At 42.6% G+C, this 141464-nt stretch overlaps 1 protein-coding gene across 3 annotated transcripts; it reads left to right on the forward strand.

Moving 5' to 3' along the window:
- Positions 1–3159: 3159 nt before the first annotated feature.
- Positions 3160–116148, forward strand: LOC140726571 (calcium uniporter protein, mitochondrial-like). Of its 3 annotated transcripts, none has more exons than XM_073043129.1 (8): positions 3160–3391; positions 71774–71849; positions 76192–76362; positions 79824–79928; positions 109093–109253; positions 110452–110655; positions 113590–113706; positions 114691–116148. In XM_073043129.1, the coding sequence occupies exons 1-8, from the start codon at positions 3299–3301 to the stop codon at positions 114766–114768; spliced, it is 1005 nt and encodes a 334-aa protein (XP_072899230.1). In that variant the 5' UTR covers positions 3160–3298; the 3' UTR covers positions 114769–116148. The 3 variants fall into 3 exon arrangements, with proteins under 3 accessions (XP_072899230.1, XP_072899232.1, XP_072899233.1); XM_073043131.1 differs by lacking the exon at positions 114691–116148 and adding an exon at positions 114208–114614; XM_073043132.1 differs by lacking the exon at positions 76192–76362.
- The last annotated feature ends 25316 nt before the right edge of the window (positions 116149–141464 follow it).

Below are 141464 nucleotides of genomic sequence, written 5' to 3' on the forward strand. Positions count from 1 at the left end.
TCCTTACTTTCTCAATAAGCCTTGCATGAGGTACCTTATCAAATACCTTGCTGAAATCCATATACACTACATCTACTGCTCTACCTTCATCAATGTGTTTAGTCACATCCTCAAAAAATTCAATCAGGCTCGTAAGGCATGACCTGCCCTTGACAAAGCCTTGCTGACTATTCCTAATCATATTATACCTCTCCAAATGTTCATAAATCCTGCCTCTCAGGATCTTTTCCATCAACTTACCAACTACTGAAGTAAGACTCACTGGTCAATAATTTCCTGGGCTATCTCTACTCCCTTTCTTGAATAAGCGAAGAACATCTGCCACCCTCCAATCTTCCGGAACCTCTCCCGTCTCCATTGATGATGCAAAGAACATTGCCAGAGGTTCAGCAATCTCCTCCCTCACCTCCCACAGTAGCCTGGGGTACATCTCATCCAGTCCCATTGTCTTATCCAACTTGATGCTTTCTAAAAGCTCCAGCACCTCCTCTTTCTTAATGTCTTAATGCTCAAGCTTTTCAATCCGCTTTAAGTCATCCCTACAATCACCAATATCCTTTTCCGTAGTGAACACAAAATCTTGCATTCTTGGATTTCAGAAAGCCTATGACAACATTTCACACATGAAGCTGCTTAACAAGTTAAACGCCCATGCTATTACAGTAAAGATTCTAGCATGGATAAAGCAGTGGCTGATTGGCAGGAGGCAAAGAGTAGGAATAAAAGGACCTTTTACTAGTTGGCTGCTGGTGACTAGTGGAGTTCTACAGGGGCTTGTGTTGGACTGATTCTTGGATGACAGAATTGATGGCTTTGTTGCAATGTTTGTGGATGATACAAAGGTAGGTAGAGGAGCAGGTAGTTTTGAGGAACCAGAGAGCCTACAGAAAGTTTTAGTCAGATTAGTAGAATAGGCAAAGAAGTGGCAGATGGAATAGTGATGGGAAATGTATGGTCGTGCACTTTGGTAGAAAAATAAAAGAGTAGACACTAAGTGTCTAGTGACTATTTTTTAAATGAAGAGGAAATTCAAAAATCTTTTCTTTGGAGTCCTTGGGTCCTGACGAAGGGTTTTGGCCTGAAAAGACTGTACTCTTTTCCTAGATGCTGCCTGGGCTGCTGAGTTCCTCCAGCATTTTGTGTGCGTGCTTGGAATCCTTGAGCAGGATTCCCTGAAGATTAATTTCCAGGTTGAGTTGGTGATGAGGAAGGCAAGTGCAATGTTAACATTCATTTCAAGTTGTCTAGAATACAAGAGCAGGGATGTGATGCTGAGGCTTCACTAGGAGTGTTGGGAACAGTTATGGGTCCTTTATTAGGACTGAGAGGGAAAAAGATATGCTGACACTGGAGTCAAAGGATGTTCATGAAAATGATTCCAGGATTGAATGGCTTGTCAAATGAAGAGCACTTGATGGTTCTAGGCCTGTATTCACTGCAATTTAGAAGAATGAAGGGTGAGCTGATTGAAATAGATCAAAAGCTGAAAGGCCTCAGTAGAGTGAATCAGGAGAGGATGTTTCCTATGGCAGGAGAGTCTAGGCCCAGAGGACACAGCCTCAGAATAGAGGGGAGTCCTTTTAAACCAGAGATGAGGACTTTAAGCCAGAGAGTGGTGAATCTGTGGAATTCATTGCCTTAGGTGGCTGTGGAGGCCAAGTCATTGGGTATATTTAAGGCAAAGGTTAATAGATTCTTGATTGGTCAGGACATGAAGAGATATAGGGAGAAGACAGGAGAATGGGACTGAGAGGGAAAATAAACCAGTCATGATGGAATGGCAGAGCAGACTCGATGGGCCAAATGGCCTAATTCTGCTCCTATAAGTTATGGCTTTATCTGCAAGCACGCTCTGGCTTGCAGATAAACGTATCTCTAAGCACCATTTTTGCATGGATGCATTTGCCAAAGGATCTGTTTCTATAGTTTATGAATTCAGATTCTGGAAATGTAAACTGAAAGCAGAAACAATTGGAAATAACCTATTATCTTTGGCAATAGGTGTAGCGCAAGAAAAACACACAGAAAATACAGGGGAATTCAAATACCATCCAGAGGGAAATAAACAGTCCCTGTCTGCCCAGACCCTTCATCAGGACTTAAAACGTCGACTGTTCATTTAGCTCCATAGCCTGGTTTTCTGAGCTCCCCCGGCATTGTGTTGTTCAACATCCGCAGAATCGCTGAGATGTTTCAGGTCTATGTCGTTGTCATCTATTATTTTTTTAACGAAGTCGTCCAGGAAACTTGATCTTTGTATTCTTGCCTTTCTCGTAACGATGTATCAACAGTAATCTGATTTTAAATTATCTCTTCCATCAAGGCCTTAGTTTCCTCTTCTGCTAATTTGACTGCCGTTCTTTGTTTCCAATTCATTGTTCCTGTTCCGCCCGTCAGTTCACTACAAGTAGCTCCGTTTCAGCAAACCATCTTCACCTTATCCTTTTCCATGTAATGCATCGTCTTCCAGACGCTTTACCCCGCTCCACGTTCGCCAGATCCAGCAAAAATAGCAATTACCCTGTAAGCATTTCTGGAATTTCCCGTTGTCTGTGATACGTAACAAGTTCCGTGTTATCCCCGCCCACCTCATCTCGCTTTGCATATTTCATTGATACAATATTGTTTTACATTTTAAAAGCAGAGAATAATAAAGAACAGCTCTGCCGACCGACAATGTATTAAAATAATTTCAGTTCGAGTACAGAGAAAAATCAATTTACTCACACACCGGGTTTTTTTTTGTTTTCGGGTTTGAGCAGCAAGCTTAGTAACTCACTTATATTAAATGAATAAACCTATTTATTTGTATCTCAGCTACTGAGAGCAGGCAGGCTCAAGAATAAAACACTCTTCGTAGGGACATTGTAGGAAGTGCCTTTGTTAGAAGGATGGTGGAAAACCAGGCAGGAGCTCGACAGTCCCAACACTTTGTGGGAGCTTGTCAACACGTTGTCTGCCCCGTTTACGGCCATCTTGCCAACGGCAGCACTGCACAACATCCTGATGCTATCTCGAAAGAAGTTATATAAACACAAATCTCTCTTATTACCAACACAATTCCTCTGTGAGACCCGGACCTGGATTTTTGTTGCCCACCACCTGTGAGGGCGTGGGACAGGGCGGTGAGCGGCGCCGGCAGAGGACGCTCCGCTCCACTCCACTCCACTCCGCTGGGCTGTCATTCGGCCCTTGTTGAACGGCTGCACCCTTCTGAGCCGCCCGGACTTGACTCGGCGGTTCAGCTCCGGGAGCCTGCAGAGCGGCGCCGACGAGTGAAGAGGGAGCTCAGCGAGGCATGGCGTGGGGCCGGAGAGCCGTCAGCGCGCTGCTCCCGCTCGGCAGGACGATCCCCTGGGCCGGCAGGTGGCCGGCGGCGCGGACACAGCTGGTGAGTGAGTTACGGGCACCCCAGTCCCGACCCCCCAACACTAACACCACCCCACCCCAGTCCCGACCCCCCAGTACTGAGAACACCACCCCACCCCAGTCCCGACCCCCCAGCACTGAGAACACCACCCCACCCCAGTCCCGACCCCCCAACACTAACACCACCCCACCCCAGTCCCGACCCCCCAGCACTGAGAACACCACCCCACCCCAGTCCCGACCCCCCAGCACTGAGAACAACACCCCACCCCAGTCCCGACCCCCCAACACTAACACCACCCCACCCCAGTCCCGACCCCCCAGCACTGAGAACACCACCCCACCCCAGTCCCGACCCCCCAACACTAACACCACCCCACCCCAGTCCCGACCCCCCAGTACTGAGAACACCACCCCACCCCAGTCCCGACCCTCCCAGCACTGTGAACACCACCCCACCCACCCCTGTACACCCCAGTCCCGACCCTCCCAGCACTGTGACCCACAGCAATCTTGACCCTCTCAATAGTGAGAACACCATCCTCCTAAAACCCTGAACACACCCCACCCTTGAATACACCACACCAGTCCCGACCCCCAACTCTGAAAACACCAGCCATCCCCGAACACACTGACCCACTCCAGTCCTGACCCCATACACACCCCACTCCCCTGAACACACCAATCCACCCCACCCCTCTCCCAATCACAATGTAAGCCCAAACTGGACAGTATTTTCAGAGATGGACACACACTGTTACCAATTCCATGACCTGCTGACCATGGCTTAGTTCATTAATGGACACCCCTCCCCCCAACATGGCAATACCATCACTAAACATGCACTCAACATTATTGTTTTCAATGTTTCTATTACTAGCCCCTCTCACAAGTAAATATACAACTTCCAAGCCAATATATATGATAACTACATAGAATTTTGCATTATTACTTATTTATCCCTACAACTTGCAAATCTCTTTCTTGCTGCTGAGCTAAAAGACTTCCTTCCTCACAGGTCTGCACATCTTGTGTCCAAACACACTGTTAGGATTAACTAAGGTCACCAACAGCTTTCAATAGCAAAGCCGATCATTTGCTGTGAAAGATATTCCTTTCAGTCAGAATAACAATTATGTTAAGCTGTGTAATGGACATTCTGTCTCTGCTAATATTGCCTTAAGCAACAAAACTGCTGCATGAAGCTGGCCACAAGCTGATAGGATGGTAAAGGTGACAAAGGCATTCTTGCCTTTAATAGTGGATGCATTGAGTTCAAGTGTCAGGAAGTTATGTTGCAGCTTTATGAAATTGGTTAGGCTGTATTTAGAGTATTGCAATCAATTCTGGTCATGAAGTATGAGGGTTCTGACGTTTTTGAGAAGATGCCGCTTGGATTAGAGAGTATGAGCTACTAGAAAATTGATACTATTTTCTCTGGACTGTCAGAGGCAGGGGCTGAAGCTAACAGAAATTTATAAAATTCTTCGACCATACATAGGGTTAATGGAATCTTTTTCCAAGGGTCAAATACTAAAGGGCGTGAATTAAGGTGAGGGGAAAAGGAGATGGAGCGGAGCAAGTTTTATATCGAGAGAGTCGTGGGTGCCTGGAAAGCCCTGTTGGAAGGTGATATTTAAGAAGCACATGAATGTACCGAGAATGGAAGGATGGGGGTCATCAAATGCATGCAGAATGTATCAAATGTCATTGGCTGAATTAGTTTGGCACAACTTCTTGGGTCAAAGGACCTGATCTTGTGCTGTATTGTTCGATTTTCCTGATGAATTGTGCTCTGCGGTGTTTGTCAGATGCTTGTTCACCTTGGTTATAAACTAGCCAGATGTCAAAGCATTTCTTTTATTTCAAACTTCTTTTCTAGCTCAAGCAATTTAACAATCTCATCCTGTGTCCAGAGAAATTGGTGCAAGTATTACCTTGTAGTGACATCACCACCAGAACTGTTCTTTAGGAATTATGTAGAAATAGGGGCTTCTGCCTATGATGCTGTCCTAACCCTGTTCTGGACCTTGGAGAAATCCTGTTAATCTCATTACACCTTTTCTCTTTTTCATGTCCATTTATTGGCCTGATTCTCCTACCACCCATCTGTAGTAAGGGTTATTTAACACACTAGCACATTCCATGTGATGACAGGGAGAATGTACAAATTCCTCACAGCACAATTTGGAATTGAACCCAGATGGCTGGAACTATGAGACAATAGTGAAACCTCATGCTGGATCCTGAGGTATTCCTAGCATACTGGTCACCCATAACATACAGAATATCCTCACAATGTAAATTGCACGTCTTCGAACACAAACACCACCTGCCCTAGTACATATTTCCTTCCAACAGGCAAAGCACAACTCCCTACGACACACAAACACAAATATCAAAACACTCTCCTAAAGCACGTAGCTCTGCTCTTCCCTTCCGCACATTCCCCCCCCCCCATTGCACAATTTTTTCAGAAATGTTCTTACTCGACTGTCAGATGTAAATTGTATGAGGTTTTGGGCTATCAGAGGTAGCTGATGGTTTTGCTGAAGGCCTTTTTTCAGTGAAGAGTCTCCATATTGAAAACGGTCGTCCGCCACAATGAAGCCATTTGTCAAGCATTTTGCGCAGTTATTTATTTAGAGAATTTTGCACTGTAACAGGCCCTTCTGGCCCAACAAGCCTGCATGCTCCATTACACCCATGTGACCAATGAACCTACAAACCTGACTGTCTATAGCTGTGTACTGAATATAGACGATGGCATTGAAATTGACTTCACTCACATTCTAGAAACTTTATGCTATGGGAATAAAGTTCTTAAACCAATAGTAGGAGAGTCTAGGGCCAAAGGGCGCAGCCTCGTAATAGAAGGCTGCTTTTCAATATGCCAAGGATGCGGTCTGGAAGACTAGCGTGCCGGATTTTTCGTGGCTCTGGACATGAGCTGACTTGAGGCTGGTGTTGCTGCGTGATGTGTCGTGGGAGTACATGGAAGATTGGAAGCAGCGAGCTGGCTGTGTGCCCAGGGTCCCGAATTCTTTGGGCACAGAGCTTGGGAAAAGTGACGTAACAGACTTTTAATACTATAAATCAGTGAGTTGTTTTATGTCTCCCCTCTTGCTGTGAAAGAGGACACCTCTTTTTCCCCTTATTGGGGGGAGGGGGAAGAGAGAGCCTGTGCCTGTGGTATGTCGAATACCAGGTGAACGAGTAGTCTTTGGGGTACTGCAAGTCTGTGTCTTTATTGATGTTTTGCTGCACGCTTCAGTGCTCGGTGGGGGGTGCTGATGCTTTTTTGCTGGTGGGGGTGGGGGGGTCATTGCTGCTTATGTGTGGGAGGGGGGAGCTGTTGGGGGACTTCGGGGTTCTGACATTTAACTGCCATTCATTCTCGGGGCACTCCTCTGTTTCCGTGGATGTTTGTGAAGAAAAGGACTTTCAGGATGGATATTGATTGTATACATTTCTCTGACACTAAATGTACCTATTGAAAGCTTTAGAGCAGGGATGAGCACTTTCTTTAGCCAGAGGGTAGTGTATCTGTGTAATTCATTGCCACAGGAGGCTGTGGAGGTCAAATCATAGGGTGTATTTAAAGCAGAGGTTAACAGATCCTTGATGAGTAAGGGCATCAAAAGTTACAGAGAGAGGCAAGAGAGTGGGATTGTGAGGAAAAATAAATCAGCCATGATTGAATGATCTAATTCTGCTCTTATGTCTTATGGTCAAGTGCAATGAAGGATTAAATACTAATGCAAGTGCAAATGTAAAATGAAAGTGTTTCCTATAAAAATGCCGAATGAGAAGACGTAGTTTAACTTGAGAAGTTGAGGATATAGGCAGAAAATGATATTACAATTCATCCATGCAAGTGTGACATTTCTTTTGTTTCCAGAGTTGAATTCCATTCAGAAATCAAAAATGAATTAAACATTTTTTTTGTCAGGCAGTGTATATATTGTTTGTTCTAAATTAACAGAGATTGTGTTTTTCATGGAAATAAAGAATATAGGCAGATGCATTGAGGATATTTTACTCTTAGGTAGGCATATGGGTGTTAGGAAACTGAAGGGCTATGTCAGAAGGCCTGTGTACTCTGCGATGTTGTGCTGTTATGGTCTAATTTACCAAATGGAGCTTATTGCTGTAATGTTATTGTGCTTCCAAAGCTATAACAACACGTAATTATTTGTTGAAGGAAGATAAAATTCTGACATCATACAATGCAGATTGTGCTAACTTTAATCCACTGGAAAGAGAGTTTAATGTTCCTTTTAATTAAGCCTTGATTTGATATCAGATAATGGTAGGACGATGTCAACTAAACTAAATTTCCTCTCATTCTAAGTCTGCACAACTGGAATTCAAAGGCCATCCTTGAACTGTGGAATTTCCTGGGATGATGTTTGAATGTTCTCTCTGGTGATTGTACCCAGGCTGAGAGCCTCTGCAAGGACCATCTTTAACTTATTATTTGTCAGGTTGCACCAGACCAAAGGGTCTGGAAATCCTGCTACATCATTCAAGAATGACTCTTTAAAAAATATTTTACCTTGTTTCCCTTTTTATTTTTGAGACCAGATATCAGTCTCTGCAGTTATTTGAATAGAAAGATACAGGAATTGAAGAGGCCACTCAGATCAAATGGGTTTCATTGTGCAGTTAATTCATGACTGATCTGTATCTTTAACTCTCTAACTTAACTTGGTCCTTATTGTTTTGAATGCAAAACCTGACCACAACTACTAAAGCTGTTTTTATACCTTCTGGGTAAGAAACTATTTACCTTACTGGGAAATTTCAGATAAGGGGGCATAAAATTGAAGACAGGTTGTTCAAAGCTGATGTGAGAACCACTTCTTCACACACTGTGGAGGTATTCAGGTGCTCACTCTCCGCCAGTAAGTTAGGGTTCAGTTAGAAATTCAAGCTGATGCTCAAGTACTGGCTTTCCAGTGGTCAGAAAAAGTTTTAATCAGAAAACAACCAAGCAGATGCACACAATTGTATGTAAGGTTGGTAAAAAGCCAGATATATTGCTTTATTACTACTCCCTAGATGCCTGTTGAAGTTGTCACATGGTAAAGATTACAAATTTTGTACTTTCAAAATGCCAGAAACTATGATTCAGGGAAGAGCATCTCAGCCGTTAGGAGGTGCTGATTGATGACTTCCTCTGAGCCAGATTGCAGGGAGACCCAACTGAATAGTCGGATTGTTTCCTTTTGCAAAGATGGTCAAAATTGTTGAATCTCTGATGTCCCCAGCTATGTCTTTCACATTCTAGATGTGTGCAGCAAGTTATGGATTGAGGTCCTCATTGCATAATGTTAGTATATAAGCAGGGATACTGGCATTTCAGAGACTATTCTTATTTTCAAATGGCCATTGATTTCTTGTCAGTTCTTGGTTACTAGCTGAATCAAATAGTTTGCAGAGGGGCTAGAGTCAGGGGCAGTCTGGTCAAGGACAGAGTTGCTTGAAAAGATCCTTGAAGTGTTCCACTCAGTGTGTTGGACGTCTGTGTTTTTGAAGTTTGCAAATGTTCTTTGTTGCCAGTGATGTGGGATATGTTGGAATTTTGGCTTGGTGGCCTTCACAGCATTAGTTACCTGGAAGTAGTTGTAGAGCCCCCTTTGTTTTTATTTTCTCCCTCCAACTTTCTATTCTTTTTGTAGAAGTTTTTCTCTTGGACTACAATCTTCATGTGCCTGTAGAATATGATTCAAATCTGTAATCTTGCAGTTGATTACCTCCTGGATTCTGGTTGTCTTTGGTGAAGGAACCAAGAGAGTCTTCACAGTTGCTAATTATAGTGTACTTGAGGAAAGACAATATGCTGTGTATGCTTTTAGGGGCGTATTGGTAATTAGTGCTGTCTAAGAACTTTTTATCTGAGATACTTGAGGGCTTCAGTACTGAAAGTAGAATAGGAATAGGCTTTCCACCTTCAAGTCTGTTCTGCCATGGCTGATCATAGTCAGTCATACAACACAGAATCGGGTAATGCAGTCCACCAAGTCCATGCTGAACTTTTTATCCAACTACAAGAATCCCATTTTGCAGCATTAATGCCATATCCTCTTACTTTATTTAAGTGTCCTTCTAAATGTCTCATAAATCTAATAAAAGTTTCTGATTCCATATCACCCGTGTTTTGCATGCAAAACTTGCTTCTCAGATTCTCTTTAAAGCTGTTTCCTATTACAGTATCTTAAAACTACGTCCACTTGTCTTTGATACCCCCATTGTGCAGGAAGAGGTTTGATAAACTTCTATCATATCATCCTTCAATCTAGGGAAACATGCCCAGCTGTCAAATCTCTCCTTGTTATTGCTGAGCCTCTGGCGATGATCTTTACATCATCAATGAGGTTCCAGAGGATTGGAGGGTTGTGGATGTTGTTCCCTTATTCAAGAAAGGGACTAGAGATAGCCCAGGAAATTATAGACCAGTGAGTCGTACTCTCAGTGATTGGTAAGTTGATGGAGAAAATCCTGAGAGGCAGATTTATGAACATTTGGAGAGGCACAATATGATTAGGAACAGTCAGTATGGCTTTGTCAAAGGCAGGACATGCCTTACGAGCCTGATTGAATTTTTTGAAGATGTGACTAAACACTGAAGGTAGAGCCGTAGATATAGTGTATATGGATTTCAGCAAGGCATTTGATAAAGTACCTCATGCAAGGCTTATTGAGAAAGTAGGATCCAAGGGGACATTGCGTAGTGGATCCAGAACTGGCTTGCCCACAGAAGGCAAAGAGTGGTTGTAGATGGGTCATATTCCCCAGGGAGGTCGGTGACCAGTGGTGTGCCTAAGGGATCTGTTCTGGGACCCCTACTCTTTGTGATTTTTTAATAAATGAGCTGGATGAGAAAGTGGAAGGATGGGTTAGTAAATTTGCTGATGACACAAAAGTTGGGGGTGTTGTGGATACATAGAAACATAGAAAACCTACAGCACAATACAGGCCCTTCGGCCCACAAAGTTGCGCTGAACGTGTCCCTACCTTAAAAATTACTAGGCTTACCCAAAGCCCTCTATTTTTCTAAGCGCTATGTACCTATCTAAAAGTCTCTTAAAAGACCCTAGCATATCTGCTTCCACCACTGTTGCCGGCAGCCCATTTCATGCACGCACCACTCTCTAAGTAAAAAACTTACCCCTGACATCTCCTCTGTACCTACTCCCCAGCACCTTAAACCTGTGTCCTCTTGTGGCAACCATTTCAGCCCTGGGAAAAAGCTTCTGACTATCCACATGATCAATGCCTCTCATCATCTTATACACCTCTATCAGGTCACCTCTCGTCCTCCATCGCTCCAAGGAGAAAGGCCGAGTTCACTCAACCTATTCTCATAAGGCAAGCTCCCCAATCCAGGTAACATCCTTGTAAATCTCCTCTGCATCCTTTCTATGGCTTCCACATCCTTCCTGTAGTGAGGCGACCAAACCTGAGCACAGTACTCCAAATGGGGTCTAGCCAGGGTCCTATATGGCTGCAACATTACCTCTCGGCTCCTAAATTCAATTCCACAGTTGATGAAGGCCAATACACCATATGCCTTCTTAACCACTGATCCAACCTGCGCAGCTGCTTTGAGCGTCCTATGGGCTCGGACCCCAAGATCCCTCTGATCCTCCACACTGCTAAGAGTCTTACCATTAATACTATTCTGCCATCATATTTGACCTACCAGATAGAACCATTTCATACTTATCTGGGTTAAACTCCATTTGCCACTTCTCAGCCCAGTTTTGCATTCTATCAATGTCCCGCTGTAACCTCTGACAGCCCTCCACACTAGTCAGAGGGTTGTGAATGTTGCTCCTTTATTCAAGAAAGGGAGTAGAATGAGCCCAGGAAATTATAGACCAGTGAGACTTACCTCAGTGGTTGGTATGTTGATGGAGAAGATCCTGAGAGGCAGGATTTATGAACATTTGGAGAGGTAAAATATGATTGGGAATAGTCAACATGGCTTTGTCAAGGGCAGATCGTGCCTTACGAGCCTGATTGAATTTTTTGAGGATGTGACTAAACACATTGCTGAAGGAAGAGCAGTAGATGTAGTGTATATGGATTTCAACAAGGCATTTGATAAGGTACCCCATGCAAGGCTTATTGAGAAAGTAAGGAGGCATGGGATCCAAGGAGACATTGCTTTGTGGATCCAGAACTGGCTTGCCCACAGAAGACAAAGTGTGGTTGTAGACAGGTCACATTCTGCATGGAGATTGGTGACCAGTGGTGTGCCTCAGGGATCTGTTCTGAGACCCTTCCTCTTTGTGATTTTTATAAATGACCTGGATGAGGAAGTGGAGGGATGGGTTAGTAAGTTTGCTGATGACACAAAGGTTGGAGGTGTTGTGGATAGTGTGGAGGGCTGTCAGAGGTTACAGTGATTGATAAGATGCAAAACTGGGCTGAGAAGTGGCAGATGGAGTTCAGCCCAGGTAAGTGTGAAGTGGTTCATTTTGGTAGGTCAAATATGATAGCAGAATATAGCATTAATGGTAAGACTCTTGGCAGTGTGGAGGATCAGAGGGATCTTGGAGTCCGAGTCCATAGGACACTCTAAGCTGCTATGCAGGTTGACTCTGTGGTTAAGAGGGCATACGGTGCATTCGCCTTCATCAACCGTGGGATTGAGTTTAAGAACCGAGCAGTTATGTTGCAGCTATATACGACCCTGGTCAGACCCCACTTGGAGTACTGTGCTCAGTTCTGGTCACCTCACTACAGGAAGGATGGGGAAACCATAGAAAGGATGCAGAGGAGATTTACAAGGATATTGTTTGGATTGGGGAGCATGCCTTATGAGAATAGGTTGAGTAAACTCTGCCTTTTCTCCTTGGAGTGACGGAGGATGAGAGGTGACCTGATAGAGGTGTACAAGACAATGATTGGCATTGATCGTGTGGATAGTCAGAGGCTTTTTCCTAGGGCTGAAATGGCTAGTATGAGAGGGCATAGTTTTAAGGTGCTTGGAAGTAGGTACAGAGGAGATGTCAGGAGTAAGTTTTTTACACAGAGAGTGGTGAGTGTTTGGAATGGGCTGCCGGTGATGGTGGTGGAGGAAGAAACGATAGGGTCTTTCAAGAGACTCCTGGATTGCTTAGAAAGATAGAGGGCTACGGGTAAGCTCTAAGATAAGGACATGTTCACCACAGCTTTGTGGGCTGAAGGGCCTGTATTGTGCTGTAGGTTTTCTATGTTTCTATAATGGAAGCCTTCCAATCCAGGCAATGCAACCACCTGGTGTATCTACTCTGTGCTCTCTCCAGTGCAATCATCCTTTCTGTAGAACTGTACATAGTTAAAACGTGGCCCAACCATTGTCCTGTAACATAAGCTCTTGCATTATATGCCCTGGTGTATGAAGGTCTCTTCATCATCCTATCCAGTTATTTGGCCACTGTCTGTGAAATATGAACTTCGACCCTACATCACTCTCTTCATTAGTGTTATTTAATCCTATCTGACTTCTCAAACTGCTTTGACTTGCACTTGTTAGTATTAAATTTTATCTATCATTGCTCTGACTTTCCATCTGATCAGTATTTTGCTGTACATAGACAACCTTCCTTGTCATCCATACCCATCTCTTACGTTGGTATCGGAATCATTGATATCACAAGATGCGTTGATCTTTGTAAGGGTAAAAATACCCTGATGCAAAGTTGTATACATGCCTCCAATTAGTAGCCATGATGTGGGGTACATATTACAGTGGGAGATGAAAAGGCATATTAAAAAGGGCAAGGTTACGATGGTCATGCGGGATTTCAATATGCAAATAGATTGGGTAAATCAGCTTGGTACTGGATCCCAACAGAAGGAATCTAGAATTTGAATTTGGATTCTGATTTATTTATTACAGGTACTTCGAAACACATAGTGAAATGCTTTAACAACCAACACAACTTAAGGATGTGCTGCCTATGAGATGGCTTTTTATAACAGCTTATGGTTGAGCCCATGAGATAAAAGGCAGTTCTGGATTTGGTTTTGTGCAATGAACCAGATTTGATTAGGGAGCTTAAAGTAAAGGAACCCTGAGGAGACAGTAATCATAATATAATAGATTTCACCTTGCAGTTTGAGAAGGAGAAGCTAAAACTGGATATATCGGTATCACATTTGGTTAAAGATGACTACAGAGGCATGAGAGTGGAGCTGGTCAAAGTTAATTGGAAGGGGATACTAGTAAGGATGATAGTAGAGCAGCAATGGCTAGTTTCGGGAGTAATTCCAAAGGCGCAGGATTGGTTTATCCCAGAAAAGCAGCAGCATTCTAAAGGGAACATGTACAACACGCTGGATGAACTCAGCAGGTCGGGCAGCATCCGTGGAAACGAGCAGTCAACGTTTCGGGCCAAGACCCCTCGTCAGGACTGAAGAGGGAGGGGGCAGGGGCCCTATAAAGAAGCTGGGGGGAGGGTGGAAGGTGCAGGTGAAAAACTAATCAGAGGAAAGATCAAGGGGTGGGGAGAGGAAGCGGGGGGATAGGCAGGAAAGGTGAAGAAGGAATCTAAGGGGAAAGCACTGGGTAGTAGTAGAAGGCAGAATCATGAGAGAGGTGATAGGCAGCTAGAAGAGGAGGCAGAGTGAAACTGGGATGGGGGAAGGGAATTACCGGAAGTTGGAGAATTCAATGTTCATGCCAAGGGGCTGGAGGCTACCCAGACAGTATATGAGGTGTTGCTCCTCCAACCTGAGTTTGGCCTCATCATGGCAGTAGAGGAGGCCATGTATGGACATATCCGAATGGGAATGTGAAGCAGAGTTGAAGTGGGTGGCAACCGGGAGATCCTGTCTATTGTGGAGGTGCTCAACGAAGCGGTCTCCCAATCTGCATCGGGTCTCGCCGATGTAGAGGAGGCCGCACCAGGAGCACCGGATGCAATAGATTACCCCAACAGACTCACAAGTGAAGTGTTGCCTCACCTGGAAGGACTGTTTGGGGCCCTGAATGGTGGTAAGAGATGAGGTGTAGGGACAGGTGTAGCACTTACGCTTGCAGGGATAAGGACCAGGTGGGAGATCTATGGGGAGGGACGTGTGGACCAGGTAGTTGCGGAGGGAATGATCCCTGCAAAAAAGCTGAGAGGGGTAAAGAGGGAAAGATGTGCTTAGTGGTGGGGTCCTGTTGAAGGTGGCAGAAGTTGCGGAGGATAATATGCTGGATCCGGAGGCTGGTGGGGTGATAGGTGAGGACAAGGGGGACACGGTCCCTGTTGTGACGGGAGGATGGGGTGAGGGCCGATGTGCGGGAATTGGAGGAGATGCGGGTGAGGGCATCATTGATGATGGCCGAAGGGAAATCACGATCCTTAAAGAAAGAGGACATTTGAGATGTCCTGGAATGGAAAGCCTTATCCTGGGAGCAGATGCGGCAGAGATGGAGGAACTGGGAATAGGGAATAGCATTTTTGCATTTGGCGGGGTGGGAAGAGGTATAGTTGAGATAGTTATGAGAGTCAGTGGGTTTATAGAAGATGTCAGTGGACAGTCTGTCTCCAGAGATGGAGACCGAGAGATCGAGAAGGGGAGAGAAGTGTCGGAGATGGACCAAGTGAATTTGAGGGCTGGTTGAAAGTTAGAGGCAACGTCAATGAAACTGATTAGCTCAGCATGGGTGCAGGAAGCAGCGCCAATGTAGTCGTCAATGTATCGAAGGAAAAGTTGGGGAGCAGTACCAGTATAGATTTGAGCATAGACTGTTCCACATTACCCACGAAGAGCCAGGCATAGCTGGGGCCCATGCGAGTGCCCATAGCTACACCCTTGGTCTGAACAAAGTGGGAAGAGCCAATAGGGAAGTTATTAAGTGTGAGTACCAGTTCCGCCAACTGGAGGAGTGTGGTGGTGTTGGGGAACTGGTGTTGCTTTGACCACAGCATCTGCAGTGTACTTTGTGTTTAGCATTCTAAAGGGAATGTGAAGCAATGATGGCCGACAAGGAATGTCAAAGACAGCATAAAAGCAAAAATTAAATAAAAGCATAGAGCAAAAGTAGTGGGAAGCAAGAGCAAGAGGAAGCAAGAAGATTTTTAAAAATCAAAAGAAAGCAAGTTTTTAAAAAAAAAGCAATAAGGAGAAAAGATGAAATATCAAAGTTCAAAGTAAATGTATTAGCAAAGTACATATATGTCATCATATACAATCCTGAGATTCATTTTTTGCGGGCATACCCAGTAAATCCATAGAATAATAACCATAACAGAATCAATGAAAGAAGTGCAAAAGTGTGCAAAAGACCACAAACGTGCAAAAACAAAAAAATAAAAATAATAAATAAGCAATAAATATTCAGAACATGTATGAGTGTCGTTGAAAGTGAGTTCATTGATTGTGGAAATATTTCAGTGATAGGGTATTTGAAATTGAGTGAAGTTATCCCCTTTGTTTTAAAAGCCTGATAGTTGAGGGGCAATAACTGCTCCTGAACCTGGTGGCGTGAGTCCTGAGGCTCTTGTACCTTCTAACCTGATGGCAGCAGCAAGAAGAGAGCTATTCCTGGGTGATGGGGGTTCTAAATGATGGATGCTGCTTTCCTGCAACAGCATTTCATGTAAATGTGCTCAATGGGGCTTTACCCATGATGGGCAGGGCGATATTTACTACTTTATGTAGGATTTTTCCATTTAAGGGTGTTGGTGTTTTCATACCAGACTGTGATGCAACCAGACAATATAATCTCCATTATACATCTATACAAGTTTGTCAAAGTTTTAGATGTTATGCCGGATCCTTGCAAACTCCTGAAGAAGTAGAGGCACTGCCGTGTTGTCTTCATAATTGCGCTTATGTGTTGGGCCCAGGACAGGTCTTCTGAAATAATAACATTGAGGAGTATGAAAGCAAGTTAGCCAATAACAGAGAAATAAAAGAGAAAAACAAAACTATTTTTGCTGATATATAAAGAGTAGAAGAAAGGTGAGAGTGGGAATTATGCTGGAGAGGTTATGCTGGGAAATTATGCTGGAGAGGTAGTAAGATGGAAGAACTTTACAAGTGTTTTTGTGTCGGTCTTCACTGTGGAACACACAAGAAATTCTGGAGAGTCTGGGGGTAGAAGTGAGTGTAGTTGCTATTACTAAGGAGAAGGTGCTTAGTAAGCTGAAGAGTCTGAAGGTGGACAAGTTACCTGGACCAGATGGACTACACCCCAGGGTTCTGAAATAGCTAGGGGCCAGTCAGCAATCAGAAGGATGAGAGGACGTAGCTCGCTCAGATTTGCGGACTAAGTACATAAGGCATCGATCCGTGGCAGTTTAGTGTTTTGTGCAGTGGCCAATCTGCGATTGGAAACAATTGGCAAGAACAAATAGAAAGAAGGCAGGGGCAAGTGAAGCATCTTTTGTAGGCATGGACAGTGTTAAAGTGGGGGTTTTAGGCTTTAGCTCTTCAAGGCATTATCGAGGAGTGGCTTGAGTGAGAGAAGGTGAAAAGGCTGCAGGCTATTTTTCCCCTGTTTATTTATTCTTTTCCTTTACATTTGCAGTGAGAACAGTAGGGATGCCAGGCAAGATAGTTAAATGCTCCTTTTGTGCGATGTGGGAAGGTAGCGAGACCTCTGGTGTCCCTGATGACTACCCCTGCAAGAAGTGCATCCGGCTGCAGCTTCGAACAAACCATGTTAAGGAGCTGGAACTGATGATCATTTGGGAGGTTCAGTGAGTGATAGACAGGACATATAGAGATGTAGTTGCATCCAAGGTACAGGGCGCACAAGACTGGGTGGCAGTCAGGAAAGGGAACGAGGTTAAACAGCCAGTGCAGAGTACCCCCGCGACAGCAGGTTTGGATACTGTTGGGGGACGGGGAGATGACCTAGCAGAGGAAAATCACAGCAGCTAGGTCTCTGGCACTGAGTGTGGCTCAGAAGGAAAGGGGAGAGAAGAGATGAGCTGTGGTGATAGGGGATTCATTAGTTAGAGGAACAGAAAAGAGGTTCTGTGGAAGAGAACAAGATTCCCAAATGGCAAGTTGCCTCTTGGGTGCCAGGGTGCAGGATATTTCTGATCGAGTGCTCAACTCTCTGAAGTGGGAAGGTGAGTAGCCAGAGGTCGTGGTCCATGTAGGTACAATGACATAGGTAGGATGAGTGATGAGCTTCGGCATAGTGAGTTCATGGAGTTAGGTGCTAATTTAAGGATAGGACCTTCAGGGTTGTGATCTCAGGATTGCTATTCATGCCACATACTAGTGAGGCCAGAAATGGGAAGATTGTACAGCTTAACACGTGACTCAGGAGATGGTGTGGGGGGGGGGGGGCATCAGATTTTTGGATTATTGGCTCTCCTCCAGGGAAGGTGGGACCTGTACAGAAGAGTCAGTTTGTACCTGAACTGGAGGAGACTAATATCCTAGTGGGAAGGTTTGTTAATGCTGCACAGAGGGCTTAAACTAGAGTTGCAGGAGGATGGGAGCCAGAGTGCCAGACAGTTGGTTGAGTGTTTGGGAGACATGTTGTTAAGACCTCAGAGAAAGTTAGGAATCAAAAGGTTGAGCATGGCACGACTAATGTTCTGAGCTGCATATATTTCAAAGCAAGAAGGATCGTGGGAAAGGCAGATGAGCTCAGGACATGGATCAGCTCATGTCGTTATGATATTGTAGCCATTAGTGAGACTTGATTGCCGCAGGGCGAAGACTGGCAGCTCAGTGTTTTGGAGTTCCATTGCTTTAGATATGATGGAATGGGAGAGATTAAAGGGGGAGGAGTGACACTGCTAATCAGGGAAAATGTCATGGTGGTGCTCAGTCAGGACAAACCGGTGAGCTCATCTGGTGAGGCTTTGTGGGTGAAAGGAAAATGGACATCATGATCCCTAGGGTATGGGTGCCAAAATCTAAGGTGGGGACAAATTATTGGGTATATTTAAAGCAGAGGTTGTTAGGTTCTTGATTAGTCAGGATGTCAAAGGTTACAAGGAGAAGGCAGGAAAATGGGGTTAAGAGGGATGATGGAATGGCAGAACAGACTTGATAGGCCAAATGGCCCAATTCAGCTCCTGTGTCTAAGGGTCTTAATGTGACATTGAATTTTTGAAGTCTGGTTGCACCTAGGAATAGAGACAGAGTCAGTGGAAGGTTACTTTGATGTTAGTATCAAAAAGAGTCTTTTCATAGTGTTGTCCTTGCATCCATTTCATGTGGCCATGTTGGGTTCTTCATTGGTCAGTCAACTGTTTCTGAGCCATCTGAAGTGTTTTGCTTGGATCCAGGTTCTTGATTAAATATTGTGTTTAATCATTCTTACCTTTGGAATAATGATCTCAACACTATAGATTTAAATTAGTTAAAATCCATTGAAGATGTAGGGAGCAGGACTGCACACCGATCAAGATGGAGCTGAGTTGCAGTTTGTCGAGGTCATGGTTCAGATTTAGTTACTTTTTAGGGGTTTTTGGTTGATGGGGATGGTTTTGGTGATGGAGAGGGTAGTTAATGGTCAGGTTAGAGTTTGGAGACAGATGTAGGGGACTTGGAGAACAGGCTGGAGCCTAGGTCTAAGGCACTGCTCAGCATTTGAAGGCCAACGGCATGAGTGTGGACAATGTCAGATGTCGGGCTGGTAGATTGTGAGGCTCAGCAAGACTGGAGCTCGAGATCTAGTTTTCAGGGTCATGACATTGGCAGATGAGGCATTCCTGCTCTGAGAACAGACCCTGATCCAGGGTCCACATTTATTATTATCTGGAAGTCCAGAAGATCAAAGCCCGAAGGCCAGTCAGAGGCCTAGTTGGAAATTCAGAGTTCAGGTCCTACCTGGAGGCTAATCGGATGTATGGTTCAGAGCCCAGGATCCCTTGTAGGCCTGGATCAGGGGCCAGGGTCGAACGTCTGGATCGGGCCCTGGTCTGGATGGAATGCCTGGTTGAGGCCCAATTACTGGAGCTCCAAGTTTGTGAATCTCTGGTGAAGTTAAGGCCCAGTGTCTGTGAATCCACGAGTCTGCTGGAAGCTGAAGACAGTCAGTCCTTGGGTTAGAGAACTGCCTATGTACGTGGGCAGGTCTCACTTGGTATGTTCTGTTTTATTGTTTTCTCTGTTGTTCTGCTGAACATTGTGGGCATGCTTTGTTGCGGCTAGGATGTGTTGTGACATTTGCGGGCTGTTTCCAGCACATCCTTGGATATGTTGATTGCAAACGATGTATTTCACTGTGTTTCGATGTGTATGTGTTAAATAAATCTGAATCTGGAGTAGGGGAACTATTAATATGAAAATGATCGTAGTCATCAGGATTTTGATTGTCCATGTTGAATGCCTTGTTGTCATGTTGATAAACAGTTGGCTAACTAATTAGGACTTCTCTTGGTCCAGAGTTGATTGCCCCGTAAAAGCACTTCCCTAACATAGAGTTAGTGACATTATTCAAGTCTTCCACAGAGCTCTGAATTAAAGCCATTAATGTAGTGTATGGTTCCAATTAATCTGAGCTCAATATGATTTTACAATCTTTCATCATTTTGACAATTTTGATTTAGAAAAACTTGGAAGAATTGAAAATGCTGTACTGGTTCTGTGAGTGTATTTGAATTTCAATGTGGAAATTGTATTTGAGTTACTCAAAATGGCTCCCCACATAAAGCCATTTGACTATTCCTCAAACTTGATGTCATTTTGCATTTCATATTTTTAGGCAAGACTCACTAGGTAAAGTTTGAAATATGATTTTTCCAAGTAGGCAGTTGTTGTTTATAGTCTGATTGTTCTTGCTTCTGGAGGCCCAGTTTGTTTTGTATGAACATCACATTATTTATGTAAGCTGTTTTTTTACATCATTTCCTGTGCAGGTTAATTTGGATTTCAGTTTGAAGCACACGGTGGAAAAGCATCAATCTCCATCTTTATTTGCTCTTGAAACAGCAATATCTTTTCACAAGTAAGATGTCATTTAAAAACCCCGAAGAAAGCTTCCATCTTGGGTCATTTTTGAAAAGATGTTTAACTCACTGCATAGCTTTTATCTTTAGTTTCAATCTATATGGTGGGTTGTGTATACATTTCAAGCCATTAATGTGCTATACCATCTCACAAAAAGTAACAATAGACTACATAAAGTCTCTAAATTGCATCATTGCACGTATGGTCACCAAAACTTCCAGCACAGTATTTGGTAATTTGCAACAATACCATTTTAAAAAAAAAAAAAAAAAAGATCTGCCTATAAACTCCCTTCTCTTACAGACAGACAGACATACTTTATTGATCCCGAGGGAAATTGGGTTTCGTTACAGTCGCACCAACCAAGAATAGTGTAGAAATATAGCAATATAAAACCATAAATAATTAAATAATAATAAGTAAATAATGCCAAGTGGAAATTAGTCCAGGACCAGCCTATTGGCTCAGGGTGTCTGACACTCCAAGGGAGGAGTTGTAAAGTTTGATGGCCACAGGCAGGAATGACTTCCTGTGACGCTCAGTGCTGCATCTTGGCGGAATGAGTCTCTGGCTGAACGTACCCCTGTGCCCAACTAGTACATTATGGAGTGGATGGGAGACATTGTCCGAGATGGCATGCAACTTGGACAGCATCCTCTTTTCAGACACCACTGTCAGAGAGTCTTCCTTTTTACATTCCTTTTACATTCTTCCTTTAAAAGTGGATGTCTAAATCTATTTGAATGTTACTATTGTAATTGCTTACACCAAGCTTTCAGATGGTGCAGTTCATTACAAAATTGTTTGCTTGAAAGAAATTCTTCTCATCTCTACCCTGATTATTTTGCAAGTTGTCTGAAATGAATAGAATTTTAAAACAATGCAGTGTGGAAACAGGCTGTTCAGCTCACTGTGACCAATCAGGACTTAACCTATTTCCCATGAATTGGCCTGTCACCTGTCCTGCTGTTGCAATTCAAGTACTTGTTGTGAAAATACCTCCTGCCACTACCCAAAGCCATCGATTTCCTGGTTTCAACCACTCTCTGGGAGAACAATCTTCCTCCAATTCCCTGTAAATCTCTTGCTTGTTACCTGAAGCCTGCACCCTTTGGTTACAGAAACATCTGCAATTGTGTCAATGTTCCAACTTTCTGTCCTATAAGTGATTGTGCCTATCAGAATCAGGGTTATTGTCACTGGCAGGTGAGGTGAAATTTGTTAACTTAGCAGCAGTTCAATGCAAAATATAATCTAGCAGAGAGAGAAAAGAAATAAAATAAAACATAATAATAAATAACAAGTAAATCAATTGCATATATTGAATATATTTTTTTAAATGTGCAAAAACAGAAATACTGTATATTTTTAAAAAAAGTGAGGTAATGTCCAAAGCTTCAAAGTCCATTTGGGAATCGGTTGGCAGAGGGGAAGAAGCTGTTCCTGAATCACTGAGTGTGTGCCTTCAGGCTTCTGTACCTCCTACCTGAAGGCATGCCCTGGGTGCTGGAGGTCCTTAATAATGGACACTGCCTTTCTGAAACACCGTTCCCTAAAGATATCCTGGGTACTTTGTAGGCTAGTGCCCAAGATGGAGCTGACTAGATTTACAACCTTCTGCAGCTTCTTTTGGTCCTGTGTAGTAGCCCCTCCATACCAGACAGTGATGCAGCCAGTCAGAATGCTCTCCACAGTACAACTATAGAAGTTTTTGAGTGTATTTGTTGACATGCCAAATCTCTGCAAACTCCTAATAAAGTATAGCCAACACACACAAAATGCAGGTGGAACACAGCAGGCCAGGCAGCATCTATAAAGAGAAGCACTGTCAACGTTTTGGGCTGAGACCCTTCGTGATAAAGTATAGCCACTGTCTTGCCTTCTTTATGACTACATCAATGTGTTGGGACCAGGTTAGATCCTCAGAGATCTAATCAGGTCAACACTTGGCCTCCTCCATGCCAAAGACTATGAAACCAGATAATTCAGTCTCTCCTGATGATTGAAATATTCCTTCGCAGGCAACATCATCAGGAATTGCTTCTGTACCCTTTTGAGAGACATCGCATCCTTCCTGTTGATTGCACATAGAACTACAGCGTGTCCAAATTGAAGTTTTATAGAACATAGAACACAGAATAGTACAGCACAGTACAGGCCCTTCGGCCCACAATGTTGTGCCGACCCTCAAGCCCTGCCTCCCATATAACCCCCCACCTTAAATTCCTCCATATACCTGTCTAGTAGTTTCTTAAACTTCACTAGTGTAACTGCCTCCACCACTGACTCAGGCAGTGCATTCCACGCACCAACCACTCTCTGAGTGAAAAACCTTCCTCTAATATTCCCCTTGAACTTCCCTCCCCTTACCTTAAAGCCATGTCCTCTTGTACGGAGCAGTGGTGCCCTGGGGAAGAGGCACTGGCTGTCCACTCTGTCTATTCCTCTTAATATCTTGTACACCTCTATCATGTCTCCTCTCATCCCCCTTCTCGCCAAAAAGCTCCCTTAATCTCTGATCATAATTCATACTCTCTAAACCAGGCAGCATCCTGGTAAATCTCCTCTGTACTCTTTACAATGCTTGCACATCCTTCCTATACTGAGGCTACCAGAACTGGACACAGTACTCCAAGTGTGGCCTAGAAGTCCACCATATGTCTGATATAACACTTTAAACTGTGCTGCTCCTTTCAGGGATCCTCTCTTCCTCAGTGTTCTCTTGGGTCCTACAATTCAGGGTATATACTGGAGACACGAGGCTGCGGATGTTGGAACCTGAAGCAACAATCTATTGGAGGAAGTCACCAGGTTGAGCAGCATCTGTGGGAGGGAAGGACTTGGTTGCAGTTCCTCCTGTGGGTTGTTTTCTTTGTTTATTGTGTAAACTTTAGCTTTATTCGTCCTTGCATTTTTCAACATTAACCTCCAATATCATGCCCACATTTAGAAAGGTCTGCCATATTAGCTACCTATTATACCAATTTGCACCAAAAACAAGCACAGTGTGTAGATAAGAGGCATTGATTGTGTGGATAGTCAGGGTTTTTTTCCCAGAGCTGGAATGGCTAGCACAGGAAAGCAGTTTTAAAGTGTTTAGAAGCAAGTACAGAGGAGATGTTAGGGTTAAGTTTTTTTTACTCAGAGTGGTGAGTGCGTGGAATGAGCTGCGGCGACAGTGGTGGAGGCGGATACGATAGGGTGTTTTAAGAGACTCTTGGATAGGTACATGGAGCTTAGTAAAATAGAGGGCTATGGATAACCCTAGGTAATTTCTAAAGTAAGTACGTGTTCGGCACAGCATTTGGGGCCGAAGGGCCTGTATTGTGCTGTAGGTTTTCTATGTTTCTATGTGTCTTGAACAGCCTTTATCAAGTCATTGTAACAAGTCCGAAAAAGCATTTTTGAAATGCTGAAGAGATTTGGTAGAATTTGCAGGTGTGTTAGATTTTTGGTGGTGTGTGTCTGAAACCAGACGTATCATTTGTGTGTCAGTTTATTAAAATGCAGCAGCCTTTGTTTCGTTGGAACTTCCTGGTGTAGTGAACCGGATTAAATGTGCCAGACAGTAGTGACATGGAAAGCAGGGATTCAGGAAATTCTGTTTCAATTTAATTGCAGTTAGACAATAACAACAGAAATAGACCATTCAGCCCATCGAATCATGGCTGATCCTAGATCCCACTCAACCCCTTACACCTGCCTTCTTCCAATTTTGGGGCTATGCCCTCTAATTCTGGATACCTCCACCATAGGAAACATCCTCTCCACATCCACCCTATCTAGTCCTTTTGATATTCAGTAGATTCAATAAGGTGCCCACATTCTTCTAAATTCCAGCGAGTACAGGTCCAAAGCTGCCAAACACTCCTCATATGGTAATCTCATCATTCCCAGAATCATTTTTGTGAACTTCCTCTGGACTCTCTTCAATGACAACACATCCTTCCTGTGATATGGGGCCTTGTACCTACTTCCATGCACCTTAAAACTATGCCCCCTTATGTTAGCCATTTCAGCCCTGGGAAAAAGCTTCTGGCTCCCTACACGATCAATGCCCCTTATCATTTATACACCTCTGTCAGGTCACCTCTCATCCTCCGTCGCTCCAAGTAGAAAAGGCCGAGTTCACTCAACCTATTCTCATGAGGCATGCTCTCCAATCCAGGCAACACCCTTGTAAATCTCCTCTGCACTCTCTCTATAGTATCCACATCCTTCCTGTACTGAGGTGACCAGAAATTAACACAGTACTCTGTGAGGTCTAATTAAGGTCTTGTTTAGCTGTAACATTACCTCACAGCTCTTGAACTCAATTGCACGGTTGATGAAGGCCATCACACCATACGCCGCCTTAACATCACTGTCAACCTGCACAGCAGCTTTGAGTGTCCTGTGGACATGGGCCCCAAGATCTTGCTGATTCTCCATACTGCCAAGAACCTTACCATTAATATTTTATTCTGTCTACCAAAATGATCCTCTTAACATCTGGGTTGAACTCCATCTGCCACTTCTCAACCCAGTTCTACATCCTATCGATGTCGCGCTGTAACCTCCACCAACTTTTGTGTCATCAGCAAACTTACTAACCCACCCTTCTACTTCCTCATCTAGGTCATTTATAAAAATCGCAAAGATGTGGGATCCCAGGACAGATCCCTGTTGAACACCACTGGTCATTGTCCTCCATGCAGAACATCAACCATCTATAACCACCTTTGCCTCTGTGGGCAAGCCTATTCTGGATCCACACAGCAATGTCTCCTTGGATCTCATACCACATTACTTTTTGAATGAGCCTCGCATGGGAACCTTATCAAATGCCTTACTGAAATCCATATACACTACATTTACTGCTCTACCTTCATCAATGTATTTTGTTACCTTCTCAAAGAATTCAGTTAGGCTTGTAAGGCACAACCTGCCCTTGACAAAACCATGCTGACGTATCCCTAATCAGATTATATCTCTCCAAATGCTCATAGGTCCTGCCTCTCAGGATCTTCTCCAATAATTTGCCCACCACTGAAGTAAGACTCACTGGTCTGTAATTTCCTGGGTTATCTCTACTCCCTTTCTTGAACAAGGAACAACATTTTCAACCTTCTAATCCTTTGGTACCTCTCCCGTCCCTATTGATGATGCTAAGATCATTGCCAGAAGCTTAACAATCTCCTCCCTCGCTTCGCACAGTAGTCTAGGGTATATATCAGCTGGTCCCGGTGACTTATCTAACTTAATACCTTTCAACAGCTCCAGAACATCCTCTTTCTTAATGTCTGTATACTCAAGCATTTCAGTCCACTGTAAGTCATCCCCACAATTGCCAAGGTCTTTTCCCCTGGTGAATACTGAAGCAAAGTATTCATTAAGTACCTCCGCTACCTCCTCTGGTTCCATACACATTTCCACCATTGCACCTGATTAGTCCTATTCTCACATGGGTCATCTTCTTGCTCTTCACATACTTGTAGAATCCCTTGTGGTTTTCCTTAATCCTGCTCGCCAAGGCTTTCTCATGGTCTCTTCTAGCTCTCCTGATTTCATTCTTCAGCTCTTTCCTAGCACCCTTGTAACTTTCCAGAGCTCTAACAGTACCTAGTTTCTTGAACCTTTCATAAGCTTTGCTTTTCTTCTTATCTAGAGTTTCTACATCCTTTGTACGCCATGGGACTTTCACCCTACCATCCTTTCCCTGTTGCAATGGAACATGCCGATGCAGAACGCCATGCAAATGTTTCCTGAACATTTGCCACATTTCTGCTGTGCATTTCCCTGAGAACATCTGCTCCCAGTTTGTGCTCCCAAGTTTCTGCCTAATGGCATCATATTTCCCCCATCCCAATTAAATGTTTTCCCAAATTTTCTGCTCCTATCCTCCTCTAGCACTATGGTAAAGGAGATAAGGGTTGTGATCTCTACCTCCAAAATGCTCTCCCATCGAGACATCGATGATACCAGATCAAGTACAGCCTCTCCTCTAGTTGGCTTATCTACATAATTGCATTGGGAAACCTTCCTGAACACACCTAGCGAACTCCACCCCATCTAAACCCCTTGCTCTAAGGAGATGTCAGTCAATATTGGAGCTTTTAAAGAATATAAAAGTGGATAAGTCTCCAGATCCTGACAGGATATTCCCTAGGACCTTGAGGGAGGTTAGTGTAGAAATAGCAGGGGCTCTGACAGAAATATTTCAAATGTCATTAGAAGTGCGGATGGTGCCAGAGAATTGGCGTATTGTTCATGTGGTTCCATTATTTAAAAAGGGTTCTAAGAGTAAACCTAGCAATTATAGGCCTATCAGTTTGACGTCAGTGGTGGGTAGATTAATGGAAAGCATTCTTAGAATTGGTATATATAATTATCTGGATAGACAGGGTCTGATTAGGAACAGTCAACGGATTTGTGCATGGAAGGTCATGTTTGACAAATCTTATTAAATTTTTTGAAGAGGTTACGAGGAAAGTTGACGAGGGTAAAGCAGTGGATGTTGTCTATATGGACTTCAGTAAGGCCTTTGACAAGGTTCCGCACAGAAGGTTAGTCAGGAAGGTACAATTGTTAGGTATTAATACTGAAGTAGTAAAATTGATTCAACAGTGGGTGGATGGGAGATGCCAGAGAGTAGTGGTAGATAACTGTGTGTCAGGTTGGAGGCCGAGACTAGTGTTGTGCCTCAGGGATCTGTACTGGGTCCAATGTTGTTTGTCATATACATTAATGATCTGGATTATGGGGTGGTAAATTGAATTAGTAAGTATGCAGATGATACTAAGATAGGTGGTGTTGTGGATAATGAAGTAGGTTTTCAAAGCTTGCAGAGAGATTTAGGCCAGTTAGAAGAGTGGGCTGAAAGATGGCAGATGGAGTTTAATGCTGATAAGTGTGAGGTGCTACATTTTGGTAGGACTAATCCAAATAGGACATACATGGTAAATGGTAAGGCATTGAGGAATGCAGCAGAACAGAGGGATGTAGGACTAATGGTGCATAGTTCCCTGAAGGTGGAATCTCATGTGGATAAGGTGGTGAAGAAAGCTTTTGATATGCTGGCCTTTATAAATCAGAGCATTGAATATAGGAGTTCAGATGTACAAACGTTTGTAATTTTAAAATTGCACAAGGCATTGGTGAGGCCAAATTTGGAGTATTGTGTACAGTCCTGGTCATCAAATTATAGGAAAGATGTCAACAAATTAGAGAGAGTACAGAGGAGATTTACCAGAATGGTACCTGGGTTTCAGCACCTAAGTTACAGAGAAAGGTTGAACAAGTTAGGTCTTTATTCTTTGGAGCGTAGAAGGTTGAGGGGGTACTTGATAGAGGTACTTAAAATTATGAGGGAGACAATAGGGTTGACGTGGATAGGCTTTTTCCATTGAGGGTAGGGGAGATTCAAACAAGAGGACATGAGTAGAGAGTTAGTGGGCAAAAGTTTAGGGGTAACATGAGGGGGAACTTTACTCAGAGAGTGGTAGCTGTGTGGAACGAGCTTCCAATAGAAGTGGTAGAGGCAGGTTCGATATTGTCATTTAAAAAAAATTGGATAGGTATATGGACAGGAAAGGAATGGAGGGTTATGGGCTGAGTGCAGGTAGGTGGGACTAGGTGAGAGTAAGTGTTTGGCATGGACTAGAAGGGCCGAGATGGCTTGTTTCCGTGCTGTAATTGTTATAAGGTTATATTATATGGTTAATATTAGGAAAGTTAACATCACCCATCTCAACAGCCCTATTATGATACTGTTCCAGAATTAGCCTCTCTATCTGCTCCTTGATGTCTCTGTTATTATGGGGGGGGGGGAGGTTATATTAAAAAATTACACCCAATAGAGTTATTGCCCCCTTCCTGTTTCTGACTTCCACCCACAATGACTCAGTAGACAATCCCTTCATGACTTCCTCCTTTTCTGCAGCTGTGATACTATCCCTGATTTGCAATGCCACACCCCACCTCTTTCATCTTCCTCCCTGACCTTTTTGAAACATCTAAAGCGTGGTACATCCAGCAGCCATTCTTGCCCTGAGGCATCCAGGTCTCTGTAATGGCCTCAACATCATTGTTCCACATATTGATCCATGCTCCAAGTTCATCTGCCTTGATTATGATACTCCTTGCATTAACATAGACGCATCTTAAACCATCTGGCTAAGTGCATCTTTGCTCTGTTATCTGCTTATCCTTCCTCACAAACTCCCTGCAAGCTGTCGCTGCCAACTGCCCCATTCTTCTTCACTTTGGTTCCCACCCCACTTCAAGTCTAGTTTAAACCCTCCCCAACAGCATAAGTAAACCTCCCTCCCAGGATATTGGTTCCCCTCCAGTTCAGGTGCAACCTATCCCACTTGTTCCCCAGGAAAGGTTCCAACAATCCAAGAACGTAAAACCCTGCCCCCAGTACCATCTCCTCAGCCACTCATTCATCTGCACTCTCAACCTGTTCTGACCTTTCCTAGCTTGTGGCACTGGGAGTAATCTGGAGATTACCACCTTGGAAGTCCTGTTCTTCAACCTCCTTCCTAACCCCCTAAACTTATTGTGCAGGACCTCTACCCCTCTCCTGCCTATGTCATTGGTACCAACTTGTACCACAATCTCCGACTACTCACCCTCCTCTTCAAGAATATTCTGCAACCGCTCAGAGACATCCTGGACCCTAGCACCTGGAAGGCAACACACTACCCTGGCGTCTATTTTGCTGCTGCAGAATCTACCATCTATTCCCCTAACTTTCGAGTCCTATGACTTTTGCTCCGCCTGACTTCACCTTGTCCTTCTGAAGCTCAGAGCTGACCACAGTGCTATTGGTCTGGCTTCTGCTGCTTGCCCAGATAGGTTATCCCCCTCAGCAATATCCAAAGGGGTATACCTGATGTGCAGGTTGGTAGATTAATTAACAGTGGTAGAATTACCCCCAGTGTGTAGGTCAGTGGGAGAATCTCTTTGGGAAGGGTTCCCAACCTGGGGTCCACAGAGTCCTTGGTTACTGGTAGTAACTGGTAGTCCATGGCATAAAAAGTTTGGGAACCCCTGGCTTAGGGAGCTGATGAGACTGGGAGCATAATGAGACTGGTGCTTGATGGTAAATGCACCAAAGGACCAGAGTCGATGCTGTTTCTCCGTATCACTCCAGCCTCCCATATGGGATCTGATCAAAGGCCTTACTGAAATCCCCGTAGAGCAAATCAACCATGCTTCTCTCTTCAACAGTTGTCCTTGTCTGTAAAACCATGGCTGTGCATGAATTACGGTTGTCATAATTATGGTTCCCATATTTGTGATCCTTTGATCATCTGGTACCTCATAATTATTCAGCAAAGGTTTCAAAATGTTTATTGGGTGCTAATAATTTCCCCTCATGTCTCCCTTAGCAGCCTGGGAAGTATCCCCTTTGGATGCTGGGAAATTTCCTCCTTTAAACACAAAGTAACACTGCAGATGCTGGGGTCAAATCAACGCGTACAAAAGCTGGATGAACTCAGCAGGTCGGGCAGCATCCATTGAGTCTCGGCCCGAAGCGTTGACTGCTCGTTTCAACGGATGCTGCCTGACCTGCTGAGTTCATCCAGCTTTTGTACGTGTTGATTATCCTCCTTTAAGATGCTAAAACATAATAAAACCATTTCCCCTATGTTGTAGAAACTTAATTCTTATCTAATCTATCAAAGCCATTAGTGGAAGAATGCAAAGTTAACTGTCAATGGTGTAAGTAGAACAATTCTAACTTCTACAGTCCCTTGACAAGATTGAACTCTCTCATCCTTATGCTTCTCTAAGTCTCAAATGCCTCTGACAATTTAGATTTGTATCAGGTTTTGGGGCATTTCTGAGTTTTTCAGTATTTATTAAGTAAACAATTCAGTTCCATTTCACAATCAATGCCCCTTCTTTCTAGTGAATTAATTTAGTTCTTACAAAAAAAAATCATTTTATGCACTATTTCGTAATTATACTTGTGGATTAAACCTAATCCCAAGGAGAAAGTTATAAATTAGTAGAGACTGACATAATTCTCCAATGAAGATTCCTTCTCATACCTCTGCAAGCTCAGCAATGTGATTGGGGGCCTTTATACCAGTGGTTCCCAAGGTGAGCATTATCAGGGGTGGTGGGAATTTCTGAGCGGTCACCCTGTGTGAGGGCAGCTGAGGGATTACAGGTCTAATTTAAGAATTTAATTATTTATCATAAGCAGTTGATCCTCAGTGTCTCATAATTAAAGCGATCACGTAATCAGTTTATCTCTTGCTTAGACTTCGCTCAAATTAACAGGAAAGATAACTAATCTTGCCACAAAATAACTTTGAGCTTAAGTTGAGGTTCAGAAATTCATATCAAGACTTTTGGTTGTAGAATGAAATTTCTGAATGCTATCTTACACTTGGAAAAAGGTCAAGCTGTTATTTATTACCTTTCTAACATCATATTTAGTGGAGTGCAGTTTCAGTGCGCAAAACAAACTGCAAATTACTGAACATGAGAATTTGAGGCTTCTTCTGAGTGACATTCAGCCTGATGTTGAGAAGCTGATATCACTGCAGCAAGCCCATCCGTTTATTGAAAGGTGAAAAAAGCCAGGAAGTAGTGAATAGTTGGAGTACTAATGTACAGTCTAAAATTGTTGAGGAGAATTGTTCTTTCTGTAATTAAATAAATAAATTTATTTGTAGGTTTAAATAGATGTGAATATTTTTTGCAATTGTCACCGCTTTGAACTTGCAGTTCTTATTTTCTTTCGCTATGCAGTGTAAATCAAAATTCTTTATAGTTTTTATGTAATGACTGGAAAGGGAGAAGGGTGCTGGGCATATGATCTGGGAGCCAAGGAGGCTGTTACTCAAAGTTTACATTGATGATGCCTTTTTAATTTTGGAAACATTCTGCCTTCAATAACTTTTCACTGTCACCTTCTTGAGCTACTCTGCTGATAAGTTCAGTTGCACTATTGTTAAATGGTTATATAGTTGACAGTTAATTCAGAGATGAAACTCATCAGTGTAACTACTAGTGTTTGTTCAATTACAGTGGCAATTTCAGAATCTGAAGATGTTTTCTAGTTGGGAGAGCATTGAAAAATAATCTGAAAATAAAACAGAAGTTTTATTTGGAGATGCAGTGTAGACCAGGCCTTCTCAGCCCAACGAGCCACACTGCCCAGCAACCTTAGCCTTTTCACAGGAATGACCAGTTAACCTACTACACGTCTTTGGAATGTTGAAGGAAACTGGAGCATCCTGAGGAAACATACACATTCACAGGTAGGACGTATAAACTCCTTGCATATGGCTTGGAATTGAACTGTGAACTCCAGCACCCCGAGTTGTAATAACGTTGTTCTAACCACCACGTTTCCAAGTGCCCTCAGTAAAAAGTGACACAGTTTTTAAAAAAAGGCATCTCTGTGGAAAAAAAACAACTAGTTAATCTATGATATTTTAAGAAAAGTTTGGTTTGTCTCCTGAAATAACTGCAATAGTTATTCAGCAGGAGAGAGTAATTCAATATACATAATGTCATATACATTAATGATCTGGATGATGGAGTGGTAAATTGGATTAGTAAGTATGCAGATGATACTTAGGTAGGAGGCGTTGTGGATAATGAAGTAGGTTTTCAAAGCTTGCAGAGAGATTTAGGCCAGTTAGAAGAGTGGGCTGAAAGATGGCAGATGGAGTTTAATGCTGATAAGTGTGAGGTGCTACATTTTGGTAGGAATAATCCAAATAGGACATACGTGGTAAATGGTAGGGCATTGAAGAATGCAGTAGAACAGAGTGATCTAGGAGTAATGGTGCATAGTTCCCTGAAGGTGGAATCTCATGTGGATAGGGTGGTGAAGAAAGCTTTTGGTATGCTGGCCTTTGTAAATCAGAGCATTGAGTATAGGAGTTGGGATGTAATGTTAAAATTGTACAAGGCATTGGTAAGGCCGAATTTGGAGTATTGTGTACAGTTCTGGTCACCGAATTATAGGAAAGATGTCAACAAAATAGAGAGAGTACAGAGAAGATATACTAGAATGGTACCTGGGTTTCAGCACCTAAGTTACAGGGAAAGGTTGAACAAGTTATGTCTTTATTCTTTGGAGCGTAGAAGGTTGAGGGGGGACTTGATAGAGATATTTAAAATTATGTGGGGGATAGATAGAATTGAGGTGGATAGGCTTTTTCCATTGAGAGTAGGGGAGATTCAAACAAGAGGACACGAGTTGAGAGTTAGGGGGCAAAAGTTTAAGGGTAACACGAGGGGGAATTTCTTTACTCAGAGAGTGGTAGCTGTGTGGAACGAGCTTCCAGTAGAAGTGATAGAGGCAGGTTTGATATTGTCATTTAAAGTAAAATTGGATAGGTATATGGACAGGAAAGGAATGGAGGGTTATGGGCTGAGTGCGGGCCAGTGGGACTAGGTGAGAGTAAGCGTTCGGCACGGACTAGAAGGGCCGAGATGGCCTGTTTCTGTGCTGTAATGGTTCTATGGTTAATAAATGTTGACCCATCCCTCGGCATCCAAATCCTAAGAAAGATTACACTCACTGGTGTTCAAAGGTTAGTTAAAAGCCATGAACAATTATACTAAAGACCTTCTGCTTTATGTTACTAATCCCCATAAGATGAATAAAACATAGGAGCAGAATTAGGCTATACACCCATCGAGCCTGCTCCACCATTCCATCATGGCTGATCCCGGATCCCACTCAACCCCATACACCTGCCTTCTTGTCATATCCTTTGATGCCTGACCAATCAGGAAACAATTAACCTACTTTAAATATACTCAAAGACTTGCCCTTGGCAGAGCATTCCACAGATTGACTACTCTCTGGCTAAAAAAGTTGCTCCTTACCTTCGTTTTACAAGGTAGCCCCTCAATTTTAAGGCTGTCACCTCTAGTTCTTGATACTCACACCATAGGAAGCATCCTCACCACATCCACCCTGTTTAGTCCTTTCAACATTCAGTTCGTTCCATTGAGATCCCCCAGTATCCTCCTAATTTCCAGTGAATACAGGCCCAACGCTGCCAAATGCTCATGTTAACCCTTTCATTCCTGGAATTATCCTCTTGACCCTCCTCTGGATTCTCTCCAATGACAACACATTATTTCTGCGATATGGGGCCCAAAACTGTTGACAATACTCCAAGTGTGGCCTGACTAATGTCTTATAAAGGTGCAGCATTATCTTCTTGCTTTTGTATTCTATTCCCTTTGAAATAAATGCCAACATTGCATTTGCCTTCTTTACCACAGACTCAACCTGTAAATTAACCTTCTGGGAGTCTTGCATGTGGACTCCTAAGTCCCTCTGCACCACTGATGTTTGAATCTTCTTCCCATTTAGATAATAGTCTGCACTACTGTTCCTTTCATCAAAAAGCATTATCATACATTTCCCAACACTGTATTCCATCTGCCACTTTTTTGTCCATTCTTCCAATTTGTCTAAGTCCTGCTGCAATCACATTGCTTCATCAGCAGTATCTACCCCTCCACCGATCTTGTATCATCCACAAACTTTGCTACAAAGTCATCAGTTCCATTATCTAAATCATTGACAAACAATGTGAAAAGTAGCGGTCCCAATACTGACCCCTGAGGAACACCACTAGTCACTGGTAGCCAATCAAAAACGGCCCTTTAATTCTCACTTGCTGCCTCCTGCCTGTCAGCCATTCATCTATCTTTGCCAGTATCTTTCCTGTAATGCCATAGGATTTTATCTTGTTAAGCAGCTTCACGTGTGGCACCTTATCAAATGCCTTCTGAAAAATCCAAGTAAATGACATCCACTGCCTCTCCTTTGTCCACCTTGATTGTTACTTCCTCGAGGAACTGTGACAGATTTGTCAGGCAAGATTTCCCTCTACAGAATCCATGCTGACTTTGACTTATTTTATCATTACTCTCCAAGTACCCTGAAACCTTATCAATAATAATAGGTGTACTGTATAAGATGATGAGAAGCATTGATCGTGTGGATAGTCAGAGGCTTTTTCCCAGGGCTGAAATGGTTGCCACAAGAGGACACAGGTTTAAGGTGCTGGGGAGTAGGTACAGAGGAGATGTCAGGGGTAAGTTTTTTACTCAGAGAGTGGTGGTGCGTGTAATGGGCTGCCGGCAATGGTGGTGGAGACTGATATGATAGGGTCTTTTAAGAGACATTTTGGATAGGTACATGGAGCTTAGAAAAATAGAAGGCTATAGGTAAGCCTAGTAATTTCTAAGGTAGGAACTTGTTTGGCACAACTTTGTGGACTGAAGGGCCTGTATTGTGCTGTAGGTTTTCTATGTTTCTATAATGGACTCCAACACTTTCCCAACCATTGAGGTTAGGCTAACTGTCCTATAATCTCCTTTCTTTTGCCTTCCTCCCTTCTTAAATAGCGGAGTGACATTTACAATCTTCCATTCCTCTGGGACCATGCCAGAATCAAGAGATTCTTGAAAGATCTGTTATGAATTTGTTATCTCATTAGCAACCTCTCTCAGGAGTCTAGGATGTAGTCCATCTGCTCCAGATAACATCCTCCTGAAGACCTTTCAGTTTGCCTCGCACTTTTCCCTTTGAAATAGCAATGGCACTCATGGGCCTCTGGCACACTGCTCTAGTGTCTTCCACAGTGAAGACAGTTGCAAAGAATCCATTAAGTTCATCTGCCGTTTCTTTGTCCCTCATCACTACCTCACCATTATCATTTTACAGTGGTCTAATAACAACTCTCACCTCCCTTTTACTCTTCATATAACTGAAAAAACCTTTGGTATCATGCTTTATATTATTGGCTAGTTTGCCCTCATATTTTCATCTTTTCCCTTCTGGCTTTTTAGTTGCTTTTTGTTGGATTTTCAAAGTTTCCCAATCATCCAGCTTCCCATTCACTTTTGCTACCTTATATGCCCTTTCCTTGGCTTTTATGCAGCCCTTAACTTATTTGTCAGCCATGGTTGCCTACCCTTGCTATTTGAGATCTTCCTCCTATGTGGGACAAGTCTATCCTGCGCCATGTGAACTATTCCCAGAAACTTCAGCCATCTCTGATCTGCCATCATCTCTGCTGGTATCCTCCTCTAGTCCACTTGGGCAAACTCCTCTCTCATGCCTCTGTAGTTCCACTGTGATACTGATACATGTTCTCCCTCTTGAATTGCAGAATGAATTAATCATATTATGATCCAATCCATTAATTACCCTGATTCCCTTCCCCACACTGCACCCCGATCCAAAGATGGATATTCCATCTGCATTGGTAGGCTTATTAGTGATTGGACAATCCCTGGACTCTCATACAACAAATGCTTGATTTACCATAGCTTGCTGTATTGTACTGAAAAGCCATTGTATTGCACATTCTTATACTACAACACATCTTTCAAGTTACATCACTTAGAGATTGGTGTTGAAGTGGCATGAGTCATATGGAAATAGGGTGAACAAGTGTGTGCTGCTAAATAAAATGCAGCAGTTTTTACTTAGTTTTTCAAAACTTTACATTGTTCAATTATTATCCTGTTTTCAAACACTTGTCTCTTCTGCCTCTGCGCCTTCTACACGCCCAATTCTTAGTCAGTTGTCTGAAAATTGTCCTCTATCACACAACTTTGATCCCCTCTCGTCAAATTCTATCTTGTCCTTTTGTACTGTCTGGAATCTCCAATCTCTCCATGCAATTTGAGCTGCTGATCTCTGGAATCTTTATAAATCTGTCTTGCAGTACCTCTGAAACCTTGTCCTTCCTTCAAGATGTAGTTCACCCTTCTCAGTTCAGGGTTAATTAGTATTTATAAGAGGAACAGTACTTACTCTGTTTTGTGCTCTGTTTATAAAGAGAGGCAGAGTAACGCTGTTTCATTTGACTGTATTCATTGGTATTCATGTATGGTTGAATAAATGACAATTAAACTTGAATTTGTTTACTGGCTCCCTCAGCCTTTCCTTATACATCCTAAGTTTCCTTGTTCCTGCAGCCACTTTTGAAACTGTGCTGCTCACTTTATATTGCCCTTGGTTGTTTGTGTTAGTGTCATGGATGTGGGTTGTGCTCCTAATTCATTTGGTGTTACCACAAGAAACCAGCATAAAAACATAATTTTATTTAAATGAACAGAAAGCAAAATTGACCATAACTTAAGAGTTTGTGCAAAGAACTATTCAAATTGCAACACAGCACTGAAACGGAATTGAAAGTTCAGGAATATCATCCTTTACTGGGTACTGATTCTAATCCGTGTCATTGCGCCAGTAAAACTGCTTGTTGCCAGTTTCCACATTCTCTTTTTCTGAGAGTAGGTATCTCTTTGTGCCTTTTTCACTTACCTGTACAAAAGCAGGAGAAGGCTCAAGTGTGCAGAAGGCTCATCAAACAAATGGTAGCTACAGTGGAATGTTCATCCACTGGTTTTTACATGAACAGACCATTAGTGTGGTTGGTGAAATCTCTAAAGGTGTCTAAAACTGCTCATTTATGAAGAAGATGGAGAAGGTTAAAGAAATGATTTCCTCTCCAGATTCCAGTTCCCCATTGATCTTGGTATGCCTTGATATATTTATCAGGCTTCTATTGCATTTGCACAGACTGAAGTTGCTGAACTAGTTCTACCACTTTCCCCTATTTACTATTGATGCTAATTCCATTTTGGAGATTCCATCAATTCCTGTGTAAGCACAATTTGCTGAATTACGTGCAGTCATACTTATCAATGATTCATCTTAACAGGCTCCTTAAAACCTAACCAGTTCTAAGAATTTCAACTGTAGATGCTGCCTGACCTGTTGAGTTCCTCCAGCATTTTATCTGTGTTTTTAAAAAAATTTTAATTAGTTTTTCAAAACATTTTACAAATTTAAAAACCCCAAATCCCAATGAGGAGCATTAATACAGTGCAAAATTAAGCATACAATAACAATATGCTACAAAGGAAGAGAATTTAACAAAACAGCACCTAAATTAAAGACAAGTAAGCTTAGTGTCCTCCCCAAGCCCCACAACACAAGAAAAAAAACAACAACTCCAGACTGACCACAACACAATATAAAGAGTATAAGTCAGGACAGTCAAACTCCCAGACTGTGAATGCACTTAGCAACAGAGGATAATAATGCCTACTACCAGAAAAAAAAGGGAGCTGAAAGCAAGGGACCGAAAAGAAGAAAAAAAAAGGAAAAAAAACCCTAGTCAAGAGGAAGGTTATGAAAGTACTCGATAAAAGGTCCCCAGACCTTATGGAACTTTAGATCCGAATTAAGAACTGAATAATGAATTTTTTCGAGGTCCAAGCAGGCCATAAAGTCGTTAAGCCATTGCGCATGAGTGGGCGGGGCAACATCTCTCCATCTAAGGAGGATCAAGCGTCTAGCCAGGAGAGAGGCAAAGGATAATATTCGGCATTTGGTCGGACCCAGACATAAATCTGTCTCACCCCAAAAACCGAACAGAGCAATTAAGGGGTTTGGTTCTAGGTGCTGATTCAGAATACATGATAACGTAGTGAAGACATCTTTCCAGAATTTCTCCAAGCTAGGACAGAACCAGTACATATGGATGAGAGAGGCCACACCCCTCTTGCATTTATCACAGAACAGACTAATGCCAGGGTAGAATCGAGATAGTTTAGATTTAGACATATGGGCTCTATGAACAATCTTAAACTGTAAAAGGCAATGGCGAGCACAAAGAGAGGTTGAGTTAACCGATTTGAGAACTGAGTCCCAGCTCTCATCGGATAAGGAGATATTTAAATCCTGCTCCCAGGCCATTTTAATTTTATCCACAGGGGCCCGTCGTAAGGCTGCTAGTTTATCTCGGATAATTGATATTAAACTTTACCTAGTGGATTAATGGAAAGAAATAGGTCCATAGCATTTTTCGCAGGCATTTCAGAAAAGTTAGGAATTAAAGGAGCAGTAAAGTGTCGGATTTGGAGATATCTGAAAAAATGAGCGTTAGGCAGGTTGAACTTAACAGAGAGCTGCTGAAAAGAAGCGAAGCGATTATCAATGAAAAGATCTTCAAAATGTCTAATGCCCTTCCTATACCAAACATGGAATGCTGAATCGAACGTGGTAGGTAAAAAAAAGGTGATTATGTGCGACAGGGCTAGAAACAGAAAACCCCTGGAAACCATAGCATTTCCTGAACTGAGCCCATATACGTAAAGTGTGTCTAACAAGAGGATTAGCTATTGATCTGGTCAGACTACTAGGGAGAGCAGAGCCAAGAAGTGCAGAGATAGATAATTCTTTAGTGGAGCTCAACTCTATTGCCATCCAGTTAGGGCACTCGGGTTGGCCGTGGAAGAAAGACCAGAAGGTAGCACAACGTATATTAGCTGCCCAATAATATAAGCGAAAGTTAGGTAAAGCCATGCCACCCTCTTTTTTAGATTTTTGGAGGTGGATTTTATTAATTCTAGAGCGCTTATTCTGCCACAGATATGACAAAATAATAGAGTCTAAGGAATCAAAAAAAGATTTAGGAATAAAAATTGGGATAGATTGGAATAAGTATAAAAATTTGGGGAGAACATACATTTTAACAACATTAATACAACCTACCAAAGACATAGATAGAGGTGACCATTGTACCAGACATATGAAAGATTGATAAAGTTTTCACGAAAGAGATCTTTAAACTTCCTTGTGACTGTAATTCCAAGATAAGTAAATTGATTATGGACTACTTTAAAAGGGAGATCATGAAATATTAGTTCTTGTGCTTCTTTATTAATTGGGAAAAGTTCACTCTTATGCAAATTAAGTTTATAGCCAGAGATCTGGCTAAACTGGTCAAGAAGTGAAAACATTAGAGGTAAGGATGTAGATGGATTTGAGAGAAAGAGTAATAAGTCATCAGCATAGAGAGAAACTTTATGCTCAACACCCCCTCTCTAAATCCCGGTCAATTCAGGACAGTTTCGAAATGCTATCGCCAGAGGTTCTATAGCCAAATCAAAGAGAAAGGGACTTAAGGGGCATCCCTGACGGGTACCACGTTTGAGATTAAATACTTGGGATTTCTGAAAATTGGTTAAAACAGAAGCAGTAGGACACAGGTACAGCAATTGGATCCAAGAGATGAAACTTTGGCCGAGGTCAAATTTTTCTAAGACTGCAAAAAGGTAGTTCCACTCTATATGATCAAATGCTTTCTCCGCATCAAGGGAAATAACACATTCAGGAGTCCCAGTTGGAGCTGAGTATAAGATATTAAATAGACGCCAAATGTTAAAAAAAGGGAGACAGTTTTTAATAAAGCCTGTTTGGTCATCAGAGATAATGGAGGTAATAACGGTTTCTAATCTATGAGCCAACACTTTAGCTAAGATCTTTACATCAACATTGAGCAGAGAGATCGGCCTGTATGAGGAACACTCTGTTGGGTCTTTGCCCTTTTTTAAAAGAAGAATAATAGATGCCTCATTGAAAGAGGGTGGCAATTTGCCGTAATTAAACGAGTCAGATAATACTGAAAGTAACTGAGGAGAAAGATTTATAAAATTCTACAGGGAACCCATCAGGTCCATGAGATTTCCCTGAGTACAGTGCAGAAATTGCAAAAGATATTTCTTCTGATGATATAGGTGCATTGAGTTTGGCTTTGAAATCAGATGAAAGTGAGGGGATATTCAGATTCTGTAAAAATTGATCAACAGAGATATTGTCATTCAGAGATTCAGAGGAATAAAGCCGAGAATAAAAATTTTTAAATGCGTCATTAATTTCTAAATGATCCGATGTAAAGTCTCCGTTCTCCTTCCGGATCTTTGTAATATGTTGTTTGGCTTTGGAACGCATCAACTGATTGGCTAGGAATTTACCAGACTTATCCCCATGAATGTAAAAGCGACTCTTGCTTTCGAGAAGTTGGCATTCGACAGGTTGAGTGGACAGAAGGTTAAATTTAGTTTGGAGTTCAACGCGCTTCTTGTATATTTCAGGGTTCTTAGTTTGAGCATATATTTGATCCAAATCTTTAATCTGGTTAATGAGGTCTGATCGATCTGCATGGGATCTTCTGCTGAGATTTGCTGTGTAAGAGATTATTTGACCCCTCAGATATGCTTTCATGGCATCCCAGACAATCTGGGATGGCACTTCAGGTGATGTATTAGTGTTAAAATAAAAGGTTATCTGATCCTTAATAAATTTTACAAAATCATCATCCGATAATAAAGTTGAATCAAACCGCCAGTGTTTATTCCTCTGAGGGAGACCAGGAAAGTTCAGAGAGAGGGTAATTGGGGCATGGTCAGAAATCAGTATACTCTGATAGTCACAAGAGTGGGCAAATGGAATAAGTTGGTTATCGAGTAAGAAATAGTCAATTCTAGTGAAGGTACGGTGAACATGTGAGAAAAAAGAATAATCTCTCTCAGTAGGATGAAGGAAACGCCATATATCAGAGATACCAAAATTAGAGAGAAACAATTGGATAGCTAAGGCAGATTTAGTAGGTGATCTAGTAACAGAGGACGATCGATCCAGTTTAGGATCCAACCAACAGTTGAAGTCACCACCCAGTATAAGAGAGTATGAGTTTAAGTCTGGTAGTGAGGGAAAAAAACGTTCAAAAAAGTTAACATCATCAAAGTTGGGGGCATACAGGTTTGCCAGTGCAACTTTAGTGTTATATAGTTTACCAGAAACAATAATAAAACGGCGATTTGTATCAGATATTTTATTATGGAGTTCAAAAGAAATATTTGAGTTAATAAGAATGGAGACTCCCCTAGCCTTAGCGGCAAAGGATGAATGAAAATGCTGACCCGCCCACTTTGACAGAAGCCGGGAGTTATCAAAACAACGAATATGAGTTTCTTGAAGGAAAGCAATGTCAGCTTTGAGTTGTTTGATATGTGAGAATACCTTCCTCCTTTTAACAGGGTGATTCAATCCCTTTACATTCCAGCTCGTGAATTTAAGTGCACTAGCCATTATCAATTACTAATGCATAAAAGGCAGCAGGCATATAAAAAGTCAAGCAGTACAATAGCAGTCTGGGAGCAGAGATGTAAACATAGATTCGTAAAATCAAAACATATACATGTCCTGAGCAATAAAGAGAAACAATAAATACAGTGAGTGATGTTGGAACTGGAAAACCCACCCCATCCACACAACCCAAAACTAGATGGCTACCAAAACAAGTAGCTAGCTCTACCAAAAAAATTAACCCAAATACAACTTCCAGATCTGTGTCATTAACAACAGTTCCGTATAAATACTATAGCAAATAGTAATTAGTTTATGCACTAGAAAACATAACTACAGATTAGAACACCTTCTGCAGAAATATAAAACTTAATACAGAGAAAATCGGAAGAAAACCAAAACTAACCTACCTGCGAAAAATTATAGAAGAATAAAGTAAGAGAAAGGGAAAAAAAAGGTAAAAAAAAAAGGAGAGGAAGGGGAAAATTATAAATTCAAGACGAGTATTTATCAACCATTTACAGAGAGGAGAGAAAAAAATTCAGAGATTAGAAAAAGGGGTGAAGAAAAGAAAAAAAAAAATTAAAAAAAGGAAAAATAAATCAGCAATTAAACTGTGAACCAACAAACAGGGAGGCCTTCACTAAAGACTTCGAACCTCCAAAACAAGTTAGAGTCAGTTGTAGAACTCTGTAGATAAAGTTATACAAGAATAAAAATAGATTACACACACACCAAATCCCGGGAGAGATTGTCAACAGCCCTTAGAGTTTCAATGAATAATGTCTGAGTGATTCAAGTGAAGTCTGAGTCCAGAAAAAGTAACTTTACTACGAGGAGTACTTATCCACCATTTTAGGAGGTCCGATCAGATTCCGAAGATGACTGGATAGCTGGAAGACTTGCCACAAATGCTTCAGCTTCCTTTACTGATTTGAACCACTTGTATTTTCCGGTATTAAGCTTGATTCGTAGATCGGCAGGATTGCAAAGAGAGGGTTTAAAACCACGATCAAAAAGCACTTTCATTGCGCCTTTAAACTCAGCACGCATCTTTAAGGTCTGGGGTGCAAAATCTTCCACAAAGCGAATGGTTGTATCCTGGAAAGGAAAAGAACCCCTGCGACGTGCCTCTACAATCAGACTGTGTTTTACCTGGTATTGATGGAAGCACAAGATTACTGGTCGCGGACAGGAGCCCAGAATTCCGGGGGGAACGTAAACTCTGTGTGCCCGTTCGAGCTCGGTCGGGTTCGGAAGCAAATCTTTCCCGAATATCTCACAGAGAAACTTGGCGAAAAACTTCGCGGTTGATCCCTGTTCGGTCGCCTCTGGCAATCCAAGAATTCTAAGATTGCAGTGTCTGCTGCGATTTTCGAGATCCACCATTTTGGAAAGGAGTTTGTTACATTTTTCCTCTAAGCTGGAACAGAGAGTCTCCAAGTATCGAACACGACTTTCTAAATCTTCAGAAGTCGAATTGATGCGAGATAGGTGTTCGGCATGCTTGTCCACTTTATCGTTGATCCGATCCAGTTTGTCTTCCAACTGTTTGAAAGCGGTTTTAAATTCCTTTAAAATTTCGTCTCGGAGCTTTCCGAGCACAGCCAGGGTCTCGTCTGAGGGAGCCGTAGCTTCCTTTCTCCCGGATTTAGAACTCTTGCTAGACATTGTAAGTTAGATATGTTCACAGGCAAGTAAGAGATACTGAAATAATTCCTAACTAAGGTTTAAAAAATGGAGACATTTAGTGCAAAGATAGCGACAGTAACGGAACAAAAGTTCGGAGCAGCTAAACAATCGCCATCTTACCGGAAGTCCCCTGTGTTCCTTAAAACATGATGGCAGTTTTGCAGTATGGCAGTTTTGGAGGGGTCTCCCTTGTGCTGTCACCAGCAAGTGAGCTCGCTGACTATGTTGGTTCTTCAGGGGAAGTGTAGACTGAGTTGATGATGGGGAAGCTAGTTGCATGATGTGCTGTTGAGCTATGACCACAACTTAGCAGTTTCTTGAGTCTTGGGCAGAGCAGATGTCATACCAAGCTGTGAACATCTGGATCGGATGCTTTCTATGGTGCATCTATAAAAATTGGGTAGGGTTAAAGGGGACATTATTAGCTTCCTGGGGAAATAGAAATGCTAATGAACTTTCTGGCCTTGATGTCTTTGTGATTGGACCAGGATGGACTATTGGTGATGTTTACTCCTAGGAATTTTAAGCACTTAAAGTTCTTGACTTTGTGTAGACAGGAACAGTGCACTATACCCTTCCTGCAGTCAATAATCAACTCTTTTACTGACATTGAGGGAAACATTGTTGTCATGACACCATACTACTAGGCACTCTATCTCTCTTTTGTACTTGGAATCAGCGTTATTTGAGATTTAGCCCAGTACATCTGTAAACTAGGGAGTAAAATGCATCAAAGGTGGTGATGAATCAGCGCACAGGAGGGAGATTAAAAATTTGGCTGAGTGGTGGAATAGCAACATTGCACTCAATGTCAATAGGACCAAGGAACTGATAGAGGGAAACTAGAGGTCCGTAAGCCAGTAATCCTTAGAGGATCAGAGGTGGAGAGGGTCAGTAACTTTAAATTCCTGGATGTCACTATCTCAGAGGATCAGTCCTGGACATTGTATAAATAAAATTGTGGAAAAAGCATGACAGCACCTCTACTTCCTTAGGAGTCTGTGGAGATTTGGCATGTCATTAAAAACTTTGGCAAACTTCTATAGATGTGAGGTGGAAAGTGTGCTGACTGGCTGCATTACGGCCTGGTGTGGGAACACTAATGCCTTTGAGTGGAAAATCCTTCAAAAGGTAATGGATTCAGCCCAGTACATCATGGGTAAAACTCTCCCAACCATTGAGCACATCTACATGAAAAATTGTTGTAGAAAAGTAGCATCAAAGATCCTCACCACCCAGGCTATCTCCTTTCTCACTGCTGCCATCAGGTAGAAGGTACAGGTGCCTCAGGACTCGTACCACCAGGTTCACGAACAGTCACTACTCCTGAACCATCAGGCTTTTAGACAAAAGGGGATAGTTACACTTGTTTGAGGACTCTTTTATCTTGTTTTTTCATGTCATTATTTATTGCTATTTATCTATTTGTATTTGCAGAGTTTGTTTAAAGTTTACAGCTTACAGTTTATAGATCCTGGTTATGGTTACTGTTCTATAGATTTGCTAAGTATGCTCACAGAAAAAAGGGAATCTCAGGGTTCTATGCAGTGATATGTAAGTACTCTGATCACAAATTTTACTTTAAACTTTGAAAAGTAGAGAGCTGAGGATGCAGCCTTGTGGGGCATCAGTATTGATGAAAATTGTGGCAGAGGTATTACTTTCTATTCTTACTGATTGCAGTCTGTTGCTCAGGAAGGCAAACATCCAGTTGTAAAGTTAGGTGCTGAGTCCAAGGTCTAGGAGTTTTGAGACGAGTTTGCTTGGAACTTACATAAATTTGCTGACGTCATTACGGTTATAGGATAAATTACAGTTGCAATGAGTCGGCTTCCTGGAGTGAGATGGGGCACATTGAGTCGTGCCACAATGACAACCTCTTGCTCAATGTCAGTAAAACTAAGGAGATGATTGTTGACTTCATAAAGGGGAAGGAAGGCGACATACATCTCAGTGTTGGAAAGAGTCACTGAGCACTCGAACAAACATCTACAGATGTACTGCATTATGTCTGGTATGGCAACTCAAACGCATAGGAATAGAGGAAGCTGCAGGACTCAGTCCAATACATCACGAGCACATTCCTCCCACCATTGGTGACCTCAACAGGAGGCACTGCCTCAAGAAAGCAACATCCATCATGGAAGAGCTGTCTTCTCACAGCTGCCATTGGGCCGGCGTAGAAGCCTGGAGTCCCACATCAGCACTTCTCTTCAACCACTTGAGTCTTGAGCCAACCAGCACAACCCTATAACTACAGTTTAGCAATCTGATCACTTTGCATTAAAATTGACTTGCTTTTGTTCATACTGCTTTCTTTCTTATTAAAATTTCATATCATTTGATTTTTCTTGTGGATGTTGCTTCTATAAAACTGAAATTCTCTACTACAGAAGACAGTGGAGACTAAGTTATTAAATATATTGAAGAAAAAATGAATATACATTCATCATGCCAAGATATCAAGAGAGGATAGAGCTGGGACAGAGTTCTGAGCGAAGCAGGCCATGAGCCCATGGATATACTCCCTCACTATTCTTCTTTTATATTATTTATTTATTTGTTGTAACTTCTAAGTCTTCCACTGCTGCCCCAAAATAACACATTTAATAAAAAATGTCAATATAAGAAAACTGATTCTATGTAGCCAGACATAACCCATGAAGCAAGGAAGTTAGTCTTGTTAATTATAAGATAGACTTGAATGTGTAATGACTCTTGTGCTGGTGTGTGTACTGAATGAGTGGTTAAATTCATTTGCATTCCAAGATTAATCATAAATGTCATGCTGATTTTGATTTTATGTATAATGGGTAAGTTTTTTACGCAGAGTGTGGAGAGTGTGTGGAATGGGCTGCCAGCGACGGTGGTGGAGGTGGCTGGAGGTCTTTTAAGAGACTCCTGGATAGGTACATTGTGCTTAGAAAAATAGAGGGCTATGGGTAACCCTGGGTAATTTCTAAGGTAAGGACATGTTCAGCACAGCATTGTGGGCCGAAGGGCCTGTATTGTGCTGTAGGTTTTCTATGTTTCTATGTATACTGACAGATGGAACTTCAGCCATGATGACACAACTGTTCCCTTCAGGAAGGGTAAGACGAGGGAACACAAACCAATCCTTATGGAGGGATCAGAAATAGAGAGAGTGAACAATTTCAAGTTTCTGGGTGGCAAGATCTCTGAGGGACTAACCTGTTCCCAACATATCAATGCAGCTATAAAGAAGGCAAGGCAGCGACTATATTTCATTAGGAGTTTGAAGAGATTTTGCTCGTCAACTAAAACACTCGAGCTTCTATAGAAGTACGGTACCGTGGAGAGCATTCTGACAGGCTGCATCACTCTCTGGTGATGGGAGGCTACTGCACAGGACCAAAATAAGCTACAGAAAGTTATAAAATCTTGGGTACTAGTCTCCATGGTATCCAAGACATCTTCAAGAAGCAGTGCCTCAGAAAGATGATGCCAATTATTAAGGACCCCCATCTCCCAGGGCACACACCCAGTAATTCAGGAACAGCTTCTTCTCCTCTGTCAGACAATTCATAAATGGACTTTGAACCCATGAACACTACCTCACTTTTTAAATATTTATTTCTGTTTTTGCACTATTTTTAATCTATTCAATATACATATACTGTATATACTTACTGTAATTGATTTACTTTTTTTCCTTTCTATGTTATCATTGAACTGCTGCTGCTAAGTTGACAAATTTCATGACACATGCCAGTGATAATAAACCTGGTTCTGAACTGTCAGATTGGAGGAGTGAAACCTTGTATACTGTCTTGGTAGCCTCCAGTCTGATGGCATGGATGTAGTTTCTCTAACTTCTGGTCATTTTTTCCCTCCCCTTCCCTCTTCTTATATTCCACACTATGGCTCCCCTCTTTTCTCTTTTCCTTACCTGTCTATCACCTCCCCCCCCCCCACCCCTCCTTTTTTTCCCATGGTCCACTTCTCTCCTATCAGATTCCTTGCCTTTCAACTACCAGCTTCATCCTTCATCCCCTCTCCTCCACCCACCTGGCTTCACCTATAGCCTTCTGATTTGTACTAGTTCCTCTTTGCTCACCTCCTTATTCTGGCTTCTTCCCCATTCCTTTCCAGTCCTGATGAAGGGTCTCAGCCCAAAACATCGACATTTCTCATTTCCAGTGATGCTGTCTGATCTGCATCATTTTGTGTAAAGTAGTGCATATGTGACGTGCTGGGATTGAACAGCTCAGGCAGTAATGGCTAGATGCAGATCTCCTATTGAGAAGGTGGCATGATACTTGCATTCTACTCAAAGGGTGGAGTTTCTCATTAAACATCAGCACAAGTATAGCAGCATAATGGTGACTTCATCTTTTGAAAGTTGCAGTTTTGATGTGAAGACGCAGATTTTTAGCTATTTTGTTTTGATTTCTATTCTTTTGATGATTGCAGACAAGTATTAAATAGGAAATAGTTGTGATGGTTATTCACTGTCCAGGGCCAGGGGGGCTTTTGCTAAACTCAGCTTTCTACCATAGCAGCTGACACTTGTTGTTCTTGAGTAAGTTAAACTTCCAACAAATTCTTTGTTCAGCTTCTTGTCATAAACAAGAGCCAGTCTTTAGTACTTGATGTAAATGGAATCAGTAATGAGCCTTAAATTTAAAGGACTTTTTTTGCAAACCAACAGCACTGTTCATAGAGCACAGACTGCAGGCCTACAGTATGGGGCTGATTGCAGTGTAAAACAATGGGATTATGTTAATTGGTCTGCATCAAACCAAATAACACTGCCTAATTTATTTAGTTCAAGGAAGCTTGCAGACCAGATTGATACTTTCAGTTAGCACATCAAGTAGCTGATCTATTAACAGTTGGTAGATTTGTGTACTCAACATCAGCTTTACAACATTAATTTTGGGTGTCTAGGACCCAAAATTTTTTTCCCCATCTGTGTGGGGAAAAAAATCACATGTGAGGTCACCAAGTGGCAAAAAGCATGTGGATGTAAGAAAGCAGTCAGTCTTGTTAGGGATGGTCAAAGAACAACAACAAAAATGACAAAGACGGGCTAAACTAGAATTCATTCCCCTGCCTTCATTTTCTGTGACAGTTGGTGTGTTCTTTTAGCTTAAAGGAATTGTACCTGTATGTGTTTTGGAAATCCTTTGTGTTTTAGAAATCATTTGTAATTTGAAAATCTTATACAAGATTGAAATCCTCTGAGTTTTAAATGTGCTATAATAATCTTATTTAAATTGAAATGTGCATCACTAAAATAAATAAATGTTTAAACTACTTTGTCAGCTGGAAGTATCTCTTACTTGGTAGTGAAGGATGACCCACCACTCAAATAGTGGGTATTGGCCGTTAAGCTTGCTATGGTGGATAAACAGGGAAATGACCTAGCCATTGAAGAGTTAGTGGCTACAATATAACCCCACACCCCCACCCTTTTAGTGAGTGTACCCATTGCTATCTATAACAGATAGGGCTGAAGATCTTTCTTCCACTTTAGAACTTCAAGGTCAGCAAACCCAATGCCATCACCCGGTAAGAACAGTATGACCGCTTCAGAATTTTAAAGTGCATCCAAAATGGGTGTTTTGTTCTTTTGTTAGAAGTTGTTAAATAGGAAAGAGGATTAAATCCATGATTGTCAGCATAATCACTGGAATCTGTTGGATGTGCAGCAAATAAGAGTCCCATTATTTTAAAAGAGGAAATGAGTTTAGTCACAAGAGTGACTCAGGATCCAGTGCTGTTTCTTATTTGTCAAAACCCTTCTGTTCCAGGAAGTGCTTATGTGGCATTGTCCCAGTTGGTTTAAATTAGTCACAGGTTTCCCTGCTTTCCATAAGTAACTTGGGCATAGCAGACACAAGTCCAGCACCCTTATTTGAAGTAATGCCATTATACATTTCATAGAAATGTAAAAAGTCGCAAGACAGGAGAATGCCATCTAGTCCTTCTTTCCTGTGCTAGCTTTCTTTTTTTTAAAAAAGTAAAACTTGTTTCATTCCACTTTCTAGTTTTTTGTCATTCGCCATGCATTTATGTTTTATGCATTTACCCTAAACGTTATTTGTGGAGTTAGTTTCAGGTAAGACATTTCAACTGAGATAAAAACTTTTCCTCTTGGGTATATGTGCAGGTGTGGTGGTAGATGGCTTCGCAGTCTTTTGGCTAAGATCAAGTGTAGTTTCATGGTGGATGGCAGAGGACGCCAACACAGAGACGGAAGAGGGACTGATCGTTATCGGGGGGGGGGGGGGTGTTTAAGCTGCTGACAGAGGAGTGTGGTTCCTTATGCTGATTGGGAAATCAATCTAGCACCCCTTTCCAGCAACTTAGAATGACTGCATCGGCCAGTGCATTGATTGAAGGACCTGGGATCCAAAGCACTGTCAGAGTGGTGGTGAAGGAGCTCAGTAAGAGAAACCCCTTCAACTCAGACCGTTTCTTTCAACTGTGTGGAAGGAAGTCCCTGCAGAATTTTCAAAAGAAGGGGAACTGTCGCTGCTGAAAGAGCAGCCACTTCTTACGTTCTCCCCCACCCCAGAAGGAGTGTGTGATCACACTGCACATGTGCCCATTGTGGACGTCTTCCCCTTCATTGTCCCTAATGTTGAGGGAGCAGGAGCCTGTGGACATCAGGATCTGGAGAAGCAAGTGCCAGGTACGGATGGATTCAAACGGCTCCACACACCCCCCCCCCCCCCCCCCCCTCCAGTCTCAGTCTTTGCCATCAGAGAGAACATGTTTACAGGTGGCTGCCCAGTGATCAGTGAGAACTGCAAACAGGAAGGGAAATGCTGCAGCCTCTGTGGGGAGGCATGTCACCCCTACAAAGCCTGCTCAAAACACGCCTGCACCTGTGCACAGGCAATAAGAAGAGGAGCTGGCACTGATGATGCTCAGGAAAATGGTATTATGCCCACCACCAGCAAAGAGGCCACAGCCAACACTAAAACACAGACTGACTGTCGAACGGCCGACCACCCTGTAGCTGAAAAACCCCAGGATGAAGTGTCCATGGAGGAGGGGAGAGCAGAAGGACAAGAAATGGACTGGTGGGTGGTAACGAGAATAAAGTCGCAGAAGGCACCATCCAAAAGACAACAGGCTGCCGAGAATAAAAGGAACAGGGAAAAAATATCAGGGCAGCAAACGGACGGCAGCAACCTCTTTTCATCAGAGGATGAATTAAGCACGGGAAAGCAATGAAGCACCAAACAGTCGAGGAAAGGGGTGAAAGGAGCCAGCAGGCAATTATGGATGGAGAAGGAATTCTGCTGACCAAACCCCAGCCCTGGGACAGCTCAGAGGCCATTAGCCCTCAGCTCCAAGAGACTGGGAGCACAGCATCCAATCAGAATCAGTGCCGGAAACCAGGACTTGCACAGAGGGCACTGGCCTCCAGCTCCGGAGGACTGGGAGCAACGCAGGAGGGGGGCAGTCACTCTCCACCTCTGAGAGTCCAGGAGCAGACCAGCATCTAGCACACCTCAGCTCAGGTGGACGGTGTGGATCGACCAGAGCTGGATGTTAGACGAGGAGCAGTGATCAACCTCCCGCCAGGCACGTTACCAGCATCGCCCTAACCGGGAAGGATCATCCTCAGTATCTGAACCCACAAACAGTGTGGCGGTTTACCGAGGCTGTGGGCATAGCACCACGTAATGAGTGACAAGTGAACTGTGATCCAAAAACTCAATCATCGACATAAAACTGGCATCTTTGTACGTGCACAGTGTGATATGTCAAAGCCTTACAATACCTGAGCAAGGTCAAGGCCAATGCGATATTTTTTTTACAGGAGTGCAGGCCTCCACAACACCCACAAGGTAGTCGTAATGGTGGCTGTGTGGTTTGTCTGGGTGGTTGGAGTGCACTGATTGGTGGCTTTCCGGCCTCAATAACCCAAGTCACAGAGGTGGTTTGGGGGAGGGGCACCTCCTTGAGGCAAACATAATGTACTGAAACACTCCGCTCTTGCTAATTAATGTGTAACCCCACCTGGGCAGAGCAAGTGGCTGACAACCTTGGAACATCTCTCCCCACTGTTGGCAATACCACAGACAGTCATTCTGGTCAGTCGATGGACTGCAGACTGGACAGTACCTCCAGATTCCTGATGGAAATGGTTAAAATAGCCAAGCTGCATGACACCGCCTCCCAGCCTCCTGCCACTTACGGGAGGACTAGAAGGCAAGCAGGAGGATGTAGATGCTGAACGTCAAGCTGCTGACCCCAGAGAACAGTCAGGAACTAGAAAGGGTCCATGCAGGTTGGAGAAACTTGAAACCCCTGTTCACTGATGGCAAGAAACCAAGTGGTCCTTCATCAGCAAAGGGGTTCCGAAAGCAAGCTAGGGCCAGAGTGAACTGTGTAAACTCCTGGCAGAGTTGCAGAAACTTCTCCTCCTGCAGTTGGGGGGAGGGATGGTGTGGGTGGATGTAAGGGAAGAGTTAAGACAAGTGAAAGGACAGCAAGCCCAGCACTTCACCACCAAACACTCCAAGGTCATCTTCCAATCCAAGGACACTCCATTGAACATACTCTTGTTTCTCCTTCCAAAAGGGTTCACAGGGAAGAGAATGGCTCTGTAGCATCCTGACTCCCTCTCTATCCTTCCTACTGATCTTCCCTCTGTTAGTGCTGTGTGAGTCTGCACCCAACTGTTCTATTTAAGTTGGGTTTTGACACCATAACTACCCTTTTCAGCCAATGCCCATGCAAGTAGCAAAGTTAGTTGTAATGCCCCTGTTAGTTGATATGAAGGCCTCTAGGCCTAACTTGGTAGTACATGCCTATAGTCCACAAGCCTCATAAGTATGCGGGACCTCAGCGAGCTGCCTTTCTCACCTGCATTTACTAGCAGTGGCAGTCTACTCCCCAGTGCAACCAAAGATCAGTACATCCCTGAGGAGCACAGGGCCAGCCTGAGAACCCCACGCAGAAGTACCTTGCTGGTTGGTTAAATCATGTGGCCAGAGTTACTGACTGCCAAAACTGTTCAAAGCTTTCAAATGTCTAAATGTATCTAAAATTACAGAGTTATGCACCATAGAACTGGCCTCATGGCCCAATTGCTCTGTGCCAGCCAAGATTCCCATCTAAGCTAGCCCTGTTTGCCTATGTTTGGCCATATCCCTTTAAACTTTTCCTATTCATTTAGCTGTCCAAGTTCCTGTTAAATGTTGCAAATATGCCTTTGTCAATCACTTACTCTAGCAGCTCATTCCATATACTGAGTATATGGAATACTCATTCCATCTGGGTGAAGAAAGTTATGTCTTAGGTTCAACCTATGTCCTCAGGTTTTTGATTCACCAACTCTAGGAAAAGGACTGTGCACATTGATCCTATCTCTGCACCTCATTATCTTACCTACCTCTATAAGATGTCCTGTCATTCTACCACATTCCAAAGAAATCCACCCAGCTTCTCTCCATTGCTTAGTTCTTTGAGTCCAGCAATCTACTTGTAAACATCCTCAGTACTTACTCCGGCTATTAGTATCTACTGTAACAGGTGACCAGAACAGAGCATAGTGTTCCAAATGCTGCTTCACCAACATCTTGAACAACTGAACATAACATCTCAACTTTTACACTCTGTGTCCTGACTGATGAAGACCCCCCCACCCCAGTGTGCCAGTAGCCTCCGTCACACTGTCTACCTGCAATGCTGCTTTCAAGGAATTGTGTAGTTGCCTTCCTAGGTTGCTCTGTTCCACAACACTCTTCTTTCTGAAAGTCCTACCCTCATTTGTCTTCACAAAATGCAGTACTGTGCACTTACCTGAATTGAACTCCTTTTGTCACTTACCCAGCTCATCAAGATCCCCCTGTAAATCATGTTCACAGTCAATAACACCCCCTAGTTTAGTGTCATTTGCTAAATTAGTAACCAGACTTTATACATTCTATCCAAATCATTGACAAGGATGACAGATTGCAGTGGGCTTAGTACTGACCCCTGGGGAACACCGCTATCATGGGCCCCCAGTCTGAGAAATTACTTTCCACTATCAGTTAACAACACACACAAAATGCTGGAAGATCACCAGGTCAGGCAAGGGAGGAAAAAACATCTGATATTTTAGGCCAGACCCTTTATCAGGAAGGGGAAGGAAGTGAGGGGGAGGAAGGTTTACAAGCTGGCAGGTGATAGGTGAAATCAGGTGAGGGGGAAGGTGGGTGGGTGAGGGGAGAGAATAAAATAAAAGGGTGGGAGCGGAAAGTTAGAATAAGTAAAGGACTAAAGAAGGAAGAATCTGATGGGAGAGGACATTGGACCATGGGAGAAGGGGAAAGAGGAGAGGCAATAGAATGAGGGATTCTCTGTTACTGCTTCTCCTTACCAGATAGACAGGTGAGGAAGAGTAAGGGAGGTTCATCAGTCTCTGCTTCCTACCATCACATCAATTGTGCATTCAAATAGCTAGCTCTCCCTAGATTCCAAGCAGTCTAAAAGATTAGAAAGTGCTTACAATCTAAGAACAGTTAATTCTATTAAAATATTGCCAAACATTGAACATTTTGGAGCTTTTAATTAATGCTTTAGTTTATAAGTTTTCATCATCACATTATTGACTCTTTGGGGTATATGTGTCTTTGACTTGTGAAGCTAGCAACAAGCTTAGCAACTTAATGCAGACAAGTATGAGATGTAGCATTTTGGGAGGACCAGCCAGGGTCGGTCTTACGCAGTGAACGGTAGGACACTCAGCAGTGTGGTAGACAAAGGCATCTGGGAATACAGCTCCATCATTCCTTGAAAGTGGCATCAGGGGTATATAGGCTCATAAAGAATGCTTTTGACACATTCCCTTCATAGGTCATTGTATTAGTGCAATGTATTAGTTGGGGTGTTATGTTGAAATTGTATAAGATGTCGGTGAGGCCTAATTTGGAGTATTGTGTACAGTTTTGGTCACCCACCCACAGGAATGATGTAAATAAGATTGAAAGAGTGCATTAAAAATTTACAAGGGTGTTGCTGGGTCTTCAGGACCTGAGTTATAGGGAAAGGTTGAATAGGTAAAGACTTTATTCCCTAGAACGTAGAAGATTGAGAGGAGATTTGATAGAGATATACAAAATTATGAGAGGTACAGATAGGGTAAATGCAAGCAGGCTTTTTCCATTGAGGTCATGGGTTAAGGGTGAAAATGAAATTTTTAAGAGGAACATGGGGGGAGCTTCTTCACTCAGGGTAGTGAGAGTGTGGAATAAGCTGCCAGTACAAGTGATGGGTGCAGGTTTGATTTCAACATTTAAGATAAATTTGGATAGGTACATGGATGGGAGGGTTATGGAGGTTTATGTTCTGGCTGCAGGTTGATGGGACTGGGCAAATTAGTAGTTCTGCACAGGCTAGATGGGCTGAAGGGCCATTTTCTGTGCTATACTGTTCTATGACTCCATGAGTGTCTGCTGCTTTTTTGACATTAGTGAACATCACTGATGTTGCATATGTAATTGCATTAGGACAGGAAAGAGTAACTCCATCAACTTGGCCTTGGGTGCTGAAGTCAGCTATTGTCGCCCATAGGCTGAGCTAAGTTAGTCAAGTTGCGTTATTACTTTATAGAAAACCTCTGTTCAGTGGCAGTAGTGAACCTGACCTTCACTGAGTGGTGTAGGTTTAGAGGTACAGATGTGAACTGAGCTCCAATTGGTTCAAGTGAGCTGTGGGAATGCAGCAGTTAGTATTTAGATACTAGCAACAGGAAGGATAGAGTCCAGAAGGCAGATCCAGCACTCTGAAATGGAAAGTCAATCACACAGGTTGTGCCACCTGAATCAGTGAGTCGTACTGTGTGGGATGGGCAGGGTGTGGTGAGATTTATAAACACAGTAACAAAGGCACAGATGGTGTTACAAGGACAACCCCTTGGTAATAATGATTAGTTAGCACAGCGAGAATCTGTATTTACTGTCAATTAAATTTACACAACTGAATACCTGTGTACACATCTACTAAATGTCCCTGGCCCTTCAGGTTCAGTCAACAAATAGAAAAGATAACCTGGGGGAAAAGGTCTATTCTGGCCAGGCAGGTGTTCTTTCAGGTCCTACTGTGACCTCCACACGTTTGACGTGGGGTCCTCTACATCCTCTACTCTGGATTGGTCTCCAGAGAGTTGTCACGATAGCTCTCAAAGTCCTCTATTTTTATACTTTTCCTCATCAGGTAAATCTAGGATGCTTGTTAGCTCGATGTCATTGGATGTGTCAGTCAGATTCCAATTGGGTGTAGCCATGTTGTTTTATGGCCTTTGCCTTTAACTTCATGTCTTGGGTGACTTGTTCTATTCAGCTCTGGCTGTTCCAAACCAGTTAAACAGGGTCACCCAGACACTGTGTTCAGATGATGAGATTACTTATGCACACAATAAACAGATTCTTATCTGAGAATGGACTCAGGTTTTGCAGATCATTAGTAGAAACTCCTTGTGCCACGTCTAATTGCTCTGATTAAATTATCACAGAGTAAGAATCAGTTCATCAAACAGTTCACAAAATGGCAGCTGTAAGGACAGTCTCACAAAATGGCTGCCTCTATTCCTGTTCAATGATTGTTTTTGTTCTTTCTGATCAACAATGGGTTGATGGGTTGGGTGATTATCCATGCACAAAAGTTTTAGTGTAAGGAAAGGTCATTCGTATTAATCTCCCAATGTATTTTTTCCCCTTGTTACGCAGTAATATAATAAGCTTTCACTAAACTCACTCATTTTAAAGGGAGTTCCAGTGAGTTTTAAGGGAGCAGGAAAAAGAATCCCATGGGTTTTAGCAACAGCAGATACTTTATTTACATGTACGCACATCACTTGGTCTATAGAGCTTCCTCGGACACATGGCATTATATTTAGTCAGCACTGCAAATTCCTCCAAAATCAAATCCACTGGAATGAGAAACAAGGAAATATTTTAAACATTAAAATACAAATTGTAGTCCTATGGTGTTGGGCAGGTTTTTTCCTTCACGTGCCAGAGTAAAGCTCTAGATACTGTTTTCCAAACTTCACAGGAAAAGATTCAAGATCTTAAAGCCTCCTTGCAGGGAAGACTTGACTTCTCCACTTATACCTGGGAATTTTGCTTGTTTGGTAGTGTAACAGTTAGAGCAAAGCTATTTCAGCTCCGGGCATCGGAGTTGAGAGTTCAATCTCAGTGTCTGTTCTTCCTCCCTGTGGTTTCCTCCCACAATTCAAAGGCGCAGTGGGTACGTTAATGACGAAAAATATGATGAAGCCATGAACCCTGTAAGTTGTTCAGTGATTAGGTTAGTGTATAATCGGGGTTGCTGGGTGGCACAGCTTGTAGGTCAGGAAGGGCCACTGTATCTCTGAATAAAAATAAAGAACATTTACTTACACTTCGAATTTTAAATGCAGAGTGCAAGGTGATAAAGACAATGGAACAGTAAATATTGTCAGATTTGTGCCCATAATTTAATGTGGTGATCAAAATATTTCCAGGCACTGGGGCCAAGTTATGATGCCCCGGATTAAAAGGATGAGACAAAACAGCTTCAGGCATTATTAACATGGAACCAAGTACAGCCAAGAACCAAAGGAATGATAATTAGCACATTTAATTTTTGTAACAGCTGAATCATCTTGTTGCTTCATCTATATTTTTGTCTGCATAACTATGCATAAATGTTCATCTATATCAACAATTTATTGATGGGTTCTGCAAAATTTCTAATATGTTTGCTGTAAAATACATGTGATTCTTACAATGAAAGAAACCATTTCAGTTACAAGATCTGTGTAGATTCATAGCACAGTATATTCATAGCACAGTGCAGATGTGATGATATTCCTGGAATGGAGTTAGAAATGTTTCATAAATCTTTTCTAAAGGTTTATAGAGATCAGCAACTCTGTCTGCCAATCGGATTGGGAGGAGATATTCGCATTGGTTTTTGTTATCAGATAAGTGTTGTTAAAGACAGGAAATGTGTGTCTCTGTGGTAGAGCAGCAGCCTAGTACTAATACCATAAAATGCAACAAAACTACCAGATTCGATAAAATGTTACACTTACTTTCTTGAAAGTTCTGGTTGGTCTGACAAAAAGGAAATATGTTAGAATGTTTTGGGAGGTGAGCTATGATTGATAATTTTTTAATTTAGTTTGTGAGATTTTGGCATGTCCCACATTTATTGCCTACCCTGAATTGCCATGAAGAAAGTGGAGCCAGTCATTTCTTGAATGGTTGCCGACATTGTTGGTTACAAGCTTGCGAAATATGGAGAAGCTAAATTTGAAGGCTGTGTACAGAATCAGAAAGCAGTGGAGGAATAAGAAATTGCTGACAGCGCTACAAGTGGAGCAATGGATATTTTTTAAAGCCCTTCCACCAGCTTTAGTGCTTTACATTTCTTAGGAACTCGAGGTCAAAGATGACATGTTTCCACTGAACTCTGAGAATTCTGATGGAACCCAACATAGCTGAGGCAGGAGGCTAGATAGTTTCTGAGAAGGTTTTCTCTTTTCATAGATAATCTGAGGCTGCTTTACTCTCAAACATGTCAGAATTGAATGTTGTTGGAGCTGCATTGATCCATTAAAAGTTAGGAGTATTCTATTCTAATCTTGACCTGTGCCTTGTACATTTTCTTCTTTAAACAGCCGGTATGAGTTATTTACCACAGGAAAAAAAAACAGCTTCTTATGTGTTTGAGATTGGCTTCATTAGATGTGACATCAGTGTGTGACCAAGTGGGAGGCCTTTAAAAGTGTGATGTCAAGAGCTCAAGGGCCTGGATCTCGGCGCCTATGTTGATAGGTTCTTGGTTAGTCAGGACGTGAAAGGTTACAGAAGGAAGGCATGAGAATAGGTTGAGAGGGATAATATATCAGCCTAATTGAACTGCAGAGCTGACTCAACGGACCACGTGGCCTAATTCTGCTCCTCTGCCTTATGGTCTTGTGTTCCTCTTGGAGTGAAGGGCAAGGGTGTGGGTTTTAGGCACCCTGGCTGACAAGAGATATTCAGGCTCTGATTAGGAAAATGGAGGGAAGCATATACTGCGCCTAAGCATTTGGAAACTAGGGAATTTCTTGTTGACTACAAGAACAGTAGGAATGCATTTAAGAAAGAGGTTAGGAGAGGAAAAGCGAATATGAGAAGGATCTGGCAGGGAAGCTGAGGAAAATCCCAGGATGTTAGATATAGTGAGAGTAAAAGGGTGGCTACGAAGAGAGTAGGTCCCCTTGAAGATCATTGTGGCTGTGTGTGGAACCGAAGGAAATGAGAGAGAATTTTAATGAATATTTTTCTCTGTGGAGAAAATGATTGAAACTAAGGAAGTTGGGGGGGAATGAGTAGTGTTGTCTTGGAGCACACATGAAGTAGCAGGAAGAAAGTATTGGAGGCCTTGAGTATAGTTGGGTAGGGAAGTCCCCAGTGCCTGACCTGATGAATTGTCCAATCATTTGAGGAGCTATGAATTTTTGTTTCATCTCTGGCTGGGAAAGATTAGGACAAACAAACCTGACGTGCAGATGAGTGTGAGGTCATGGTGTGTAAATTGCTGCAGGGAATTCTCAGTTACAGGATCTACCGACAGTGAGGATGACATGCTCTTATTTGGGATATCAGTATGGATTAGTGCATATCTGACAAATCTCTTGCAGTTCTTCGAGAAGGTAAGCAAGAGGGTCAAAAGCCTTGCACATTTATTACTTATACCAAAGTGCATTTTCCAACATTGTATTTCATTTTTGCCACTTTCTTGCCCATTCTTGTAATCTGTCTAAGTCCTTCTGCAGCCTACCTGTTTCCTACCTGTCCCTCCACCAATCTTCGTATCTTCTTCAAACTTGGCAACAAAGCCATCTATCCCATCATCTAAGTCATTGATAAACAGCATAAAAAGAAGTCCCAACACCGATCCCTGCGGAAGACCACTAGTCACTGGCAACCAACCAGAAAAGGATCCTTTTATTTCCACTCACTACTTCCTACCAATCAGCCAATGCTCTAACCGTGCCAGTAACTTTCCTCCGATACCATGAGCTCGTAACTTGGTAAGCAGCCTCATGTGTGGCACCTTGTCAAAGGACTTCTGCACGTCTAAGTATACAACATCCACTGCATCCCCTTTATCTATCCTACTTTAATCTCCACAAAGAATTCCTACATGTTTGTCAGGCAAGATTTTCCTTTAACCATGCTGATTTTGTCCTATCTTGTCCTCATTTTTAACAATTGACTCCAACATCTTCCCAACCACTGTGGTCAGGCTAAATGGTCTATAATTTCCTTTCTGCTGCTTCCTCCGTTCTTAAAGAGTGGGGTGACGTCTGCAATTTTCCAGTCCTCTGGCACTATGCCAGAGTCCAATGATCATTGCTAATGCCTCCATAATTTCTACCACTACCTGTTTCTGAACCCTAGGGTGCAGTTCATCTGGTCCAGGTGACTTATGTACCCTTGAGTGTTTCAGCTTTTTTGAGCACATTCTCCCTTTTAATAGTAAATAAACTCACTTCTCTTCCCTTACACCCTTCAACATCTGGCACTCTGCTAGTGTCTTCCACAGTGAGGGACATTGGCCTTCATGAATAACTGTGTTGAGTACAGGAGACAGGATGTTATGTTGAAGTTGCATAAGACATTGGTGAGGCCTAGTTTGGAGTGCTGTGTGCAGTTTTCGTCACCTACCTGCAGGAAAGATGCAAACAAGGTTGAAAGAGTACAGAGAAAATTTACTACGGTTGCAGGGACTGGAGGACCTGAATTATAAGGAAAAATTGAATAGGTTAGAATTTTATTCCCTAGAACATAGAAGATTGAGTGGAAATATGATAGTGGCAGACTTTCCCCACTGAGGTTGGGTGATCATAGAGCACATAGGATAAGGTTGATTGGTGAAAAGTTTAAGGGGAGCATGAGGGGAAATTTCTTCACTTCGAGGATAGAACGCAAATGCTGGATGTGATTTTGATTTCAATATTTAAGAGGCGTTTGGAAAGGTATGTGGATGAGAGGACTATCGAGGGCTGTGTTTCAATCTGCAGGTTGATGGGACAAGGCAGTTTAAATGGTTCGATATGGATTTGATGGGCCAAAGGGCCAATTTCGATGCTGTGGTTTTCTGTGACCATGAATAACCAAACAAAATAACATTCTTCTGAACCACACCGCACCCATCATACAGGTATCACACATAGTGCATAAAACAAAATATTACCACAAATAAATTAATGAAATATAATTCAAAATGCACGTGAATTGCACAACACAGGTAAACAGTAAACAGCAACTTGGTGAAGTTGAGACCTCGGTGGTTGCAGGGTATTCGTTAGTCTCACAGCGTGAGGGAAGAAGCTGTTACCCAGTCTGGCAGTCCTGGTCTTGATGTTCTTGTACCTCCTTCCTGACAGCAGTGGGTCAAAGAGACTGGGGGATGGGTGGAAAAGATCCTCAACAAAGCTACTGGCCCTTTGTACGCAAGTAATCTAGACTTGGAGGCCTAAGATACGAGCAGAGGTTGCAGAAGCTAGGGCTTTTTATTCGCTAGATTACAGGGTGAGGCCAGTTTCTGTGCTGTAGTGATCTCTGACCTTGCTGCTCTGTGACTTGACAGGGCTATATAGTTATGAAGGGCATAGTCTTTTTCACTGGGAGGGCTTGCTAAAAACAAAAGGATATAGGTCTAAAATCAGAGGTGAGATTTAAAAATCTCATTGGGGCAGTAGCTTCACACAAAGTGTGGTGGATATTTGGAATGAGCTGCCGGAAGTGGGCAGATTAGTAATATTTAAAAGCATCTCAATTCCCGGGGGGAAAAAAACTGAGCTTTCACTGCGAATGTGCCCCTCGTGATCTTGTATTACCTCCATCACTACAGCACAGAAACTGCCTTTCAGCCTCACCTCTCAATCTTCCATATTCTAGGGAATGAAGCCCAACTTTATGCAACCTCTCTGCCACTTGGGGCAGCTGGGAAGGAGAGTTTGAAGCCTGTGGTCCACACACAGGCAGGGGAGAGTAGCTTGCTGGTCAACATGGGCAAGTTGGGCCAAAGGGCCTGCTTCCCGGCTGTATGACCCACAGGATGTAGACGCAGACAACAAGGAGCTTGTGAATCTCAGCAGAAGGTTAACTTACCTAAAGTCACAAGACAGCATGAGCTCTGGAGTCAGTTGTGGATTCCCAGGCCACCATTGCATCTGACATTGTGCCGTAGACCTGCTACATCTGATGGAACTGCATCATCACTGAGGCACTGCCTAACGGTGTGATTCCCGGATATAATGACATTGTATTTGCTTTCTCATGGATTCACTTTTCATGGCTTGTGGATCAAGAATACTAAGATCATGATCCCTTTTTCATTTGAGAACGTTTTATATAAATATAAAAAAAGACACGAAGCTCAATCTCGGTAACTTCCGCCATCTCCCCTCCATAGATGCTACCTGACTTGCTGAGTTCCTCCAGGATTGTGTGTGTATTGCTCAAAAGTTCTAACATTTGCAAATCTCTTGTCTTTATGAGAAGCTCAGTTTTAACTTGTTATGTACTAGAATGTTGGCTGTCTGGAAAAAGGAGGATCGATGATTCCTCTGCATGCTATTGTTACTATATATAAATTAGAAGGTCTTTATCAATCACTTAAAGTTGCTGTTGACAGTGGAAATTGTTGAGTGCTCAAGCTAAGGGACCAGACAGGTGGTTCTTGTAATGTACGGATCTATCTCTTTTAGAGCAATGACCCCCTCCCCCTTAGCATTATATATTGATCTGTTGTCTGCACATGCAGATTGTTCTCCCTCCCCCCCTCGCGCTCTCTCTCTAATACAGCAGTTAAAAGCACTCCCATGTGCATGCTTTTATTTAATTGATATGTAGCTGTGCACAGAACCTGAATGAAGGGTTGAACTGTATTGTAATGTGAACAACATGGAGGAGCAAAAGAAAGCCCCTACTCTTCTTAGCTTAATGGGACCAAACATGTATGGTCTCTTATGCAACTTAGTTCCCTGAAACGCCAGCAAGGCTTGGATGAAATTGTTACAATTTTACAAAATCACTTGAGCCTGAAACTGCAGGCAATAGCTGAGAGATTTAGATTTTTACAAAAGGTAACAGTCAAAAGATAAAAGCCTTGCAGAACTGTGCAATCGTCCCCAGTAATGTGACTTTAGAGATGGCCTTTCTGATGCTTGTATGTGGTATGCATAGTCAAAGCACTCAGGTGAGGGTACTGACAGAGACCTAACCTTAGAATGGGCATTGACCATTGCAATATCATTAGAGATTGCAGCAAATGATGTAGCAGAACTAAAGAAAAGGTTAGAATCTGAAATGCACAAAATATCCCTGAATGGTGCAAAAGGCCAAAAATATTATCGATGTGGCAAATCCTCCCATGATGTTTTAAACTATTGGTTTAAAGAAAAACTCTGGAGAAAGTGTCACAGACAAGGTCACAAAGAGGGAGTGTGCAAGGCAGACTAAAAGCACAACCCAGTGAAACGTCTCAAACACAAAAACTAAGCAAATGCATAAAGTACAAATGCAAAACAGAATCAGGCAACATAGAGTCTGACAAAGGTGAACTGTCATGCCTGGAACTGCATAGCAAATCACAAGATCATCTGGATCACCACTGGTGTGTCCAGAATGAAACTGAAAATGAAGCTGGATACAGAGTCAGCATTGTCCATAATTCCAGAAGCTGACTACAACAGACTAAAATATCATTAGAAAAGACCTCAGTGATACTACACAGGCAAAAAAAAATCTCTCAAAGGTAAACAGAAAGTGAAGGTGACATATGGAGGCCAAACACAAAATTTGAAATCTTTGTGTTGAAAAGTGGAGGGCCAGCACTTTCAGACATAAATGTTGAGGAAAAATCCAACTAGACTGGCACTCAATCAAAGCTCTTAGTGTTGACAGTCTACTTACAGTCAACTGCAGCCCAAATAGTACCCTTAACCAGACAGAGGCTGTCACGCTGCTTAATGCTAATCAGAAAGTGTTTGAGAAACAGATCAAAGACTTGGCCAAAAGCTATTTGGGATGCCAAAAATTTCAAAATGCACCCCCAGAGGCACTGTTGCACCTGGGGGAGTGGTTGTCTTCTCTGTGGCAGAGAGTACATATTGACTTTGCTGGGCCATTCATGGACGCCATGTTTCTGATTGCAGTGGATGCCCATTCAAAGGGGCTGGAAGTTATATCAATGAAGTCAGTCATCTTAGCAAAGCCTATCTCTGCTATCTAGCAAGAAAAGGCTTACCAGAACAAGTTGTGAGTGGTAATTCACCACCACACGCATCAGAAGAATTCCAAGTGTACATGAAGAAAAATGGCATCAGACATTTCAAGTCAGCTCCTCATCACCCAGCAATGAATGGGTTAGATGAAAGTTTTTTTTCTGATGTTGGGGAAGTCCAGAACGAGGGGTCACAGTTTAAGAATAAAAGGGGAAGCCTTTTAGGACCGAGATGAGGAAAAACTTCTTCACACAGAGAGTGGTGAATCTGTGGAATTCTCTGCCACAGGAAACAGTTGCAGCCGGTTCATTGGCTATATTTAAGAGGAAGTTAGATATGGCCCTTGTGGCTAAAGGGATCAGGGGGTATGGAGAGAAAGCAGGTACAGGGTTTTGAGTTGGATGATCAGCCATGATCATACTGAATGGCGGTGCAGGCTCGAAGGGCCGAATGGCCTACTCCTGCACCTATTTTCTATGTTTCTATGTTTATCTAAGCCTTCAAGAAGTCCATTAAAGCGATGGACAAGGACAATTCTCTACAGTACAAGGTGGATATTTCCTTTCTATGCATCCGAACTCTGTTCGTGCAATGACAAATCAAACACCTGCAATGCTGCTGATGAGCAGAAATCTGAGATCTTAATAAACCTCCTGAAACCAGACCTACAGAGGGAAGTGCAGAATAAACAGTTCAGCCAGTTGCCAAGTGAATCAGCAAGGAGCTTTGGAATTGGACAGGAAGTCCTAGTGTGTGATTACCAAGAAGACAAGTGGATGCTTGGTAAGATAGCTACATGAATTGGATGTTGGAGATCAGATGTGTAGATGTCATGCAGACCAGATACTGAATGCTCAACAGAAGGGCACACCTGAGTCGATTGCATCCAACAAGATGGAACTTTACAGCCACCAGACTTACTTCTCAGTGATGATGTTACTGACAGCGACATGACACTGGAAACTGAGAATGTTATCTTGGACAATACACCTACCAAACTTGATGCCACTCCACAGGTCCAGAGATTCTACCCTGAAAGAAACAGAGCACCACCCAAAAGACTGAACCTTTAGAACTGTGAAGTTAGTTGTGTTATTGTGAAAGCATGTTTATTTGCAACATGGGTTGATGAAAGGGAAATAGCTGCATTAATCTAAAGTGGGAGGAAGTGGAATACATGGATCCATTTCTTTTAGAGGAATGCCCACCCCCCCCCCCCCAGCACTGCATTTCGATCTGTTGTCTGCGCGTTGTTCCCTTGCCCTTTGCCTCTCCTCCATTGTGTTATGTTAGTTTGGCAGCTGAGGGACTGAAACTATATTAAATCTTTGAGGGAGTAATTAAATATGCAGCAAGTTAACTTCAACAAGCATACATGTGCATGCGCGCACACAAACACACAGGCACTCGACAGGCACACAGACAAATACACACACACTCACTCTTATTAACATTAAGACTTTTTTAAAAAAATTTGCACTTAAATCATTCTAGAAGAGATTTTCTGCTAAACTATCTGAATTATCTTGGGAAATAAAGAGTAACAATTTTGTTCACAGCATGTGCTCGGTATAACAATGATCTATACTTGATTACAATGCCAATAGTGATTGATGTACTGTCAGTTACAGGAAGGAAGAGATGGTATTTATTGATGATTTTTTTTTAGCCAAGCAATGAGAAAATGTCTTGAGGCAGTATATTTGAACCAAAATCCTTCATTGTCATTTCCTTCCATCAGCCAAGATAGTCTTTATTTTAAGTTATTAATGGCATCTTTCTGTGTTGTTACAAGTATAAAATGATGTGGTTAGTGTTACTCCAAAACATAAAACTGATTGAAAGGAAGACAAGGGACCCCATAGATGCGAGTCTTAATTTGTTCTTTAAGTCAGGTGCTTATGTACTTTAACATGTAACTCACAATACGTTATGTAAACAACGAAGAATGCTTCATCAAACAATATTTTACAATATTACTCAAATATTACTGAAACGTTAAGTACACATCACTACTCCCTGCTTAGCTATAAACTCCAACTCAATAGAGAATGCATCTCAACTATGTACGCGGTATCCAGTATAATTCAACTTTTTTTAGACATCAAGCTTAGTAAATTCTAAATTGCTCCATTCCAATCTAAAGATTTAAACACTATGGAGGATCATGTCTTTCCTGTCGGGGGAGGAGGTGACTCTGCTTGGCAGGATAGACGTGATGGCAGAACAACCTTACATTCTGGGGCATCCTCCAGGGTGGTTGTAGGAGTTGACTCTGGGACTGCAGGAAGTGGTTCTAACTACTCTGGAGTTCACCTTCACCTTTCTTCTGGACTTGTTGGACATCCTGAACAGTGCATGGCAAGTTTCACTGGAAGATGTGGATTATAACATGTGAGTACAGTGTCTGACGTCACCGTATCCTTTGCTGTTTTGAAATCCACTGCATACTGCGTTGCCCATCGCCATTTCATTCTGATCTGTAATGATGAGTTCAAGGGGTGGAGTACAGTAGTTATGTTTGGCTAAAAAGAACTGCAATTGTGACGCATCGCTTGAGGCGTTGATGACTGCTTGAATTTTCTCAGCACACTATTGCAATTCTTGGGTGATAGTGGTGTGACTATAGAACGTGATGCTTGTTTTAAAGAATTCACACTTGAAGTATTGTGCTCTGAGCCTATAATCTTCTAAACTTTCTAACTCTATCTTGAGATTTTGGAGATGTTCCTTGTCATCCTCACCAGTAACAATGATGTCATCCCGGTAACACTGAGTGCCTGGGCAGCCTTGCTGCACCTGATCCAGAGCATTCTGCCAGAGTGCAGGTGCAGATGCTACTTAAAAATAAACCTATGATAACAAAAAAGCCCCTTGTGAGTGTTTATGGTGAAAAGCACTTTAGACTCTTCTTCCATCCCTATCTGTAGGTAGCCTCAACTAAGTCCACAAAGTGTTTTCTTCAGAAATGTCCAAGATATCTCCTATCCTGGGCAGAGGGTATTGACCTACCTTAAGTGCTTGGTTGATGGTGACCTTTAAAATCACCAAAGATCCTTACAGACCCATTCTTCTTGGCTACTGGACTACTGGCATTGCCCATGAGCTCCACTCAACCTTGGAAATAATTCCTTCAGCCTTCATGCAATCGAGCTCACTGGTTACTTTACCATGGATGGTATAAGGGAACCTGTCAACTTTGTAAAACTTAGGTGTGGGTTTTCATTTAACAATTTACCCGTGTTATGTTTGAGTTTTCCAATGCCGTCCTTGAACACTGCTGTGGCATCATCCGGTGCCTGCCTTAATTTGCTTTCAGTTGACTCTCTTGCAGGGGATGTAGCATACAAATGGTGGATGTATTTCCTATTAAGTTGTAGTTGTCTCAGCTATTCATGGCCCCACAGTGCTGGCCCTCTTATATGGCTTGTTGGTAATTGTATTTCACTGTTACCAATGTCATTCCCACAGGAACAACCTTTGCTCCAGCATAAGTTCTTATTTGGATATCTGCTGGTGTCAGTTCAGTATCTTTGAAATGTCGCTCAAACTCATTTTCTGGACTGACTGAAACAGCCAAACTAGTGTCCAATTCCATGTTAATTAATTTGCCATTCACATTTGATGTAAAGGCATATTGCCTGTCTATTATTAGTTTTCAAAATGTAAATCTCAAGGCTACTCAGTCCTGTGTCATTCTCATCATAATGAGATTTTTCATCAACATCTCTTGACTTTTTATCTCTTTCTTTTCCCTGACCTGTTCATTTGTTTTTGTCTGCTCAACATGCTCTTTGTATGTGTCTTACTTTGTTGCATTTTCTGCAAGTTTTGCCTTTAAACCTGCATTGATATGGTTTATGTGAGCCCCTGCCACAATGGTAACACAATTTGTTTGGCCAGGCCAGTTTCTGTTAAGCTGCAATTTTGTTCAAGCTAACTTGCATTCTTGACTGCAAATCAATTGTTACTCTGTCTGCTGTTTCCATTGATACAGCAATTTCAACTGCTCTTTTAAATGTGAGTTGTACTTCAGTTAGGAGCAGTTTGTGAATACTTGTAAGATTTGACAAACTAAGCGATCTCTCAGTGCATCATTATGACCATTACTGAACTGAGATAATTTCTTCAATTCAGTCATGTACGCTGAAGTGGACTCATCTGTGGATCCGAATGAATACTCCATGGTTGTTATGGACTTTATTAAAACAGTTGTAAGTGATTGTATCCACACAAAATTATTCAGAGTCTTCCGCATCCAGAAGCCCTAATGAACCATGCGATCAGAGGCATTCAAGTTTTGTGACTGAGAAAGTTTTGGGAGAATCTGGGGTTCGATCTTTGGAAAGCCATCTCATGAGTGAACTGGCTATTCCGGACTCAACTTGAATCAGTGAACAATGCTCTACTATTGTAGCAGGGCTTGAATACTGTCATTTCTTATAAAGTTAAATCAGGCAACATAGACAACAGCAGCACTTCACTTCTAAATGAGCCCAATGCCTTCTGTGCTTGCTTTGACCAACAAAACATGGAGGAGCCATCGCAGACTGCCATAGCCCCAATGATCTTGTGGTTTCTGTCTCTGAGGCTGTCATGTGAGCAGCCTTCGGGAGGCTGAACTCAAGAAAAGCATCTGAGCTAGACAGGGTACCTGGCTAAGTTCTAAAATCCTGTGCTAATTAACTGACTGGTATGTTTATTGAGATCTTTAACATCTCGCTTTGGTGGTCTGCGGTCCCCACCTGCTTCAATGTGCCTAAGAAGAATGTGGTAACCTACCTCAATGATTATCGTCCAACAGCACTTTTGTCCACTGTGATGGTGTTTCGAATGGTTGGTGAGGACTGAGAAGCGACTTGCATCTGCTTCAGTTTGCCTACTGGAGCAACAGGGATGTCATCTCATTGGCTCTTCACACAAACCTTGACATCAGGACTACAAAGATGCGTACATCAGGATGGTGTTTATCAACTACAGCTTGGCATTCAGTACCATCATCCCCTCAAAACTAATCAATTAGTTTCAAGACCTTACCCTCAATACCTCCATGTGCAATTGGATCCTTGATTTACGCACTTTCAGACCCCAGTCAATTTGCTTGCCGATAATATCTCCTCCACAATCTTCATCAGCGCAGGTGTACAACAAAGCTATGTGTTCAGACTCCTGTTCTACTCACTTTACGTGTATGACTGTGAGGCTAAGCACAGCTCCAATATCATATTGAAATGTGCTGATGACTCCTCTGTCATAGGCCAAATCAACGGTGGTGATGAATCAGCATAGGGGAGGGAGATGGAAAATCTGGCTGAATGTTGCCATTACAGCAAAACTAAGCAGATTATTGACTTCAGGAGCTGGAAGCCAGAGGTCAGTGAGCCAGTCCTCATTGGAGGATCAGCAACTTGAAATTCCTCAGTGTTATTATTTTGAAGGACCTGTCCTGGCCAATCTCATAAAGGCAATTACAAAGAAAGCAGGGCAGTGCCTCTACTTAAGAGTTTGCAAAGACTTGGCACGACATTTAAGATCATGACAAACTCCTCAAGATGTGTAGTGCAGAGTATAGTATGGAAACACCAATGCCCTTGATCAGAAAATCCAAGAAAAAGCTGTGTTTACAGCACAGTCCATCATGGGTAAAGCTATATATATATATATATATATATATATATCTATCTCTCTCTATCTCTCTCTCTCTCCCCCTCCCTCTCCCCCACCTCTCTCCCCCCTCTCTCTCCCTCTCCCCCTCTCTCCCCTCTCTCTCTCTCTCTCCCTCTCCTCTCTCTCCCGCTCCTCTCTCTCCCGCTCCTCTCTCTCCCTCTCCTCTCTCTCTCTCCCCCTCTCCCCCTCTCCCCCTCTCCCCCTCTCCCCCTCTCCCCCTCTCCCCCTCTCCCCCTCTCCCCCTCTCCCCCTCTCCCCCTCTCCCCCTCTCTCCCCCTCTCTCCCCCTCTCTCCCTCTCTCTCCCTCTCTCCCCCTCTCTCCCCCTCTCTCCCCCTCTCTCCCCCTCTCTCCCCCTCTCTCCCCTCTCTCCCCTCTCTCCCCTCTCTCCCGCTCTCCCCCTCTCTCCCCCCTCTCTCCCCCTCTCTCCCCCTCTCTCCCCCTCTCTCCCCCTCTCTCCCCCTCTCTCCCCCTCTCTCCCCCTCTCTCCCCCTCTCTCCCCCTCTCTCCCCCTCTCTCTCTCCCTCTCTCTCTCCCTCCCTCCTCTCTCTCCCTCTCCTCTCTCTCTCTCCCCCTCTCTCCCTCTCTCTCTCTCCCTCCTCTCTCTCTCTCTCTCTCTCTCTCCCTCTCTCCCTCCCCTCTGTTTGCACAGGACTGGAAAGGAAGGGTGAAGATGCCAGAATAAAAAGGTGGGAGGAGGGGAAGGAGGACGTGACAGGTGAAGCCATTGATTCTGCCCTCACCTGATTCTCTGCCATTTCCCAGACATTTGCCCTCACCTCATCTTCCCATCACCTTAGCAGTGATAGAGTTCCTTTTCTCCTCACCTACCACCCCATGAGCCTTTGCATCCAACACATCATTCTCTGCAACTTATTCGATCTTCAATGGGATCCTACCACCAATCACATCTTTACTCCTTCCATGATCCCCTTGTGAATTCATCCCTCCTGGCACATACTCCTGCAAATGAGGGAAATGCTACACCTGCCCATATACCATCCTCACCCCCATTCAAGGTTCCAAACAGTCCTTCACCTGCAAATCTGTTGGGGCTGTCTACTATATCTGGTAGTGCTCCCGATGCGGCCTCCTCTACACTGGTGAGACCCATCATAAATTGTCAAGCACCTCCAATCCATCTGTCAAAAGTAGAATTTCCTGGTGGCTAACTGTTTGAACTCCTGCCCCCATTACCATTCTTCTGCCACAATGAGGCAATTCTCAGTGTAGAGGAGCAACACCTCATCTTCTGTCTAGGTAGCCTCCAACCAGTAATTTTTTTTTGCTCTTATTTTTTCACTCTTTTTTTTCTTTTCCCCTCCCTCAGCTTCCTTCTGGCTCATACTGTGGCCCCCTTCCCCTCACCTGCTTATCTCCTCCCCGATGCCCCTCCTTCTTCCCTTTCTTCCATTATCCACTCACGTCTCCTCTCCAGCCCTTTACCTTTTCCACACAACTGGCTTCACCAGTCACCTTCCAGCTAGTCCTCCTTCCTCTTGCCCCCACCTTTTTATTTTGGTGCCTTCCCCCACCTTTCCAGTCCCAATGAAGATCCCTGGCCCGAAACCTCAACTGTTTGAAGCTGCCTGACTTGCTGAGTTCCTCCAGCAACCTCTGTGTCTTGTTCTAGATTTCATGCATCTGCAGAATGTAGGGAAGTGAACAATGGAGGTTTCGGGCCAAAACCCTTCATCAGGACTCAAACCAGAATAAAAAGTTAGAGGGAAGGGGGTATGCCCAAACTCCTCCCCCAACTCTCCACAGGGTTCATTTTGTCCATGCTTTCCTTCTCCACTTTCCCAGTCTCCTGCTGTTTATCTACTGTCCTTTCCTGTCGGATTCCGTTTTCTTCAGCCCTTTGCCTCTTCCATCTAACCGCTACTAACTTCTTTCATCATTCCTTTTTCTCCCTGCTCCTTCCCCCTTTTACTTGGCTTCTGCCCCTTTGCCTTCCAGTCCTGATGAAGGGTCTCAGTCTAAAATGTCAATGTTCCTTTCAGGTAGGTGGTGCCTGACCTGATGAGTTCCTCCAGCATTTTGTGTGTGCGTGTGCGCGGGCATGTGTGTACGTTGGTCAAGATTTTCAGCAGCTGTAAAATCTCACGTCTACATCTTGTTGCATTTCTATAGGGTGAGACTGCTGCTGGAGTACAGGGCTGGCCTACCTCTCTGAAAGGGGATATGATTACAAGAGCATGCAGCCAAGCTTCATGAGATTGATTCTTAGGAAGCCAATTATGTTATATGAGTAAGGTCAAAGTAGGCTTAATTACAACCACATGATTACCTCAGTGTGTACACTCTGAGTTTAGAAAAAGGCGAAACGATCTCACGGAAGCATATAAAATGAGTGCTCAACAAGATGTAGATGCATCCTTCCCAAATGTGGTGAGCAGAGCTACAATGTTATGCTAACTGCAGGCCAGGTCATCAGATCATAAGGGAGCTCCCTGTGTGGCAGCTGCAGAACAGTTGCTTATAAAATTGCCATGGAGAGGGAAAACACAGGGGAGAGGGAAGCAGCAATCTTTTATGACAAGTCACCCCTCATTATCTTTGAAGTCCAGTGCCACAGTTCCTGGACTGACACAAGGATCCTAATGATCAACGAGGCAGAAGTTCCAGGATAATAGACGAAGGTGTTTAAGGTAAAGGTTTATAATCAGTGATTGAAATAGCAATACTCATTTCTTGATCATTATATAAGGACTGTGGTTCGCCGTAGGTTGGTGTCAGAGAGAAGACCATTTAATTTTTACCTAATTGATGATCAAAGTAGTTTTGCTCTGTTTTTAAATTACTGGCCTACTGTCTGATCTTTAATCACTCTTTCTAAATTTTAAATTTTTTTTTATCATAAACTATCTGAAATCCACTCTAATCTTAGCAGCCAAGTGTTTAGATTCTATTGGACTTGTTGTAAGATGTCTCACGTGTAATCTCTTGTGTTCTGCAGCAAAAGGACTCAGAATCTCGCATTCACCTGAGACAATGTATAGTGACCTTTTACAACACTCTGGCTTCATCTGATGGTAGGTCAACAGTATATTTTGAATAACTTATCGTTTTCTACCTTATTACAGCATTATAGGCATTGACTGTTTTCCTTTTAGTAATCCTCTATTCTAGTTCAGAGGCAAGTTACTTAGAAAGTTCAGTAACATGTACAAACTGCTGGCGGAACTACAGCAGGTCAGGCAGCATTGAGAGAGAGGAATAAAAAGCCGACATTTTAGGCCAAGACCCTGCATCAGGTGTCCTCCAGTGTTGTGTGTGTTACTGTGGATTTCCAGCATCTGCAAAAGCTCTTGTGTTTACTTGGAGCATTTTCTTTTCACAAATAAAGATGACCGACTGTTGTTGCACTGTCCCAATTGGTTAATTCAGATATGGTTATCTGTGGTCATTAACACACAGGGCAGAACTGTATTATGGGACACCAGGATCAGTTTAAAGTTAATGTAGATTTATTATTAAAGTACAAATATGTTACCATATGCTTCCTTGAGATTCACTACATTGCAGGTATTCATAGAGGAAAAAAGAAATACTGGAGTTTTATAAATTTTATAAAACATTATACATAAAGACCGACAATCAACCAATATGCAAATGAGGACAAACTGCAAAAAGAAAAATAATACGAGAGCGTGAGTTGTAAAGAGTCCTTGAAAGTGAGTCTGTAGGTCATAGAATCAGCTCAGTGTAGTGCTGATTGAATTATCGATATTTCAGAAGCTGATGATTGTAGAGTAATAACTGATCCTCACCCTGCTGGTGTGGGACCTAAGGGTAATATTGAGAAGGGGGCATGGCCTGGATCGTGCTTTGTGTTGCTGCACTCCATATAAATGTATTTAATGGTGGAGAGGGCTTTGCCTGCCATGGACTGGGCTGTATCCACCCCTTTCTGTTCCTGGACATTGGTGTTTCTATACCAGACCGTGGAGCACCCAATTTAGATTCTGTACATCTATAGAAGTTTGTCAAGATTTTTAGTGACATGCAGAATCTGTACAAACTTCTTTTATTTAAAAAAAAAAGGTAAAGGTACTGTTTTGCCGCCTTTGGGATGACACTTGTGTGTGGTCCCAGGCCAGATCCTCTGATATGTTAACACCAAGGAATTAAAATCTACTGAACCTCTTCGTCTCCAATCATCTAATGAGGTCTGCCCATAGACTCCAGCTTCTTCCTCCTGTAGTCAGTAATCAGCTCTTTGGTTTAGCTGACATTGAGTGAGGTTGCTTTGGCACCACTCAACCAGATTTTCAATCTCCCGCTAATTTGCCACCACCTTTGATTTAGCCAACAACAGTGATGTCATCAACAAACTTAAATATGACATTGGAGATGTGATTAGCCACACATTCAATAAGTATGGAGTGAATGGTGTAGGGGGCTAAGTACACAGCCCTGTGGTGCCTGTGCTGATGCTGAGTGTGGAGGAAATGTTGTCAATCCAAACCAACTGGGGTCTGTCGCTGGATTTGGAAATGTTACTCATGCCTGCATCTCATGACATTCTTCACTCTCTGCATGCATCATTCCTGAAGAATTCTTTTGCATAACAATGATCCTAGTGAAAAAGTTGTAGATTTTCAGGGGATTGAGGGGAAGTTTTGAAAGGTGTATAGAAAATACTCCTTGGAGCGACAGTGGATGAGAGGTGATCTGATAGAGGTGTATAAGATGATGAGAGGCATTGATTGTGTGGATAGTCAGAGGCTTTTTCGCAGGGCTGAAATGGTTGCCATAAGAGGACACAGGTTTAAGGTGCTGGGGAGAAGGTACAGAGGAGAGGTCAGGGGTAAGTTTTTTTACTCAGAGAGTGGTGAGTGCGTGGAGTGGGCTGCCAGCAACGGTGGTGGATACGATAGGGTCCTTTAAGAGACATTTAGATAAGTACATAAAGCTTAGTAAAATTAGAGGGCTATAAGTAGGCGTAGTAATTTCTAAGGTAGGGACATGTTCAGCACAACTTTGTGGGCTGAAGGACCTGTATTGTGCTGTAGGTTTTCTATGTTTCTAATAAAAAGCACTTAATTTGCTTCTATTTAACAGTCTGTGAAGAGTATGAAAGATGTTGAATAAATCCTGTCTGAAAGTGCCTTTTGTGCAAAAAGCACCCTTAAATTGGGCAGCAACACACACAAAATGCTGGTGGAACACAGCAGGCCAGGCAGCATCTAATGGGAGAAGCGCTGTCGACGTTTCAGGCCGAGACCCTGATGGAGGCAATGCTAGCTAGACTTGACTTTGCTATACTAAGATAAGGAATGCCTACCGTTCCCTCTCAGATTGCATTTTGGTAAATCTGATCATGGCTGCCCTCTCCTACCTACATACAGACACAGGCTGAAGAGCAAAGATCCAGCGATAAGCATAACAAAGAGGTTGTTGCGAGAGGCAGATGAACAGTTATGGGATTGCTTCAAGTCAGTGGACTGGGCTGTGTTCAAGGACTCGTACATGAATCTGAATGAATACACCATGGTTGTCACAGACTTTATAAAAACAGTCATGGGCGAGTGTGACCCCACAAAGTCATTGAGTCTTCCCCAACCAGAAACCCTGGATGTACCAGGAGATCTGCAATGTGCTGAGGACCAAATCAGAGGAACTTAGGTCAGGCGACAAAGTAAGATGTAAGAGGTCCATGTGCGATCTTTGGAAAGGCGTCTCACGGGCAGACTAAGCTTAAATCAATGGCGGATGCTCGATAGTTGTGACAGGGCTTGAACGCTATTTCCTCTTGCAAAGTGAGATTGAGCAACATCAGTGACAATGTGGCTTTGCTCCCAGAAGAACTCAATGCCTTCTATGCTCACTTTCACTATCAAAACATGGAGGAGCCATTACAAATTCCCACAGCCCTGATGACCCTGTGATTTCAGTCTCTGAGGTCGACGTGAGAATATCCTTCATTGGTGAACCCCTGGAAAGCATCTGTCTTAGATCTTGGGTATTGGCTGAGTACTAAAGACTTGTGCTAACCAACTGGCAAGATTGCTCACCAGTATCATTAACCTCTTGCTTTGGCAGTCTGAACTATCCATCTGCTTGAAGTAGACCTCAATCGTACAAGTGCTAAAGAAGAACATGATAACCTACCTCAATGACTGTTGTCCAGTAGTACTTGCATCTACTGTGATGAAGTGTTTGAGAGGTTGGTGATAAAACACATCAACTCCTACCAGAGCAGCAACTTAGATTACGCTCCAATTTACCTACTGGCACAAGAAGTGCACAGTAGATGCTATTTCATTGGCTCTTCACTCAACCCTGGAATATCCAGTCAGTGAAGATACATACATCGGGATGCTCTTAATTGACCATAGCTCGGCATTCAATACTATAAGCTCTTTAGAGCTGATCAAATATTTTCAAGACCTTGCCCTTAATAGCTCCTTATGCAATTGGATCCTCGATTTCCTCACTTGCAGACCCTAATTGGTTTGGCAACAATCCCCATCAGCCACAGATACAGGAGCCTCAGGACTCACGCCACCAGGAACAATTATTACCCCTCAACCATAAGGCTCTTGAACCAAAGGAAATAACTTCACTTGCCCCATCACTGAAGAGTTCCTACAACCAATGTACACACTTTAAAGGACTCTTCAACTAATTTTCTTGATATTTATTGCTTAATTATTATTATTGTTTCTTTTTTGTTATTATTTGTTGTCTTTTACATATTGGTTGTCCACCCTGTTAGATGCAGTCTTTCATTGATTCTGTTATTGTTCTTGGATTTATTGAGTATGCTTACAATAATCTCATGGTTATGGTGACATATATGTACTTGAATAATACATTTACTTTGAACACAGCTCACCTCTACTCCAGTTCCAGTGAAAAAGTTGTAGATTTCTTGTAAAAACTGGCTGTACAATTATAAAACTAATGACAAATTAAAGTCTGTTTGAAGTGTTATTATTGTAATGTAGGAAATAGAGCAGGCAGTTCCATGGCAATACGATAATGACAATTTAGTTTTAGTAATGTGGAGTGAGAGATACAGATTGATCAGAATTACAAAACCAGCATCTCACTAAACACTGACTGTGTATGAGGTTCTTCGAATCCAAGTCAGGCCAACCCCCCCCCCCCCCCCACCCCCCCCCCGAGCAGGCTTTCCATCCGTGCCGGGTTTAGCATTGAGCTAGCCACTCGGCCTTGTAACAAAAAAAAACAAGGGTCAAGTCAGGAACATTCATACCATGACCCGGTTAATCTGAAAGGAGACTAATCCTGACACCACGCACCAGACAAGAATGGCTGACTGTCTGGTGTGACACGCTAAAAAAAATCATTTGTTTAGTGTAATGAAAGTGCAATTTGTGATTGAATTATGCTTTTATTTTCCAGAGGTGACTGTTGAATACAAGAATGGGTTTACATTAATTTCCATCACACTCCCCTCCAGAAATGAGCGCTGCCAGTTTATTGTGAAGCCATTTTTGATGAATGTTGGCGACTTTCTCAAGGACATAAAGGAAGAAGATCGAGGCATCACCAGTGTTGCAATATTTTCAGGAGGTGATCATTGATGGGTATTTTTTTTCGGGAGTGATGGTTGACGGGTATATTTTCAGGAGGTGATCGTTGACGGGTATATTTGAAAGCAACTTTTACACATGAGTACAGCCATTCCACTTCTGATTTTTTTTTTTGCACACCTGGAAATACTGAGGAGATCATTTGGCCAATCAAGCATGCTCCACTATTTAGTATGGATATGACTGATCCTCTCTCTCAATTCCATATTCCTGCATTCTCTCTTTGCCTCCTTTTTGTTTTTGTGTCTAGAACTCTATTCCCATATGTATTCAGTTCTGGCCTCTACAGACTTTGTGCTGGTGAATACTATGTCAGACCAGTTTGTTCAGTGCAGAAACAGCCCATCAGCAGACTTGATGAAGATGGCCAGGAAAGCTGGTCCCATTTGGCTGTGCTTGGCCTATAATTCACCATACCTTTCCTAATCTTGTATGTGTACAAATCATTTTTAAATGTTGTAATTATAGCTGTCTCCACCACATCTTCTGGAAGTCATATACCCAGAACCAACTGTGTGGAAAAACTTGATCCTCAGATCCTCTTTAAAGCCTACCCCTCTTGCATTAAACTTCTGCCCTGTAGTTTTAGAGTCTCCTTTTGAATGGTGGTAAGAGAGGATGTGTAGGGACAGGTGTAGCATTTACGCTTGCAGGGATAAGTGCCAGATGGGAGATCTCATCCATTCAGGGCCCCAAACAATCCTTCCAGGTGAGGCAACACTTAACTTGTGAGTCTGTTGGGGTAATCTATTGCATCCGGTGCAGCCTCCTCTACATCAGCGAGACCCGACACAGATTGGGAGACTGCTCCGTCAAGCACCTCCGCTCTGTCCGCCACAACAGACAGGATCTCCCAGTTGCCACCCTCTTCAACTCTGCTTCACATTCCCATTTGGATATGTCCATACATGGCCTCCTCTATGGCCTTGATGAAGCCAAACTCAGGATGGAGGAGCAACACCTCATATACCGTCTGGGTAGTCTCCAGCCCCTTGGCATGAAGATTGAATTCTCCAACTTTGGTAAATTCCCTCCTCTTCCCTTCCCCATCCCAGTTTCACTCTGCCTCCTCCTCCAGCTGCCTATCACCTCTCTCATGGCTCTGCCTTCTACTACCCATTGTACTTTCCCCGTACATTCCTTCTTCACCCTTCCTGCCTATCCCCTCCGTTTCCCCTCCCCCACCTCTTGATCTTTCCCCTTATTGGTTTTTCACCAGGCACCTACCAGCCTTCTCCTTCCCCCTCCCCCCACCTTCTTTATAGGGCCCCTGCCACCTCCCTCTTCAGTCCTGACGAAGGGTCTTGGCCCAAAACATTGACTGCTTGTTTCCACGGATACTGACCGACCTGCTGAGTTCCTCCAGCGTGTTGTGCGTGTTGCTTTGACCCCAGCCATCTGCAGTGTACTTTGTGGTTTTGAACTGACTGGGGTCTGCAAGTGAGGAAATCGAGATCCAAATGGACAAGGAGGGATTGAAGCCAAGGAGCTGCAGCTTATTGATTAATTTTGGGGGTTTGATGGTATTGAATGCTGAGCTGTAGTCATATAATAACATCCTAATATATAGAAACATAAAAAACCTACAGTACAATACAGGCCCATTGGCCCACAATGCTCTGCCAGACATGTACTTACTTTAGAAATAATCTCGGGTTACCCATAGCCCTCTATGCATCTAGACTGTCCAGATGTTCCAGGATTTAGTGAAGAGTGAATGAAATGACATCTGCTGTGGACCTGTTGCTTCTGTAGGCAAATTGGAGCGGATCCAAGTCGCCTGTCATACAGGAGCTGATGTGTTTCATCACCAGCCTCTCAAGCACTTCATCATTGTGGGTGTATGTGCAACTGGGGGATAGTCGTTGAGGCAGGTTACCACATTCTTTTTGGGCCCTGGATAATTGAAGTCTGCTTGAAATGAGTGGGTACCTCAGCTTTCCAAAGCAACAGGTTAAAGATATCAGTGACTACTGCAGCTGGTTGTTTAGTACAGATCTTTAGTACACAGCCAGGTACTTCATCTGGGCCAGAAGCTTTTCATGGGTTCACCCCATGATCTCACATTGCCCTCGGAGACTGAAATTACAGGGTGTGGGAGTTCGTGAAGGTGATTCCGTGATTTTTTTGCAGTCCTAGCAAGCATAAAAGGCATTGAGCTCATCTGGGAGCAAAACCTTGTGTCACTTGGTTTCAAGTCCTGCCATAGCTTTTGAGCCATCTTCTGTAATTCAGGCTTGGTCCAGAATTGCCACTTCTCATGTGAGGTGGCTTTCCAGGGGTTGTACCTAGACCTCTTGTGTTTTACTTATTGCCCTAGTAGATTGCAGAGTTTTTGGTTCATCCAGGGCTTTTGCTTAGGGAAAACTGAATAACTTTATGGGCATACACTTGTTCCCAACGGACTTTATAAATTCATGACAACCGTGTCGTATTCATTTGGATCCTCTTGAATCCTCAGTCCAGTCCAGAAACCCAACACAATCCTGTAGCTGCTCCTCAGCCTCCCACTCCTACCTCTTTGTTGTCAATACCTGTGTACCATTGCTCATTATCCTCTGCCTGTATGCAGGTGGCAGGAGGACAGCCAGATGATCCGGAAATACGGTCTAGGTATGGAATAGTAGGAATTCTTATTGGTCGTGTAGCAGTGATCAAGTGTGTTGGGACCCCTGGTGCTGCAGGTGAAATGTTAATGATAATTGGACTGAGATTTCTTTGAGCAAGCTTGACTGAAGTCTGTGGCAATGATCTGGAAAGCATTGGGACTGTGTTTTGTTTGCTAATTGCAGTATTCAATACATCAAGTGCTTGCTTTAACAGATGCTTTTGGTGTTATGTAAACTACAGTCAGGATCATGGAGAAGAAATCTCTTGGTTAGTAGAACGGAGATACTTAAGTTTTAAGTTACAACATAGCTTGATGATCCTTCTGTTAATGTAATTGAACCATTTCTCAGTAATAAAGTAACATTCCCTCAAAAATATGCAATCAATAGCAATTTCTCAATTTATAAATTATATTCTATGACTATAAAACTTTGGGGTGGTGCAATGTTGGTAACTGATTAGGGTCAGCACATTGTAATTTGTCAGTCAGTTATGTTAATTCTTGTGAATCGTAATAATTTTCATCAATTAAGAAGGAAAAATAAGTGATAGAGAAAATATATCATAGTTTGATTTCTGAAAGTTCAGTGTGAGAATCCGGCCCAGGTGAATATTATCTGGCAGTGGGAGTTGGGAATACCTTCGTCGCGCTGAAGTTGTGGTGTTGAATCCCAGTAGAAGGGTCAACACTGTTGCTCTTGCTACTATCTCCGAGGTCATTTATGTCTGGCATCAAGCACCATATCTTGTATAAAGAGTGAGAATAAAACATTTGCGTTCACTGAATTTTTTTCCTGTAACTTTCAAAGGTATTTTATTGTTTTCCTGCAGATGGCACCAGAGTTTCTGCCTGCACACCAATGACTGTTCTGCTATCAAATAACTTTCAATTAGTTATTAACAAGACAAATTATTTTGTAAAACCACCTCATAAAGGTAAGATGAGCATCTTGACATTGGATTACTTTGGTTAAGATATTTTTATTTGTGATTTTCAGAGCGATTTTTCACTGTTTTCTTTAAAATATTCTTGTATAGAAGTGAAACTGTCTGATCAGATTAATTAGTTAGCAACAGTGCCCTGGATTCAGTCTCGCCACTGTCTGTGAATGTGTGGCTTTCCTCCACATGCCCCGCTTTCTCACACATTCCAAATGTATAAGGGTTAGTAAATTTTGGGCATGCTTTGTTGGCATCGGAAGCATGGTGACACTTGAGGCCAGTCATTAGTCGTTGATGTAAGTGACACACTTCACTATGCATTTTGTTGTACATGTAACAAATAAAGCATTCTTTCATCTTGCATTTGCATATGATCATTGCCCACATTTAGTCTGGTAAAGTACTAGAACAAGATTTGAGTGTACATGACTGAACTGAAATTATTAAAGGCAAAGTATTCGGTTTACTACCAGTTTTCAGAAGCCAGCACCTGAATCTTATATTTATCTTGTTGCCCCTCCCCCATCAGTTTGCCATCACCTCGCTGCACCCCCCCCCCCATTGCCTCGCTGTGACCCCCCCCATTGCCTCGCTGTGACCCCCCCATTGCCTCGCTGTGACCCCCCCATTGCCTCGCTGTGACCCCCCCCATCGCCTCGCTGCACCCCCCCATTGCCTCGCTGCACCCCCCCCCCATTGCCTCGCTGTGACCCCCCCCATCACCTCGCTGCACCCCCCCCCCATTGCCTCGCTGCACCCCCCCCCCCATTGCCTCGCTGTGACCCCCCCCATTGCCTCGCTGTGACCCCCCCATTGCCTCGCTGTGACCCCCCCATTGCCTCGCTGTGACCCCCCCCCCCATTGCCTCGCTGTGACCCCCCCCCCCCCATTGCCTCGCTGTGACCCCCCCCCCCCATTGCCTCGCTGTGACCCCCCCCCCCCCCATTGCCTCGCTGTGACCCCCCCCCCCCCATTGCCTCGCTGTGACCCCCCCCCCCCCATTGCCTCGCTGTGACCCCCCCATTGCCTCGCTGTGACCCCCCCATTGCCTCGCTGTGACCCCCCCCCCCCCATTGCCTCGCTGTGACCCCCCCCCCCCCATTGCCTCGCTGTGACCCCCCCCCCCCCCATTGCCTCGCTGTGACCCCCCCCCCCCCATTGCCTCGCTGTGACCCCCCCCCCCCCATTGCCTCGCTGTGACCCCCCCATTGCCTCGCTGTGACCCCCCCATTGCCTCGCTGTGACCCCCCCCCCCATTGCCTCGCTGTGACCCCCCCCCCCCCATTGCCTCGCTGTGACCCCCCCCCCCATTGCCTCGCTGTGACCCCCCCCCCCCCCATTGCCTCGCTGTGACCCCCCCCCCCCCCATTGCCTCGCTGTGACCCCCCCCCCCCATTGCCTCGCTGTGACCCCCCCCCCCCCATTGCCTCGCTGTGACCCCCCCCCCCCCATTGCCTCGCTGTGACCCCCCCCCCCCCATTGCCTCGCTGTGACCCCCCCCCCCCCATTGCCTCGCTGTGACCCCCCCCCCCCCCCCCATTGCCTCGCTGCGACCCCCTTGTCTGGCATGAATGTGTGATATTTAAGAAAGTTAAAAATGCTTAGTGGAGGTTCCGGTGATGTCATCGTCGAGAATGGCAGCATAAGTCACTAGCTCCTCCAGAAAAACACGTATTAAGCCCCATTAACCCGTCAAATATAATATTTTTCAAAAAATATTTGAACTGAAAAGAGGGGCAAGAATGGGGAGAAGAAATGGAAATTAAAAAAAGTGACACTGCGGAGCGTGCGTCCGAGAGGATTGCAGCGAGCGGCTCTCCTACCCGACCGCGTGCTAGCCAGGCGGCCGCTGGGCTTCGTTCAGTCGAAGCGGAGAATATCTTCGAAATCCTGAAAGAAATAATGGAGGTCCAGAAAGATATAAAGCAGCGGCTCCGTGATATTAAGGCAGAGCTCGCCAGTGTTAATCAAAAAATAGCGGTGGCAGAGACTCACGTTGAGAAGGTGAAAGATCGCGTTCAAAACGTGGAACGGATACTGAGCAAGACAATAAAAATATTACATCACCAAGAAGGTAAACTGTTTGACCTGGAGGGAAGATCACGGCGGAAAAATATCGGAATCTATAATGTTCCCGAAGCAGCGGAGGGCTCGTCTATGACGGAGTTTGTCGGAAAGTTACTGCGGGACCCGCTGGAGCTTCCCCCAGCTATGGAGATGGAAATCGAAAGAGCCCACCGCACGTTAGTCCCAAAATCTACCCAGGATAGAAAGCCACGCTCAATAATAATTAAATTCCTTCGGTACAGCACCAAGGCGGAGATTCTATGAAGGGCCTGGGGTAAAAAGAGAGAGTTTTTAGAGGATAAATTAACATATTTCAACCAAGATTCCCCCCCCCCCCGCAGTCCTCCAGAAACGCAAAGAATACTCCGAAATAAAGCAAGTATTAAAGCAAAATAGGATTAGATTTCAAACTCCATACCCTGCTAAACTTCGAGTGTTTTTTGACAATGGGACACAGTTGTACCAGACAGTGGAAGAGGCGACTACAGACATGAAGGCCAGAGTGTTGCCCGTCAGCGTGACCAAAACGAAAGAAAGCCTGACTGAGGAATTGTCCCGCTCGGCTTGGGAAATAGTGCGAGAAACGAGAAGGCAGGAGACGGGAGGAGGCCGAGAGAAACATATCAGGAGGAGACCAGGAGTTTCCCGAAGACAGTTCTCACCCCCTTCAGAAGAGCCATAAGGTTTGGCTAACTTTAAAAATGTTGAGAAGCTAAACAGAAACAAAAGTACACGGTGATATACCTATCTCGAGAAATACTTATTATAATATGGATTTTATATTACTTGGTTGTTATTCTTTATTCGCTCACTTACTCCTTTTTCCCCACCAAAATGAGAATGTATAATATATATGTGTGTGTGTGTGTGTGCATATGTGTCTGTGTGTAATGTGTGTGTATGTATATATATATATATATGTGTGTGTGTGTGTGTGTGTGTGTGTGTGTGTGTGTGTGTGTATGCATATATATATTTGCGTGTGTGTGCGCAAATATATATATATGTATATATAGGAGGAGAGCACAGGGAAATCTTTTCTGTGTAATGGATTTGTTCACTGACTTTTATGAATACTGCAATGGGGACCCTCAACTCACAAGTAGGAGGGGTTATCCCCCACAGCTAGACATTTCCTCTAGCTCAATGCAGGGTCATCTACCAGAGACCTCAGCCTTGGAATCACACGTTCTTTGCCATTTTTATTATTATTTGAGTTTCTTGGTTCTTATTTGTTCAGGGAGTAGATCGATTAAGTTTTATTCTAATTTTAATGATACATTGACAGAATAAATACAGATGGCTAAGAACAAAGTAAAATTCATTTATTTTAATGTAATGGGCTATTAAATCCAATCAAACATAAGAGAATTTTATCCAAAATGAAAAAAAAAAACCCATGTAGTATGTTTACATGAAACTCATTTAAGTGATACTGAGCATAAAAAACTAAAGAGAATGGGCTTCACTAATCTGTTTTTCTCATATAAGTCAGGACATAGGAGAGGAGTTGCTATTCTTATCTCAAGTAAGCTAAATTTTGAAAAAATATTCGAAATGGGAGACAAACAAGGCAGATATATTCTGGTAAGGGGGAATATAGACGGCAATTCAGTTACTCTATTGAATATATACACACCCCTGGGAAGTGATATTGGTTTCTTTCAGAAAATTACTGATGTTATGGTAACGGAAACAGAAGGTCTCCTGATATGTGGGGGAGACTTAAATTTACAATTACAGCCAAACTTAGACTCTTCCAATAGAAAAACCTATGAAACAAAATCTTTACATAAGAAAGTTAATACACTTTTTGAGGATGTTGGTTTAATTGATATATGGAGGGACCTTTTCCCTGACAGAAGGGATTACACTCATTATTCTGCTCCACATTCTGTATATACAAGAATAGACTATTTCATAACATTTGGAAAAGACAAAGACAAAATAAATACCTGTGGAATTGGGACAATAGATGTAAGTGACCATGCACCTATATATTTATCTGTTGATTTTGACCTACAACCAAAGAATACTATTTGGAAACTAAATTCAAGTCTACTCAATGATCCGTACTTTAAGGAACAAATTAAAACAGAAATTGGTCTCTACTTAGAATTTAATGATAATGGAGAGGTTTTACCTCTCATTTTATGGGATACTCTGAAGGCGGTCTTAAGAGGGAAAATTATAGCAATATCTTCATATAAGAAAAAAATAAGGAATAAACCATTAGAGGAATTACAAAATAGGCTGAAGGAACAAGAGAAAAAACACAAATTGAATTTGGCACAGGATACATTAGGGGAAATTAAAAGAATTTGGAATGAAATAAATAATTTGGCTACGCAAGAAATCAGGAAAAACTTAATGTTTCTGAAACAGAGACATTATGAAAGTGGATCGAAATTTATGAAAATACTGGCGTGGAAACTGAAAAAAAATAGCAGAAAATACAATTCATAGAATTAGGGACCCAAGAACGAAAATGATAAAAAAAAATAAGCTAAGTGAAATTCAAGAAGCTTTTGAAGTGTTTTACAAAATGCTATATTCCAAAGTTCCGGGGGGAGCATAACCCAAATTGACACCTTCTTGAATTCTCTAGAGTTACCCACTTTAAGCGAAGAACAAAACAGAAGGGTGACTGCTGACAATACTGAAATTGAATTAAAAGCTGCAATTAGGCTTAAATTAAGCAAGTCACCGGGATCAGATTGGTATACGGCAGAGTGGTACAAAGAATTTAAAAATGAGTTAATTCTTGTTTTACTCCCCACACTGAACTGGGCTCTAAAAAGGGCACAATGCCACCCAGTTGGAAGGAAGCAATAATCTCGGCTATACCGAAAGAAGGCAAGGGTAAAATGGAATGCGGGTCATTTAGACCAATATCCGTTCTTAATGTAGATTATAGGTTATTTACCTCCATCATGGCCAAATGATTAGAGGAGTTTCTACCCATACTGATACGTAATGATCAGACAGGTTTTATACGACAATGCCAGACTCAAGACAATATACGAAGGACACTTCACATTATGGATCATATACAAAAAAAAATCGAAGCAATAGTGATAAGTGTGGACGCTGAAAAAGCATTTGATTTGGTTAATTGGAATTTTCTTTACAGAGTTTTACATAGATTTGGTTTCCAAGACACAATTATTAAAACTATACAGACACTATATGACAATTCTACTGCTAGGATTAAAATCAATGGATATTTATCAAATAGTCTTACCCTAGAAAGGGGCACGAGACAGGGTTGTGCATGGTCACCACTACTCTTTGCGTTATATCTGGAACCATTAACTCAATACATCAGACAAAATGAAGATATCAGGGGAATTACTATTAAAGGGACAGAGCATAAATTGGCTTGTTATGCGGATGAATTTTGATCTATCCAGGGCAACCAACATACTCTTTACCTAAATTGATGCAATCCTTTGAACAATATGGTCAATTATCAGGAAACAAGATCAACATAGATAAAACCCAATTACTTTCATATTACTATAGCCCACCAAGAGAAATTGAGAGTTGATACCCCTGGGCATGGCACACAGAGTCTTTCAAATATTTGGGCATCATTATACCAAAAGATTTGGCAAAATTATCAGAATGTAATTATCAGCCTTTATGTAACACTTACCCAACAGGCTGGTATATGTCTAGGGGAAAAAGAAATCCAGCCACACACCAACCCCGCCTCCCGTTCCCGCAGGTGCTGTGAGAATCGAGTTTATGCCTCGCGCCCCCGCTGGCAGTATCAAACTCACAACAAATACCGTTATGAAATACACTTTAAAGAGTTTACTAAAATTAAAAGAGTATTAGGCAGTACAATATATATATATATACAAGAAAAAAAACAAAAGGCGCCAACTTATCAAAGTTCAGTCAGTTTAGTGCACATCGGTGGAGCTCATCCAGCAAACCATTCGACTCCTAGGTGGTCGTCCTCCCGAAACTCCCACTTCGGACTCCCCGGTGGTCTCCCGAGCGCACGTCCTCCTTCCTCGGCGTCTCCCTCCGGACTCCCCAAGCCCGCGCAACCCCTCCCCCAAGGTCCCAGCCTCACAAAACACAATAACATTCCCCATTGATTAACAAATGAATACAATTACCATATCAGCCATTCTAAAGTGAAACAACGGCAAGAGAAACTTTTAACAGACAAAGAAGCATTCCTACTCGTAACAAACCAAAGAAACCCATTTTTAGTAACATACACAGGACATTGTACATTCTCTCCCCACCAGCAAATGTCATGCCCTCATGGCATTACTAGAGTTCCCCAAAGCTTCTTGCAACACCCAAAACCCAACCCAGGTGCAGAAAGCAGTGACATAACTACCCAGAGCAGTAGAAATCACACTCGGTTCTCCGGGTACCACATATGTCAACCGCTCTGGGGGGTGCCTAATCCTCTGAGATCTCCATACCCCTTCTGCCCCCCGGGCTCCCTCTCCACCTGCAAACCCACTGTCTGGGACACCCCAGGTCTTCCTGACAGACCCTCATCCCCTTCCTCACGGGGGTCCTCCCTCATCTGAGATCTCTCCGGCTCACGCTCAGGCTCCACCCTCTCTCCCACCACTGTTAGCTGCCTCTCCATCTGACCCTCAAGACCTTCCCTCCTCTCACCCAATTCAGTATGGGAAGGGCCAGGAGCCTCCTCTCCGGGTACTGGAGCACCAGCGAATGGGAACAGGGGCCACTCATCTGAGTCGTCCTCTTCCGAATCAGTAGCCATTTCCGGGCGAGGGACCCGTCCCCGCTCTTCAGCAGCGGTCTCTTCCCTTTCTCTGCGCCCTCGCAGAGTCCTTGTACTGGGTGTAACCTCCCACTCTGGCTCCGTATCCACCTGCACCGCTTGACCCAGCGGCAGCAGGTGATTCCGATGGAGTACCTTGATAGGCCCTTTCCCATCCTCAGGTTTCACCCGGTAAACTGGCAGGTTCGGCATCTGGCTCTCTATTACATAGGGGCTGGCCGCCCATCGGTCTGCCAACTTGTGCTTACCAGGGAGTCCCAAATTCCGTAAAAGGACCCGGTCGCCCGGCAATAATTGAACAAACTTCACCTTTCGATCATACCGCATCTTATTCCTCTGATTTTGTTTGGTAGCTGCCGCCTCGGCTAACTCGTACGCCCGCTGTAACTCCCTCTTCATGTCGGACACATAATTTAGATGGGACTTCCCGGGTAATTCACCCACTTCACCCCCAAAACACAAGTCAATGGGCAACCTCGCTTCCCGCCCGAACATCAGATAATAGGGCGAATATCCTGTAGCATCATTGCGAGTACAATTGTAACAGTGAACCAATTGTCCAATATGACGACTCCACCTGCTTTTCTGCCCAATCTCCAGCGTCCCGAGTATATCCAACAGGGTCCGGTTGAACCTCTCTGGCTGCGGATCTCCCTGTGGGTGATAAGGGGTAGTCCTGGATTTCTCAACCCCAAGCATAGTCAGTAATTCATGGATAAGGCGGCTCTCAAAGTCCCGCCCCTGATCGCTATGGATTCGCCTGGGAAGGCCGTAATGAACAAAATACTTCTCCCATAACACCTTCGCCACTGTCGTCGCCTTCTGATCCTTAGTGGGAAATGCCTGAGCATAGCGAGTGTAATGATCGGTGATGACTAAGACATTTGCAGTGTTGCTGGTGTCAGGTTCAATCGACAGAAAATCCATACATACCAGGTCCAGAGGTCCCGCACTCTGCAAGTGCGACAGTGGAGCCGCCAACGCGGGCAGGGTCTTCCTCCGGATGCAACGACTGCAGCCCCTACAGTATTCTTCGACTTCCCCCCTCATCCGGGGCCAGTAGAACCGGTCTTTGAGTAATCCATAGGTCTTTTCCACCCCCAAGTGTCCAGAATCATCATGTAGGGCCTGGAGTACAGCCTGCCGATACTCCTCCGGCAGGACCAGTTGCCAACAGTGGGGTTGGTCCGGAGGCGCCGTTACCCGGTACAAGATTTTATTCTTTAACTTCAACCGAGACCACTCCTTCAACAACAGGGGCACGAATGGGTGTTTCGCCTTCTCAGCCAACGCCCCATCCCCCCTCTCGACCGCTCTCCACACTGTGCCAATGCCCGGGTCATTTTGCTGAGCAGCGGCCACTTCCCCCGGACTCAGTTCCGGCAACTGTTTAGTCCGTAGTGCGGTCAGGTCACAGTAAGCTAGGGGTATGGCGTCGTCAAAACCCCCCAAATGGTCCACGGCTCGTTCCAGCCTCCCTCTTCCCTCGGCCTTCACGGTGATAGCAAACTGGCACATCGCCTTCACTCCAGGGGCAGGGACACTCTCCCACTCCTCATCCCTCTCCTGTTCCCCCGGCTCCCGACGAGACAAAGCATCCGCATCGACATTCTTGCTTCCGGGCCGGTACCTCAGGCTGAAATCATATACCGACAAGGCCGCCAGCCACCGATGTCCTGTGGCATCCAGCTTTGCCGGAGTCAAAATATAAGTGAGAGGATTGTTATCCGTTCGCACCTCAAACTTGGCTCCGTACAGGTAATCGCCCAACTTGTCCACCACCGCCCACTTCAGCGCCAGGAACTCCAACTTGTGAGTGGGATAGTTTCTCTCCGATGGCGACAAGCTTCGGCTGACAAAGGCTACCGGCCTCAATGCTTTGCCATGCTCCTGGTACAGAACAGCCCCTAGACCCTCTCGACTGGCATCCGTGTGCAGCACATATGGCTTCTGGGGATCGGCAAAAGCCAACACCGGGGCCTGGGTCAGTGCCCTTTTCAAAGATCGGAACGCCTCTTCACATTGATCATCCCATCTCGAGCCAAAAGGTTCCGCCGGGTTCCAGTATCCTCCAGCGTCCTGCCTCTGGTCCCCCGTCCGTTTCTTTCCCACTGGGGGATAGCCACACAACAGCTGAGTCAACGGATGACACACTTTGGCGTATCCTTTCACAAATCGCCGGTAATACCCACAGAACCCCAAAAATGAGCGCAGAGCGCCCACTTTCTGGGGTCTCGGCCAGGTGGTCACGGCCTCTATCTTGGTTGGATCAGTAGCCACTCCCTCTCGCAAAATGATATGACCAACGTAGCTAACCGATGACTTGCAGAACTGGCATTTGTCCAGGGAAAGCTTCAACCCTTCTTCATTAAGCCGGCCCAACACCTTCAACAGCCTCTCCTCATGTTCCTCCAAAGTCGATCCAAACACTATCAAATCGTCCAGGTACACCAGCACCTCTAACAGATTCATGTCCCCCACAGTTCTCTCCATGAGCCTCTGGAAGGTGGCTGGGGCTCCCGATATGCCTTGGGGCATTCGTTCGAACTGAAAGAACCCCAGCGGGCAGATAAAAGCGGTCTTCTCTTTATCGGCCGCACTCATTGGGATCTGGTAATACCCACTTCTTAAATCCAGCACACTGAACCACTTCGCACCGCTCAGGCAGGCCAGCGCATCCTCGACTCTTGGGACAGTATATTGATCAGGGACAGTTCGCCGATTCAACGTTCTGTAGCCCATTCTTCTTCCGTGCCACCACTATTGGGGACGCATAAGGACTTCAGGACTCAGCTATGATTCCGGCCTCCTTCAACTTGCACAAGTGCTGCCGCACGTCCTCAACATCTGCTGGAGCCAGCCGCCGGGATCTCTCTCTGAACGGGGTGTCCTCCGTCACCCGGATGGTGTGGCGAGTGCTTTTGGAGCAGCCAACATCAAACTCGCCCTGAGAAAAAACAGCTTCCATCTTCAGCATCTTCTCCACTAGTCTGTGTTTCCACTCCGGCGACACAGGGGAATCCCCGAAGTTAAAGACTTCAGCGGTCAGCTTCCTTCGATGCTCCGATCCCTCCCCGTTAGGGGTCCTCACCGGTGCGCTAGACATTACCGTCACCGGGAACAGATGTGCCAGCGGCATTCCCCTCTTAAAGGTGATTTCTCTTGCCGTGGTGTTCCTGATTCTTATAGCTATACGCCTCGCATGTACCACCCCTGGTCTCTGCACTTCGGGCCTCACCAGCGCCCCCGCCGGAAATCGTGTCTCCCCTTCAAGATCGTCCGGGGCGTCTACTAACAGGGCTTCGCCCGTCGGCACTCCTGGGAATCTCGAGGTCCCCATCACTAGTGCTACCTCCCCGGGTCGGATCACCTTGGGCCTCGCCTGCGTACACCACACCGTCCCGCGTTTACACTCCGGGTCCAGTCCTAGTGAGGCAACCCCTTCTTCGAACACTGCTCGAAACACTGGATGCACCGAGAGGGTCTCCAGAAAGTCTTCCCCCGCTTTCTCCTTACAAGCTCCCAGGAGCCGTCGCACAACGGGGGAATTAGTCCCCACCAGGAGGGCAGCACCACCAGGTTTCCACCGGGTCAGGACACACCAACACCAACGTCTCAATAGCTTCGGACGCTCCCACATTGCCCTCCGAGAACTCCAATCTCACCGATAGGTACCCATCGTACGGGTAGTCACCCTCGCTCACACCCCAAATCTGCAGGGCGTCAAATGGGGTTACGGGCAAATGCTTTAGATATTGGTTGTAGAAAGACCGGTACAATAAGGTCACCTGCGATCCCGTATCCAGAACGGCTTTTGCGTAAACTCCCTCTATCCGTAGACCCACACTGGCACGGGGTCCTACCAGCCCATCTGGATTAGAGGGGTGGGCCCCCGGTGGTCCCCTGGCTGATCTCTGGGAACGTGTTCCTCCAGAAGCTCCAGTCCGTTCCCTCACTGAGCCTCTCCTAAGTTTCCCGACACCTCCCCCTTCTTAGTCGCAGGGGGGCGTGTCCTCTGCGGAACTCCTTGTCTCTCACAATCCCACCTAAAGTGTCCCTCCTCTCCACAGCTATAGCACACCCTCGGCCGCCCACAGTCCCGCCTGAAATGCCCCTCTTTCCCACAGTTAAAGCACACGCTGCCTGCCGCCCCTCCTCTCCCAGGATGACTCCCACTCCCAACCCACGGCACTGGTCGCCCCTGAGAGTGGGTACCTCCCCTGTCCCTCCCCTCCAGAGGGGATTCTCTACCCCTCGGTGGGTTGTCATTCCTCCACCCAGCCACCACTTCCTGTATCACTGAGGATCGCTCCCGTAGGCCCGCGCCCCTTTTCCGCCCCAACGCTCTCTCTTCCTCCCGCACCTCTCTAATCAGTTGCCCGAACGATGGAGGGGGGCCTTTTCTATAAGCCTGCCTAATAGTCCACGCCACCTTGTCCTCCTCCAGAGAGCCACTGAATAACTGACTCATCCTCACGCTAGCCACGTCAGGCGCCTTCACTACCCCCCGGCGCCGCAGCCCCGAGAGCATCCCCTCCATCCTAAATATGTACTCGGAGAGCTTTTCCCCTCTCCATTGTTCCAGGCGTTGGAACTCTGCTAAAAGCAGCCAGGGTTCCCCTGACAACCCAAACGCTCCCTCCAAAACTTCTATACATTCCTCCACTGAGGCCCCAGACTTTTCAGCTTTCCATTCCCGAACTGTTTTGGCTGCTAAACCCCACAAACTTCCCACCAATCGCTGCCTCTTCTCCTCCTCCGAGCCTGGCCACTCCTCTAACATCAAAGACGTATGCTCAATCCAGGTCTCATAGTCCACCTCCCCGTCCGGAGTAGGCTTGGCTCCGGAGAACACCCCCAGCTTCAACCGTGGCCTCTCGGCCACTCCCACCAGGGAGTTAAGTGCGGCTGCCAGCTCGGAGGCTTCCACCCTACCTGGGGAGCGGGGCCTAGTCACGACTCCCTCCTCCCTCCTCCCTTTGCTAGTGCCTGCCACCTCTCCGGGGTTTTCCTCTAGCTCTAGCTCCTCCTCCGATGTCTCCTCAGCCTCATCCTCGGAGAGAGTGTGGAGTCCCCCAGCCCCTCCTCCCCCGGTACACTGACCGTCGCCGGCAGTTCCAACGTCCTGACGTCAGCACTCGTACTAACCAACACCCAGCTAGACTCCATCTCTTTACCACACCGTCTAGCTACCAATTCTACCTGCCCCATACCGTTCACCAAACTTAACCCCCGCACTACCGCGTCTCCCGAAACGCGAAAATCCACTCCGCTCACTACGCATGCGTACTGTGCCGGTACACCATCAAATCGGCACCAGTGAACAATTTTCTCTCTCTCCATTACCCTCACTACCTGCGCGATTCCACAGCCCCCTGACAATCCAATCCCGGGCGAGCACCCCACAAATGTAACACTTACCCAACAGGCTGGTATATGTCTAGGGGAAAAAGAGATCCAGCCACACACCAACCCCGCCTCCCGTTCACGCAGGTGCTGTGAGAATCGAGTTTATGCCTCGCGCCCCCGCCGGCAGTATCAAACTCACAACAAATACCATTATGAAATACACTTTAAAGAGTTTACTAAAATTAAAAGAGTATTAGGCAGTACAATATATATATATATATACAAGAAAAAAACAAAAGGCGCCAACTTATCAAAGTTCAGTCAGTTTAGTGCACATCGGTGGAGCTCATCCAGCGAACCATTCGACTCCTCGGTGGTCGTCCTCCCGAAACTCCCACTTCGGACTCCCCGGTGGTCTCCCGAGCGCACGTCCTCCTTCCTCGGCATCTCCCTCCGGACTCCCCAAGCCCGCGCAACGCCTCCCCCAAGGTCCCAGCCTCACAAAACACAATAACATTCCCCATTGATTAACAAATGAATACAATTACCATATCAGCCATTCTAAAGTGAAACAACGGCAAGAGAAACTTTTAACAGACAAAGAAGCATTCCTACTCGTAACAAACCAAAGAAGCCCTTTTTAGTAACATACACAGGACATTGTACATTTATATAAAAAAATTAAGGAAGATGTGGCAAGATGGAGCCTGATTCCTTTTTTCAGTCTCAGTTCAAGGATTGAGTCTATTAAAATGAATATACTGCCCAGACTGTTATATCTCTTTCAGACCCTACCAATAGTGATTAATCAAAATCAATTCAATGAATGGAACAAGATGCTATCAAGGTATATTTGGCAGGGTAAAAGGCCAAGGGTTCGTCTCAAAACTTTGCAATTAGCAAAGGAAAAGGGGGGATGGGGCCTACCTTCTCTTAGAGATTATTATTTTGCAGCACAGTTGAGAGCTGTGATATGTTGGTGCAACCCACCATATGACGCTCAATGGAAAAACATTGAGGAGCAGGTACTTCCCATCCCCATACAAGCAATTTTGGCTGATAACAACCTGCAAAGGTACATAAATACTATTGATAACCCATGGATGAAATTGACTCTTAAAATATGGAGAACTACTATAATCCTGAAGGAGGCCCAGCAGCGGATGTATTTCCTGAGGCTCTTGAGGAAATACGGTCTGCCTCAGGAATTGCTGCTGCAGTTCTACACTGCAGTCATTGAGTCTGTCCTGTGCACCTCCATCATTGTGTGGTTTGGAGCCGCCACCAAGCAGAATAGAACCAGACTACAGCGCACAGTGAGGACTGCCAAGCGCATTATTGGAGCCTCCCTGCCCTCTATTGTGGACCTGTACTCTTCCAGGTTGAAGAAGAGAGCGGGGAACATCATAAAGGACTCCTCCCATCCTGCGCACGGACTGTTTGATCTGCTTCCGTCTGGTAGGCGCTTCAGATCCCTCCAGACTAATACTAATAGGCATTGGAGAAGTTTTTTCCCTACTGCCGGTTAACTGTCAGCTAACTATTACTTGGATTGCACTACCTGTATGTATAATCTATATTTTCATTTATATTTATCATTATTATTGTTATGAGCAGAGAGACAACATCTGCTGGAAGTAAATTCCTTGTATGTGCATAGGTACTTGGCGATTAAAGTCTGATTCTGATTCTGATTCTGAAAAGAATATAATCTAGAGGAAGATATTGCAATTCTTAAATGGTGTGCATATGACTGATTTTACACCAAATAAATTGGATGCTAGATTTAAGGACTGGACAGCTAAAGGAATAACAGTTCTTTGCAACATAATGAAAGAAGGAACACTGTTCAGTTTCGAAATCCTTAAAGAGAAACACTTATTAGAAAAACAAGATTTTTATCGGTATTTACAGATGCGACAATATGTTAATAAGATGCTTAAAAACATAACCAAGGCAAGTACATGCTTGATAGAGCTATTTAGAAAAGCATATAATTCAGATAACAGTAGTAGAATAATTTCAAGCATGTATAAGGGTTTGTCAAATCTTAAAACACATTCTACTTCATACATTAAAACAAAATGGGAGAAGGAAGGAGGGATAATTATATCTGAGGAAGAATGGACAACAATATGGAGATATCAATGGAAGTGTACCAATTCACAGAAATGGAGGGAGTTTGGATGGAAAAACTTGATAAGATATTTTATTACACTCTCTCAGAAATCCCATTATGATAGTAACCTCCCTGTTTGCTGGAGAAATTGTGGAAATCAAAATGCAAATCATTATCATATTTTTTGGGACTGCCCTGTTATCAAAAACTATTGGAGGGGGATACACAATGCCCTACAAGACATCTTTAAATGTGAAATACCCTTGGAGAGTAAGACCATATACTTTGGATATATACCTCAAGAATGGTTGAAAAGAGATAAATATTTAATGAATATACTGTTGGTGGCTGGTAAAAAGACTCTTACTAGGAAATGGTTATCACAGGAGAGCCCAACTTTAAATACATGGATGGAAATTACAATGGACATTTACAAAATGGAGAAGATAACAGCGTCTGTTAATCATAAGCTGGAACAATTTGATTCATACTGGGAAAAATGGTTTAACTACATAATGCCTCATAGGCCAGATTTTATTCTCACAAATCAATGAATCTGTTGTAAAAAAAAAAGATCACTCCCTACTTGTACATAGTTCTTTCCTTTTGCTTGTTTTTTCTTTCCACTCTTTTCTATAAGTGTATACCCCAGATAAATACTTTGTGGTGTTACGTACCCCGTAACTGGGTCACTTACCAGCAAAGATAGAGAGGTCCGTTGAAGTCTGATGGTACTATTTTTAACAGTATTTATTGATAGAAATACACAAAAATATCAATGCAAACACACAGATAATATACGTCATCAATACTAAATCTAAAAGCGCGGGTATAATAATAATCAATAAGAAATAAGCTGTATCGTTGTCGAGGGGATAATGAATTGTCCGATGGAAATATATAGTTCATTCAGTTCATACAGGCTGCAGCTGTTGGGGACCCTGTGTGGCAATTGTTGGAGAGAGAGAGAGAGAGACGGGTTAAAACTTGCCCATTCTGTTTATGATGTCAATCCTTCGAGAGTCGTTGAGAGTTGAGTTCCCCGTTGTTAGCTAAAAACCGTTTTTCCGTGGCAAAGGTCACCGATTCCGGGCAAATGGAAGCGGACGCACGTGGCCTTCCACCGGCTTTCGCTATTACGGGATCGCTAGCGTTTCTTCTGGTGCGTCTGAGGGGCTGTTCCCACAGACCCTCTTTTTATCCTGACTCACAGGGTCTCAGATGTCAATCAGGTTGGGGATGATGCAATCCCTCTACCAACCTCCTCCTTGGTTCATTGCCTGGGGCTTTGATTGCATCGTCCAGGATGCAATACGCAAGTCCGTCTCCAAGAGACAATAGCCGGTATCAATGGGTCCGCCTTTCGGAGGCCAGGACACATTCTAACCCTTTTGTGGATTCTGCATGTCTCTCTCTCATTTCCTGTGTCTCCTGAATTGACTCAATAGTGATCTTGCGATTCTCACAAAGGAGGGGGCTACCCCCGCACCCTTCGGCCCCTCAGAGCTGTGGTACATTCATAACAGTGGAGATTTGTGATATATATGATTATATGATATATATGTACAATGTCTGAAATATATTGTATGGAAATGTTTGATGAACTTCAATAAAAAAATAAATTACAAAAAAAATGCTTAGTGTTCAATTGTGCTGAGTTTCAAACACTTTTAATATGGATTTACACATTGTAATGTATAAAAGATTAAGGGCACATGTGTTTAGAGCTTTCACTGTGCCAGAGAAAGGCATTATCTGAGAGATTACTGTCTTCAATCAAGGATGTGTCTACCTCTGTAACTGACAGGACTCTGTGACAGATAATAAGAGCCTATGGACACTATATCCATGTAATTTGGTTCAATCTTTGTACCATAAGAATCTGAATATATATTCTATTTACTCATTATATACGGAGAATAACCAGTGAGAGTTCAGTTCAGACACACCCCAGTTTATCTCTGTCTGCTGTATGACCCTATTGCTCACTGCTTCCTATCATTTCCTTCAAACAACAGTTTGGTTTTCATGGAACCAGGCCATTGAGTTTACCACATCCACATCAATCAATGGACACTCATCCATATTAATCCTATCTTCCAGCACCTGGCCTGTTGCCTTCTACTCCAGGTACTTCAAGTGTTTATTGAGACTCCTTCATGCTGTCAGTGTTTCTGTTACCACCACTCTCTTTGGCAGTTCATTCCACACTCCCTCTCAGGTCCACTCTAAATCTCATACCCCCTGCCCTAAATTAATGTTCTCTAGTTTTATTCAACATGTAGTTTACATTATTTATAACACTTATAAACCTAGAAACAATGAAAGCCTACAGCACAATACAGGCCCTTTGGCCCACAAATCTGTGCCGAACATGTCCGTACCTTAGAAATTACCTAGGGTTACCCATAGCTCTCTATTTTTCTAAGTTCCATGTACCTATCCAGGAGTCTCTGAAAAGACCCTATCGTATCTGCCTCTACCACCATCGGGGCAGCCCATTCCACGCACTCATCACTCACTTACCCCTGACATCAACCTCAGTCCTGGCCCTTCGAACCTCCCCCATCCTTGCGAAGGCTAACCTAACTTCTCCTGTCTCTCCTCATAACTAAAACTCCATCCCAGGCAACATCCTTGTGAGTGTCCTCGACACCCCATCATATCCTTAGTGTAGCTCGATGACCAGAACTATTCAATCATAACCTCTCCACTTTAGTATTCCGTACCCTGACTAATGAAGGTTGGTATCCTATGTGCCTTCTTCATCACGTTATTGACCTGTGCTACCATCTTCAAGGATCTTAGTGCACCTCAGTGTTCCTCAATATTTCATAGGATCTTACCACTCCTAGTGTATCACCTAGCCTCATTACAAATTGCACAATCACATTTATTAGAATTAATCACATTTATTAGAATTAAACTCCATCTGCTGTGTCACAGCCAAGTTGATCAACTCATTGATAACACTCTGTAGCCTAAGACTACTGTCAACATTATGCATAACTCAAGTCAATCTTCTTGTCATTTGCAAACTTACTGATTGTGCCTCCTAATCAAAATCTAAACCATTTATGTATATTGTTAGCAGCAAGGGCCCTAACCTGTGGAATATTACTAATCACTGGCAAAGTATACCCTCTGATCATCACTTTTCCCAAAACAATTTTGTGCTCTAACTTTTTGAAACAGAATCTCAAGCAAGACCTTATCAAAGGGCTTACTGAAGTCCCTGTAAACCACATCTACTGTGAGACCTTATCAAAGAGCTTACTGAAATCCCTGTAAACCACATCTACTGTGAGAGAACTCATCAAAAGGCTTATAAAACCACATCTACTGCATTGTCCTTAAAAAAAAATCAATCAGAATATGTATTTCTATTTGTCCATCTAGTGCCTGGTTGTACTTTTACATATGTATTTTTAAATCCATGTCCTAATGAGTGATAATGATGTAAATGGGCACTAAGTGAAAACTGAGGCGTGTCATAATTCTTGTGTTTATGGGGTGGCGAGAGGAGAATGCTGAATGTATACATTCTCTACCATACAGCAGGCTAGATCTTGGAAGTGTCTAGACAACCGTTCACCTTGAAGTGATCCCTATGACACGCTGCTGATGTCACACCAGTCTGAAAAACAACACTCAGCTACAACCCTCGAACTCTGGCTTGGTACCAGTGCAGAGTGTGTTCACGTGAATCTGTGCTGTTTTTTCATAGATTAATTCTATGAAAACAAATGACTGAGGCAGAGAGGAAAATTAATTATGGGTCAAGGCTAAGTAGCAGCCGAAAGAAGACCATAATGTACTGGTACTGTATGCAACAGGCTAACACTGGGAAAATAACAATTAACTATGGACCAAATTGTAGACACAAGAGACTACAGATGCTGGATTCTGGAACTATATAAGATGTTCAAAGAATACAGTGGGTCAGGCAACATCTATGGAGGGAAATGAACAGTTGGCTTCTCAGATAAAGACCCTACACCTGGCTCAGTATCATATCTGTTACAATAAATTGTACCATGTTGTACTTATTAAAAAATCAAATATGACATGGAGTTAGAATAAAAATTCACAGGGTCAGATTTTTGGCTACAGATAATACTGAACAGGGAATGAAGTAGTTGCTGCTGAAAGAGTTCACATTTAAGAAATAATTAGAAGCTCTGTAAGGTCACAAAAGAGTAAGGTCATGATGGCATAACATTCTATCTTGTAAAGGTAAAGCATTTCACCTGCTTTAACAGCAATTCATTTAAATTTACTGAATATTTTATCTCTACATGAGGTGTTATGCTTAATTAACATATACAGTATATATTTTTAGTAGTTATTTTCTGGATGAATGTGTACAAATGTCAATGTTCTGAGTACGTTGTCTGTGGTTTTCTTTTCAAAATGTTGAAAGTTGCTTTCTGTTTTAAGAGTCTGGGGGAATGTCAAAACCAGCACAGGTCTGCTTCTTCACAGCCTGTCCTCAGCATAATCCATTATGTTTAATACTTCAATTCAAAAAGACTTACTATATTTTGATACAACTATTGACACTGACATTAATGTATCTGTTAAGAGCGAAGGAGCAGGTGTTGTTTATTGTACATTTTCACCCTCCAGCTTCTATATCAGAAGACTGCAGATTTGAGCCACTTCTGAGGCTTAATATAATCAAGTCTGGACCGAATAAATGATCTGTTGTTGATATTTTGAGCTGAGGTTCACTTGACCTTTATTGTACTTGTTATATATCATGCTAGTGTTTTGACCAGCATTACCTAACATTACCAAAGGTGAGACAGTGAAAATTCAGGGTCAGCGTGTCCCTGGTGCAAAGAAAGTTGAGGGGTGAACTTATAGAGAGGTATTTAAAATCAATATATAGAGTGGGTGGTCAGTATTTTTCCCAGGAGTGTGAAGGCTGAAACTAGAACAGACAGACATACTTTATTGATCCCGAGGGAAATTGGGTTTCGTTACAGAAGCATAGATTTAAAGTAACAAGGCAAAAAATTGATGAGTTAAGTTTTTCGGACAGGTAGGTATGTCAAACAAGTTGACAGAGGATGTGGTAGAGACAGGTACAATTACAATATTTAAAAGGAATTAAAAGGATAATACAGTTCCCTTTGTCCAACATAAAGTAGTGTCTGATACTAATGGACATTTTGCGTCAGAAAAATTAGATAATAAATGAATGGTAGTTGCCAATCTGTATACTCCAAATACAGATGATCCAGGATTTTTTGAGCGTTTTTTGTTTTCATTTCTGCCAGATTTGAGCCTTTACTCATTGGTGATGGGAGGAGATTTTAATTGTTGGTTAGATCCAGTTTTAGATAGGTCATCCTTTAAAACAGTGACACTTAATAAATCAGCTTTGTTTATTCAATCTTTTTTAATGTGGTATTGTTGATGTATGGCATTTCTTACTTCTACTAGATAGGGAGTATTCGTTTTTTTTCTCATGTCCATCATACGTATTCCAGGATTGACTACTTTTTTATTGATAATCAAATGATCCCTTTAGTTCGATCCTGTGAATACAAAGAAATTGCTGTTTCAGATCATGCTCCGGTGCTTTTATCTTTAAATCTCCCTGGTCTTCCTCAAATAAACAGATCTTGGCATTTTAATTTAACTTTGTTATCTGATAAAGATTTCTTAAAATTTCTGGAGAGACAAATTATTCTTTTTTTGAAGAGAATACTTTGGAAGAGACTTCTAGTCTAATTAGATGGGATGCCTTTAAGGCTTTTATTAGAGGTCAAATTGTTTCCTATCCTGCAAGTGTCAAGAAAAAAGCTAATAAAGAGAGAATTGAGTTAGCTAATCAGTTAAAACAATTAGATCAAAAATATGCCTTGGCTCCAGATCCTGCTTTATATAAAAGGTGTGTTGAAATTCATACTAAATATGATCTTTTTTTAACATATCCAATTGAAACTCAACTTTTAAAAGATAAAAGACAATTTTATATCCATGGAGACAAAACAGGTAAATTATTGGCTAACCAATTAAAAACCTCTATAGCTAAGTGGCAAATTAAAGAAATTTGTAAAGCCAATGATGATAGGACAACTGATCATTTAGAAATACATGATATTTTTAAAGAATTTTATTCTAAACTTTATAGTTCTGACCCTCCCAAAGCTAAAACTGTAATGAATAATTTTTTAGATCAATTAAACATTCCTACACTTTTTGTTGATAACAAAAAACAGTTGGATCAACCTATTTTGTGTGAGGAAATTGCCGAGGCTATACGTTCCTTGCACTCGAGGAATACTCCAGGCCTTGATGGATTTTCTGCTGAATTTTATGACTTTTTCCTCACTGCTTATACCTCATTTATGTGCAGTTTTTTCGGACTCCTTTAAGTTGGGTAGGTTGCCACAATCTTTTTATGAAGCTTCTTTTCGCTTATCCTTAAAAAGAATAAGAACCCAACCAAATGCTCTTCATACAGACCAATCTCCTTACTTAATGTTGATACTAAAATTCCATCTAAAGTTCTGGCCCGTAGGATTGAAAATATTTTACCATCTATCATTTCTGATAATCAGAAGGGATTTATTAAAAATCAATATTCCCACTTTAATATTCATCACTTATTAAGCGTTATTATTTTCCCCTTCTAAGGAGATATTGGAATGTGTGATTTCTTTGGATGCTGAGAAGGCTTTTGATCAGGTTGAATGGAATTATTTATTTAAAACTTTAGAAAAATTTAATTTTGGGTCTGATTTTATTCAGTGGATTAAATTACTGTATCTATCTCCTTCTGCCAGGGTACTTACTAATTTTCAGTATTCCAAACCTTTTAAACTGCAATGTGGAACTAGACAAGGTTGTCCCTTGAGCCCTTTGCTCTTTGATTTGGCTTTAGAACCCTTAGCCATTGCTTTTCGAGAATCTAATGATATTACTGGTATTCTAAGGAGAGGGACTGTTTATAAAGTTTCACTTTATGCTGGTGACCTATTGCTTTTTATTTCTAATGTCGAGACTTCTCTACCTCCTGTGCTTTCTCTACTTTCTTGTTTTAGCCAGTTTTCAGGATACAAACTTTATTTACATCAAAATGAACTTTTGCTTTGAATTGTAAAGGAGGTTTCTTCTTTTTCTTTGTTACTGTGTATGTTAATCAAAATGGCTTCTTTTGTTAAAAATAGGAATGCTTTGTTGCGAGAGAGTGCTGGAAGCTTGTTTGGGTTAAAATTTACTGATAACGAGAATTGTATTCCTTTGTTAACCAATTGGAATTAATGTTGTTCTTTCTTCTGAGTCTGTAAGCTATTGTTGGCGGGCTTTTGCGGAAATTGGCGCAAGGGGGTGAGAGAGAGAGGACACGATGCTGTAAACTGGGCGAGGAACGAACCCCAAGCGGGGGTCCGAGGCCTGGAGGTACCCCGAGAGAGGAAACAAAGATAGATGTGCTTGGTTGACCACTTCGGGTGGTCCTGAGCTGCGAGTCGAGGAGTTTGGAGGGGATCGAATGGTGGCCAGAAGACTTCGGTAATTGAGCTCCAACGCTGCATGTGTGTTGGATGGGGTGGCTGCTGTTGGTAGCCCGGAGGTCATTGTTCGAGTTCAGACTAGCGCTGACGACCATGGGTTGTCCATACTGTTAGGAGAGTGAGGAATGACAGGTTGGGATTTTTCAGCAGTGGTAGGCTCCGCCCAGTTGTGGGAGTAATGTCAAGCTCTAAAGGGGCGGAGGCGTGGGCAGAGCGGACCTCTCAGTTGTTAGGTGAGTGGCAGTGCTGGGCTGAGGGAAAGCGACAGGGAGTGGTTGAAAGTTTGAGTAGGCGGGCTGGTGGCATTGTTAGAACTGTCTGGTACAATTACCTCGGAGTGACAGCTGCCAGTTATATGAAAGTGTGGGAAAATGCGTGTGGTTCGACTGGAAGTCAAATGCCGCAGCTGGGGAGCTTACCATATCTGTGGCAGGAGGTTAGTGGAAAGTTTTTAGGGTATTTTTTTTGGCTAGGGGGGCAGATAAATTGCTTGCGGTGCCAGGGGGATCTGTTAAGGGGATCAGCTCCTTCCTCAGTAGTTCAGTTGATGCGAGAGGTCCTGGGTTCAAATCCCAGATGAGCCCCCACAGTGCACCCCCCGGGTTGCCTCAGGCTCGCTCAGCTCATTCTCGTCTAGGGGGAGCAGCCTTCGGCCCCACCAAACTGGGTAATCAGCTGGTGTGGATGCTGTGTGGTGTCCCCGCCTTGCCAAAAAACAGACAGGACACCATATGCGATTAAATGATTAGAATTTATAAAGATTACTATAACTAAGTGATTAATAATGATACAGTATATATGAAGGAAAAGAAAATGAAGAAAAGGTGCCAAACTTATCAAAGTCCAAACCACTTTGTGCACAACCATTGGAGCTCAATTACCGAAGTCTTCTGGCCATCATTTGATCCCCTCCGAACTCCTCGACTCACAGCTCAGGACCACCCGAAGTGGTCAACTTCTATCCTCATCTATCCTCCGAAGTGGTCATCTATCCTCATCTCCCCAAAAGCCCACCAACAATAGCTTACAGACACAGAAGAAAAAACAACATTAATCCCAATTGGTTAACAAAGGAATACAATTCTCATTATCAGTAAATTTTAACCCAAACAAGCTTCCAGCACTCTCTCGCAACAAAGCATTCCTACTTTTAACAAAACAAAGAAGCCATTTTGATTAACATACGCAGTAACAAAGAAAAAGAAGAAACCCCCTTTACAGAATAATTTGTCATCAATTAATACTAACCTTCCTTTTAAAATTGTAAAAAATCAATTTACCTATTTGGGTGTAATAATTACCAAGAATTATAAACACCTATTTAATGAAATTTTCTTACCTTACTGAATTTTGTGAAAAGGACACTATCAAAGTGGTCACCTTTTTCGTTATCCTTCATTGGCCAAATCAACTCTATTAAAATGAACATTTTACCTAAATTTATATACCTTTTTCAGGCATTACCTGTTTTTATTCCTGAATCTTCTTTTGATTCTCTTGATTCTATTATATCCTCTTATATATGGAAAAACAAACATTCTCGACTAAATTAAGTTCATCTTCAAAAATCAAAGAAGAGTGAAGAGCTTTACCAAATTTTAGGTTTTATTATTGGGCAGTCAATATACGAAATCTTACGTTTTGGACATATTATATTAACCATGAGGACTGTCCAATATGGGTTTATTTAGAAGCTAACTCTGTTAATAAATTTTCTATTATTTCTCTTCTCGGATCCTCACTCCCTTTATCTTTAACTGAAACTTTGGAAGTTAAACATACTTTGAGGATCTGGGTACAATTTAGGAAATTCTTTGGTCTTTTGAGATTTTCTTTGTCTAGTCCCATTTGTTTTAACTTTTTTTAAACCTTCGATGACCGATTCATTTTTTAAAGAATGTGATAGATTGGGTATTAAATGCTTTCAGGATTTGATTGTTGGAGAAAGTCTTCTTTCATTTGAGCAAATGTCAGCTAAATATAGTTTACCCAAAACTCTTTTTTTCGGTACTTACAAATTAGAGACTTTCTGCATTCTCAACTATATACATTTCCTATAAGTTCCGATAAGGACTTATTAAATGTAATTTTTAATTTGAAATTTTTTATAATGGTTCAATATCCAATATTTATGGTATGTTGTTAGGAATGAGAAACATTCCTCTAGACAAAATTAAAAATCTTTGGGAACAAGATTTACAGACTTCAATTTCTGAGGAAACTTGGAATGAAATTTTTTAATTGGTTAACACTTCATTGTTATGTGCCTGTCATTCCCTTTTACAATTTAAAGTGGTTCATAGGGCTCAAATGTCTAAAGATAAACTATCTCGTTTTTATTTGGATGTACCTCCTTTCTGTGATAGATGTAATAATGGAGAAGCTTCATTAATTCACATGTTTTGGACATGTCCGAGCCTTGAAAGATACTGGAGGGAAGTATTCCAAACTTTCTCGGTACTTTTCAAGGTAAATTTTGAAGCCCAACCCTTTGACTACATTATTCAGTATTGTTGGAGGAAAAGACTTTATTTTGGAGATACCTGATTTGCATATTTGGCTTTTACTTCTTTTATTGCTAGGAGGACACTCTTGCTTAAATGGAAGGATGCTGTTCCGCCTACTCATGCTCAGTGGTTACGGGGTGTTATGTCATGCTTAAATTTAGAGAAGATCCGATGTTCAGCTTTTGAATCTAGCCTAGACTTTTATACATTGTGGAATTCAGTGCTTTAAAAGGGATAGAGAGGGGGGGGAAGGGGAGGAGGGGTGGCATTACTGGTCAGGGGTACTATTACAGCTACAGTAAGGGTGGTAATGTAGCAGGATCCTCTTTTGAGTCAGTATGGGTGGAAGTCAGGAACAGGAAGGGAGCAATTACTCTACTGGGGGTATTCTATAGGCCCTCTGGTAGCAGCAGAGATACCGAGGAGCAGATTGGGAGGCAGATTTTTGAAAGGTGCAAAAATAACAGGGTTGTTATCATGGGTGACTTTAACTTCCCTAATATTGATTGGCACCTGATTGGTTCTAAGGGTTTAGATGGGGCAGAGTTTGTTAAGTGTGTCCAGGACGGATTCCTGTCACAGTATGTTGAAAGACCGACTAGGGGGAATGCCACACTAGATCTAGTATTAGGTAACGAACCGGGTCAGGTCACAGATCTGTCAGTGGGTGAGCATCTGGGGGACAGTGATCACCACTCCCTGACCTTTAGCATTATCATGGAAAAGGACAGAATCAGAGAAGACAGGAAAATTTTTAATTGGGGAAGGGCAAATTATGAGGCTATAAGGCTAGAACTTGCGTGTGTGAATTGGGATGATGTTTTTGCAGGGAAATGTACTATGGACATGTGGTCAATGTTTAAGGATCTCTTGAAGGATGTTAGGGATAAACTTGTCCTGGTGAGGAAGATAAAGAATGGTAGGGTGAAGGAACCATGGGTGACAAGTAAGGTGGAAAATCTAGTCAGGTAGTAGAAGGCAGCATACATGAGGTTTAGGAAGCAAGGATCAGATGGGTCTATTGAGGAATATAGGGTGGCAAGAAAGGAGCTTAAGAAGAGGCTGAAAAGAGCAAGAAGGGGGCATGAGAAGGCCTTGGCGAGTAGGGTAAAGGAAAACCCCAAGGCATTCTTCAATTATGTGAAGAACAAAAGGATGACAGGAGTGAAGGTAGGACCGATTAGAGATAAAAGTGGCAAGATATGCCTGGAGGCTGTGGAAGTGAGTGAGGTCCTCAGTGAATACTTCTCTTCAGTATTCACCAATGAGAGGGAACTTGATGATGGTGAGGACAATATGAGTGAGGTTGATGTTCTGGAGCATGTTGATATTAAGGGAGAGGAGGTGTTGGAGTTGTTAAAATACATTAGGATGGATAAGTCCCTGGGGCCTGACGGAATATTCCCCAGCCTGCTCCACGAAGCAAGGGAAGAGATTGCTGAGCCTCTGGCTAGGATCTGTATGTCCTCATTATCCACGGGAATGGTACCGGAGGATTGGAGGGAGTCGAATGTTGTCCCCTTGTTCAACAAAGCTAGTAGGGATAGTCTGGGTAATATAGACTAGTGAGCTTTACGTCTGTGGTGGGAAAGCTGTTGGAAAAGATTCTTAGAGATAGGATCTATGGGCATTTAGAGAATCATGGTCTGATCAGGGACAGTCAGCATGGCTTTGTGAAGGGCAGATTGTACCTAACAAGCCTGATAGAGTTCTTTGAGGAGGTGACCAGGCATATAGATGAGGGTAGTGCAGTGGATGTGATCTACATGGATTTTAGTAAGGCATTTGACAAGGTTCCTCATGGTAGGCTTATTCAGAAAGTCAGAAGGCATGGGATCCAGGGAAGTGTGGCCAGGTGGATTCAGAATTGGCTTGCCTGCAGAAAGCAGAGGGTCGTGGTGGAGGGAGTACATTCAGATTGGAGGGTTGTGACTAGTGGTGTCCCACAGGATCTGTTCTGGGATCTCTACTTTTTGTGATTTTTATTAACGACCTGGATGTTAGGGTAGAAGGGTGGGTTGGTAAGTTTGCAGATGACACAAGAGTTGGTGGTGTTGTAGATAGTGTAGAGGATTGTCGAAGATTGCAGAGAGACATTGATAGGATGCAGAAGTGGGCTGAGAAGTGGCAGATGGAGTTCAACCCGGAGAAGTGTGAGGTGGTACACTTTGGAAGGACAAACTCCAAGGCAGAGTACAAAGTAAATGGCAGGATACTTGGTAGTGTGGAGGAGCAGAGGGATCTGGGAGTACATGTCCACAGATCCCTGAAAATTGCCTCACAGGTAGATAGGGTAGTTAAGAAAGCTTCTGTTAGCTTTCATAAGTCGAGGGATATAGTTTAAGAGATGCGATGTAATGATGCAGCTCTATAAAACTCTAGTTAGGCCACACTTGGAGTACTGTGTCCAGTTCTGGTCGCCTCACTACAGGAAGGATGTGGAAGCATTGGAAAGGGTACAGAGGAGATTTACCAGGATGCTGCCTGGTTTAGAGAGTATGCATTATGATCAGAGATTAAGGGAGCTAGGGCTTTACTCTTTGGAGAGAAGGAGGATGAGAGGAGACATGATAGAGGTGTACAAGATATTAAGAGGAATAGATAGAGTGGACAGCCAGCGCCTCTTCCCCAGGACGCCACTGCTTGGTACAAGAGGACACAGCTTTAAGGTAAGGGGAGGGAAGTTCAAGGGGGCTATTAGAGGAAGGTTTTTTACTCAGAGAGTGGTTGGTGCGTGGAATGCACTGCCTGAGTCAGTGGTGGAGGCAGATACACTAGTGAAGTTTAAGAGACTACTAGACAGGAGGAATTTAAGGGGTTATATGTGAGGCAGGGTTTGAGGGTTGGCACAACATTGTGGGCTAAAGGGCCTGTAATGTGCTGTAATATTCTATGTTCTATATTCTAGATTAAACCATTTTTGAGTTATTTTGAAAATCTTTGATTTGTTGTAAAAGTGCAGATGGTGGCTAATAATATATTTTATTATATGAAAAGGGTTTTTTCCCTTTTTTATTGCTTTTCCTAACAGCTCTGACTTTGGTAGTGGGTTTAGATCTTTTTCTCTGTAATAAAATTATTATATTTCAATATTACAATTTAATTTTTATGAATTCAGGGTTTTGTGATTGTAACTGTATTTTTAATACTATGTATTTGGTACTATCTTATTTTTTTCTTTTGGCCTCTAATATAGATCTTCTTGTACTCTGTGTTCCTTTATGTAGAAACTAATAAAAATATTGAAAGTGAGAGCAGGGGTAGAGACAGGTACAATTGCAATATTTAAAAGGAATTTGAACAGGGGTTCCTAACCTGAGGTGCACAGACCCCTCGGGAATCTGTGGATAGATTCCAGTGGGTCTGTCAACTTGGATGGGAAAAAATTTACATATTCATTTTCACTAACCCAAGACTGAAATTTAGCATTTCCTTTAATTATTTGTTTATTTTTAAATAATTTGATAACTCTGTTTCCATATAAATGGTTTCTTTTGTGATCCTATGTATTTTATGTATGAGAGGGGGTCCATCAACCTCACGGCACTGCCAAAGGGGCCCTTCGGCCACAGGGCACTGCCAAAGGGGCCCGTCGGCTGCACGGCACTGCCAAAGGGGCCCTTCAGCCACAGGGCACTGCCAAAGGGGCCCGTCGGCTGCACGGCACTGCCAAAGGGGCCCTTCGGCCACAGGGCACTGCCAAAGGGGCCCATCGGCCGCACAGCACTGCCAAAGGGGCCCTTCGGCCACAGGGCACTGCCAAAGGGGCCCGTCGGCTGCACGGCACTGCCAAAGGGGCCCTTCAGCCACAGGGCACTGCCAAAGGGGCCCGTCGGCTGCACGGCACTGCCAAAGGGGCCCTTCAGCCACAGGGCACTGCCAAAGGGGCCCGTCGACCGCACGACACTGCCAAAGGGGCCCATCGGCCGCACGACACTGCCAAAGGGGCCCTTCAGCCACAGGGCACTGCCAAAGGGGCCCATCGGCCGCACGGCACTGCCAAAGGGGCCCGTCGACCGCACGACACTGCCAAAGGGGCCCGTCGACCGCACGGCACTGCCAAAGGGGCCCGTCTGCCGCATGGCACTGCCAAAGGGGCCCGTCGACCGCACGACACTGCCAAAGGGGCCCGTCGACCGCATGACACTGCCAAAGGGGCCCGTCGGCCGCACGACACTGCCAAAGGGGCCCATCGGCCGCACGGCACTGCCAAAGGGGCCCGTCGACCGCACGACACTGCCAAAGGGGCCCGTCGACCGCACGGCACTGCCAAAGGGGCCCGTCTGCCGCATGGCACTGCCAAAGGGGCCCGTCGACCGCACGACACTGCCAAAGGGGCCCGTCGACCGCATGACTGCCAAAGGGGCCCGTCGGCCGCACGACACTGCCAAAGGGGCCCTTCAGCCACAGGGCACTGCCAAAGGGGCCCGTCGACCGTACGACACTGCCAAAGGGGCCCGTCGACCGCACAGCACTGCCAAAGGGGCCCGTCGGCTTCAGGGCACTGCCAAAAGGGTCCATGGCATAACAAAGGTTAAGACCCCCTGGTTTAGAGAGAGATGGTAAATGGAACGAGCTCATTTAGTCAGCATGGGCAAATTCTGATTCTATGACACTAAAATCATTGCTCTGGATTATTCAATTTCCCATTCTTCAGTTTCATCAGTAAGTTTATTCTTGATGAACATCAACATTTATTGGAAATGTTGTGATATATGTTGTGGTTTTGCAAAATGATCAGCTGATTTGATTGTTCAGACAATGTGTTAAATCTTTCTTGACTATTTTCTGTTCATTACCTTAGACCATATAAATAGTGAGTGGTCTGTGGAAATGGATGATATAAAAGATTTGACTCATAAGCTTTACATGGCGTTACATATACAAGAACACCAACTGCACAAAGAGAGGGAACTCCTGGAGAAATTGGAAAATCTGAATGGACAACTACAGATTTTCAAACAGGTGAATAATTCAGGACAGTTTGTAGTAATTGTTCTTAAGCATTTAAAAAATCTATTTTGTCTAAAGATTTTACACTATCAGTGCAGCAAGAAATGAGATTTAATAATGTTGTCAGTTGCAGAACTGTTTCATTATCAATGATAATGACTGAGCTAGTTCAGGACTATAGCTGAAAATGTCTCTTATAAAATCTTTCTTGATGTATGTGTGATAATGAACCATGAAATACAATAAAAAGAGTGTTTCTGGCCTAGATTATCTAGAAAGGTCTAGGTATAGAGTGGATGTGGAGAGGATGTTTCCTATAGTGGGGGAGTCTAGGACCAGAGGGCACAACATCAGAATATATAGATATCCATTTAGAACAATGGTGAGGAGGAATTTCTTTAGCCGGGGGGTAGTGGATCTGAGAAATTTGTTCCCACAGGTGCTTGTAGGAGCCAAGTTATTGGGTGTATTTAAGGTGGAGGTTGATTGGTTCTTGATTAGTTGTGGGCGGGGAGAAGGCAGGAAATGGGATTAGGAGGGATAATGGATTAGCCATGAAAAATTGCAGAGTACACTTGATGGGCTGAATGGTCAAATTCTGCTCCTATGTTTTATGGTCTTATGGTCTATTGTATGCTTTATAGTTGTAAGATAAAATGCTTAAGAATATCTTGGCTTGGTGATCAATTGGAGTGTTGGATCATATTATTCATTATGATTTCATTTGCATATGATTAATTTTTAATATTTCATTTGGTATGACAGTCAGCAACTATGATCAGGCAGCTGATTCCTTGTGCATTTTGTTTTGAAATTGGTGAACTGAGTTATTGTAATAAAATTAATTGATTGCACAAGGGAATTAAGATAAAACTAGAATTGGTCTTAACAATCCAGCATTTGCTATCAAACCATCAAGTGCTTCTCCAGTAGCTGTCTCTTTCATGGTTGTAAAGAACCTACAGGTGAATTCCCGGATAATGACCATTCTGGGTAAAAAAAAAATGCTATTGGACCAGTTCGTTGAGCCAACCGTAAATTTTCTGTGACATGGTTTTAAGTTGTGATGTAAATGCTCTCAGGATCAGTGTGCTCTACAATAAACTCTAAAATTAATGCAAAGCTTAGGTGTTTACAGACTGCAGCGATTATTCATGGTGTGTTTCAATTATGCAAGACCTGTGAGTAACTATACCCTCCATGCCTCCAGATGAAGTTGCAATTATTTCTGAAAGCCGAAGCTAAATCCACTCGGTTGCTGTGGATAGGTTTGGCTCTAATGTCCACTCAAGCTGGAGCATTAGCCTGGTTAACGTGGTGGGTCTACTCCTGGGACATCATGGAGCCTGTCACCTACTTCATAACCTACGGGAGTTCCATGGTCTTTTATGCATACTTCCTCATCACTCGTCAGGTAACTATTACATAAAAGGGTGATTTTTGTTTTTACTTCAGTCAAAAGTACCTTCATGTACAAAAATGTAAATAATTCCATCATTTGCTTCTGTATTCACCGTGGAGGGTATCAGCAGTATTTCGTAAATTCGAGAGTGTCAGAGGGCAGAAATGAGTGTAGTTGCTATTACTAAGGACATAATATTTGGGAAGCTGAAAAGCCAGAAGGTAGACAAGTCACCTGGACCAGATGCACCCCAAAGTTCTGAAAGAGGTGGCTGAAGAGATTGTAGAGGCATTAATAATGATCTTTCAAGAATCACTAGATTCTGGAATGGTTCAGGAGGACTGAAATACTGCAGATGTCACTTTGCTCTTTAAGTAAGGAGGAATGGCAAAAGACAGTACAATATAGGCTGAAAACACAAAAATACAACTGCGGATGCTGTGGATCAAAGAATATGTACACAACGCTGGAAGAACTCAGCAGGTCAGGCAGCATCTGTGAGAAAAGAGTAGCCAACGTTTTGGGCCGAGACCCTTCATCAGGAATGGGGGGAAGAGAGGGCCGAAGACCAGTAATAGAGATAGGTCAGGCCTACCCCTTCCCCTATCTCTATTACTGGGCTTTGGCCCTCTCTTCCCCCCATTCCTGATGAAGGGTCTCGGCCCAAAACGTTGGCTACTCTTTTCTCACAGATGCTGCCTGACCTGCTGAGTTCTTCCAGCGTTGTGTACGTACAATATAGGCTGGTTTGGCATTTTATAGAGGGAATAATAGTGTAGTGTTCTCGCTCGGGTGTAACGGAACCTGAACTAAACACCGAGGTAAACCGTCGTTAATGAAAACAGGGTCGCAGTAAGATTAAACATTTACTGTTCACTCTTCCACATTAACGTATGGTGAAAACTGTTGATAAGACAATACAAGATTGGTACAGTATTTGTTTCCTTCTTGATATCACATTTACATCGTGAATACTTGCAAGGGTAAAACTACAACAACTACATTACGTTAAAGTGCAGCATACAGTCAGAATCTACTTACGCCATTGACTGCTTTAAATACACTTCAACGCGACTATCCGCAACTCTTTAACTAACGAAAACATAAACCTTATCGACCGTCGTTACTTTTTAACAGAATCAGCGTTAACATTTTAATTCAACATATTGATTATCTATGAACTTACAGCGTTGCTCCACTGTGATTTCTAATGCGTAGAAGACAACTTTTCTTGCGCTGGACTTGCACATGTGAGCCCCCACCTTTCCGTTTTTCCCAAACCGGTATTTTCCCACAAGACGCGGCTAAACCGGATGTGACGTCATCGCATGCCGCGTTATATTACAGACAACGAATTTACTTAAACAATCCTAACTTTAACTAAAAAATGCTAACAAACGAATTACTAAGCGAAAATATTATAAACTAAATAACTTCCATAAAGGCAGCACAAATAGCATAGACGATTTTCGAAACAGAGAGCAAATTCAGAAGTCAGATGTGCAAAGGGACTTGGGAATCCTCATGCAGGATTCCATGAAGGTTAACTTGCAGGTTGAGTTGGTGGCAAGAAAAAGGCAAATGCAATGTTAGAATTCATTTTGAGAGGACTAGAATATAAAAGCAAGGATGGAATGGTGACGATTTATAAGGCATTTGCCAGACCACAGTGGAATATCATGAGCAGTTTTGAGCCCATTATCTAAGAAAGGATGTGCTAGAATTGGAGAAGGTCCAGAGGAGATCATGAGAATGATCCTGGAAATGAAAGGGTTAATATATGAGGAGCTTTTAATGGTTCTAGTGCTCACAGAAGTTTAGAAAAATGATGGGAGGGAATCACATTGAAATCTATCAAATATGACAAGGCCTAGATAGAGTGGACATGGAGAAGATGTTTCCTATAGCAGAGAAGTCTAGCACCAGAGGGTACAGCCTCAGAATTGAAGGGCATTCCTTTAGAACAGAGACGAGGAGGTATTTCTTTTGCCAGTGAGTGGTGAGTTTGTGGAATTAATTGCTACAGGTGGTGTGGAGGCCAAGTCATTGAGTATATTTGAAGCTGAGGTTGATAGGTTCTTGGTTGCTAATGGTATTAAAGGTTACAGGGAGAAGGCAGGAGAATGAGGCTGAGAGGAATGAAATCAGTTGTAATGGAATGGCAGAGCAGACTCGGTGGTCTGAGGGCCTGATTCTCTTCCTATGTCTTAAAGTTTTATATTATTAGAGAATGAAATTTTTAGTGTTGATGAATTGACATTTATGACTTGTGAACTGTACTTTGGAGAGATTCAGAAAAATATTCAGTGGTTCCAAGCTTCATATCATTGAGTGAAGGATGGGATAAAAGGAGAGATTATATGAAAATTACACCACCTCATAGGACATGCAGGAGTCAAACTAGCTTTAAAAAGTCCAAAATATAGAATTATGGAAAGGCATAACACAGAAACAAGCCTTTTGGCCCACTGACTTCACACGCTAAACCTCAATTTCAGTATTTTATTCTTATCATTTCTCTACAGATTCTACTACTCATCTATAGGGGGGGGGGGGGGAGGAGGTGATGGTGGAGTAGACTCAAAGTAACCAATTAAACTACCATTTCCAGGATCTGCAGACTTTCTCTTGTTTTCCATCTAAATGCCTTTGGTTTGTGGGAGGGAACTGGAGAACCTGGAGGAAATCTTTGAAGACAATGGGAAATGTACAAGCTCCATACAGACAGCTCTTTCACCCCTCTTCAGGGAAGTTTAGCCATTCTTGCCCTGCATTGGATTTCACTCTGATCTGCTTTAGATCAATAAGGACTAACAATAAATGCCAATGTTACCAGCTGTATACACATCTTGTGAACAAGTAAACATTTCTAGGATCTGTTTTAATTTGCTTTTGCATTGGATGGCATTTTTATACAATGTACTGAAATTGTGTCCTTTTTTTTAGGACTGGGTATATAATGAAATGAAAGACAGACAGAAACTTCACTACTTCCATCGATTTGCCAGAAGACGTAGATTTGATGTAGAAAACTACAACAAAATCAAGGAAGAGATAGCTAAGGTTAGGTAACACCAAGTTCAAAGCATAAATTATTTGATCGGAAGTCTTAGCAGCATTTGTTTTTCTCTGCTTGTCTCAACACCAGAGCTGCCTTGGGCTCAGCAGGTGGTCGCAATCTTCTCTTTGCTTTTCCTTCAGATAGTTTATTCATTTGCAAACAACTTCTGTTCAGCCACAATCTTACTTCAGATGAATTCATTTTTTATCCTGGCTTTGTTTAAATCTTTGATTAGAGATACTTAATATTCTTGACGGTATAATGAAATTTGTGAGCCACGGAAGTGGTAGAACCATCACCAAATTCAAATAGCAAAAGCTAGGATCTTCAGCAGCAGGTGCAAACTTAGTGCCATTCCATTATTTTCAACCCCTCTCTGCTCACTGCCACTTGCTAAAGGAGGCTATTCAAAACATTTTGGTTCGCCTTTGTATCTTATCCGAGAAGTGTGTACTTCTATAACATTAACCATTCTAACCAACTTATTCAAACTTTATTTCCAGACTCAACAATTTTTCTGGCCAGGCTGATACGTATGTAAACTTCAGTTCACCTGATACTCTGCCACCAAAAGATCTTAATATGCATGCTCATCTCTTTTCGACATCGCTATAAACTGAATAATGGGATCCAGAAATCAACATTTTAAAACACAAAGCCTCGTGTTTGAGCCTCTCCATTGTCTATTAGTATCCTTCAATTTCATAACCCACTACCTCCAACTATTGTCTCTTGTAGTAATTTCCTCACCATTCCCCATTTCCTTCCAAATTTCATTGGCAGCAATTTATTAGACCGTCTATTGCATATTTCAGAATTTGCCATTTAGACACTCCTATCACGCTTTTTTTTAAAGCCATATGGCACTCACTTCTCTCTCATTCTTTTTTTCCTTTGGCATGGCATTTTGTTTCTGTTTACTAATATCTATATGTTTAAAATGTGCAATTTTAATCCATGTTCGTGGATTTTGCTGATTTTTGTAGGTAGAAGAGGATCTCAGACGACTGAGGAGCCCTTTACAACTGCATCTTCCGATTGAACAGTTAAACAGCAAAGACTGAAATCGTACAGTCTTGAGTTTGTATGATATATCCAAAATTTGATCACTCTGACTGTTCTGGTCACATTTGATTTTATTCAGTCCTTATTTTTGGAAATACCCGCTGTATTTTGTCAGTGAGGTGCTGTTAAAGTGATGTATATAATCTCTGTTTTCAGGGCACATGTCATGTTTTTGATATGATCCCTTGCGTTTCTTACACTGAAAACTCACTGCTTTTTTATATACGAAACACACAGGCCAATTTGCCAGGCATCTTCCCTAAAGTAAGCTAGAACAACAGCTAGGACTGCGTCTCACCTAGAACACAGTTTTAGAAGTGCTGATGCACACTGTCTTCCCTTGCTATCTGTCCAACATCTCATTGCTGGGAGCAGGTTAGAGGTAGGAATAAGCTGTATGCACGGCTTCTCAAATTTGGGATCAGATTTGTGCTTGAGTGAGTTTTCAATGACAGAATCAGAATCCAAATCAGGTTTAGTGTCACAGCATATGTCATGAATTTTTTTGTTTTGCAGTAGCAGTACATTGCAATACAAAATAATAAAAACTATAATTTGCAATAAAACATACCTTATATTAAATAAGTTGTACAAAAAGAGAGCAAAAAAAGGTAAAAATTGGTAGTGTAAATGTGTTCATTGTCCTTTCAGACATCTGATGGCATTGGGAAAGGTCAGAAGTTAATTACAAAGCAATGGTCTTAATTAACAGAAAGCTTAGCAGGGTTGTGAAGTTAACAACACAATACAAATTTTCTTTACCAACTGATCATGAATAATCACTGATGTTCTAATTACTGTAGAAGATGAAAAGAATTCTTAAAGAGTTACTATAAATTACTTCAATAAAAGGAGATCCAATAAATTTTGTTATGGAACTAAATTCCTGTATCCTTAAGGAGACAGGTATGTGAGGATGGCAGTCAAGTTTTCTGATGAGGTGCTGTGATAAAGGAGATGTTTAAACATCTATTTGGAATTTGAGAAAGAGCAGAACTGGAGAATGATGCAATCCTTCCACTGTACACAGTGATGATAGTTCCCATGGGGTTTATCTGTTGTAACAAACAGAGGGATAGCACAGCCATCCACGTACTGTACAGTACTTAAAAATGGGTATTGAACAAAACATACTCCATTGCTTTGAAAAGAATTACAGTGGATGGAACAAGATACTCTTCTGCATTGATTTTATCTTTGTTTTCAATGTAAATTAAAACAAAATCTTAACTGATTGGTTAAAGGCAAAAATAATTATCTAAGTCTGTTGTAAGAATTTTGTTCTGCTTTTTCAACATTGAACTGTACTGGCAACTTGACACCATTCTTCAGCATTGCTGCGAAAGAGCTATTTATTAAAGATTGTCACTCCTGATAAAGGTCATAAGAATGTTCTTCATGCTGTGGATTTCAAATTAGTAATTAGTAACTTCCATTAGTAATTTTAAAGCAAGTACTGCAACTGTTCATTGCTAAGCTCTGGGGATGTGCCAAAAATGATCATATTTTCTCTTTGTTACTGGTCCCTTGAATCTTGCTTTAATTTGGAAAATTGGAAGTTGTGATCCTATTTGTTAATGTTCAAAGTAAATTTAGTATTAAAGTGTATCACCATATACAACCTTGAAATTCATTTTCTTGCTGGCATACTCAATAAATCCAATAACCATAACAGAATCAATGAAAGAGGGAGGTCTCTTGGGGCACTAGATAGAGTAGGTCGTATTTTGGCTTTGCTCCGTTCATTTTCAGTTTTTTACCACCCTTTCACTACTTATATTAAAGTGTTTATAACACTTTTATATGCCTGAACTTCGATTTTTAATCTCTGAAAATGAATAGCAGAGTGCAAAAAGCATCAGCCAAAAGGCAAGGAGGCCGGTAATGGAAGTGGAAGGAAAGAAAGAGATCCTAATCTACTTAAAGAATCTCCACTCACTTTGGAAGCTATGTGGAAACTCCTGGATGATAAATTCGATTTATATTTTTAAAAAAATTCTACTTTGGAAGTAGTTTTAAAGGAGATCGAAAGCAAACTGGGAGCTCTCAAGCAGGAGAATGAAAAACAACAGCGGCCAATAATTGTACTCGATGAAACTGGAAGACAGAGATATTGCAGACTAGATGCACCGGAAAAGAAATTAACTTTGACTACTCAGATACTGGAACAGTATAAACTCAAGATTATTGACCTGGAAAATCACTGTTGTAGACAGAACCTGTGAATAATAGGACCTGCGATTTGGATACTGTTGGGGGGGAGGATGACTTACCTGGGACAAGCTGTGGAAGCCGGATCTCTGGCACTGAGTCTGGTTCTGCAGTGCAGAAGGGAGGAGGGAAGAAGAGGAGAGCGGTAGTGAAAGGGGACTTGATAGTTATAGGTACAGGCAGAAGATTCTGTGGTCGCCACAGAGACTCCCAGATGGTTTGTTGCCTCCCGGGTGCCAGGGTCAGGGATGTCTCTGATCGCGTGCACAGCATTCTGAAATGGGAGGGTGAGCAGCCAGATGTCGTGGTACACATCGGTACCAATGACGTAGGAAGAAAGAGTGAGGAGGTCCTGAAGAGGGAGTATAGAGAGCTTGGTAGGAAGTTAAAAAGCAGGTCATCGAGGGTGGTAATCTCAGGATTGCTACCTGTGCCACATGTCAGTGCGGGTAAGAATCTGGAGGATGAACACATGGCTGAGGAACTGGTGTAGGGGGCAGGGTTTCAGATTTCATGATCATTGGGACCTCTTCTGGGGCAGGTGGGACCTGTACAAGAGAGATGGGTTACACCTGAACTGCAGGGGGACCAGTATCCTTGCAGGGACGTTTGTTAGTGCTATTGGGGGGGGGGGGGGGTTAAACTAGATTTCCAAGGCGATGGGAACCAGAGTGACAGAGTAGATAGTGGAGCGGGGGTGAAAATAAATGATGATAAAGTTTCATGCAAAGTCACAAATAGAAGGGTTGTGTGTGGTGGTAATAATCTTCTGAGGTGTGTCTATTTCAATGCGAGGAGTATTGTGGGGAAGGTGGACGAGCTGAGGGCATGGATTGACACATGGAATTATGACATTATAGCCATTAGTGAAACGGCTACAGGAGGGGCAGGACAGACAGCTTAATGTTCTAAGGTTCCAATGTTTCAGATGTGATAGAGGCAGAGGGATGAAGGGTGGGGGAGTGGGTGGCATTGCTAGTCAGGGAAATATTACAGCAATGCTCAGGCAGAACAGATTAGAGGGCTTGTCTACCGAGGCCATAAGGGTGGAGCTGAGGAACAGGAAAGGTATGACCACATTAATGGAGTTGTAATATAGACCACCCAATAGTCAGTGAGAATTGGAGGAGCAAATCTGCAGAGAGATAGCAGACAACTACAGGAAACGTAAAGTTGTGATAGGGGATTTTAATTTTCCACATATTGATTGGGACTCCCATACTGTTAAAGGTCTAGGCAGGTTAGAGTTTGTAAAATGTGTTCAGGAAAGTTTTCCAGATTAATATATAGAGGTACCAACTAGAGAGGATACAATATTAGATCTCCTGTTAGGAAACTAGTTAGGACAGGTGACGGAACTGTGTGTAGGGGAACACTTTGGTTCCAGTGATCATAACACCATTAGTTTCAACTTGATCATGGATAAAGATAGATCTGGTCCTCAGGTTGAGGTTCTAAACTGGAAGAAGGCCAAATTTGAAGAAATGCGAAAGTATCTAAAAAGTGTGGAGTGGGACAGGTTGTTCTCTGGCAAGGATGTCGTTGGTAAGTGGTAGGCCTTCAAAGGAGAAATTTTGAGAGTGCAGAGTTTGTATGTTTTGTCAGGATTAAAGGCAAAGTGAATAAGAATAAGGAACCTTGGTTCTCGAGGGATATTAGAACTCTGATAAAGAAGAAGAGAGAGATGTATGACATGTATAGGAAATGGGGAGCAAATAAGGTGCTTGAGGAGTATAAAAATGCAAAAAAATACTTAAGAAAGAAATCATGAGGGCTAAAAGAAGACGAGGTAGCTTAGGCAGTCAAGGTGAAGGATAATCTAAAGAGCTTCTACAGCTTTATTAAGAGCAAAAGGATAGTAAGGGATAAAATTGGTCCTCTTGAAGATCAGAGTGGTTGGCTATGTATGGAACCAAAAGAAATAGGGGAGATCTTAAATGGTTTCTTTGCATCTGCATTTACTAAGGGAACTGGCAATGGAAATAAGGCAAACAAGTAGTGAGGTCATGGAATCTATACAGGAGGAGCTGCTTGCTATCTTGATGCAAATCAGAGTAGATAAATCCCCAGGACCTGACAGGGTATTCCCTTGGACCTTGAAGAAGACTAGTGTTGAAATTGCAGGGGCCCTGGCAGATACTTTCAAAATGTCGGTATCTATGGGTGAGGTGCTGGAGGATTGGAGGATAGCTCATGTTGTTCCATTGTTTAAAAAAGGCTCTAAGAGTAATCCAGGAAATTATAGGCCGGTAAGTTTGACGTTAGTAGTAGGTAAATTATTGGAAAGAGTACTAAGATAAGATCTACAAGTATTTAGTTAGACAGGAACTTATTAGGGAGAGTCAACATGGATTTGTGCATGGTAGGTCATGTTTAACCAATCTATTAGAGTTTTTTGAGGAGTTTACAAGGAAAGTGGATGAAGGGAAGGCAGTGGACGTTGCCTACATGGACTTCAGTAAGGCCTTGACAAGGTCCCGCATGGGAGGTTAGCTAGGAAGACTCAGTTGCTAGGCATACATGGTGAGGTAGTAAATTGGATTTGACATTGGCTCAATGGGAGAAGTCAGAGAGTGGTAGTGGAGGATTGCTACTCTGAGTGGAGGCCTGTGATTAGTGTTGTGCCACAGGGATCAGTGCTGGGTCCATTGTTATTTGTCATCTATATCAATGATCTGGATGATAATGGGGTAAATTGGATCAGCAAATTTGCTGATGATACAAAGATTGGAGGTGCAGTGGACAGTGATGGAAAAATGGGCTGAAAAATGGCAGATGGAGTTTAATACAGACAAGTGTGAGGTATCGCACTTTGGAAGGAAAAACCAAGGTAGAACATACAAGGTAATGGTAGGGCACGGAGGAGTGCAGCAGAACTGAGGGATCTAGGAATACAGATACAAAATTCCCTAAAAGTGGCATCACAGGTGGATAGGGTAGTAAAGAGAGCTTTTGGTACATTGGCCTTTGTAAATCAAAGTATTGAGTATAAGAGTTGGAATGCTATGGTGAGGTTGTATAAGGCATTGGTGAGGCCGAATTTGGAGTATTTGTGTGCAGTTTTGGTCACAGAATTATAGGAAGGATATTAATAAGGTTGAAAGAGTGCAGAGAAGGTTTACAAGGATGTTGCCGGGACTTGAGAAACTGAGTTACAGTGAAAGGTTGAATAGGTTAGGACTTTATTCCCTGGAGTGTAGAAGAATGGGGGAGACTTGATAGAGGTATATAAAATTATGATGGGTACGGATAGAGTGAACGCAAGCAGGCTTTTTCCACTGAAGCGAGGGGAGGAAAAAAACCAGAGGACACGGGTTAAGGGTGAAGGGGGAAAAGTTTAAAGGGAACATTAGGGGAAGCTTCTTCACACAGAGAGTGGTGGGAGTGTGGAAGGAATGCAGACTCACTTTTAACATTTAAGAAAAACTTGGACAGGTACATGGATGAGAGGTGTATGGAGGGATATGGGCCGGGTGCAGCTCAGTGGGACTAAGCAGAAAAATTGTTCGGCACAGCCAAGAAGGGCCAAAAGGCCTGTTTCTGTGCTGTAATGTATGGTTCTATGACTGTGAAGATGTTGAGAGTAGTGAGCTTTCTAAATTTTTTTCTCAGTTTTTAATGGATGTGTTTGGCTCTGAAGCTTTCTCTACAATTCCTATACTGGATCGCACGCATCGTGCTCTGAGATCTAAACCCCCTAAAGAGGGGAAACCTCGGCCTGTCATACTTCGATTCCACTATGTGCAAACCAAGGAGCATTTAATTCAAACTGCCCGCCGGAAGGGTCATTGTACTTGGGGATCTCAAGTTTCGACTGGTTGAAGACTATAGTCCCGAGGTGATGCGAGAAAGATTGCTTTTAAACCGGTCGTGTCTGAGCTTTATTAAAGAAAGTTCCAACCAGCTCTGCTATTTCCAGCCTGTTTAAGGGTTCTTCTGCCTGACAAATCAAATGACAAATGAAGAATAAAGGACAGGTGGGGACTACACAGTTCCAGAATATTAAGTGTATAGTAGAGAAAGATGAGGCGGAACAAGCGATAAGGAGGACATGTACAGAGGGATGGTCTGACGGAACATGGAGTTAAATGTGCAGAAAGAATAAGTAAATTTAGGAAGGACAACAAAATTCTAGGGGCGTATAGCCCGATGGGAGTTCGTGGAGCTGGGTTAAGCACAATAGGCAGAGATTCAAACAGAGAGAGGAGAAGTGGGCTAAAAATTCTATATCACGCCTGAAACATCAGTATCTGGAACATTGAGCTGCCAGTCCTGCCCCTCCTTTAGCCAAGTTTCAGTAATGGCTATGATGTCATAATTCCACGTGTCAATCCAGGCCCTCAGCTCATCTGCCTTTCCCACAATACTCCTCGCATTGAAATAGACACACCTCAGAAGATTGTTACCACCACACACAACCCTTCTATTTCTGACTTTGCATGAACTTCTAACATCATTTATTTTCACCCCCGCTCCACCATCTGCTCTGCACTCTGGTTCCCATCCCCTTGAAAATCTAGTTTAAATCCTCCCAATAGTACTAGCAAACCTCCCTGCAAGGATATTGGTCCCCTTGTAGTTCAGGTGTAATCCGTCTCTCTTGTACAGGTCCCACCTGCCCCAGAAGAGGTCCCAATGATCCAATAATCTGAAACCCTGCCCCCTACACCAGTTCCTCAGCTACGTGTTCATCCTCCAGAGAATCTACACTTACCCTCACTGGTATGTGGCATAGGTAGCAATCCTCGAGGTCCTGCTTTTTAACTTCCTACCAAGTTGTCTATACTCACTCTTCAGGACCTCCTCAATCTTTCTTCCTACGTCATTGGTACCGATGTGTACCATGACATCTGGCTGATCACCCTCCCACTTCAGAATGCTGTGCACGAGATCAGAGACATTCCTGACCCTGGCACCCGGGAGGCAACAAACCATCTGGGAGTCTCTGTCGCAACCACAGATCCTCCTGTCTGTACCTTTAACGATCGAGTCCCTCATCACTACCGCTCTCCTCTTCTTCCACCCTCCCTTCTGCACTGCAGAACCAGACTCAGTGCCAGAGATCCGGCTGCCACAGCTTGTCCCAGTTATGCCATCCCCCACAACAGTATCCAAATCGGTATACCTGTTGTTGAGGGGAATGGCCACAGGGGATCCCTGCTCTGCCTGCCCTTTCCCCTTCGCTCACCTGACGGTAACCCAATTACCTGTGTGCTGCTCCTTTGGCATAACTACCTCCCTGTAGCTACTATCTATAAACTTCTCATTCTCCCAAATGATCCAGAGGTCATCCAGCTCTGGCACCAGTTCCCTAACGCAGTTTGTTAGGAGCTGCAGCTGGATGCACTTCTTGCAGGTGTCGTTGTCAGGGACACCGGAGGTCTCCCTGACTTCCCACATCTTGCAAGAGGGGCATTCCAATATCCTGCCTGGCATTCTCTCTAAACTTACTAGTTGAAAAAGAAATCGATGAGAAAAATAAAACAACAACTTACTGGAACCTACGCTCGTGTCTGCCTGTTCACGCCAAAGCCTGTTGAGCCAAAGCTGTCCCACTCTGACTCAGTCCACTCTGATGATAGCCGCTTTGCTAGATGAAACTTGGTTTATAGTGCGATAGCTGACCAGCTGTCCTCAGCTCCTCCATTCCAAATTGGTTGGCTGTTTAAAAAACTGAAAAAGCCCGCAAATCCTCTCCTTCTCAAGCTCTGAAGATGGCCGCTTCACTAGACTAACTTCTTTTATAGTGCACGAGCTGACCGGCTGTCTTCAGCTCCACCACTCCAAATTGGTTGGCCGTTCAAAAAAACTGAAAAAGCCTGTGAACCCTCTCCTTCTCAAGCAAGGTCACAGCATTTCTGTCCACACAAAAGGAGATTCGGCCTTCTAGCTGGATGGCTGAGTCTGGAATGGTGTCTTGAAGCCATGTTTCTGTCAGAACAAGTGAGCAACAGTTCTTCATCTCCCACTGGTTCAGCCACAGCTCTGGAATCCGGTTTATTTTCCAGAGATTGGACGTTAACAAGTGGAATTGACGGATTCTGCTTTGTCTCGCTGTAATACCAGAGCACTTACCTTGCTTCTGCATTTGAGCACACGTTCTGAAGACCGCTTCCCAAGTAGCTGTAGAAGAGTTTGCCACAGAGTGAGAATCCTCTCCCCTCATTTGTCTATAACTGCTGTTACGGATTCAGGCAACAATAAATATATGTGAGTTAGGCAAGGGTTTTCATAACAAATAACACGTTTATTAAACACTGAAAACAAACCCCCCAAAAGTAAACAAACACTAACGTAACCAGAAATCAGCTGCTGTGCGGCAGCTTGAACAGTTCTTAAAGTGATGTTGCAAAAAAACAGTTCTTTAAAGTGGTATTGCCAAAAGTTCAAAATGTTCAGTCCATTTAAAAGGAGAGACTTTTTAAGACTATTTAAATTCTCTTTCATGTCGTTTTTCTTCAGTTTCCAAAGTCGAACTCTTCCCACGAAGAATTTTATGAAACAAAACGGCTTAAAGGCACTGACCTTTCCTTTATCACCATTCTCAAATCCTTTCTGGTCATCCCAGGGATTAACACGAGAATAGTCAACAAAATCCTTCCGAATAAGGATCAAACAAGGTCGAACCTGTTTCACCGTCGAAAATCGATTCTCCTCGATCTTTAACTCCCGAACTCCGATCTTCACTCTCCACTGATTCCCAACTAGCAGTATTGTAAAGAAACTGCTGGCAATGACCTTTTAAACTTTAGGCATTAGATAAAACTTCATCTTTCAACTAAACTGCGTCATCACATTAAATCACGCAGTGGCATGAAGTCAACATGGCAAATCCAGCCATGAACTGCCCCACCTCACAGGGAGGGGTCCTCCTTTTATACCCTGTAAAAAAAAACCTGTCACATGACCTCTACTGGTGGGAAAATGACGTCACTCCACCATCACAAGACCATTACCTCAAGTCCAGTATAGCTTCAACCCCAGTCATGTGACAAGGGTACCACTGTCATGGGCACGTAACACCTCCCTCCAAAAAAAACATTTTTGGTCTGACAAGAACAAAAATTTTAACAATTACTTACAAGAAAAACAAATGTATAAATTATATAACATACACAATATGCAATACCATCATATAACAGCTTACAACTCACAATACAGTAGGAGTGTTACAATAAAAAAAACTCCAAAAAAAAATTACATCGTACATTCAACATCGAGATAGACAATCAGCAACCACATTATCTTTACCTTTAATATGAGTTATCACAATATTGTACTCTTGTAACATCAAACTCCAATTTAATAATCTTCTGTTTTTGTTTTTCATCTTACTCAGAAAAACTAACGGATTATGATCAGTGTAAACAATAAGTGGTTTTTGAGTTGTACCAACATATACCTCAAAATATTCTAAAGCTAAAACAAGAGATAACAATTTTTTCTCTATTGTTGAATAGTTTCTTTGATGCTTATTAAATTTCTTAGAAAAGTAAGCTACTGGATGATCAACCTCATCACCCTCATTCCTGTGCATTAATACTGCTCCCACAGCCTCATCACTAGCATCTACAGCTAATGAAAAAGGTTTTTCAAAGTCAGGTGCCTTAAGCACAGGTAGTTGACATATCATTGTTTTCAATTTTTCAAATGCTTCTTGACAAGGCACTGTCCACACAAACTTCACATTCTTCTGCAAAAGGTTAGTTAATGGAAGAGCAACATTAGCAAAATTCTTACAAAATTTTCGATAATATCCTACCATTCCCAAGAATCTTCTGAGAGTTTTTTTACCCATCGGAGTGGGAATCTCTAAAATTGCCCGAACTTTTGCCTGAACAGGAGCTACCTTACCTTGACCCACAACATAACCAAGGTAAATCACAGTGGCATGTCCAAATTCACTCTTAGCTAAATTAATAGTTAAGTTAGCTTTTGAAAGCCTTTCAAACAATTTCTCCACTGCAATAATGTGTGCTTCCCAAGTATCATTTCCTGTCACTAAATCATCAATATAAGCATCAGTATCTTTCAATCCCTGAATCACAGAGTTAATCATCCTCTGGAAAGTACCTGGGGCATTCTTCATCCCAAATGGAAGAACATTATATTCATATAGCCCAGATGGAGTTACAAATGCAGAAATCTCTCTACCTCTGTCCGTTAATGGAACACACCAATACCCTTTCAATAAATCAATCTTTGTAAGGAACTTTGCTTTTCCAACTTTATCTACACAATCATCTACTCTAGGAATTGGATATGCATCTGTTTTCGTTACAGCATTCACCTTCCTATAGTCTGTACAAAACCTAATACTACCATCTGCTTTTGGCACCATAACACATGGCAAACTCCAATTCGAGTTAGAATGTCTAATAATATCATTCTCTAACATGTATTCAATTTCTTTCTCAGCAAGTTCACATTTTTCAATGTTCATCCTATATGGATGCTGTTTAATAGGTTTGGCATCTCCAACATCTACATCATGTGAAGCTATAGTAGTCCTTCTCGGAACATCTGGAAACAAATCCTTATATCTAAAAATTAATTCCTTCATCTGTTGTTTCTGCTCTAGCTGTAAATGTGCTAATTTCTCATAAATATTTTCCAGAATGGTTGAATTTGGTAACCTAACAGAAACTATGTTGGATTTAGAATGAAAGTCAGATGAATCATCTATCATGTTCCTAGTTAAATCAAACTCATTCTCACTAACCACAACAGTCACAGTATCAGATTGTTTCCCAAAATATGGTTTTATCATATTTATATGGCAAAGTTGTGTTGACCTTCTATGATCTGGAGTTTTTATTACGTAATCCACATCATTGATTTTAGATACAATTTCATAAGGACCATGAAATCTAGCTTGTAAAGGATTTGTTTGCACTGGGAAAAGAACCAGCACCTTATCTCCAGGCTTAAACATCCTCATCCTAGCTTCCTTATCATACCAAGTTTTCATTTTCCCCTGCACCAATTTTAAATTTTCTTTGGCTAAGCTACAAGCTTTATGTAACCTGTCCTTAAATTTCAAAACATAGTCCAACAAATTAGTGTGTACTTCCTTACTAATCCACTGTTCTTTTAATAAAGCTAAAGGTCCTCTAACTCTATGCCCAAACACAAGTTCAAATGGACTGAAACCTAAAGATTCCTGTACCGATTCCCTTACTGCAAATAAAAGTAAGTTTACACCCTCATCCCAGTCACTTTCATTTTCCACAAAATATGTCCTAATCATATTCTTGAGGGTAGAATGAAACCTCTCCAAGGCACCTTACGATTCTGGATGGTATGCAGATGAAGTGATTTGCTCAGCTCCTAATTTATAAACTATCTGTTGAAACAATCCAGACATAAAATTACTGCCTTGATTAGTTTGTATTTCCTTAGGTAATCCAAAATAAGTAAAGAATTTTATAAGAGCCTTTGTCACAGTTTTAGCTTTTATATTCCTAAGTGGTACTGCCTCTGGAAACCTAGACGAAGTACACATGATAGTCAACAAATACTGATAACCAGTTTTTGTCTTTGGTAATGGACCAACACAATCTACAATAACTTTAGAAAACAGTTCACCAAATGCTGGAATAGGTTGTAATGGAGCTACTGGTGTAACTTGATTTGGTTTACCCACAATTTGACAAGTATGGCACGTTTTACAAAACATCGCCACATCTTTTCTTAGACCAGGCCAGTAAAAATGTTTTAAAATCTTGTCCACAGTTTTCCTTACCCCTTGATGTCCACCTAAAGGCACACTATGAGCTAAAGTCAAAATCTCATTTCGATAAACTTTCGGGACAACTACCTGGTAAACAACATTCCATTCCTCACTTGCAGGAATTGTAGGTGACCTCCACTTCCTCATCAACACTCCTTTTTCCAAGTAATATCCTACTGGCACCTTCTCAATTTCACTATCTAGTAAAGCTTGTTCCCTTAATTTTATAATCTCAGGGTCTCTATTCTGCTCTGCTATCATCTCCTTCCGAGACAGAGATAAATCTTCATAGTCAGACTTACTCCCAGAATCTTGTTCAAACAACGAAGGTAAGAAAGTCGCTGACACATCCTCAAAACTCGAATCCTGAGTAACAACCTCATTCTGCACATCAATCTTTTTAGCCATAGCTCTAGTCACAACACAGGAAGAATCTGTGTTAGAATTCATCTCTGGCTCCTCTGACTCCATTGTCAAATGCACTTCAGGAAAAACTTGTCCACCTGCCAAGTCATTACCTAACAATAAAGAAATACCCTTCACAGGTAAGCTATGCTGTAATCCTACTTTAACAAATCCTGTAACTAACCCTGACTTTAAATTTACTTTATGTAAATGTACAGGCATAAAATCACTCCCAACACCTCTTATGTAACTTACTTCACCAGTATCACTCTCTTCATTAAACTTCAATACACTGTCTAACATCAGTGATTGAGAAGCTCCAGTATCCCTAAGGATTTTTATTGGCACCAGAGTAGATCCTTCTTTCAAGGATACAAACCCTTCAGTTATAAAATGATCATATCCCTTTTTAACTTGGTCAGACTCTAACAAAGCCTCATTTGTGTTTACCAAACCCTGTAACTTTACAGGTGCTTCAGTATGTTGCACACAAGCATCTGGAACTGCTTCCTTCTCTTTCTTTTTCAATCTGAAACAGTTAGCTATTACAAGGCCAGGCTTCTTACAATAGTTACAAATAAGACCAAACTGTCTTTCCTTCACAGGTTTTCCTTCCTCCTTACCTTTCTCATTAACATCTGATTTAATTTCTGATTTACCTTGAGTCTCCATATTACTTTTCCTCTTAAAAATTCTGTCCTGAGGAAATTTATTCTTATGGATTAAAACATACTCATCAGCTAATCTAGCACAGTCCTGCAATTTATCAGTATCCCTCTCATTTAAGTAGGTCCTTACTTCAACAGGAATGCTTCTTTTAAATTCCTCCATTAAAATCAGCTCTCTCAATGTATCATAGTCCCCATTTACATTTTTAGAAGAAACCCATCTCTCAAAACACACAGCTTTATCATAGGCAAATTCCACATAAGTCTTTTCCACAGACTTTTTCAAACTCCTGAATCTTTCCCTATAAGCTTCTGGGACTAATTTGTATGCTTTGAGATTATTTGTTTTCACAATATCATAATCTAATGCTTGCGCAGCAGTTAAAGCTGTGTAAACTTGTTGTGTTTTGCCTTTAATTACACTCTGTAACAACACTGACCATTTATCTTTCAGCCATTCTGACATCCGAGCAATAGTTTCAAAATGTTGAAAATATCTTTCCACTTCTGCTTCACTAAATGGAGGGACCAATTTAATTTCTTGACTAGCAACAAATGGCTTTCTAGAACCAGAAGACTGATTCCCAGACCCTAATTCCTCCATTGCATAATCAAACTCCCTCTTCTTTTGATCAGCTTCCAATTTACAATGCTCCAACTTCATCTGTTCGATTTGCAACTGCATCTCCAGATTACTTATTGGAAACGACTCTAAAATCGATTCATCGAAAACACCCGAATCCACAAAGTATGACACTATTTTTCTCTGTATTACAGCCTTAGATGTAGTCTGAAAAATACCTTTAAGTTGCAATTTATTAGCTATCTCAGATACCTCATTTTTTTTTGCCTTCACTATCAACTCCGCGCTGGGCGAAGCCAGAAACTCATCAATATTCATCGTTGCCGAATACCACTCACAAGCCAATCAAACAAAAGAATCGAGTATTCCCCGTTTCCAAAACACCAACTCAAAACTCAACAAGCATTTAAACTCAAACGTTCCTATCCCGGATGAGCCCCCATATTTATGTTACGGATTCAGGCAACAATAAATATATGTGAGTTAGGCAAGGGTTTTCATAACAAATAACACGTTTATTAAACACTGAAAACAAACCCCCCAAAAGTAAACAAACACTAACGTAACCGGAAATCAGCTGCTGTGCGGCAGCTTGAACAGTTCTTAAAGTGATGTTGCAAAAAAACAGTTCTTTAAAGTGGTATTGCCAAAAGTTCAAAATGTTCAGTCCATTTAAAAGGAGAGACTTTTTAAGTCGATTTAAATTCTCTTTCATGTCGTTTTTCTTCCGTTTCCAAAGTCGAACTCTTCCCACGAAGAATTTTATGAAACAAAATGGCTTAAAGGCACTGACCTTTCCTTTATCACCATTCTCAAATCCTTTCTGGTCATCCCAGGGATTAACACGAGAATAGTCAATGAAATCCTTCCGAATAAGGATCAAACAAGGTCGAACCTGTTTCAACGTCGAAAATCGATTCTCCTCGATCTTTAACTCCCAAACTCCGATCTTCACTCTCCACTGATTCCCAACTAGCAGTATTGTAAAGAAACTGCTGGCAATGACCTTTTAAACTTTAGGCATTAGATAAAACTTCATCTTTCAACTAAACTGCGTCATCACATTAAATCACGCAGTGGCATGAAGTCAACATGACAAATCCAGCCATGAACTGCCCCACCTCACAGGGAGGGGTCCTCCTTTTATACCCTGTAAAAAAAAACTGTCACATGACCTCTACTGGTGGGGAAAATGACGTCACTCCACCATCACAAGACCATTACCTCAAGTCCAGTATAGCTTCAACCCCAGTCACGTGACAAGGGTACCACTGTCATGTGTCACGGGCACGTAACAATGCATAGGACATTCGTTATTCCAGTTGCAGGTTTTAGGGTTCTTAATGTTCAGCACTGTTTTCATAGAAAAGACAAACAGGACAAGAAATTGGTTGGAGTTAAAGTGGCCACTGCATCCATGTGCAGAGCCATCTTGGTAACATTCCTGGTAACCTCCTTGTAAAAGTCTGTAAGATTTGTTAGACACATCTACCACACACAAAGCTTTGTTGATTATCCCTGTCTATCTTAAATATACCCAGTCTTTTAGAATACCTTCCAATAACTTTCCCATTACTGCCTAGAATTTCCTGGCTTATTCGTAGAGTCTTTCTTAATCAACAAAACAACATTAATTATCCTCCAGTCCTCCGGCATCTCACCCGTTGCTAAGGATGTTTTAAATGTCTGCTGGAGCCCACTGCAATTTCTGCACTTGTCTCCCACAAGGTCCCAGGGAACACCTTGTCAGGCCCTGGGGAATAACCCACCCTAATTTGCCTCAAGACAGCAAACACCTCCTCCTCTGTAATCTCTACAAGGCCCATCACCTCACTGCTGCTTTGCCTCATTTCTATAGATTCTGTGTCTGTGTCCTGAGTTAATACAGATTTTAAAAAATCCACTTAAGATCTCCCCCACCTCTTTCAGCTTCATGCATCGATTACCACTCTGAACTTTCAGAGGACCAGTGTTGACCCCTGCTATCCTGTTGCTCTGAGTATATCTGTAGAAGCCCTTAGGATTCTCATTAAACTTGTCTGCTAAAGCAACTTCATGCCTTCCTTTAGCCATCCTGATTTCTTTCTTAAGTGTTTATTTGAATTGCTTATAGTCGATAAGTGATTTATTTCTTCCTACCTGCCTATACCTCCTATGCATCTCCTTTTCATAACCAGTGCTCCAATATCTCTTGAAAACCAAGGTTCCCTAATTCTGTTATCCTTTTCTTTTATTCTGACGGGAACATACAAACTCTATACTCTTGAAATTTTACTTTTCAAGGCCTCGCACTTACCAAGTACACCTTTGCCAAAAAACAACCTGTCCCAATCTACATTTGCCAGATCCTTTCTGATACCATCAAAATTGGCTGTTCTCCAACTTAGAATCTCAACTCAAGGGTCAGACCTATCCTTTTCCATAATTATCTTGAAACTAATGGCATTCTGATCACCCGATGCAAAGTGTTCCCCCACACAAACTTCTGCCACCTGGAGATCTAGAATCTAGTTGGCACTTCTATGTACTGATTAAGGAAACTTTCCTACACACATTTGACAAACTCTTTCCCATCCATCTTTTTTACACTATGGGCATCCCAATCAATATGTGGAAAGTTAAAATCACCTACTATCACAATCTTATGTTTTTTGCAATAGAACATAGAACAATACATCACAGTATAGGCCCTTCGGCCCACAATGTCATGCCAGCCCTTAAACCCTGCCTCCCATATAACATCCCCACCTTAATTCCCTCCATATACCTGTCCAGTAGTCTCATAAATTTCACTAGTGTATCAGCCTCCAGCACTGACTCAGGCAGTGCATTCCACATACCAACCACTCTCTGAGTGAAAAACCTTCCTCTAATGTCCCCCTTGAACATCCCACCCCTTACCTTAAAGCCATGTCCTCTTGTACTAAGCAGTGGTGCCCTGGGAAAGAGGCACTGGCTGCCCACTCTATCTATTCCTCTTAATGTCTTGTACACCTCTCATGTCTCCTCTCATCCTCCTTCTCTCCAAAGAGTAAAGCACTAGCTCCCTTAATCTCTGATCATAATGCATACTCTCTAAACCAGGCAGCATCCTGGTGAATCTCCTCTGTACCCTTTCCAATGCTTCCACATCCTTCCTATAGTGAGGTGACCAGAACTGGACACAATACTCCAAGTGTGGCCTAACCAGAGTTTTATAGAGCTGCATCATTACCTCGCAACTCTTAAACTCTATCCCTCGACTTATGAAAGCTAACACCCTATAAGCTTTCTTAACTACCCTATCTACCTGTGAGGCAACTTTCAGGGATCTGTGAACATGTACTCCCAGATCCCTCTGCTCCTCCACACTATCAAGTATCCTGCCATTTACTTTGTACTCTGCCTTGGAGTTTGTCCTTCCAACGTCTACCACCTTACACTTCTCCAGGTCGAACTCCATCTGCCACTTCTCAGCCCACTTCTGCATCCTATCAATGTCTCTTTGCAATCTTCGACAATCCTCTACACTATCCACAACACCACCAACCTTTGTGTTGTCTGCAAACTTGCCAACCCACCCTTCTACCCCTACATCCAGGTCGTTAATAAAAATCACGAAAAGTAGAGGTCCCAGAACCAATCCTTGTGGGACACCACTAGTCACAACCCTCCAATCCGAATGTACTCCCTCCACCACGACCCTCTGCTTTCTGCAGGCAAGCCAATTCTGAAACCACCTGGCCAAACTTCCCTGGATCCCATGCCTTCTGACTTTCTGAATAAGCCTATTGTGTGGAACCTTATCAAATGCCTTACTAAAATCCATGTAGATCACATCCACTGCACTACCCTCAATTATATGCCTGGTCACCTCCTCAAAGAACTCTATCAGGCTTGTTAGACACAATCTGCATTTCACAAAGCCATGCTGACTGTCCCTGATCAGACCATGATTCTCTAAATGCCCATAGATTCTATCTCTAAGAATCTTTTCCAACAGCTTTCCCACCACAGATGTAAGGCTCACTGGTCTATAATTACCCGGACTATCCCTACTAACTGTTTTGAATAAGGGGACAACATTCACCTCCCTCCAATCCTCCGGTACCATTCCCATGGACAACGAGGACATAAAGATCCTAGCCAGAGGCTCAGCAATCTCTTCCCTTGCCTCATGGAGCAGCCTGGGGAATATTCCGTCAGGCCCTGGGGACTTATCCGTCCTAATGTATTTTTTTTTATTCGTTTTTCAAAACATTTTACAAATTAAAAACCCCAAATCCCAATGAGGAACATTAATACAGTGCAAAATTAAGCATACAATGACAATATGCTACAAAGGAAGAGAATTTAACAAAAAAGCACCTAAATTAAAGACAAGTAAGTTTAGTATCCACCCCAAGCCCCACAACACAAGAAAAAACAGCAACAACTCCAGACCAACCACAACACAATATAGAGAGTATAAATCAGGACAGTCAAACTCCCAGACTGTGAATACACTTAGCAACAGAGGATAATAATGCCTACTACCAGAAAAAAAAGGGAGCTGAAAGCAAGGGACCGAAAAGAAAAAAAAACCCTAGTCAAGAGGAAGGTTATGAAAGTACTCGATAAAAGGTCCCCAGACCTTATGGAACTTTAGATCCGACTTAAGAACTGAATAATGAATTTTTTCGAGGTTCAAGCAGGCCATAATGTCGTTAAGCCATTGCGCATGAGTGGGCGGGGCAACATCTCTCCATCTAAGGAGGATCGAGCGTCTCGCCAGGAGAGAGGCAAAGGATAATATTCGGCATTTGGTCGGACCCAGACATAAATCTGTCTCGCCCCAAAAACCGAACAGAGCATTTAAGGGGTTTGGTTCTAGGTGCTGATTCAGAATACACGATAATGTAGTGAAGACATCTTTCCAGAATTTCTCCAAGCTAGGACAGAACCAGTACATATGGATGAGAGAGGCCACGCCCCTCTTGCATTTATCACAGAGCAGACTAATGCTAGGGTAGAATCGAGATAGTTTAGATTTAGACATATGGGCTCTGTGAACAATCTTAAACTGTAAAAGGCAATGGCGAGCACAAAGAAAGGTTGAGTTAACCGATTTGAGAGCTGAGTCCCAGCTCTCATCGGATAAGGAGATATTTAAATCCTGCTCCCAGGCCATTTTAATTTTATCCACAGGGGCCCATCGTAAGGCTGCTAGTTTATCTCGGATAATTGATATTAAACCTTTACCTAGTGGATTAATGGAAAGAAATAGGTCCATAACATTTTTTGCAGGCATTTCAGGAAAGTTAGGAATTAAAGGAGCAGTAAAGTTTCTGATTTGGAGATATCTGAAGAAATGAGCATTGGGCAGATTGAACTTAACAGAGAGCTGCTGAAAAGAAGCGAAGCGATTATCAATGAAAAGATCTTCAAAATGTCTAATGCCCTTCCTATACCAAACATGGAATGCTGAATCGTATGTAGTAGGTAAAAAAAAGGTGATTATGTGCGACAGGGCTGGAAACGGAAAACCCCTGGAAACCATAGCATTTCCTGAACTGAGCCCATATACGCAAAGTGTGTCTAACAAGAGGATTAGCTAGTGATCTGGGCAGACTAGGGAGTGCAGAGCCAAGAAGTGCAGAGATAGATAATGGCTCAACTCCATTGCCACCCAGTTAGGGCACTCGGGTTGGCCGTGGAAGAAAGACCAAAAGGTAGCACAACATATATTAGCTGCCCAATAATATAAACGAAAGTTAGGTAAAGCCATGCCACCCTCTTTTTTAGATTTTTGGAGATGGATTTTATTAATTCTAGAGTGCTTATTCTTCCACAGATATGACAAAATAATAGAGTCTAAGGAATCAAAAAAAAAGATTTTGGAATAAAAATTGGGATAGATTGAAATAAGTATAAACATTTGGGGAGAACATACATTTGAACAACATTAATATGACCTACCAAAGACATAGATAGAGGTGACCATTGTACCAGACTCTGTTTTATAGTATATGAAAGATTGGCAAAGTTTTCACGAAAGAGATCTTTAAACTTCCTTGTGACTGTAATTCCAAGATAAGTAAATTGATTATGGACTACTTTAAAAGGGAGATCATGAAATGTTAGTTCTTGTGCTTCTTTATTAATTGGGAAAAGTTCACTCTTATGTAAATTAAGTTTATAGCCAGAGATCTGGCTAAACTGGTCAAGAAGTGAAAACATTAGAGGTAAGAATGTAGACGGATTTGAGAGAAAGAGTAGTAAGTCATCAGCATAAAGAGAAACTTTATGCTCAACACCCCCTCTCCAAATCCCGGTCAATTCAGGACAGTTTCAAAATGCTATCACCAGAGGTTCTATAGCCAAGTCAAAGAGAAAGGGACTTAAGGGGCATCCCTGACGGGTGCCACTTTTGAGATTAAATACTTGGGATTTCTGAAAATTAGTTAAAACAGAAGCAGTAGGACACAGGTACAGCAATTGGATCCAAGAGATGAAACTTTGACCGAGGTCAAATTTTTCTAAGACTGCAAAAAGGTAGTTCCACTCTATACGATCAAATGCTTTCTCCACATCGAGGGAAATAACACATTCAGGAATCCCAGTTGGAGGTGAGTATAGGATATTAAATAAACGCCAAATGTTAAAAAAAGGGAGACGGTTTTTAATAAAGCCTGTTTGGTCATCAGGGATAATGGAGGTAATAACGGTTTCTAATCTATGAGCCAACACTTTAGCTAAGATCTTTACATCAACATTGAGCAGAGAAATCAGCCTATACGAGGAACACTCTGTTGGGTCTTTGCCCTTTTTCAATAGAAGAATAATAGATGCCTCATTGAAAGAGGGTGGCAATTTGCCGTAATTAAATGAGTCAGATAGTACTGAAAGTAACTGAGGAGAAAGAAGTGAAGAGAATGATTTATAAAATTCTACAGGGAACCCATCAGGTCCAGGAGATTTCCCTGAGGACAGTGCAGAAATTGCAAAAGATATTTCTTCTGATGATATAGGCACATTGAGTTTGGTTTTAAAATCAGATGAAAGTGAAAGGATATTCAGATTCTGTAAAAATTGATCAACAGTGATATTGTCATTCAAAGATTCAGAGGAATAAAGCCGAGAATAAAAATTTTTAAATGCGTCATTAATTTCTAAATGATCCGATGTAAAGTCTCCGTTCTCCTTCTGGATCTTTGTAATATGTTGTTTGGCTTTGGAACGCCTCAGCTGATTGGCTAGGAATTTACCAGACTTATCCCCATGAATGTAAAAGCGACTCTTGCTTTCGAGAAGTTGGCGTTCGACAAGTTGAGTAGACAGAAGGTTAAATTTGGTTTGGAGTTCAACGTGCTTCTTGTATAATTCAGGGTTCTTAGTTTGAGCATATATTTGATCCAATTCTTTAATCTGGTTAATGAGGTCTGATCGATCTGCACAGGATCTTCTGTTGAGATTTGCTGTGTAAGAGATTATTTGACCCCTCAGATATGCTTTCATGGCATCCCAGACAATTTGGGATGGCACTTCAGGTGATGTATTAGTGTTAAAATAAAAGGTTATCTGATCCTTAATAAATTTTTAAAAATCCTCATCTGATAATAAAGTTGAATCAAACCGCCAGTGTTTATTCCTCTGAGGGAGACCAGGAAAGTTCAGAGAGAGAGAGTAATTGGGGCATGGTCAGAAATCAGTATACTCTGATAGTCACAAGAGTGGGCAAATGGAATAAGTTGGTTATCGAGTAAGAAATAGTCAATTCTAGTGAAGGTATGGTGAACATGTGAGAAAAAGGAATAATCTCTCTCAGTAGGATGAAGGAAATGCCATATATCAGAGATACCAAAATTAGAGAGAAACGATTGGATAGCTAAGGCAGATTTAGTAGGTGATCTGGTAACAGAGGACAATCGATCCAGATTAGGATCCAACCAACAGTTGAAGTCACCACCCAGTATAAGAGAGTATGAGTTTAAGTCTGGTAGTGAGGAAAAAAACCATTCAAAAAAGTTAATGTCATCAAAGTTGGGGGCATACAGGTTTGTAGAGCAACTTTAGTGTTATATAGTTTACCAGAAACAATAATAAAACGACCATTTGTATCAGATATTTTATTATGGAGTTCAAAAGGAATATTTGAGTTAGTAAGAATGGAGACTCCCCTTGCCTTAGCAGCAAAGGATGAATGAAAATGCTGACCCGCCCACTTTGACAGAAGCCGGGAGTTATCAAAACAACGAATATGAGTTTCTTGAAGGAAAGCAATGTCAGCTTTGAGTTGTTTGATATGTGAGAATACCTTCCTCCTTTTAACAGGGTGATTCAATCCCTTTACATTCCAGCTCACGAATTTAAGTGCACTAGCCATTATCAATTACTAATGCATAAAAGGCAGCAGGCATATAAAAAGTCAAGCAGTACAATAGCAGTCTGGGAGCAGAGATGTAAACATAGATTCGTAAAATCAAAGCATATACATGTCCTGAGCAATAAAGAGAAACAATAAATACAGTGAGTGATGTTGGAACTGGAAAACCTACCCCACCCACACAACCCAAAACTAGACGGCTACCAAAACAAGTAGCTAGCTCTACCAAAAAAATTAACCCAAATACAACTTCCAGATCTGTGTCATTAACAGCAGTTTCGTATAAATACTATAGCAAATAGTAACTAGTTAATGCACTAGAAAACATAACTACAGATTAGAACATCTTCTGCAGAAATATAAAACTTAATACAGAGAAAATCGGAAGAAAACCAAAACTAACCTACCCGCAAAAAAATATAGAAGAATAAAGTACGAGAAAGGGAAAAAAAAATTTTTAAAGGGGAGGAAGGGGAAAATTATAAATTCAAGAAGAGTATTTATCAACCATTTACAGAGAGGAGAGAAAAAAATTCAGAGATTAGAAAAAAGGGTGAAGAAAATAAATAAATAAATAAATATTAAAAAAGAGGAAAAATAAATCAGCAATTAAACTGTGAACTAACAAACAGGGAGGCCTTCACTAAAGACTTCAAACCTCCAAAACAGGTTAGAGTCAATTGTAGAACTCTGTAGATAAAGTTATACAAGAATAAAATAGATTACACAAGTACTATTTAAACGTCCATAGGGAAACATTAAGCACAGAATGTCTATTTAAAAAAGACACACCAGATCTAGGGAGAGATTGTCAACAGCCCTTAGAGTTTCAATGAATAATGTCTGAGTGATTCAAGTAAAGTCTGTCCAGAAAAAGTAATTTCACTACGAGAAGTACTTATCCACCATTTCAGGAGGTCCGATCAGATTCCGAAGATGACTGGATAGCCGGAAGACTTGCAACAAATGCTTCAGCTTCCTTCACTGATCTAAACCACTTGTATTTTCCAGTATTAAGCTTGATTCGTAGATCGGCAGGAGTGCGAAGAGAGGGTTTAAAACCACGATCAAAAAGCACTTTCATTGCGCCTTTAAACTTAGCGCGCATCTTTAAGGTCTGGGGTGCAAAATCTTCCACAATGCGAATGGTTATATCCTGGAAAGTAAAAGTACCTCTGCGACGTGCCTCCACAATCAGACTGTGTTTTACCTGGTACTGATGGAAGCACAAGATTACTGGTCGCGGGCGGGAGCCCAGAATTCCGGGGGGAACGTAGACCCTGTGTGCCCGTTTGAGCTCGGGCGGGTTCGGAAGCAAATCTTTCCCGAATATCTCACAGAGAAACTCAGCGAAAAACTTCACAGTTGATCCCTGTTCGGTGGCCTCTGGCAATCCAAGAATTCGAAGATTGCAGCGTCCGCTGCGATTTTCGAGATCCACCATTTTGGAAAGGAGTTTGTTACATTTTTCCTCTAAGCTGGAACAGAGAGTCTCCAAGTATCGAACACGACTTTCTAAATATTCAGAAGTCGAATCGATGCGAGATAAGTGTTCAGCATGTTCGTCCACTCTATCGTTGATCCGATCCAGTTTAGCCTCCAACTGTTTGAAAGCGGTTTTGAATTCCTTTAAAATTTCGTCCCGGGGTTGTTCGAGCGCAGCCAGGGTCTCAGCCGAGAGAGCCGTAGCTTCCTTTTTCCCAGATTTAGAACTCTTGCTAGACATTGTAAGTTAGATATGTTCATAGGCAAGTAAGAAATACCGAAGAAGTTCCTAACTAAGGTTTAAAAAATGGAGACATTTAGTGCAAAGTTAGCGACAATAACGGAACAAAAGTTCGGAGCAGCTAAGCAATCGCCATCTTACCGGAAGTCCCCCCCGTCCTAATGTATTTTAACAACTCCAACACTTCCTCTCCCTTAATATCAACATGCTCCAGAACATCAACCTCACTCATATTGTCCTCACCGTCATCAAGTTCCCTCTCAGTGGTGAATACCAAAGAGAAGTATTTATTGAGGACCTCGCTCACTTCCACCGCCTCCAGGCACAACTTCCCACTTTTATCTCTAATTTGTCCTACCTTCACTCCTGTCATCCTTTTGTTCTTCACATAATTAAAGAATGCCTTGGGGTTTTCCTTTACCCTACTCACCAGGGCCTTCTCATGCCCCCTTCTTGCTCTTCTCAGCCCCTTCTTAAGCTCCTTTCTTGCTACCCTATATTCCTCAATAGACCCATCTGATCCTTGCTTCCTAAACCTCATGTATGCTGCCTTCTACTACCTGACTAGATTTTCCACCTCACTTGTCACCCATGGTTCCTTCACCCTACCATTCTTTATCTTCCTCACCGGGACAAATTTATCCCTAACATCCTGCAAGAGATCCTTAAACATTGACCACATGTCCATAGTACATTTCCCTGCAAAAACATCATCCCAATTCACACCCGCAAGTTCTAGCCTTATAGCCTCATAATTTGCCCTTCCCCAATTAAAAATTTTCCTGTCCTCTCTGATTCTGTCCTTTTCCATGATAATGCTAAAGGTCATGGAGTGGTGATCAATGTCCCCCAGATGCTCACCCACTGACAGATCTGTGACCTGACCCGGTTCGTTACCTAATACTAGATCTAGTATGGCATTTCCCCAGATCCCCAGATCACAACCCTGTAGGTCCAGTCCTTTAACATAGTGCCTCACTCTCTTTGCATGATTTTAAGTATTTGAATAGATAGTAAATGAATAGGAATACAAATCATGGCTTTGTGTGTGGTCGGCCATATCCCATCAATCTTACAGAGAGTTCGCAGGAGGTTACTAGGAAAGCTGATGACAGAAAGGCAGTGGATGTTGTTTACATAGGCTTTTGCAAAGCTTTGAGAACGTCCCATACGGGAGGCTGGTCCAGAAGGTTCTGTTGCTTGGCATTCAGGATGAAGTATAAAATTGACCTAGTGGGAGAACCTATCAGGGTCCGCTGTTCTTGGTCATTGATATCAACAATCTGGATGAGAATATGGTAAAGTGGATCAGCCAATTTGCAAATAATACCAAGATTGCGATGTAGTGGACAGTGAGAATGGGATCAGGACCAACTGCAAAAATGGACTGAAAAATGGCAGATGGAATTTAATGTAGATAATTGTGAGATGATCCATTTTGGGAGGATGTGCTAGAGCAGGACTTACACGGTGAGCGATAGAGCACTGTGCAGTGCAGGAGAACAGAGGGATCGGGAAAAGTTGTATCACAGTAGATAGGGTTGTAAAGAAAGCTTTTGGCACATTAGCCTTCATAAATCAAAGTACTGAGTTACAGAAATTGGGATGATTTGTTGGAAGTTGTATAAGATGTTAGTGAGGCATAATTTGGAGTATTGTGTGTAGTTTTGGTCACCTACCTACTGGAAAGATGTCAACAAGGTTGAAAGAGTACAAAGAAAATTTACAAGGATGTTGCCGGGTCTCGAGGACCTGAGTTACTGGCTCGGACTTTATTCCCTGTAGTACAGGAGAATGAGGGAAGATTTGATAGAGGTATACAAAATTGAGCGATATAGATACTGTAAATACAAGCAACCTTTTTCTATTGAGGTTGTGTGAGACTAGTAGAAGTCATGGGTTTAGGGTGAAATGTTTAAGGGCAACTTCTTCACCCACAGGTCAGTGTGGTGTGAGCTGCCAGCAGAAATGGTGGATGTCCATTTGACTTCAACATTTAAGAGAAATTTGGACAAATACATGGATGGGAGGGGTACAGACGATTATGTTCCAGGTGCAGGTTGATGGGACTAGGTAGAATAGATTGGCACAAACTAGATGGGCCAAAGGGCCTGCTTCCGTGCTGCAGTATTCTATGACTCCATCAAGTTACCTCTCATTTTCTGTCACCCCAAAGGGAAAAGCCATAGCTCACTTTCCTAATGGACATATTCTCTAATCCACACAGCATTCTGGTAAATCTCTGTGCCTTCTCTAAAGCTTCCACATCCTTCCTGTAATGATGCAACCAGAACTGAGGACATTACTTTATGTGTAGTCTAACTAGAGTTTTTTTAGAGCTGTAACTTTACCTCACGAGTGTTGAAGTAAATTCTTCAACTAATGAAGGCCAATGCACCATAGACCCTCTAAACCACCCTACCAACCTAGGGACCCATGGTCTTGGACTCCAAGATCCCTCTTCCTCTGCCCTGTGTTCCTGCCAAAGACCTTGTATTCCCTCTTCAAGTTTGATCTTATAAAGTGTATCACTTCACACTTTTCCAGAATGAGCTCAATCTGCCACTTCTCTGCCCAGTTCTAATCCAGGTGGGGTTCATACAGTGAATGGTTGTACCCTGGGCAGTGTCGTGGAGCAGAAGGACTTGTGAAGAAGTACAAATACATAGTTGATTAAAAGCAGCCATCACAGATAGACATGCTGGCTTTCATCAGCCACAGCTCTATTGGAATTGCAACACTATGTTACAAGTGGTACAAGACATTGCCAAAAACTGCACTTGGGTGTTTTAATTGTCTATTATAGGAATGACATCCTTAAACTGGAAAAAGTGTGTAGAAGATTTACAAGGAAGCAGGATAAGAACCTGAGTTATAGGGAGAGGTTGGACAGGCTAGGAATTAATCACAAAGCACTGTAACAGGAGATTAGGACTCAACTGCTGGGCCTGGAAACATTCTACTACTCTCAATGCCTACAGCGCATTTGTAATATCATTAAAGACCCATTCCATCCGGGACACCG

Source organism: Hemitrygon akajei, chromosome 4 (assembly GCF_048418815.1).
Source record: "Hemitrygon akajei chromosome 4, sHemAka1.3, whole genome shotgun sequence".
NCBI lineage: Eukaryota > Metazoa > Chordata > Chondrichthyes > Myliobatiformes > Dasyatidae > Hemitrygon > Hemitrygon akajei.

What these genes read in the sequence shown, in the direction of transcription:
- LOC140726571 (XM_073043129.1), top strand. Translation starts at nt 3,299, where the DNA reads ATGGCGTGGGGCCGGAGAGCCGTCAGCGCGCTGCTCCCGCTCGGCAGG. An exon ending in CACTCTGGCTTCATCTGATG is followed by an intron (nt 71,850 to 76,191) that starts GTAGGTCAACAG and finishes TTTATTTTCCAG; the next exon opens with AGGTGACTGTTGAATACAAG. An exon ending in ACTTCCTCATCACTCGTCAG is followed by an intron (nt 110,656 to 113,589) that starts GTAACTATTACA and finishes CCTTTTTTTTAG; the next exon opens with GACTGGGTATATAATGAAAT.